The sequence below is a fragment of the Amphiura filiformis genome, unplaced genomic scaffold (genome assembly GCF_039555335.1).
Source record: "Amphiura filiformis unplaced genomic scaffold, Afil_fr2py scaffold_76, whole genome shotgun sequence".
Taxonomy (NCBI): domain Eukaryota; kingdom Metazoa; phylum Echinodermata; class Ophiuroidea; order Amphilepidida; family Amphiuridae; genus Amphiura; species Amphiura filiformis.
The window spans coordinates 107,146-251,324 of record NW_027305540.1 but is presented as its reverse complement, the minus strand read 5'-3'; the positions used below and the strand labels follow the sequence as shown (position 1 = coordinate 251,324).

Sequence of the window (144,179 nt, the reverse complement as noted above, 5' to 3'; positions counted from 1 at the left end):
CCTCCAACAGCCTATACAATTAAGTCGCTGGTTGAATGGGACGAGGTTGTCAAGCGTTAAGCCTGCAAGGCCACTAAGACTAGGTTGAATTTGCGTTGAAGAAATCCGGCTAGAGTTAAGACTCGGGCTTCGAGAGCGGGCTAGGCTTAGTAGCCTCAAGGCCACCTTAAGACTACGGCTTAATAAGACTCCTGTCGGGAAACTCGCCCTAAATGTGTGTTGTTTTTCAGGTTTTAATACAGTGGGGTAAAATACATTATGCACTATAATACGCGTGTGTTGAAATGACTAAGTTCCAAAATGTGTGTTGAAATTGTTTGAAAAATTTTCTAAGTCCCTAAATGTGTGTTGTTTTTCAGGTTTTAATAGAGTGGGGTAAAAATACATATGCATGCACTATACACGTGTGTTGAAATTTTTCTGAAAAATTACTAAGTCCCAAAAAGCGTGTTGAAATTTTTTGAAAAATTTTCTAAGTGCCAAATTGTGTGTTGTTTTTCAGGTTTTAATAGAGTGGGGTAAAAATACATATGCATGCACTATAATACACGCGTGTTGAAATTTTCAAGAAAAATGACTAAGTCCAAAAATGTGTGTTGAAATTTTTTGAAAAATTTTCTAAGTCCCAAATTGTGTGTCGTTTTTCAGGTTTAAATAAAGTGGGGTAAAATACATTATGCACTATAATACGTGTGTGTTGAAATTTTTCTGAAAAATTACTAAGTCACAAAAAACGTGTTGAAATTTTTTGAAAAATTTTCTAAGTCCCTAAATGTGTGTTGTTTTTCAGGTTTTAATACAGTGGGGTAAAATACATTATGCACTATAATACGTGTGTGTTGAAATGACTAAGTTCCAAAATGTGTGTTGAAATTTTTTGAAAAATTTTCTAAGTCCCTAAATGTGTGTTGTTTTTCAGGTCCCAAAAAGCGTGTTGAAATTTGTTGAAAAATTTTCTAAGTGCCAAATTGTGTGTTGTTTTTCAGGTTTTAATAGAGTGGGGTAAAAATACATATGCATGCACTATAATACACGCGTGTTGAAATTTTCAAGAAAAATGACTAAGTCCAAAATGTGTGTTGAAATTTTTGAAAAATTTTCTAAGTCCCAAATTGTGTGTCGTTTTTCAGGTTTAAATAAAGTGGGGTAAAATACATTATGCACTATAATACGTGTGTGTTGAAATTTTTCTGAAAAATTACTAAGTCCCAAAAAGCGTGTTGAAATTTTTTGAAAAATTTTCTAAGTCCCTAAATGTGTGTTGTTTTTCAGGTTTTAATACAGTGGGGTAAAATACATTATGCACTATAATACGTGTGTGTTGAAATGACTAAGTTCCAAAATGTGTGTTGAAATTTTTGAAACATTTTCTAAGTGCCAAATTGTGTGTTGTTTTTCAGGTTTTAATAGAGTGGGGTAAAAATACATATGCATGCACTATACACGTGTGTTGAAATTTTTCTGAAAAATTACTAAGTCCAAAAATGTGTGTTGAAATTTTTTGAAAAATTTTCTAAGTGCCAAATTGTGTGTTGTTTTTAGGGTTTAATAGAGTGGGGTAAAAATGCATATGCATGCACTATACACGTGTGTTGAAATGTTTCTGAAAAATTACTAAGTCCAAAAATGTGTGTTGAAATTTTTTGAAAAATTTTCTAAGTGCCAAATTGTGTGTTGTTTTTAGGGTTTAATAGAGTGGGGTAAAAATGCATATGCATGCACTATACACGTGTGTTGAAATTTTCTGAAAAATTACTAAGTCCAAAATGTGTGTTGAAATTTTTGAAAAATTGTCTAAGTCCCAAATTGTGTGTCGTTTTTCAGGTTTAAATAAAGTGGGGTAAAATACATTATGCACTATAATACGTGTGTGTTGAAATTTTTCTGAAAAATTACTAAGTCCCAAAAAACGTGTTGAAATTTTTTGAAAAATTTTCTAAGTGCCAAATTGTGTGTTGTTTTTCAGGTTTTAATAGAGTGGGGTAAAAATACATATGCATGCACTATAATACACGCGTGTTGAAATTTTTCTGAAAAATTACTAAGTCCAAAAATGTGTGTTGAAATTTTTTTAAAAATTGTCTAAGTCCCAAATTGTGTGTCGTTTTTCAGGTTTAAATAAAGTGGGGTAAAATACATTATGCACTATAATACGTGTGTGTTGAAATTTTTCTGAAAAATTACTAAGTCCCAAAAAGCGTGTTGAAATTTTTCTGAAAAATTACTAAGTCCCAAAAAGCGTGTTGAAATTTTTTGAAATGAACATTTTCTAAGTGCCAAATTGTGTGTTGTTTTTCAGGTTTTAATAGAGTGGGTTAAAAATTCATATGCATGCACTATAATAATAATAATACACGCGTGTTGAAATTTTCAAGAAAAATGACTAAGTCCAAAAATGTGTGTTGAAATGTTTTGAAAAATTTTCTAAGTCCCAAATTGTGTGTCGTTTTTCAGGTTTAAATAAAGTGGGGTAAAATACATTATGCACTATAATACGTGTGTGTTGAAATTTTTCTGAAAAATTACTAAGTCCCAAAAAGCGTGTTGAAATTTTTTGAAAAATTTTCTAAGTCCCTAAATGTGTGTTGTTTTTCAGGTTTTAATACAGTGGGGTAAAATACATTATGCACTATAATACGTGTGTGTTGAAATGACTAAGTTCCAAAATGTGTGTTGAAATTTTTTTAAACATTTTCTAAGTGCCAAATTGTGTGTTGTTTTTCAGGTTTTAATAGAGTGGGGTAAAATTGCATATGCATTCTCTATACACGTGTGTTGAAATTTTTCTGAAAAATTACTAAGTCCAAAAATGTGTGTTGAAATTTTTGAAAAATTTTCTAAGTGCCAAATTGTGTGTTGTTTTTTAGGGTTTAATAGAGTGGGGTAAAAATGCATATGCATGCACTATACACGTGTGTTGAAATGTTTCTGAAAAATTACTAAGTCCAAAAATGTGTGTTGAAATTTTTTGAAAAATTTTCTAAGTGCCAAATTGTGTGTTGTTTTTCAGGGTTTAATAGAGTGGGGTAAAAATGCATATGCATGCACTATACACGTGTGTTGAAATTTTTCTGAAAAATTACTAAGTCCAAAAATGTGTGTTGAAATTTTTTGAAAAATTGTCTAAGTCCCAAATTGTGTGTCGTTTTTCAGGTTTAAATAAAGTGGGGTAAAATACATTATGCACTATAATACGTGTGTGTTGAAATTTTTCTGAAAAATTACTAAGTCCCAAAAAACGTGTTGAAATTTTTTGAAAAATTTTCTAAGTGCCAAATTGTGTGTTGTTTTTCAGGTTTTAATAGAGTGGGGTAAAAATACATATGCATGCACTATAATACACGCGTGTTGAAATTTTTCTGAAAAATTACTAAGTCCAAAATGTGTGTTGAAATTTTTGAAAAATTGTCTAAGTCCCAAATTGTGTGTCGTTTTTCAGGTTTAAATAAAGTGGGGTAAAATACATTATGCACTATAATACGTGTGTGTTGAAATTTTTCTGAAAAATTACTAAGTCCCAAAAAGCGTGTTGAAATTTTTCTGAAAAATTACTAAGTCCCAAAAAGCGTGTTGAAATTTTTTGAAATGAACATTTTCTAAGTGCCAAATTGTGTGTTGTTTTTCAGGTTTTAATAGAGTGGGTTAAAAATTCATATGCATGCACTATAATAATAATAATACACGCGTGTTGAAATTTTCAAGAAAAATGACTAAGTCCAAAAATGTGTGTTGAAATTTTTTGAAAAATTTTCTAAGTCCCAAATTGTGTGTCGTTTTTCAGGTTTAAATAAAGTGGGGTAAAATACATTATGCACTATAATACGTGTGTGTTGAAATTTTTCTGAAAAATTACTAAGTCCCAAAAAGCGTGTTGAAATTTTTTGAAAAATTTTCTAAGTCCCTAAATGTGTGTTGTTTTTCAGGTTTTAATACAGTGGGGTAAAATACATTATGCACTATAATACGTGTGTGTTGAAATGACTAAGTTCCAAAATGTGTGTTGAAATTTTGAAACATTTTCTAAGTGCCAAATTGTGTGTTGTTTTTCAGGTTTTAATAGAGTGGGGTAAAAATACATATGCATGCACTATACACGTGTGTTGAAATTTTTCTGAAAAATTACTAAGTCCAAAAATGTGTGTTGACATTTTTTGAAAAATTTTCTAAGTGCCAAATTGTGTGTTGTTTTTAGGGTTTAATAGAGTGGGGTAAAAATGCATATGCATGCACTATACACGTGTGTTGAAATGTTTCTGAAAAATTACTAAGTCCAAAAATGTGTGTTGAAATTTTTGAAAAATTTTCTAAGTGCCAAATTGTGTGTTGTTTTTTAGGGTTTAATAGAGTGGGGTAAAAATGCATATGCATGCACTATACACGTGTGTTGAAATTTTTCTGAAAAATTACTAAGTCCAAAAATGTGTGTTGAAATTTTTTGAAAAATTGTCTAAGTCCCAAATTGTGTGTCGTTTTTCAGGTTTAAATAAAGTGGGGTAAAATACATTATGCACTATAATACGTGTGTGTTGAAATTTTTCTGAAAAATTACTAAGTCCCAAAAAACGTGTTGAAATTTTTTGAAAAATTTTCTAAGTGCCAAATTGTGTGTTGTTTTTCAGGTTTTAATAGAGTGGGGTAAAAATACATATGCATGCACTATAATACACGCGTGTTGAAATTTTTCTGAAAAATTACTAAGTCCAAAAATGTGTGTTGAAATTTTTTGAAAAATTGTCTAAGTCCCAAATTGTGTGTCGTTTTTCAGGTTTAAATAAAGTGGGGTAAAATACATTATGCACTATAATACGTGTGTGTTGAAATTTTTCTGAAAAATTACTAAGTCCCAAAAAGCGTGTTGAAATTTTTCTGAAAAATTACTAAGTCCCAAAAAGCGTGTTGAAATTTTTTGAAATGAACATTTTCTAAGTGCCAAATTGTGTGTTGTTTTTCAGGTTTTAATAGAGTGGGTTAAAATTCATATGCATGCACTATAATAATAATAATACACGCGTGTTGAAATTTTCAAGAAAAATGACTAAGTCCAAAAATGTGTGTTGAAATTTTTTGAAAAATTTTCTAAGTCCCAAATTGTGTGTCGTTTTTCAGGTTTAAATAAAGTGGGGTAAAATACATTATGCACTATAATACCTGTGTGTTGAAATTTTTCTGAAAAATTACTAAGTCCCAAAAAGCGTGTTGAAATTTTTTGAAAAATTTTCTAAGTCCCTAAATGTGTGTTGTTTTTCAGGTTTTAATACAGTGGGGTAAAATACATTATGCACTATAATACGTGTGTGTTGAAATGACTAAGTTCCAAAATGTGTGTTGAAATTTTTTGAAACATTTTCTAAGTGCCAAATTGTGTGTTGTTTTTCAGGTTTTAATAGAGTGGGGTAAAAATACATATGCATGCACTATACACGTGTGTTGAAATTTTTCTAAAAAATTACTAAGTCCAAAAATGTGTGTTGAAATTTTTTGAAAAATTTTCTAAGTGCCAAATTGTGTGTTGTTTTTTAGGGTTTAATAGAGTGGGGTAAAAATGCATATGCATGCACTATACACGTGTGTTGAAATTTTTCTGAAAAATTACTAAGCCCAAAATGTGTGTTGAAATTTTTGAAAAATTTTCTAAGTGCCAAATTGTGTGTTGTTTTTTAGGGTTTAATAGAGTGGGGTAAAAATGCATATGCATGCACTATACACGTGTGTTGAAATTTTTCTGAAAAATTACTAAGTCCAAAAATGTGTGTTGAAATTTTTTGAAAAATTTTCTAAGTCCCTAATTGTGTGTTGTTTTTTAGGTTTTAATAGAGTGGGGTAAAAATGCATATGCATGCACTATACACGTGTGTTGAAATTTTTCTGAAAAATTACTAAGTCCCAAAAAACGTGTTGAAATTTTTCTGAAAAATTACTAAGTCCCCAAAAGCGTGTTGAAATTGTTTGAAGCATTTTCTAAGTGCCAAATTGTGTGTTGTTTTTCAGGTTTTAATAGAGTGGGTTAAAAATTCATATGCATGCACTATAATACACGCGTGTTGAAATTTTTCTGAAAAATTACTAAGTCCCAAAAACCGTGTTGATTTTTTTTGAAAAATTTTCTAAGTGCCAAATTGTGTGTTGTTTTTCAGGTTTTAATAGAGTGGGGTAAAAATGCATATGCATGCACTATACACGTGTGTTGAAATTTTTCTGAAAAATTACTAAGTCCAAAATGTGTGTTGAAATTTTTGAAAAATTGTCTAAGTCCCAAATTGTGTGTCGTTTTTCAGGTTTTAATAGAGTGGGGTAAAAATGCATATGCATGCACTATACACGTGTGTTGAAATTATTTCTGAAAATTACTAAGTCCCAAAAAACGTGTTGAAATTTTTTGAAACATTTTCTAAGTGCCAAATTGTGTGTTGTTTTTTAGGGTTTAATAGAGTGGGGTAAAAATGCATATGCATGCACTATACACGTGTGTTGAAATTTTTCTGAAAAATTACTATGACCAAAAATGTGTGTTGAAAGTTTTTGAAAAATTGTCTAAGTCCCAAATTGTGTGTCGTTTTTCAGGTTTTAATAGAGTGGGGTAAAATGCATATGCATGCACTATACACGTGTGTTGAAATTTTTCTGAAAAATTACTAAGTCCCAAAAAACGTGTTGAAATTTTTTGAAAAATTTTCTAAGTGCCAAATTGTGTGTTGTTTTTTAGGGTTTAATAGAGTGGGGTAAAAATGCATATGCATGCACTATACACGTGTGTTGAAATTTTTCTGAAAAATTACTAAGTCCAAATATGTGTGTTGAAATTTTTTGAAAAATTGTCTAAGTCCCAAATTGTGTGTCGTTTTTCAGGTTTTAATAGAGTGGGGTAAAAATGCATATGCATGCACTATACACGTGTGTTGAAATTTTTCTGAAAATTACTAAGTCCCAAAAACGTGTTGAAATTTTTTGAAAAATTGTCTAAGTGCCAAATTGTGTGTTGTTTTTTAGGGTTTAATAGAGTGGGGTAAAAATGCATATGCATGCACTATACACGTGTGTTGAAATTTTTCTGAAAAATTACTAAGTCCCAAAAAACGTGTTGAAATTTTTTGAAAAATTTTCTAAGTGCCAAATTGTGTGTTGTTTTTCAGGTTTTAATAGAGTGGGGGTAAAAATGCATATGCATGCATTTTAATACACGCGTGTTGAAATTTTTCTGAAAAATAATTAAGTCCCAAAAAGCGTGTTGAAATTTGTTGAAAAATTTTTTAAGTCTCAAATTGTGTGTCGTTTTTCAGGTTTAAATAAAGTGGGGTAAAATACATTATGCACTATAATACGTGTGTGTTGAAATTTTTCTGAAAAATTACTAAGTCCCAAAAAGCGTGTTGAAATTTTTGAAAAATTTTCTAAGTGCCAAATTGTGTGTTGTTTTTAGGGTTTAATAGAGTGGGGTAAAATGCATATGCATGCACTATACACGTGTGTTGAAATTTTTCTGAAAAATTACTAAGTCCAAAAATGTGTGTTGAAATTTTTTGAAAAATTTTCTAAGTGCCAAATTGTGTGTTGTTTTTTAGGGTTTAATAGAGTGGGGTAAAAATGCATATGCATGCACTATACACGTGTGTTGAAATTTTTCTGAAAAATTACTAAGTCCAAAAATGTGTGTTGAATTTTTTGAAAAATTTTCTAAGTCCCAAATTGTGTGTCGTTTTTCAGGTTTTAATAGAGTGGGGTAAAATGCATATGCATGCACTATACACGTGTGTTGAAATTTTTCTGAAAAATTACTAAGTCCCAAAAAACGTGTTGATTTTTTTTGAAAATTTTTCTAAGTGCCAAATTGTGTGTTGTTTTTTAGGGTTTAATAGAGTGGGGTAAAAATGCATATGCATGCACTATACACGTGTGTGTTGAAATTTTTCTGAAAAATTACTAAGTCCAAAATGTGTGTTGAAATTTTTGAAAAATTTTCGAAGTGCCAAATTGTGTGTTGTTTTTTAGGGTTTAATAGAGTGGGGTAAAAATGCATATGCATGCACTATACACGTGTGTTGAAATTTTTCTGAAAAATTACTAAGTCCAAAAATGTGTGTTGAAATTTTTTGAAAAATTTTCTAAGTCCCAAATTGTGTGTCGTTTTTCAGGTTTTAATAGAGTGGGGGTAAAAATGCATATGCATGCACTATACACGTGTGTTGAAATTTTTCTGAAAAATTACTAAGTCCCAAAAACGTGTTGAATTTTTTTGAAAATTTTTCTAAGTGCCAAATTGTGTGTTGTTTTTTAGGGTTTAATAGAGTGGGGTAAAAATGCATATGCATGCACTATACACGTGTGTTGAAATTTTTCTGAAAAATTACTAAGTCCAAAAATGTGTGTTGAAATTTTTTGAAAAATGTTCTAAGTCCCAAATTGTATGTCGATTTTCAGGTTTAAATAAAGTGGGGTAAAATACATTATGCACTATAATACGTGTGTGTTGAAATTTTTCTGAAAAATTACTAAGTCCCAAAAAGCGTGTTGAAATTTTTCTGAAAAATTACTAAGTCCCCAAAAGCGTGTTGAAATTGTTTGAAACATTTTCTAAGTCCCAAATTGTGTGTCGTTTTTCAGGTTTTAATAGAGTGGGGTAAAAATGCATATGCATGCACTATACACGTGTGTTGAAATTTTTCTGAAAAATTACTAAGTCCCAAAAAACGTGTTGAAATTTTTCTGAAAAATTACTAAGTCCCCAAAAGCGTGTTGAAATTGTTTGAAACATTTTCTAAGTGCCAAATTGTGTGTTGTTTTTCAGGTTTTAATAGAGTGGGTTAAAATTTCATATGCATGCACTATAATACACGCGTGTTGAAATTTTTCTGAAAAATTACTAAGTCCCAAAAAGCGTGTTGATTTTTTTTTTTGAAAAATTTTCTAAGTGCCAAATTGTGTGTTGTTTTTCAGGTTTTAATAGAGTGGGGTAAAAATGCATATGCATGCACTATACACGTGTGTTGAAATTTTTCTGAAAAATTACTAAGTCCAAAAATGTGTGTTGAAATTTTTTGAAAAATTGTCTAAGTCCCAAATTGTGTGTCGTTTTTCAGGTTTTAATAGAGTGGGGTAAAAATGCATATGCATGCACTATACACGTGTGTTGAAATTTTTCTGAAAAATTACTAAGTCCCAAAAACGTGTTGAAATTTTTTGAAAAATTTTCTAAGTGCCAAATTGTGTGTTGTTTTTAGGGTTTAATAGAGTGGGGTAAAATGCATATGCATGCACTATACACGTGTGTTGAAATTTTTCTGAAAAATTACTAAGTCCAAAAATGTGTGTTGAAATTTTTGAAAAATTGTCTAAGTCCCAAATTGTGTGTCGTTTTTCAGGTTTTAATAGAGTGGGGTAAAATGCATATGCATGCACTATACACGTGTGTTGAAATTTTTCTGAAAATTACTAAGTCCCAAAAACGTGTTGAAATTTTTTGAAAAATTTTCTAAGTGCCAAATTGTGTGTTGTTTTTAGGGTTTAATAGAGTGGGGTAAAAATGCATATGCATGCACTATACACGTGTGTTGAAATTTTTCTGAAAAATTACTATGTCCAAAAATGTGTGTTGAAATTTTTTGAAAAATTGTCTAAGTCCCAAATTGTGTGTCGTTTTTCAGGTTTTAATAGAGTGGGGTAAAAATGCATATGCATGCACTATACACGTGTGTTGAAATTTTTCTGAAAAATTACTAAGTCCCAAAAAACGTGTTGAAATTTTTTGAAAAATTTTCTAAGTGCCAAATTGTGTGTTGTTTTTTAGGGTTTAATAGAGTGGGGTAAAAATGCATATGCATGCACTATACACGTGTGTTGAAATTTTTCTGAAAAATTACTAAGTCCAAAAATGTGTGTTGAAATTTTTGAAAAATTGTCTAAGTCCCAAATTGTGTGTCGTTTTTCAGGTTTTAATAGAGTGGGGTAAAATGCATATGCATGCACTATACACGTGTGTTGAAATTTTTCAGAAAAATTACTAAGTCCCAAAAAGCGTGTTGAAATTTTTTTGAAAAATTTTCTAAGTGCCAAATTGTGTGTTGTTTTTCAGGTTTTAATAGAGTGGGGTAAAAATGCATATGCATTCACTATAATACGTGTGTGTTGAAATTTTTCTGAAAAATGACTAAGTCCCAAAAAGCGTGTTGAAATTTTTTGAAAATTTTTCCAAGTCCCAAATTGTGTGTCGTTTTTCAGGTTTAAATAAAGTGGGGTAAAATACATTATGCACTATATAATACGTGTGTGTTGAAATGACTAAGTTCCAAAATGTGTGTTGAAATTTTTGAAAAATTTTCTAAGTCCCTAAATGTGTGATGTTTTTCAGGTTTTAATAGAGTGGGGTAAAATTACATATGCATGCACTATACACGTGTGTTGAAATTTTTCTGAAAAATTACTAAGTCCCAGAAAGCGTGTTGAAATTTTTTGAAAATTTTTCTAAGTCCCAAATTGTGTGTCGTTTTTCAGGTTTAAATAAAGTGGGGTAAAATACATTATGCACTATAATACGTGTGTGTTGAAATTTTTCTGAAAAATTACTAAGTCCCAAAAAGCGTGTTGAAATTTTTTGAAAAATTTTCTAAGTGCCAAATTGTGTGTTGTTTTTTAGGGTTTAATAGAGTGGGGTAAAAATGCATATGCATGCACTATACACGTGTGTTGAAATTTTTCTGAAAAATTACTAAGTCCAAAATGTGTGTTGAAATTTTTGAAAAATTTTCTAAGTGCCAAATTGTGTGTTGTTTTTTAGGGTTTAATAGAGTGGGGTAAAAATGCATATGCATGCACTATACACGTGTGTTGAAATTTTTCTGAAAAATTACTAAGTCCAAAAATGTGTGTTGAATTTTTTTGAAAAATTTTCTAAGTCCCAAATTGTGTGTCGTTTTTCAGGTTTTAATAGAGTGGGGGTAAAAATGCATATGCATGCACTATACACGTGTGTTGAAATTTTTCTGAAAAATTACTAAGTCCCAAAAAACGTGTTGAATTTTTTTGAAAATTTTTCTAAGTGCCAAATTGTGTGTTGTTTTTTAGGGTTTAATAGAGTGGGGTAAAAATGCATATGCATGCACTATACACGTGTGTTGAAATTTTTCTGAAAAATTACTATGTCCAAAAATGTGTGTTGAAATTTTTGAAAAATTGTCTAAGTCCCAAATTGTGTGTCGTTTTCAGGTTTTAATAGAGTGGGGTAAAAATGCATATGCATGCACTATACACGTGTGTTGAAATTTTTCTGAAAAATTACTAAGTCCCAAAAAACGTGTTGAAATTTTTTGAAAAATTTTCTAAGTGCCAAATTGTGTGTTGTTTTTTAGGGTTTAATAGAGTGGGGTAAAAATGCATATGCATGCACTATACACGTGTGTTGAAATTTTTCTGAAAAATTACTAAGTCCAAAATGTGTGTTGAAATTTTTTGAAAAATTGTCTAAGTCCCAAATTGTGTGTCGTTTTTCAGGTTTTAATAGAGTGGGGTAAAAATGCATATGCATGCACTATACACGTGTGTTGAAATTTTTCAGAAAAATTACTAAGTCCCAAAAACGTGTTGAAATTTTTGAAAAATTTTCTAAGTGCCAAATTGTGTGTTGTTTTTCAGGTTTTAATAGAGTGGGGTAAAAATGCATATGCATTCACTATAATACGTGTGTGTTGAAATTTTTCTGAAAAATGACTAAGTCCCAAAAAGCGTGTTGAAATTTTTTGAAAATTTTTCCAAGTCCCAAATTGTGTGTCGTTTTTCAGGTTTAAATAAAGTGGGGTAAAATACATTATGCACTATATAATACGTGTGTGTTGAAATGACTAAGTTCCAAAATGTGTGTTGAAATTTTTTGAAAAATTTTCTAAGTCCCTAAATGTGTGATGTTTTTCAGGTTTTAATAGAGTGGGGTAAAATTACATATGCATGCACTATACACGTGTGTTGAAATTTTTCTGAAAAATTACTAAGTCCCAGAAAGCGTGTTGAAATTTTTTGAAAATTTTTCTAAGTCCCAAATTGTGTGTCGTTTTTCAGGTTTAAATAAAGTGGGGTAAAATACATTATGCACTATAATACGTGTGTGTTGAAATTTTTCTGAAAAATTACTAAGTCCCAAAAGCTGAAAGAAAAATTTTCTAAGTGCCAAATTGTGTGTTGTTTTTTAGGGTTTAATAGAGTGGGGTAAAAATGCATATGCATGCACTATACACGTGTGTTGAAATTTTTCTGAAAAATTACTAAGTCCAAAAATGTGTGTTGAAATTTTTTGAAAAATTTTCTAAGTGCCAAATTGTGTGTTGTTTTTTAGGGTTTAATAGAGTGGGGTAAAAATGCATATGCATGCACTATACACGTGTGTTGAAATTTTTCTGAAAATTACTAAGTCCAAAATGTGTGTTGAAATTTTTTGAAAAATTTTCTAAGTCCCAAATTGTGTGTTGTTTTTCAGGTTTTAATAGAGTGGGGTAAAATGCATATGCATGCACTATACACGTGTGTTGAAATTTTTCTGAAAAATGACTAAGTCCCAAAATGTGTGTATAAATTTTTTTAAAATTTTTCTAAGTGCCAAATTGTGTGTTGTTTTTCAGGGTTTAATAGAGTGGGGTAAAAATGCATATGCATGCACTATACACGTGTGTTGAAATTTTTCTGAAAAATTACTAAGTCCAAAAATGTGTGTTGAAATTTTTTGAAAAATGTTCTAAGTCCCAAATTGTATGTCGATTTTCAGGTTTAAATAAAGTGGGGTAAAATACATTATGCACTATAATACGTGTGTGTTGAAATTTTTCTGAAAAATTACTAAGTCCCAAAAAGCGTGTTGAAATTTTTCTGAAAAATTACTAAGTCCCCAAAAGCGTGTTGAAATTGTTTGAAACATTTTCTAAGTGCCAAATTGTGTGTTGTTTTTCAGGTTTTAATAGAGTGGGTTAAAAATTCATATGCATGCACTATAATACACGCGTGTTGAAATTTTTCTGAAAAATTACTAAGTCCCAAAAAGCGTGTTGATTTTTTTGAAAAATTTTCTAAGTGCCAAATTGTGTGTTGTTTTTCAGGTTTTAATAGAGTGGGGTAAAAATGCATATGCATGCACTATACACGTGTGTTGAAATTTTTCTGAAAAATTACTAAGTCCAAAAATGTGTGTTGAAATTTTTTGAAAAATTGTCTAAGTCCCAAATTGTGTGTCGTTTTTCAGGTTTTAATAGAGTGGGGTAAAAATGCATATGCATGCACTATACACGTGTGTTGAAATTTTTCTGAAAAATTACTAAGTCCCAAAAAACGTGTTGAAATTTTTCTGAAAAATTACTAAGTCCCCAAAAGCGTGTTGAAATTGTTTGAAACATTTTCTAAGTGCCAAATTGTGTGTTGTTTTTCAGGTTTTAATAGAGTGGGTTAAAAATTCATATGCATGCACTATAATACACGCGTGTTGAAATTTTTCTGAAAAATTACTAAGTCCCAAAAAGCGTGTTGATTTTTTTGAAAAATTTTCTAAGTGCCAAATTGTGTGTTGTTTTTCAGGTTTTAATAGAGTGGGGTAAAAATGCATATGCATGCACTATACACGTGTGTTGAAATTTTTCTGAAAAATTACTAAGTCCAAAAATGTGTGTTGAAATTTTTTGAGAAATTGTCTAAGTACCAAATTGTGTGTCGGTTTTTAGGTTTTAATAGAGTGGGGTAAAATGCATATGCATGCACTATACACGTGTGTTGAAATTTTCTGAAAAATTACTAAGTCCCAAAAACGTGTTGAAATTTTTGAAAAATTTTCTAAGTGCCAAATTGTGTGTTGTTTTTAGGGTTTAATAGAGTGGGGTAAAATGCATATGCATGCACTATACACGTGTGTTGAAATTTTTCTGAAAAATTACTAAGTCCAAAAATGTGTGTTGAAATTTTTTGAAAAATTGTCTAAGTCCCAAATTGTGTGTCGTTTTTCAGGTTTTAATAGAGTGGGGTAAAAATGCATATGCATGCACTATACACGTGTGTTGAAATTTTTCTGAAAAATTACTAAGTCCCAAAAAACGTGTTGAAATTTTTTGAAAAATTTTCTAAGTGCCAAATTGTGTGTTGTTTTTAGGGTTTAATAGAGTGGGGTAAAAATGCATATGCATGCACTATACACGTGTGTTGAAATTTTTCTGAAAAATTACTATGTCCAAAAATGTGTGTTGAAATTTTTGAAAAATTGTCTAAGTGCCAAATTGTGTGTTGTTTTTTAGGGTTTAATAGAGTGGGGTAAAAATGCATATGCATGCACTATACACGTGTGTTGAAATTTTTCTGAAAAATTACTAAGTCCAAAAATGTGTGTTGAAATTTTTGAAAAATTGTCTAAGTCCCAAATTGTGTGTCGTTTTCAGGTTTTAATAGAGTGGGGTAAAATGCATATGCATGCACTATACACGTGTGTTGAAATTTTTCTGAAAAATTACTAAGTCCAAAATGTGTGTTGAAATTTTTGAAAAATGTTCTAAGTCCCAAATTGTATGTCGATTTTCAGGTTTAAATAAAGTGGGGTAAAATACATTATGCACTATAATACGTGTGTGTTGAAATTTTCTGAAAAATTACTAAGTCCCAAAAAGCGTGTTGAAATTTTTCTGAAAAATTACTAAGTCCCCAAAAGCGTGTTGAAATTGTTTGAAACATTTTCTAAGTGCCAAATTGTGTGTTGTTTTTCAGGTTTTAATAGAGTGGGTTAAAAATTCATATGCATGCACTATAATACACGCGTGTTGAAATTTTTCTGAAAAATTACTAAGTCCCAAAAAGCGTGTTGAAATTTTTTGAAAAATTTTCTAAGTGCCAAATTGTGTGTTGTTTTTCAGGTTTTAATAGAGTGGGGTAAAATGCATATGCATGCACTATACACGTGTGTTGAAATTTTTCTGAAAAATTACTAAGTCCAAAAATGTGTGTTGAAATTTTTTGAAAAATTGTCTAAGTCCCAAATTGTGTGTCGTTTTTCAGGTTTTAATAGAGTGGGGTAAAAATGCATATGCATGCACTATACACGTGTGTTGAAATTTTTCTGAAAAATTACTAAGTCCCAAAAAACGTGTTGAAATTTTTCTGAAAAATTACTAAGTCCCCAAAAGCGTGTTGAAATTGTTTGAAACATTTTCTAAGTGCCAAATTGTGTGTTGTTTTTCAGGTTTTAATAGAGTGGGTTAAAAATTCATATGCATGCACTATAATACACGCGTGTTGAAATTTTTCTGAAAAATTACTAAGTCCCAAAAAGCGTGTTGATTTTTTTTGAAAAATTTTCTAAGTGCCAAATTGTGTGTTGTTTTTCAGGTTTTAATAGAGTGGGGTAAAAATGCATATGCATGCACTATACACGTGTGTTGAAATTTTTCTGAAAAATTACTAAGTCCAAAAATGTGTGTTGAAATTTTTTGAAAAATTGTCTAAGTCCCAAATTGTGTGTCGTTTTTCAGGTTTTAATAGAGTGGGGTAAAAATGCATATGCATGCACTATACACGTGTGTTGAAATTTTTCTGAAAATTACTAAGTCCCAAAAACGTGTTGAAATTTTTTGAAAAATTTTCTAAGTGCCAAATTGTGTGTTGTTTTTTAGGGTTTAATAGAGTGGGGTAAAAATGCATATGCATGCACTATACACGTGTGTTGAAATTTTTCTGAAAAATTACTAAGTCCAAAATGTGTGTTGAAATTTTTGAAAAATTGTCTAAGTCCCAAATTGTGTGTCGTTTTTCAGGTTTTAATAGAGTGGGGTAAAATGCATATGCATGCACTATACACGTGTGTTGAAATTTTTCTGAAAAATTACTAAGTCCCAAAAACGTGTTGAAATTTTTGAAAAATTTTCTAAGTGCCAAATTGTGTGTTGTTTTTTAGGGTTTAATAGAGTGGGGTAAAAATGCATATGCATGCACTATACACGTGTGTTGAAATTTTTCTGAAAAATTACTATGTCCAAAAATGTGTGTTGAAATTTTTTGAAAAATTGTCTAAGTGCCAAATTGTGTGTTGTTTTTTAGGGTTTAATAGAGTGGGGTAAAAATGCATATGCATGCACTATACACGTGTGTTGAAATTTTTCTGAAAAATTACTAAGTCCAAAAATGTGTGTTGAAATTTTTGAAAAATTGTCTAAGTCCCAAATTGTGTGTCGTTTTTCAGGTTTTAATAGAGTGGGGTAAAATGCATATGCATGCACTATACACGTGTGTTGAAATTTTTCTGAAAAATTACTAAGTCCCAAAAAACGTGTTGAAATTTTTTGAAAAATTTTCTAAGTGCCAAATTGTGTGTTGTTTTTCAGGTTTTAATAGAGTGGGGGTAAAAATGCATATGCATGCATTTTAATACACGCGTGTTGAAATTTTTCTGAAAAATAACTAAGTCCCAAAAAGCGTGTTGAAATTTGTTGAAAAATTTTTTAAGTCTCAAATTGTGTGTCGTTTTTCAGGTTTAAATAAAGTGGGGTAAAATACATTATGCACTATAATACGTGTGTGTTGAAATTTTTCTGAAAAATTACTAAGTCCCAAAAAGCGTGTTGAAATTTTTTGAAAAAATTTCTAAGTGCCAAATTGTGTGTTGTTTTTCATGTTTTAATAGAGTGGGGTAAAAATGCATATGCATACACTATACACGTGTATTGAAATTTTTCTGAAAAATTACTAAGTCCAAAAATGTGTGTTGAAATGTTTGAAAAATTTTCTAAGTGCCAAATTGTGTGTTGTTTTTCAGGTTTTAATAGAGTGGGGTAAAAATACATATGCATGCACTATAATACACGCGTGTTGAAATTTTTCTGAAAAATAACTAAGTCCCAAAAAGCGTGTTGAAATTTTTTGAAAAATTTTCCAAGTCCCAAATTGTGTGTCGTTTTTCAGGTTTAAATAAAGTGGGGTAAAATACATTATGCACTATAATACGTGTGTGTTGAAATTTTTATGAAAAATGACTAAATTCCAAAATGTGTGTTGAAATTTTTTTGAAAAATTTCCTAAGTGCCAAATTGTGTGTTGTTTTTCAAGTTTTAATAGAGTGGGGTAAAAATGCATATGCATGCACTATACACGTGTGTTGAAATTTTTCAGAAAAATTACTAAGTCCCAAAAAACGTGTTGAAATTTTTTGAAAAATTTTCTAAGTGCCAAATTGTGTGTTGTTTTTCAGGTTTTAATAGAGTGGGGTAAAAATGCATATGCATTCACTATAATACGTGTGTGTTGAAATTTTTCTGAAAAATGACTAAGTCCTAAAAAGCGTGTTGAAATTTTTTGAAAATTTTTCCAAGTCCCAAATTGTGTGTCGTTTTTCAGGTTTAAATAAAGTGGGGTAAAATACATTATGCACTATATAATACGTGTGTGTTGAAATGACTAAGTTCCAAAATGTGTGTTGAAATTTTTGAAAAATTTTCTAAGTCCCTAAATGTGTGATGTTTTTCAGGTTTTAATAGAGTGGGGTAAAATTACATATGCATGCACTATACACGTGTGTTGAAATTTTTCTGAAAAATTACTAAGTCCCAGAAAGCGTGTTGAAATTTTTTGGAAAATTTTCTAAGTCCCAAATTGTGTGTCGTTTTTCAGGTTTAAATAAAGTGGGGTAAAATACATTATGCACTATAATACGTGTGTGTTGAAATGACTAAGTTCCAAAATGTGTGTTGAAATTTTTTGATAAATTTTCTAAGTCCCTAAATGTGTGATGTTTTTCAGGTTTTAATAGAGTGGGGTAAAAATACATATGCATGCACTATACACGTGTGTTGAAATTTTTCTGAACAATTACTAAGTCCCAGAAAGCGTGTTGAAATTTTTTGAAACATTTTTTAAATCCCAAATCGTTTTTAAGGTTTAAACTAGAGCGGTTCTCGGGTTGCGCGGTTTTCGGCATACGCGGTTGGTGTGTAAGGTTGTTGGGTGATGGTATGGTAGTGGTTGTGTTTAGATGTGAGTTTCTTTTCAGAACCCTGTATGGGCGAAGCCTGGATGGTGGATGGGGAGTGTGGGGTGATTAAAGAAGGAAATAATATGGAAATGTAATAGGCCGCACAGCTGTGTAATGTTTATGTTTTACAAGATGCCCAGAGCACGGGTTGGGATATGGGATATCCCCTCGTGGTGTCGAGTTCACAACAGGTGTTGGTATTGCTTTACCAAAACAACCCGAGCCGTGTGTTGGAAGTTTTTGTATGTATAGACAGTTTCCTAGCAATGTTGACTGTACCCACCAAGTTTCATGCCCATACGACAGATTTTAGTCATTTGACCTCAGATGACCCCTAAGTGACCTTGGATTACCCCCAAAATGACCTTCCAAACATTTGACTCTTAATGTTGACTGTACTCACCAAATTTCATGCTGTTATGTCAGTTTTTAGTAATTTGACATCAGATGACCCCTGGGTGACCTTGGATGACACCGAAATGACATTCCAATAATTTGACTCTAAATGTTGACTATACCCACCAAGTTTCGTGCCCATATAACAGTTTTAGTAATTTGACCTCAGATGCCCCTGGGTGACCTCGGATGACCCCGAAATGACCTTCCAAAAATTTTACTCTTAAGTGTTGACTATACCCACCAAGTTTCGTGCCCATATGAATGACAGTTTTTAGTCATTTGACCTCAGATGAACCCTGGGTGACCTTGGATGACCCCGAAATCTATTCAGCTCTGTAAGAACATCAACTACAAATACAACTGACCAAGTTTAGGCGATACACCATGTTGTTAAACCCCCTGTAGACCCTATAAGGAACAAACCAAAAGATCAAACTAGTTTCATTTCTCAGCCGACCCCCCTCCTCCCTGCCAGAAACGTAATAATGAAATGTTGAAAATTTTGACATAATAATAATGACACATTCTTCAGACCGATGGTTTTGTATAAACGTAATCGAGTATTTTTACCCCTCACCCCTAAACGAAACTCGTTTATAGGACGTCATTGATCTTCTGGTTGTTCCCTAATACTCGGCATCATCGCACATGTTGACTTCCAAACTTCATCACAACATAAACTTCGACAATGATCCATTCATACTGTCCCATTTATTGATACCTTTTGTTTGTATCAATTGCCAGTGAGCAAAATACACGTGCTCTGTTCACTATACACAGCAAGGTATATGTAGCTATGTGCACGATATTACAACCTCTACCTTGCTGCATTTGATTTGCAGTTCTGACATCTGGCCTGCGCCGGTTTAACAACCAGGTCAAACCTTTGGACAAACCTTTGTCTGAGAAGAAAAAATGTGGAAAGGTGAAAAGCAAAATGAAAAAAAAGAGAAGAAAAACAGAAGGGGAAAATGGGGAGAAACAGGAGGGAAATTATGATTTCCTTTCTCCATGCTCAAAATTAAATGTTGAGATTAAAGTTTTCATTTTTCGTTGGAAAGGGTGTGCCCAAGTGATTGCGTATTAAAACAAACGTTAACAAACAAAAACAAAATTCCCTAAATTGTTATGCCAAAATAAAAATTTAATCTTGTAAATTTTGGCTCTATGTAAAGTTTGGAAGGATTTTTGTTTATCAAAAAAGAAAAAAAATCTGGTGTCATAATGAGTCAAAAGATGTATGTTTTATACAGTAAATGAAGTAAAATTATGATGCGCAGTGATTATGCCACGTTATTAAATTTCTAATCTTAATATTTCGTCTTTTGTCAAATTTCAAAAAGTATGTGATAGCTGATTTATTGCTCAACCACACCAAGTATTTAGTTTTGTTTAGTTGTGGCGTTAAAATACCCAAACAATTAAGTTTCTGACGATACAGTTCTTTCAGGGACACCCTGTATATAGCATGTTTGTACTACAATATCGATTTTATTGAAGGTCGCTGGTAAACAAACACTTGATAGTCTGTGCCTCAGGCCAGACTGTATGTGGCTATCACGATGTTTGTTTGGATCGCCCGACACAAATTGGCTGTGTAGGAGACTAGGTCTGTGCAAACAACAATTAACGACTTTATAGCGAACACGAGTGTTTCCAAAAAGCAGCACAAAAGCAAACAAAAAATACACCCATTGCCCGCTATTTACCGCACGAAATGAACGACTCTAATCATGTACCGCACGAAATGAACGACTCTAATCAGCTGCGGCAATTCCCCAATGGTGGATAGGCCTATACTATACACGTATACTTATTCGTGCATTTGACGGACTTGGGTGTTTTTGTTTTTGTTAAATATCTCCTCTCCTGAACACATATTATTATAGAAAATCTATCTACTTCTTCATTCGATTACATACTATATACCCTGCAACTTTCAATCTACACAGTGGCTAGATAAACCCTTAAACGTGCGAACAAATATTGCAAAACAAAATTAAAGTATGGCTCTCCGCCTATGGCTCCGCCCATACAATAAAGTGGGGTAAAATACATTATGCACTATAATACGTGTGTGTTGAAATTTTAAAGAAAAATTACTAAGTCCCAAAAAGCGTGTTGAAATTTTTTGAAAATTTTATTTTTTCTAAGTTCCAAATTGTGTGTCGTTTTTCAGGTTTAAATAAAGTGGGGTAAAAACATTATGCACTATAATACGTGTGTGTTGAAATTTTTATGAAAAATGACTAAGTTCCAAAATGTGTGTTGAAATTTTTTGAAAAATTTTCCAAGTGCCAATTTGTGTGTTGTTTTTCAGGTTTTAATAGAGTGGGGTAAAAATGCATATGCATGCAATATACACGTGTGTTGAAATTTTTAAGAAACATTACTAAGTCCAAAAATGTGTGTTGAAATTTTTTGAAATCCCAAAATGTGTGTTGTTTTTCAGGTTTTAATAGAGTGGGGTAAAATACATATGCATGCACTATACACGTGTGCTGAAATGTTTCTGAAAAAAGTCCCTAAATGTGTGTTGAAATTTTTGGAAAAAGTTTCTAAGTCCCAACATGTGTGTTGTTTTGTAGGTTTTAATAAAATGGGGTAAAATACATTATGCACTATAATAAGTGTGTGTTGAAATTTTTGAAGAAAAATGAAAAAGTCCCAAAATGTGTGTTGACATTATTAGTCCAAAAGTGTGGTGTTTTTGCTGTGTTTTAAATGAAACATTTATCAGATATTGTTGAAAAGTTCGAGAAAGTGTGTTTTTTTTTCGTTGAAATTATATGGAGAAAATGCCGTTATACTGCTATAGATGTTATACCAAAGACGCGTGTAAATGTGCACATGAAGTCCCGGGATGAAATCCTCTCCCTGACCAACGACAGCTACAGACAATTAGCTAGGTGTGACAGTTCTGTTTGTGCGGACCACGAGATATCCCTGGTAGAAATCGGGACCAAGCGCACATCTCCTTCCTCCCGGCTTCCTTCATCTTCTCTTAATTCCCTCTCTATCCCGTCCTTGCCTATTTCCTTTCTCGTCTCTTCATAACGATAGATACGAGAAAGTCGTATGTCCTGTTCAAAGTCACGTCAATTTTATAACTTCCATTTTACTATTAAATGCTGCCTATATCCACCAATGGCTATAGTGTGCAACAAGTTGTGTTCCTCTTCCGGTTTCACTTCAATAAATGTTGCTTTCGTTCAAAACTGATACTCTGTATCATAGGCGGACTTGTCAGTTTTAATCCTAATTTAAAACAGTTGTAGTCTTTCTTTCTTTTAATAAAAATAATCCTGCCCTATATCATGACATGTATCCCCCCGTTCGAAGCGAAATTGATTTCCAACGCAGCAGACAGGTGACGTACAGCATATGAAGAGTAGTCTCCTCCGCAGCCAGTTTGATTACGCGTAACCAAACTGGCTGTGTAGGACACTATATGTTCACGAGCAGTATACAAATTAGCTCTTGGAGAGCATTTTTGATGTTCAGTGATGCATGCCTAATGCGCGACCTTGTACACGAGAAATTGGGAATGGACAACAAAAGCCATGGAAATATTGGTATTTGCATAATAAATACAATATTGATATGTCATGCTCAAATATTAATCTAGTACGGTGAAATTGATCTAATTAAAAAAATTTTAGTCCAAGTATACGGTCCACAAGTTCCCCCAATACATTTTAGAATAAGTCAAAAAATATTTTACCAAATGTAAAAAGATATGTATAGCCTTTTTTGTTTTACACATGTGGACCAATTTATAGCGTCACACGTCATTCCGTTCCATAGGCATGATAGGCGTAGATCCGGGGGATTTGTACCATTTTCTTATTTTGTCGCCAAAAGGTGCTGAATTCACTATACTCTCAAAAATGTTTTTCCAATCCCATCCCCCCAATGTCAAAAAGAAATCTACGCCACTGTTGCGTTCAGTCACAATGGTTAATTGTGTAAGAAAAGAGACCGTTTTAAAAGTGGCACCTGAGTCCATTATAGCAATCAGCTTTTCTTTAACAAATTAGATCTGGCCAACTGTATTGTTTGAGAGCCGAGTCCTACACTGTTTAAAACGGTCTCTTTTTTTACATTTAATGATCCATTGTGACTGAACGCAATGACGTGTGACGCTATAATTTCGTCCATATGTGTAAAACAAATACGGCTGCCCATAACTTTTTACAAGTTTGCATTTTGTCAAATATTTTTCGATTTTTTTCGAAAAAGTATTTAGGGGGAACTTATAAGTTGTGGACCCTGTATTTCTCATGAAGTTGATATACATATGAATTGTAATATCACAATTTACTAGTATAATTATAATAAAGAAGCGGCCTTATTTTATCCATATGTGTAAAAACCATTAAATTTGTAATGCTTGATTCAGAGTTTTTTTCTGATAACAATATACGTTCTGTGCATTGAGAGTGTTGGCAGTCCATTTTCTCAAAGCTGGCAATATTAATATCATGACATCACCGTAGTTTGTATGTCAAATCTGTCTTGTTTGAAGGAACTCACCGCTTACAGTTGGTTTTTGCGGAATGTCACTTTTAAACTACTTATTTTCTCAAAAAAGGACACACCCCAATTAATATTTAGCCCGTGCGGTTTATGCAGACCCCTTCCAGACCAGTCGAGGAATTTTGCGAAAAAATAAAAGTCTCATGAAGTCTGTATTTCAAATTTTAGTATTTTACGAAGTATAACATTGACGCTCCACAGTGGTTTCTTCAAAATTATTTTAAAGGGCATATTATATTGCTCGGACAACATCCTATCATTGGCAAGCTAATGATGAGGATTTTGCGAAAAAATATTCCGTACTAAATGCCTGAATCTGAATCTGATAGGTACTCTCAACACTCCCTTCGGGGGTCAGGCGAGAGGATGATGAGGGGTGCTTTCGGTTTCTTATTCTCGATGTGTGCTTTCTTCCTGGCTTTAGATGTGCTCAGCCACTGCTGTCTTGAATTGTGCTGTTGATTTAATGTCCACTAGTTGTTGAGGCAGGTTATTCCAGCTCTTGAGTGTGAGTGGAAAATAAGAGTTCATGTATTGGTCGGTTCTACCGGTTTGTCTGCTGTATGATTGATTATGGTTAAGGCGTGAGGATTTGCGTGTTTGGACCTTTTCTTGTAAAAACACTGAATTACGTCATCTGTTGACGTAATGAAAAAAGATAATGCGTTTGTAGCGGGAAGTGTTAGCTTTCGATCGATAAAAAACTTTTCTGATTTGATGAAGAAAACTATCAGGATTTTGACAAAACCACTAGTTTCCACTAGTCACCAGCTATAAACTCACACAGCTCTTATGATGCTATGCACTGAACCGTGTAGTGTAAACACAGACTGTGTAGAGACGATGCATTGCTAGACTCTCTGTGCTTGGAAAATTTGTGTATTCAGGTGTATCGAGGTGGAAACTGTGCATTTATAAGAGTATCCAAACCTTGTAGCCAAACCTTTCGATATGTCCCCGCAACTTTTGATAATTTCTTCTCCTACAGAAACCAATGGTTAAGAACAAAATTGAGCGACTTTTCAATTATTTGACTTGTGATTTGGGTTGAAATCAGATTTTGCCTATCCTCTACCGTGTGATAGACGACAGGCAGGTCCAATATTTTGAGTAGTGGATGCCGGCGCAGCCGGTATCCACTACGATCAAAATATTGGACCTGCCTGTCGTCTATCATAGGTAGAGGATAGGCAAAATAAAAATTCCTATCGTTTATTCTCATTCTTAGTCCGTTAAATATTATTTTAATAACTGTAAACAATGTTTTTAAAGCAAAAACTAAGTTACCGTCATAGAAACTCCCCTCATTATAAAATGAACGAAACTTGTTTACAACTTCACGTATTCTGTTGCGCGTACTGTCCAATCAGAAATGTGTCTACGAACTAGACCACTCCCACTGACTAAGAATGCACTATGATTGGGAAATTTGATCAATATAACCTAATCTTAAAGGCAAAGTCCCCATTACCACACACACACAATGGTAATTTTAAAATTGCAGCCAACGAGCTAATAGTTGAGACTTGTCAAATTAAATTGGATTTTCTTATAGAAAACATTCTTAATGTTACACTGCATTAATTTTATTCATAAGTCTCAATGTTTTGAATGTTAAATAAAAGGATGAAAACATCATATATTTGCACACAATCCCATGCAAGGTATGCAACTGTGCCACATGTGTACAAAAGCCAGACATACCAAGGTTAGAAACCACATTGGGTTATGGGAATGTCTTTTACATCTCTGGTTGATATTTGCTGGCAACCCTGGTCTGTGATGACTCATCTGCCATGTTACGTAACGGTAGTCAGGTTTACACAGATCTGTGACATAGGGTTGCTAGACCCGCGATTTAATAGCCCAATATGACGCCAAAATATTGCTTCTGGGTGTATTATTGGGCTACAATATGAACATTGTGCGCCATTTATGACAGTTTGCCGAGCCTCTCTTGTTCGCGAATTTCTCATCATTAGAAAAAGTTAGAGTACATTTATCTCCTATTCACCCGTGTGTGGTGAATTGACTACGTAATAATCGCACACTCAAGGGTATAGGCTAGGCCAACTGCACATATCCACTCCTTTCGAAAGCCGTATCTTGCTAAACAAATGTATTTAGGCCAAAAATATCACAATTAATATTGATTTGAATTGTTATCTTCATGCAACAAAATTAAAAAACTTAAAAAACCGACTCAGGTACCGATGTAATTTCAATCAAGCATTTTCACTGTTTCGAAGTGAACCAAGGCTGCGGATGACGACGTCTACCATAAGGTATATTCGAGCCAAATTTGGACACCATCCGGCTATTTTCCCTTTATGTACTATGCAATATTCATAAATATTGGTCATAATGCCCATATTTGGCAAACCATTTACACAAGTGCGCTAGAAATCCCCTGTCTAGCTTCTCTTATGATGTTTACCGAGGTGTAGAGAGTGTGGCCTTCAACACGTAAAATTGGGAAGGCTATTTAGCATAACAAAGGGTTAGTTCCCGATACACTGTGGAGCAAGGAAAGTGGTTATTAGCATATAATTACACTATTAAATATTTGTCTAGCACATGGTGCCAATTATATTGGCTGTGGACGGTGAGATGTAAATTGGGTGATGATGTCACAGCTCATTAAAGTTTGTCACTCAGTCTGTGGCAACTTGTTGTAATGTTAGATACCCGTTCAAGTCCAAAATAAACGGGTGTCTCTATGTAACCACAGTTGACGCACCAAGAAATTGTAGAACATAAATCTACCTTATAAAAGCAGATTGCGAACAGACCCGTTTCTGTACCAATAACAATATGTGAGGCCTTTGGGCTCACATAATAATAATAATGTCATCATGACTAAAATGGTGTATTCGTGAAGTTAACCGCACACAATTATCATTTGGTTTTCAGATCCTGTAACGCCGCTTTTGTCTATTCGTTCTACTGAAACTGGAGTTAAGTTTGTGGATACGAATTCTTCTCCAAGGTAGTTTAGTTGACACCACTAATGACAAATTACATAAAACTATAAAATAATTTATTTTTGGCATTGATTAGTGGTGGTGGTAGCGTGGGGTGGTAAACTTATTCCCCGTGTGCATCATTTTGGCCCGATATGCACATAATTTAGAGCAACTATATATGTATATAAAGTTTAAAGTCTTCCCATTGACCGGCTCAAGAAATGATCATCGGGATAACTGTGTTAGAAATTTATTTGATTGAAATAGTTAGGGCCATTGAGAGGTGCCAAATTTACAAGTCTACACTGAGAGCTACAGTCTGTTTGAGAATGGTCCTTGGTCAATTTGGAGGCTGATTCCGATTCTTAAGTATGTACTTTCGTAAAAGGTGTCGATGGTCCGGTCCAAGAGATAGCAAGAATTTCTTTGACAAAAATGACCAGGTGTCTTGTTATGATAGTTGGATAGAACATCCCATGGGACATCTGAAAAGTGATGTCTTGAGTGTCGTGAGCGGTGGAGCGTGACGTCAGAGGTCAATGACCTCAAATTTGACACATTTTCCTGTATAATTCGTATTATGCATGCCATTTATTCACAACAGCCTCACATTTTTGCCGTCTAATGAAAGATATTGAAATTATCTATCAAACAAAACCAATATCAATGAGATTTGAAAATGTTTCGACCCTAATTTTGAGCCAAAAACGTCAAAATTTAGCATTTTTACCAATACTAGTATTTTGCAAATTGACCTGACATAAAACTTATAATTTCCTGAAAAGCGTGGGTGCATTACTTTAAGATTCTTACTCAAAAACTGACCCATTATGTTCACAAAAAGATGACCAAAAACAATGTGTGTGGGTAAAGTCGTTTTTGGGCAAGGACATTTTAAAGTGCAATGACCTCTTAAATTGACTATGTAAGAGGTTTTCTGCACATATAGACTGTGGGCTATGCTAACCTCACTCCCCCAGGGGGATTTATGGAGGCAGGTATTTTTGGGACCCTAATGCATTGAGGTTTTGAAATCCGCTTGCCTGCACATTGGCCAGCGGTGGGTGAAGCGGTGAGGGCGTTTTTTTCAAAATGGCCGCCAAAATCACAAAAATCAACATAACTAGGACAGTGAAGCTCCTAGCAGCATAATTATGATGTCTACACCCATGTTTTTTAGGGTCAAGGAATCCTATAATATCACTTACATCAACAGGGGACCTAAATTTCCAAGATGGCTGCCAAAATTTCAAAATGGCCGACATTGAAAATGAAAATTATCTGTATCTCAGTCCTTGAAGCTCCTGCAAGCATAATTTTGATGTCTATACCCATGTTTGCAGGATCAAGGAGTCCAATAAAATCACTAAGAACAGCCCAGGACACAAATTCCAAGATGGCTGCCACTGAATTTTAAAATGGCTGCCATTTAAATCAATTTTGTCTATATCTCAGTCGTTGAAGCTCTAAGGAGCATGTCTCTAATGTATTATGCCGTATTGTCGGAATCAAGGATTCCAGCCAATACATTTATGTTTTGAAATCCGTTTGCCTTCACATTGGCCAGCGGTGGGTGAGGCGGTGAGAGCGCTTTTTCAAAATGGCATCAATAATGACACCATAAATAATCAACGACATGTCTATTACCTAAACACAAGAAGTATCAAAGCCTTAGTAGTATAAGTGGGTAAGTGCAATAGCTGTCTTGTGAACATTTGGCAATATATTATATATTTTATATGTACCATCAAGTACCACGCCAAACACGCATACAAGCCAGTTGCCGTGCACTTTTCCCTTCCAGATCATAGCATCGATGATGTCAAAGTCACGGTCATTGAATCACTTGGTCGCCAATCCAAATATAGACGTCAGCAGCGCGAGAAATTCTGGATCAACAAACTTCATTCCCTTCAACCCGAAGGCCTTAATCTTATTGGATAGGTCCCCCCTCTTTTTCACGCGCGCGTTTTATAGATGCGCCTTCACACTGCGTTTTTTTTTAAGTCGCGATCTTTTTATGCTTGTTTTTTTACGCGTTACGCATTAATTTTCTTGCTTGTTTTTAGATTGTTTTCTTGTGTCATTTCATATGTAATAAAGCCTGAAGAAGGTACGCCCAGTACCGAAAATTTGCTGTACAACTGTTTCCCGTCTTCGTTTGTTTTATTTTATATATTTTACTCATATACACATGTCAGCTACACATGGCAGCTATTGCACTTACCCACTTGGGCACTCAACAGTCGATGTCAAACTCCAAGATCAACAACTAATCTAATCATATTCAGTAACTCTATTTGTAAAAGGATTAATTCTAGGAAAAAATGAAACGATAGCTAAGAGTAGCTTGATGACGTAGCTCCCAGTTGCTGATTGGTGCTGGGGTTACTGTACTGGTGATACTGGTGTTGATACAGTAGCTCCCAATTGCTGGTTGGTACTGGGGTATCTATCTACTGCTGGTATTGGTGATGATAAAGTAGCTACCAACTGATTGTTGCTGGGTTTAGCTATCTACTGTTGATATTGGCGTTGATGAAGTAACTTCCTATTGCTGATTGGTGTTGATGAAGCAGCTTTCAATTGAAGTAAATGTTCATTGGCGCTAAGGTAGCCATCTACTGCTAATATTGATGTTGACGAAGTAGCTGCCAATTGCTGCTTGTTGCTGTGTTAGCCATCTACTGCTGATATTGGTGTTGATGAAGTAGCTTCCTTTTGCTGCACTGATTGTGTTGCTGAATTAGCTTTCAATTGTTCACTGGCGCTAAGGTAGCGACCTACTGCTGATATTGTTGTTGATGAATAAGCTTTCAATTGTTCATCATTGGCTCTAATGTAGCCATCTACTGCTGATATTGGTGTTGATGTAGTAGCTTCTAATTTGCTGATTGTTGTTGATGAAGTAGCTTTCAGCCTTATTGTTCATTGGCTCTAAGCTAGCTATCTACTGCTGATATTGGTGTTGATATAGTAGCTCCCAATGGCTGATTTTTGCTAATGTAGCTATCCACTACTGATATTGATGTTGATGAAGTAGCTTCCAACAGACGGCCTGAAGATGCACCTAGGATAAGGTGTGAAACTGTTGCCTCTCAAAACCGTGATTCCAGTTGAATAGTTTAAAAAAATCTAATTTTATAATATAAGCAGTAGATACCCCAACACCTGTCAACAATAGGGAGCTACCTCATAAACGCCATTGACACCAGTAAGCACCAATCAGCAATACTGCTTCACGAACACAGATATCAGCAGTTGAAAGCTAGCTTAGAAACAATCAGCAATTGGAAGCTACTTCTTCAACACCAATATCAGTAGTGGATAGCTACATTAGCAACAATCGGCAATTGGGAGCTACTATATCAACACCAATATCAGCAGTAGATAGCTAGCTTAGAGCCAATGAACAATTAGGCTGAAAGCTACTTCATCAACAACAATCAGCAATTGGAAGCTACTTCATCAACACCAATATCAGCAGTAGATAGCTAAACCAGCAGCAATCAGCAATATGAAGCTACTTCTTCAATATCAGCAGTAGATGGCTAAATTAGAGCCAATGAACAATTGAAAGCTTATTCATCAACACCAATATCAGCAGTAGGTAGCTACCTTAGCGCCAGTGAACAATTGAAAGCTACTTCATCAACACAATCAGCAAAAGGAAGCTACTTCATCAACACCAATGTCAGCAGTAGATGGCTAATACAGCAACAAGCAGCAATTGGTAGCTACTTCGTCAACACCAATATTGGCAGTAGATGGCTACCTTAGCGCCAATGAACATTTACTTCAATAGAAAGCTGCTTCATCAACACCTATCAGCAATAGGAAGTTACTTCATCAACGCCAATATCAGCAGTAGATAGCTAAACCCAGCAACAATCAGTTGGTAGCTACTTTATCATCACCAATACCAGCAGTAGATAGATACCCCAGTACCAACCAGCAATTGGGAGCTACTGTATCAACACCGGTATCACCAGTACAGTAAACCCAGCACCAATCAGCAACTGGGAGCTACGTCATCAAGCTACTCTTAGCTATCGTTTCATTTTTTTCCTAGAATTAATCCTTTTACAAATAGATTTACTGAATATGATTAGATTAGTCGTTGATCTTGGAGTTGGGACATCGACTGTTGAGTGCTCAAGTGGGTAAGTGCAATAGCTGCCATATGTAGCTGACATGTGTATATGAGTACAATATATAATATATTGCCAAATGTTCACAGGACAGCTATTGCACTTACCCACTTATACTATTAAGGCTTTGATACTTCTTGTGTTTAGGTAATAGACATGTCGTTGATTATTTATGGTGTCATTATTGATGCCATTTTGAAAAAGCGCTCTCACCGCCTCACCCACCGCTGGCCAATGTGAAGGCAAGCGGATTTCAAAACCTAAATGTATTGGCTGGAATCTTTGATTCCGACAATACTGCATAATGCATCAGAGACATGCTCCTTAGAGCTTCAACGACTGAGATATAGACAAAATTGATTTAAATGGCAGCCATTTTAAAATTCAGTGGCAGCCATCATAGAATTTGTGTCCTGGGCTGTTCTTAGTGATTTTATTGGACTCCTTGATCCTGCAAACATGGGTATAGTCATCAAAATTATGCTTGCAGGAGCTTCAAGGACTGAGATATAGATAATTTTCATTTTCAATGTCGGCCATTTTGAAATTTTGGCAGCCATCTTGGAAATTTAGGTCCCTTGTTGATGTAAGTGATACTATAGGATTCCTTGACCCTAAAAACATGGGTGTAGACATTATAATTATGCTGCTAGGAGCTTCACTGTCCTAGTTATGTTGATTTTTGTGATTTTGGCGGCCATTTTGAAAAAAGCGCCCTCACCGCCGCACCCACCGCTGGCCAATGTGCAGGCAAGTGGATTTCAAAACCTCAATGCATTAGGGTCCCAAAAATACCTGCCTCCATAAATCCCCATGGGGGAGTGGGGTTAGCATAGCCCACAGTCTATATGTGCAGAAAACCTTTTACATAGTAAATTTAAGAGGTCATTGCACTTTAAATGTCCTTGCCCAAAAACGACTTTACCCACACACATTGTTTTGGTCATCTTTTTGTTGAACATAATGGGTCAGTTTTTGAGTAAGAATGTTTAAGTAATACATTCACGCTTTTCAGGAAATTATAAATTTTATGTCAGGTCAATTTGCAAAATATTTGTAAAAATGCTAAATTTTGACGTTTTTGGCTCATTTTCAAATCTCATTGATATTGGTTTTGTTTGATAGATAATTTTAATATCTTTCATTAGACACCAAAAATGTGAAAATCTAGGCTGTTGTTAATAAATGGCATGCATAATACGAATTATACAGGAAAACGGGTCAAATTTGAGGTCATTGACCTCTGATGTCACGCTCCACCGCTCACGACACTCAAGACTTCACTTTTCAGATGTCCCATGGGATATTCTATCCAACTATCATAACAAGACACCTGATCATTTTTGTCAAAGAAATTCTTGCTATCTCTTGGACCATCCTCAAAAGGTCATAAGGGGGTAACACCGGTTTCAAATTTAAAAGTAGGTTAAAAGTTCTACCAAAATATTCCTCTCATCCTAATGTTTCGGAAAAAGATCCACTTGCGACGTACCGCTCTCAAGTTATAAGTAAAAAGGGTCAATGTTAGATTTGAGGGCCTACAGTGGTCACAAACTGAACAGTGCTCCGACTTCAACAAAAGTTGGTCTCGAATTATTTGTCACGCAAAATAAGTCCGAAAAGGAATTGTACATGTTGGTTACATGTAGCTGACGTTTTGCCACATTTCTCCAGTAGCAAAGTATTTAAGACAGTGTAAACGTATCATGGGTAAGCCTAAAAAAATTGTTTGATTGGCGTAACCCGACCTATCCTAAAAATAAGCCCGACCCTGACTTTTTTTTTTAAATAAAAAAAAAATAAATAAACTAAAAAATAAAATAAAATTAGATTAAAAAAAGATGAAAAAAAAAAAAGTGCCAAGGCCTTTATCAAACACAATTTATAGCTTTTAAAGTGAAAAAACAAACCAAAAACAAAAACAAACCAACAACAACACAAAAACAACCAAACAAACACCCTAAGTTTTTTTATGTTACGCCAATCAAACAATTTTTTAAGCCATATGTTTTTGCTGGAACATGAAATTGTACCAGCCTGTATCAATGTATGTTACTTGCTTACTTACTGACTAACCTTAACCTTTTGGTCTGAAATGGACATATCTAGAAATGTCACGAAGGTATGACCCCTGAGTGATGTCAATTGAAAGAGAAAAATGTAAAGAATATAATAAAAATATTTTTCCAACCGGGGGTGGCACTCATCATAAGACCTGGGTCAATATTCTATTTTCCTTTTATATCTCAAAATGTCAAGAAGGTATGACCCCACCGAGTGGTGTCAAATGAAAGAGATAAAAGTAAGAAATAATTATAATAGATATTATTTCCCCGCTGGGGTGACACTCCTCACTAGACCTGAGTCAATATTCATATTTAGGGTACTCTCCATATCTCGATATGGCAAGAAGATATGACCCCCGAGTGGTACCAAATGAAAGAGAACAAAGTAAATAATAATAATAATAATAATAATAATAAAAATAATAATAATAATAATAATAATAATAATAATAATAATAATAATAATAATAACACTAATAATGACACTAATGATAATAATAATAATATAATAATAAATAAAAGTTTTGTTAAAATCGGAACTCGTTCCCGTTTTTGACCTCTGTAGGCTCTAACATTTGACATTTACCTAACCTTTTCGACTAGAGAACGGCAGTTGCAAGTGGGTCAAACCAAAGATCCTTATTTTTAGGATCTTTGGTCAAACTCCCACTCAAAATTGACCAGCTTTGAAATATAACCCCTGCTTTATCATGGTTACCCCTTAAGACCTTTTGAGGACTTTCAACACATTTTATGGCAGGCTGGACCACTTCACTAACTAAAAAAACGCCATCCGCAATTTTTGTCGCCTTTAAGGTCAAATTTTGACAGCGATGGTACATAGAACTTTTTCAAAAGAAGGTAACGCATAAATCATCTAACTTCCAAATACTTCTTTCTGTTATTTTTCAACAACTGTCAGCCTAGACGCTGGACTATCAGCATATGAGATCTCTTCATACTCAGTACCACTTGACTGTGTCTTGTGTGATCCGAAATTCAACCATTTCGTCATCCACGACACGACAGGAGATGTATATCTTGGTTCCTCGAATACGGTAGTTCATTTAAATACATCTTATCATGTAATCAAGGGCGTATCAACTTTCATCGAATGTACGGTTGATATAGATAGAGAAGATTGCGTTAATCATAACAAACTTCTCATTATTCACTATGGCACTGAGAATGATAAACTGATCACATGTGGGAATTATGACGGAGGGACATGCCAGATCCGAGATCCAAACGACATAGAGAGCTCCATGCAAGTTAATCAAAGAGTGGCAGCACCAGGTGATCTTACCACAGTATACACCATTGCACCTGCACCTGACACCACTAGCGATGGAGTTGGGGAGATGATGTATGTCGGAGCTACAGATCCAGATCTTCAAGAGATCGCATTTTTAGCCGACGATGACTTTCCGACGCGTCTATACTGAGTATACCTGGAGATAATAAATTAACATTTGCTGCGAATAATTTCCAAGTTGATTTCAAAGACGTGTTTGATTTTAATGGATTCACATATTTTGTCACCAATCAACGTTTTGATAGTGGGAGCACATACACTAATGTTTTGTCAAAAATTAACCGCGTATGCCATGACAGTACAGACCTTGACTCCAGGACAGAGGTTGTAATTGAATGCACAAATAACGGCGAAAACTATAACTTGATTCAAGCGGTCCATCTCACAACAGTTGGTTCAGATCTTGCCAACTCGTTAGTTCTTGGTACAAACGAACAGGTACTCATTGGATTATTTGCCAAAAGTGTAGACTTAACGGACTTCATACCAGACAGTCGATCCGCATTGTGCATTTTTAGACTAAGCGATATTGAGTTCAAGTTCTTGAGGGCGATTGCCGCGTGTTACGAGAGTACGGGTAACAACGATGGTGCGTCTTACATCGTTGGAAAAAATTGCGGAATTGTAAGTATACCAATCTTTGTTTTTAACCACACATTTATTTTTCGTATGAATTACGTTCCAGATAAAGGACATGATTTGATGATTTTGGGTTTGTTCAGTAATGTTATCTATTACGTGTATAGGGTGACAATGCTCCGTACATTAAGGATTCAATCTTCAATACGAAAGGTAAAAATTTTCAATTGATCCCAGCTACATACACTTTAGGTTCATATCATTAGATTTATAAAGTTTACTTCGAGGACTGTATATCACAAACATCATTTTTTAATCATTTGCCATAAAATGTGTATTATATCGCGAATTTCAAAAAATCAAACTTATTTGATATCAGAAGGACTTCGTATTCAGAATGCAATTCGATATATCTGATGTGCTCTCATTTTCCACAAAGAATATTGTCCAAACGTTGTTACCAAAGCCCTTAATATGTATCTGTTTGTTACTCTATTCTCATTTCAACCTTAGAACTTTAAATAAAGCTTTTGAATCTGTCCATTGTTCAACAGGAATTTGATTTTGTTTGTAATAAAATTTTTTTTTCGATAATGCTATTGGGCAGTATGCTTCGACTATATTTATAAATACGTTTTTGTAAATACGCATGTGACCACCTCCGCGCTGCCATAGCAGATTCTAGACAGTAAGTCTCAAAGTGACCTGCTGCACAGCGGGTGGTCTTCCTGTACATTTGAATGCAAAGGCGAACAACATGAGACTACTATGCAGCAAAATCGTCTATTTTGTTCAACTTTGTGATTATTGTAAAGGGTTTCCGTCGTGGAATATTTTTTTCCGTCGTCAAATACTTTCAAAATGCTGTTTTTGATAACATATTACAAATTCGGAATCCCCCATGTATAATAATTTTGCTATTCTATTAAGGGCTGGGGTATGAACGTTTGGACAGTATTTATTGTGGAATATTAGAGCACATCAGACATATCGAATTGCATTCTGAATACGAAGAATGTCATTCTGATATCAAATAATTTTGATTTTTTGAAATTCGCAATTTAATACACATTTTATGGCAAATCATTAAAAATATTTTTTGATATTTAACAGTACTTGAAGTAAACTTTATAAATCTGATGATTTATACTTAAAGTGTATGTAGGTGGGATGAAAAGCCGACGATCAATTGAAAATGTTGACCTTTCGTATTGAAGATATGGATTTTTTTTCCCAGAACACCAAAAAAGATTAGGTCTTTTTGGGAAAAAGTCCATATCTTCAATATGAAAGGTCAAAATTTTCAATTGACCGTCGGCTTTTCCTCCCTGCTACATACACTTTAAGAATATATCATTAGATTTATATAATTTACTTCGAGGACTGTTATATATCAAAATTTGAAAAATATCAATTTTTATAATTTGTCATAAAATTTGTAATATATTGTGATTTTCAAAAAATGAAAATTATTTGATATCAGAAAGACATGCTTCGGATTCAGAATGCAATTCGATAGGTCTGAGGTGCTCTCATGTCCCACAAAAATACTGTCGAAACGCAATAAACGCTCATTTTAGATCCCTTAACGGGTTAGGCCATTTTAAATCGACTTTCGAAAAGTTTTTTGATACATTCATTGATTTCTCAAAAAGTAAAAATCGCAGTTTAACAAATAACGGTTCAAATGAAAGCCATTATTGGGGGCTAATTGTTGTATCACTATGAAAGGCCTAACACCAATATAAACACTTATTTCGGTGACCCAAGTTCATGGTCATTTCTGCTCACGCACTTTTTACAGATGGCCTAGAATTTCATATTTCGGTTTCAGCGATTGCCCGAAAAAGGTGGTATGTTTTTGAAAAGCGTTTCCGCTTGGAATGTAGATAGTTGTTGTTGCTATTACTGTTCGCGATTTTAATTTATGCACTTTGTAGCCGACAATTTTCAATGCATTTTACATAATAGAAATGTCGCTGGCATAAATACCGATATTTTTAACAGTATCGTTTTTTTAAATCAAAATACCATCCAAAAGAGTTCCCAATACTTTTATGAAACCGTAGATACCAAATCGGACTGCAGGTGATGAACAGATTTTGAACTAGAATTAAAAGAACCAGCGTAGGCCTTCTCAAAATGTACTTTTTTTAAATATCGAGTTGTTTAATTTTGGACTGCTTTTTCCTTGTTTTTATAACAAGAAAATGCTTTACATACCCCAAACTTCTCACATAGTCTTGGCTAAGTGTCCGTTACTGGTTGATATTATTAGAATTAAACGATTTTCATGATTAACTTACTTTTACCGCAATGTTTTCCCTCGCAATGTTCAAATATATCCCAAAATGACGTTGCTTTCTGTCTCACATTAATGACAAGGTTATCCCAAGATGTGTGAGAGTTTCTGACACTATATTCACGGGTATTCTATAGCTATTCAAACATATACAAATTTGGCTGGTTTGCGATAAGCTATACCATTTTCACCCTGATGTGGTAGACTGGATCCTTCAGTTTTTCAACAACTACGCACGGTCATCGGGTTGTGCTGTTGGTGAATAAGGCAAAGTGACGGATTGTGGGTAAATAAAAGACGCCGTCATTAGAGGCCAGAAGGATTCAGGCTACTGATATGGCAGTGACATCAACACCGTATGAATTTCATTACACTCCCTAGCGTTCGATCAAAGCGCTGGTGTACACTCGCACGCGCTTAAAGACACCGCATAGATGCGCGAGCGAAACAGCTGCTTCAACGCGTTGACGTCACTGCCACATCGGGGTGAAAACTGGTATAGGTCAGGCTTCCTCAAATAGGTTTGTTGAAGCGCCACATGAAATAAAGACTGAAAAGCGCCACTCAATGGCTGCGAAGCAGCTTTCGCGGTGCTTTAGCACGGCCGGGGAGTCAGAGGGTGCCCCCTGTGAAGTTAACGTGGTTTTTTTAAAGTTGAGGTGCAAATGACGCCATTTGGTGCAATATTTTGCACTATTTTAGCCTGTCTTTACACGGAGAACATGGGAATTTATTTATTTATTTATTTATTTATTTATTTATTTATTTATTTATTTATTTATTTATTTATTTATTTATTTATTTTAAATCTAAACGGCGCCTCGCGCCACTCGGGAAGCCACGCTATTTGCGGACCCCTGGTATAGGTAATAGATGACTATGAAAACTTTCCGCATACCGAATATGGGTTTAGCCCATATTTAATTGCCTTTAGGCCCTATGATTTATTTTTAGAAAAGAAAGCCTAAGACTGGAGCCTAATCAATTGAGAAGGGAATGGATTTTGTCACAGTTATATCAAAATTAATATCGTCCATAACAAGAAGGAATGCATCACGATTTTTTTGATATCCAGCTATAGTATTTTAATTGATTTACACTGAACATGAAGCTATAATATCTCTACTATATAGCTTCATGCATGGACATTTGCAGACCGACCTTCTCCATATAGCGAGTACCACATTAGATTGTGTTTACAAGAAATATATAATAAGCGCCACTTCCACGAAATGTCCTATATGCCAGCAACTTTGATGATAATATATTATCTACAACATCACACCTGTTTTTCAAGAACTCTCTTTTATCTATTCACCTCAAAGAAAGGATTAGAATTATTATAATAGAATCCCTGACCTGATGCAACGCATTTTTAATGGGTTGCTGAGGGACTAGAAATCTTTATGGTCGAATGAACAACGTATGACCACTACACAGGTCAATGGCCTTATTGTGTTCTGGCGGGTTATTTAAAAGCACGGTCCCTGAATTTTTCCAGACAAGGAACAATAGGAACAAATTGCCTGGCAATGGGGTCACATATAATCCCAGTCTATAGTGTGATCAGAACATTATAGGCAGGTAATCATTATAGTATAATCAGTACGAAAAGTCCAATGCGATTTTTAATGTATTTAAAAAATTCAAAGAACCACTTTTTAGCGGGAATTTTTGCAAGTTACACAGCTGAAGTTGTAAAATGGTTGAAATACTACAATATTACGGCGTAAACAAGAATATGTTTGTTTGGTCTTTGTTCCTACAGCCACATCCCTTAATACTTAAATTTGTTGATATTTATCTACAGAGTTTCTATGCTTTCCTGTATAGTGGTCAATGCATGAGGATTTGGTCACGCTTGTAGGTCTATGTCGTACCCATGGGTCACGTGCGTATTTATAAAAACGTATTTATAAATATAGTCGAGGCATACTGTTGGGTATAACAAATTGAGATAATAGAGACCTTGCGGAATGAAGTTACTTTAACTGGAACGGCAACTTCAGAAATATCGATTGGATTTCTTGCTCAAATTTACTCCAACGCGAACGTATGGTTGGTTACTGCAACAACAGCGTCTTGTCGCTTAAACTCGGGACATGTGTATCAATGTGCGTTCAAAAGAAGGGCATGTGTAAGAGCTTGTAACCGACTACATCCAAATGTCTCTCTTTTGTTTAGTCAAGTGGTTATTAGTCCCACTTCAAGACAAAAGACTCTACCTTAAGAGCTTCGTTTGAGTAAACATGAATGAACTCGCGATACCACTCAACATGGATTATGTCGGGACCCAGCGTTAATCTCCTTATCATATTATTTTAGGCCCTATACGTTTCAATTAATATTCTTACGATAGTTATAGGCCTATATATATAATATTATTTAATAAAGGCTCGTCAGCTTTGTCAATTTCATATTCCAATTTACTTCGCAAAGCCTAATGAAATACATATTCTTTATTTCTTTTCCCTCCTTCAGAATCTCTATCCCCCTTCCCCTCCTGTTTCCCCTTCCCTACATTCTCCTTATTTCCCCCCTCCTTCTCCCCTCTATCTGTACTCGCTCTCTCAAACTTGACCCTCCTATAATTACCCACTCGCACTCCTGTTTCCCCCTCCCCAGTGATTTTGTCAGGGTTTTTCTGTTAGGAGGGCATGGGCCGATTCTTAAAGGGAAACATTTTTAGAAAAAGGGGCTTAAAATGGCAGAAAAAAGGCCTAAAAGCGTAAAATATCACGGCGGCCAGCATCCAAAAGGGGAGGGTCAAGAAGGAAGACAAGATGTCCCACGGGGGAGCCCCCTCCCCCCTCGGCTACCAGCAAAGCACCTCCCTGTCCACTTCCAATGCCCTCCCTCTCCTCCTCTCTACCCCCTCTCTTACCAGGCACCACCTAAGACATGTTATATATAAAATGTTATACACCTGCTTTACTCTTCCAGAAGTATCGTATACTGCTGGCTCAAGTAAAACCAGACCATTTTACGGGAACTTAATCCCCTTGGCGTTGAAGTTAAGCTAAAAACTTGGTTCCGCATACTGATTTGGTGTACGCCATGAGCACACACAAAACTATATATCAAGTGTGACGTTTGGAACAAAAATTATTTTGATCTAATTTAATCAATAATTTTCAGCAACATGTAGCATGTTTTTTACCCAACCAAATTAGATTTCCAATAATTGGTCTATTAACTGGATAATACATAAGTGGTAATTATGTAGGCTATAAGGAAATAGGCAAACTATTGTTCTAAATTATGACGTATTTCATCATAATTTACGGCACACTATAGATTCTCGCGTTAACTTTAACTTCAAGCGGCTTTAATGGCAGAGTGGTTTTGAATACATAATCCTCTATAATCATCTAGACGTTAAAGTTTGTGGTTTCTAACTCCATTTCGCAAGGTCTGTAATGTTACATAATCGCCTACGCTAAAGATAATAATTCACTTTTTTTTCCACTGTTTTTCCGAATTCACTTTTTCTCTCTCGAATCGATGGAACTCTCAGAAAATTTTACTATTGTACATAGTCATTACTATTGCGCTGAAATATCAGTAAGATCTAAGCATTTTTCACACAGACAATAGATTTTCTAAACTAGTGCCTTATGCTATATTCTATTACCCCAACGACCCATTATTCAAAATCGCGCACTGTGATTTGTTGACACGCGTCACGTGACAGACCATTAATTAGCGATAAAGTGTCAAGGGCAACGACCTTTATGTTCTTCTATCATCACAGCGCACAGCAGAGCGCACAGCACACCTGCTTATGTAGGGGAGAATGGAACATGGAGCTATTAAATAGATGGAGAAGAAATAGATTACGTAACGCATTGAAACCTTGTGCCGATTTGAAATCTGACAAGCTATTCATCGAAAGGTACCTTTTGTTTGGGACAAAGGGCTTCCGCCATTAAATCGGTAAGCTGACCCGACAGTGTATTAACGCTTTACCTAGCAGGCTACTGTCAATAAGTGATCAAACGAAAGGCGCGTGAAAGCGACGTCTGGAACGAAAAGTACCTTTTGTTATAATAACACACAAGGATGTGATTGAGTAGCCGTAAGCACAAAAAGCACACATTAGCCGCTGAGTACAGTTCGTGATCACCCACTGACTTCAGGTGCTTCATTTAAATAAATTGAATGCGCTTGCTGAATGATTATACATCAAGCATTCAAGGCTGCCATTTATGTCTATTCGCCACTTGCACGGTTCCGCCATTATGCACTATGTGCGGGGAGAGCCTCGAACTGGCAGCATACATGAATGGGAATTGAACCAGTCATATAACATTCTGTGTAAGGTTACGTAATTCTTCCTTTCATGTATGCTGCCAGTTCGAGGCTCTCCCGCATATAGTGCATAATGGCGGAACCGTGCAAGTGGCGAATAGTACTGTATAATGGTAATAGCTATACGTATGTATCATGTAACAAATAATAAGTATACCGGTATAGGCCTATATAAAAGTTGTTTCACAAATTGACATTTTATTTTATTTTAAGAAGGAGAATGTCATAAACAGTGGCGTACTGAAGGGGGGGACAGCTCTTCTGTGAGAGGTCTTGGGAAGGGATGAGGGAGGAAGAGGTGAAAGAGGGGATATGAAGAACGAGAGGGGGGTTGGAGGAAGAGAGAAAGAGGAAGAGCTAGGAAGAAATGAAGAGAAATAAATAAATAGAAGTAAATAAATAGAAAGGTAAGGTAAGAAAAATGATAGGAATGAAAAAAGAAAAAAAGTAAGAGGGGATGGAGAAGGGAAGGGAGATAAGAAGAGGGAGTGATACTTCAAGGAAAGAATAAGTACAGAGAAAAGAAAAGGAATGACAAAATGTAGTGCTAACAGCACTATAGGCAGCCATTCGATGATGTCAATGCCTTTATGCGTTACGTATTTAAAACGCCCAGTCAGATGTATTTTACACCTGCCAAGCACAAGTCACCCAATTTCGAAAATTGGACGTTGAATGTACACTCTCATGAATATTGATTGGCAACATTTTCCAATATGTCAGCGCTCAAATCGGACACAATAGAACAATAGACCATTCAGTGCGTTGGAATGGAATGTCAGGGGTGTGTTATTGTATGTGCATACCTGCTTATAGGGGAGAATGGAATGTTAGGTTGTGTTATTGGAATGTGCATACGCTTTGGCTATGCGTATGCGCTCCACCTTGAGGTAAACAACTTGAAATATTTGGGCAAAACATTTGATATTTTCTCTTTAAATCACACTATTTTGTGGTAATAGAATAGAAATAAAGGGTGCAGCATTATCCTTTACACGCAAATAATGTGTCCTCGGCAGTAAAACGTTTAAATAATGGGTTCGGCTGCGCCTCACCCATTATTTACGTTTTACTGCCTCGACACATTATTTTCGTGTAAAGGATCATGCATTACCCTTTATTTCTTAAGTATATTAAGAAACCTTGGTTGCACCCAACCACTGTGAGTTTTACCAAGGTTAAAGATTTGTTTGCTATTTCTTGCTGTATAACTATATAGAATTATCTCAATAAAAATAGGTCCTTAACTTAACTGCTGATATTTCAAGTTAAGTTAAATTTATTGCCTGGGTGAAACATGCTCGGATCTTACTGACATTTATGTATTAGGTATTAAATAAAGATTCAGAGTTAAGACCGAATATAAGCAGGGTCGTAGCAAGAGCCTCGGTGGTCTGTGGACAAAGAACAGTGCAGGGCCTTTTAACGTCTCCTTTATCAACCCTATTTCATTTTCGTTTTTTTTTGTTGCCAGAAAGAAGAAAGAAAGAAAGAGGAATCGGGTAGAAAAACAGTACCTAGCTCGGGGGTTGTAAACCCCCAGCTAGGTAATCATTCTATATGAGGACAGCAAGAACATTAACAGTTTTGAATTCTGCCCTGTAAAACCCTGTTTTGTCTCCCTTGCATTAGACACTAGATCCAAACAGTTTCGACACGACTCAATTAGCTGATCAGCAAAAATGCAATGCTGCAAATTACGCTCTTGCTAGAGGGAAACTGACTGAACCTATCCAATCAACTGCAACCATAGAATGGCCATCAACTCTTGTGTCATCAATCATCACTACCGTAGAAGAGGAACATACCATTGCTTTCATTGGTACCTCAACAGGACAACTTATGAAGGTACTATAGTATATATTTCTCCGTGTTAAAATTCAACATGTAAATAGCTTTTTTTATTGATTGCATGCCCTACATTGATGAACACAATTATCAGAGAACCATCATGTAGTGTTGTGTGTGCATTTGACTGAATTGCATGCATAAGTCATATTATTGCTTTATAACCAGCAATATCATGATATGCCTAATACAACCGGCACATAAAGTAACTACTCAGTTTTATAAAGTAGTTAATTTTTATGCCAGGTGTAGATCAATGCAACCTGGTCTCTCTAAAATACTGTATACTCGTAATCAGTCTACTTGAAACTGAATATACGGCAGTAAATAGCGCCCTCTGTTTTACATTAAGGTTGCTGTTGGGCAATATTATATTAAGGTTAGGGTTTATAGTGGGTTAGTGTTAGGGTTAAGGTTAATGGGTTATTAGGTTAGAGTTAGTGATAGGGCCCTAGTATCAACAAAAAACATTAAGGCCGCATGGCCGGCAGGCCGGAGGGTTACGCTTAGGGCTAGATTAAATTCAGGGTGACGGGCTGTATCTACTGGGTGACTTAAGGTCCGTTCATACTACCACCGCATTTGCGATGCATTGCTTTGCGATGCGGTGCGTTGTCGCACCGCATCTACTGCATTGCGATATCGCAATAAAGTTAAATACATTTTAACCTGGAAATGCGACGAGTTGCGTTGAGTTGCGGCAAAAGTAATCGATATATCGGCATCGCAAAGCAACGCATCGCAAATGCGGTGGTAGTATGAACGAACCTTAACCTGGAAATGCGACGAGTTGCGTTGAGTTGCGGCAAAAGTAATCGATATATCGGCATCGCAAAGCAACGCATCGCAAATGCGGTGGTAGTATGAACGGACCTTTACTGTCGATAACGAAAACGCATACCAATTACTTAGAGATAGCCCGTCGCCCATTTCATGCTTTCAACTTTTTTACTTTTTACCCCATAATTTCCCTCATTCTTCAGGCCCTGCCCTCTATCGGGGACTAAGTTTAAACTTCTTTGCTATTGTTTTTGGAGAAACATTATTCCTTTGTAAGCCTGCGGCGCAACCTTGAACAATATTGTCTTTGAGCAATATTGTCTTTGACCCATGAGGGTGTGGGGTGTGTATGCGGGGGTGTAGGTGCTTGTGTGGATTTCTTTGGATTTCTGTGGTGTGGGTTGTTGAGGAGGGGGTTGTGAATGTTTGTGCGCTTGTCTTCACGAAAAGAAGTCTACTCTTAGATATAACTTAATTACATATGATTTTAAATCCTTTGCTTTTTCTAAATAGTACCATCTTAGAGGTGGCGGAACCAGTAGGATGTATGAGACGCTCAATTTAGGTAGCCCTGTACTGATGGATGATCATCTGCAAACAACAGAAGACGGTAAACAACATCTGACAATACTTACTGAACAAAAGGTAACATCAACCATGTTGAATGTATAGATAAATAGGAAACGAAAGAAAAACGCTTATCTTCCTTTCATATGTATATTTTATTTGTATTTTCACCAGTCAAGTGTGCTTTACTGTGTTTCATTTTTACTGATTTAAGATTTTCAAACTACGCGTTGAAAACTGTGGCTACTATGAAACCTGTGATGGTTGTATCGGTGCTACGGAGGAAGATGGAGATCCATATTGCGGATGGTGCATTCTTACTAGAACGTAAGAAAAATTAATTTATTATGCATATAAAACCACCGAGCTATTTTGGTAGCAAAGAAATATATTTGAACATTATTTGGTAATGACAATATATTTGATCCTCTAAAGCATTCCTCCTGAATTGTGTCGGAATAGAACTTGCTTATGAGTGTAAAGTTGCGTATGGCTGACATGTGTTGTTTCAAATATTGGCATCTGAAGTGTATTGATTAAGAAAAGGCCTATAACAGGTGCCCAGTGGGCATTGACCGTTCCGAGAAATTCATGGTCGAAGTTTACACAGGGTTAAAACTCAAAATGGTTTGAACCTATTCCAAAATATTCCTCAGCTCACAAGGATCTAGAAATATAGTTTGACCTTCATACAACTAATCAGTTGAAGTTATTGGCGAAAAGATCAAAGGTTGGAATTTGGGCTCCATCTCCCTCTCTGTGTCAGGTGGCGCTGTGTAGCGCTGCTGTGATCTTCACAAGAGTACACCATCTCACTCGATCTGTTGCCAAGTGCGTTGCACCTTGCATTCCTTGCTTAGAAACCAGCTTCACGTCATTAGTCCAAGTTGTTGGTGGACGTCTCCTTCCTCGTCGACCTTTCATAGTCCCTTGCAAAATTTGTTTTTCTACACCTCCATGTTTCTTGACAATATGGTCAAAGTACTTCAGCTTTCTCTCCATTATGCCGTTTCTGATGGTTAGACCAATCTTGTCGAGGATCCAGGAATTTATTCTCTTGTCTTTCCATGTCACTTACAGAAGCCTCCTGTAACACCACATCTCAAAAGCATCAACTCTTTTCCTGACATTCTTGGTCATAGCCCAATACTCGCATCCGTAAGTAGCAATGGAAAACACAGTTGCACGAAGTAGGCGTACCTTGAGGTCAATGGATAGGCCTCGGCTTTTCCATATGCTTGACATGCCTTGCACAGTTGTCCTTGTAATATTCAAAATGCTTCACCTCCTAAATCTGCTGTCCATCTATCACAAACTATTTTTTGTCTCCTTTGTGTTCAGAAGAAGGCTTTTTCTTCGCTTGCCACTTTTATGCGCTTCAAAAGATCAATCAGCTCTACTCTGCTGCTACAAATAAAAGTGGTATCATCGGCGTACCTCAGGTTAGATCAAAGGTTGGAATTTGGGCTCCATCTCCCTCTCTGTGTCAGGTGGCGCTGTGTAGCGCTGCTGTGATCTTCACAAGAGTACGCCATCTCACTCGATCTGTTACCAAGTGCGTTGCACCTTGCATTCCTTGCTTAGAAACCAGCTTCACGTCATTAGTCCAAGTTGTTGGTGGACGTCTCCTTCCTCGTCGACCTTTCATAGTCCCTTGCAAAATTTGTTTTTCTACACCTCCATGTTTCCTGACAATATGGTCAAAGTACTTCAGCTTTCTCTCCATTATGCCGTTTCTGATGGTTAGACCAATCTTGTCGAGGATCCAGGAATTTATTCAAAAAGATCAATCAGCTCTACTCTGATGCTACAAATAAAAGTGGTATCATCGGCGTACCTCAGGTCAGTAATCCTTGTACCGCCAAACTTCACTCCACCTTCAAACCCCTCCAAAGCTGTCTTCAGAGTAGATGCTAAATATGTTTGGTGATAGCACACAGCCCTGTCGTAAGCATCTTCCAATCTTGAACCAATCTGTGTCCCCACTAGTTGTTCTGACTGCCGATTCTTGGTCTTCATATAAACGGCTGATCAGGTCCACAAGATGACTTGGGAAACCCATCTTTTTCATAGTTTCCTACATCTGAGGATGGCTAACACAGTCAAAAGCTTAACTGTAATCTATGAAGCACATGTAAAGAGGAAGTCTATATTATGCTCTCTGCATTTCTCAATCACATTCCTGATGTTGACAATTTGGTCCCTAGTCCCCTTCCTTCACGAAATACTGCCTGCTTATCAGATATTTCTTGCTCCATTTTGCTCTTCATTCTCTTGATGATGAAGCACTTTACTTGCATGACAAATTAAGCTGATAGTCCGGTAATTGGCGCACTCTTTCAAATTTCCCTTCTTCGGCAGTGGAATAAATACTGCCCTGCACCAGTCTCTCGGCCATGTCTTTTTTCCCAGATGATACAGCATAGACGCCTCATTAGGTCTATCTACTTTATCAATGCTAGGCAGTGGAGTGGCGTGTGTGTGTGTGTGTGGTGTGTGTGTGTGTGTGTGTGTGTGTGTGTGTGTGTGTGTGTGTGTGTGTGTGGGGGGGGGTTGACAGGGGGTAACATGCCTCGGGCGCCACCCTTAGTACGGCGCCAAATTGACCAATTCCGCATCGATTCTGCGTCCCTCCAAGCGAAGAAAGTAAAAATGTTTGCGCGCTTCGCGTATTTCAGCACAAAATCAATTGAAAGAACGTTTTAAAACCGATATTCAACTTCTAGTAACCAACATTAATTAGTGGTAGGCCTTATTTCGTCGGCTGTATTCCATAGCGGCGTATAGTGATTTTTGGTCATTTTTTTGAAAATTGGCACATATGTTTTTAATGATGTTCTCTTTCATTTTTTCTAAGTCTCATCAGTCATAATTAGCTAATTAATTAGTAATTAATTAATTAAATGTGGCGTATAGTTACAAAGTGACATTTTTGTATTCCATAGTGGCGTATCGACCATACGCCACTTTTTATACACATTTTATAATTATGAAATATCGGCAAAATGAAAAACATCGTATGTCATAGTGGCGTACGCGTATCGGACCTATACGCCACTATGGAATACGAACGACGAAAAGTAACGCCATAGGGATTACACGGCGACCGAGGTGGCGTACGGTTAACGTAAGGTTAGGGTATTGCGTTTTGTTCGTTTTCCATAGTGACGTATAGCTTTATTGTCAGTTTGCCAGCAATAGTATGTATTTATTTCTTTTGAAAAATATATAACAATAACATCTGTTTAGTTTACTACAGAAATTTTACATCATTTACAAAATATAATGAATGTCTGATTTACACAACTCGATTTTAAATTGGCATTTCTTCAAACCCGATTTTCTCGAAAAGTTGTTTATTCGCGGCGCCCCACTATACGCCACTATGGAATACGGACGACGATTTGTCCAAAATTTCGCGCGCTTCGCGCGCAATTGTTCCAAGAATTGAAAATTCTCGGGTGGGCGCCAATTTTGTTTGTTGCCCCGGGCGCTACCAACCCTAGTTACGCCACTGATGCTGGGTGACTATCCACACACTTTCTTTTGTCCTCCTTGACACTTTTGGAGCCATCTCCTCTTTGTTTAAGAGTAATCATTCTTCCTTTTCTCCATCTGCCTTTGCTCTCTTCCTGTCATCAGCTAGGTTTTATGTCGGCTGAGAGATCTACGGTTGTTTCCGTTTCTTCTCTCTGGGGATGTACTTCTTTCCTGGTCTTCTCACAATTCATGTGGGGTCTGCTCCTCTTCATTAACTTTCAGTAACTCGTCAAGTCAAACTTGTTCTTCACCTCTACTAAATATTGAGTAAGAATGTTGTCAACATCATACCTGGTAGGTGGTGCATTGTCTCTCTTAGCTTTCAGTCTTAGTTTCACTTTGGCTACAAGCAGCTGATGGACACTACTACAGTCAGTGCCTGGTTGTGTCAGCGCTTCATATAGGGGACAAGTTATCCATTTTTGGTGAACATGGTCTCAAAATGTTTGTTTTGTTAAAATAATTCAGAAACGAAATAGGTTGCACTACCTATGATGTTTCATTACCACGGTAACATAGCAAAAGGAGTTATTGCCAATCCAATTGATGTTGCTGTATTTCCCCCTACGTTACCTAGATAACGAAATGTCATACATAGTGAAACTATTCTTTTTCTGAGACCATTTTGATCAAAATCGGATACATTTTATGTGTTTGACCCACACGTTGAGCCCAAATTTCAACCTTTGACCCTTTGCTAATTTCTCTAAAAGCTGTTTATTCGCGGTGCCCCACCAGTATGGAATGAAGCCAATGAATTGTATTTCACAATATAGCTTTATTTCTAAAGTTCTTTTTATTTCTTTTAGATGCACCCGTAAAAGGGACTGCCTCCTGCCAGATATATCTACTCGTTGGTTATCATACAATGAAGCACAGTGTTTGGGACTTAGTTTTGTTACCCCATATGACAATCAAATATGTACCGTACAACAAGAGGTATGTCTGCTAATCTGTTTCTAAAGCTCAACATTTTCCAATATAAAATCTTTAAAATTGAAACAATAGCTTGTCACCAAATTCAAATAAATTTAATATAAATTATGATACTATACAGATTTGCTGGTTAATCGATAATATTAGTGCATCTAAATTAAGGAGTTAACTAAATAATGATGTCTAATGTGGCCAAATCGGGAAACCAACATGTCCAATATACCGGTATGCATTCAATCATACAATATGCACATGTTCAGATCACACGATGATTAGTAATCGTTGCTCACCTTTTATTGAAATCGCTCTTTGAAACGTCATGCTTACATGACAACCTAAACCTACTATTGATATCTTTACTAATAAATTTTGAGCCATTAGTCTGTAATGCATATTTTGAATTTTCCGAAAATAATTTAGTAATGTTTCAACAATTTCAAACAGATTACTGTGACTGTGGGGCAACTTCCAGATCTAACAGCAAACCAAGACTATGAGTGTGTCTTTGATTTTGGAGACACTCATTCCTTTTCTTCTGTGGCAGCAAAGACCGGCAATGATCTTGTTTGTTTGACACCCTCTACTGAAGAGTTAACTGAAATACCCGCAGGAAGAGGTGTGTTTTAAGTAACATATGATAAACCTGATGTTTAAACAGTTTGTTCGCCAGCTTGCATGCAGCTGTCATAATGTATTGGAGTTACAATTGTATTGGGGCGGGTATTGGAGTTGTAAAAAATCAAAATTCAAACTCAAATTTTAACTGGCTGTTGTCCTTTTTGAGTTATACAGTGGTACGTATGAATGTTTGAGTCACACAGTAGCATGTCTTATGTTCATACGAACGAACGGTGGTAAGGGGTAAGGCGTAAAGGAATATCACAACCTCTCTGTTGTCAACCTCTCATCCCACTGCATAATGATAATCGCATGATGTTCCGAACATTGTACACTCGGGATATATTATGCGAGTTGTTACTTTATTATGTTTTTTTTGTATTATTACATAGACATGTATGAATTGTTTAGTCTGCCATGTTTGAATGGAGGACAATGTGAAGACCATGTAGATGGATATGAATGCACATGTATGGAAGGATGGACAGGAGTTAATTGCGAACAAAGTAGGTATTCCATGCATAAGAAGTTGTTGTCTATTTTGTCTCTTGATTTTTCAGTCAGCAAGTTTGTGTCGACTTCTTTGTCAGACTGACTTGTTCTTGTGTGTCCGGTGGTGTCCACGCATTATGTATGTCGTTGTAACTGTATGTAAATGAGTCTTTCTTTGTTGTTTCGTTTTGTTATATTCTATCAACTATACTAAAGGCTGTCCGAAACAAGGAATACCGGTAGGAGAGCAGAAGAGATAGTAGCTTATACAAGCAATAATTAAAAATGTGGATATGGTATTGTTTTTTTAATCATTAAGTTATACAGACTGTCTAAAAAAAGTTGCGCAAGAAAAAATCGCCCTCTTTGGCAATTAGAAAATACCGTTGTGACATGACGCTTACATCAACGGCAAGTGTGTAGTCTTAGCACTCAAAAGCCGTTTCTTCTGTTCAATTTACTTGTTTTAATCTCGAGATATGTTTAGTTAGCAAAGAAAGGGTAGAATCACAATTGTGCTACATTAACTAGGGAAGAGGGCTGTACATGTAAATCAATGATAGCATCAAGTTTATCAAGAGTTCCTTGTTTTTACTGTCTTACTGTTTTATCATGATACAGATATAATGATTCTCTTTTTCCACGTAAAACAGATTAAAAGATAAATAAATATTTCACATTCTGCTGTAAAATTAACTACATGTGCATGTCAATGATTTTATCATTGTAAATACTGTTCTCTCTGTCACTCAAGACATGTTAAAAGACAAACAAATATTGCACACTCATTATTTTGTCACGAGTTCAACTAAACAGAAATGTTTATACATGCATATACATTGGTGTCAAAAACATGACAAACCAAGCCAACCAGCACAGTCTCTACTCCAAAAGTAGTCGAGAGTGCTCTACCAATGTATACACATGTATAAACATTTCTGTTCGTTTATTTATTTATTTTTATTACAAACATATAAACCCGCAATAATTACTATTTTTCCAAAACTTTCTCACCTAGCTACATGATCTATATCGTGGCATGCGTCAGTTTTTCAAATTATATTAAGGAAGCATACTGCTTAAGAAATAAATTTAAAATGGGAATAAAACCCAAGAATGTTTCTCAATCTTGGCAGGTACTAGTACCTGGATTTAATAAAATAATCCGCTGAGTCCCGCACTGAGTGCACCAAATCCACGTAAATTTCGAGTAAGTTAATAGTCTAGTTTTGTGACTTCCAAATCGGCGTAAGTCACTAGACCAGTTAAGTTCTATTGTTATTTACTCGGCAACTTACTCTTCATCTCTTGCGGAGTAAGAGTAAGAACTAGAGGGCCTTATATTTGTTCACAAATACGGCTATACCCGCATGTTATTGGTATAGACAAACTTATAGTCCTTATTTGCTGAGGACATAAAATGAAGAAATTGTAAAAAGTCGCCAAATTGGGCGGAAAATGTGTAAAAAGTGAAAGTCCAAGTCACAAGCATTAATTTAATGTAGGTTGCACCCTCGTAGCACTTAAAATAAAGAAATTGTAAAAAGTAGCCCAATTGGGTGAAAAATGTGGAAAAATTGAAAGTCCATTCACAAGCTTTATTTTAATGTAGGTTGCACTCTCGTACTACTTAAAATAAAGAACATCCATTTCAGAGGGAGTATGTAAATTAAATGGAACAGCCTATTTTGTGGCCATTTCAGAGGGAGTATGTAAATTAAATGGAACAGCCAATGGGTATGTAATTTAACTGGAACAGCCTTAACGGTGATGTCATCTATATTATAATTACACTATTCTCTGTGGATCTGTTTAGTCCTGTGTATGGGGTGGGTGTTAGTAACAATATAATTCTCAGGTGCAATCTGTGTACAAACTCTGAGCCCTGAAGCTGCTTTATTTGATGAGAAACAACCGGCCCTTTGGTTTACCATTTGGGGCCCTAGGGCCCATAGTATTTGATTTATGAGCCTCATGAACATATATTGAAGTATAATTCTCAGGTGCTCTCAGTAGACTCAAGCTGGGCACTGTAGCTGGTTTATTTACTGAGTAATGGCCGGCCCTAAATTTTAGCATTCAGGGCCCTGGGGCCCATATTATGTGACATATGGGGCTCATATGTACATATAACAATATAATTCTCAGGTGCAATCTGTGTACAAACTCTGAGCCCTGAAGCTGCTTGTATTTGATGAGAAACGACCGGCCCTTTGTTTTAACATTTGGGGCCCTGGGGCCAATAATATTTGACTTATGGGGCTCATGTACATATGTTGAAGTATAATTTTCAAGTGCTATCAGTAAACTCAAGCTGGGCATTGCAGCTGCTTTATTCACTGAGTAACGGCCGGCCCTATGTTTTAGCGTTTGGGGCCCTGGGGCCCATACTATGTGACATATGGGGATTATATATACATATGACAATATGATACTAAAGACCTATCTGTGTACCAAATCTGAACCCTGTAGCTACTTTATTTGCTGAGAAACGGCTGGCCCTTTGTTTTAGCATTTTGGCCCCTGGGGCCCCTAGCCTTGTAAATCTGGGGCCAAAATGGGCAAAAGGCACATCTACAACTTAGGGCCCATACATATGCCATATATGAGCCCCAGTGATCTTGTACTTTTAGAGCTAGGCTTGTCAATCTGTTGCACCATATTTTAACATTTGGGCCCCTGGGGCCCATAATATATAAATATATGGGGCTCTTGGATATTTGTAAATATAGAGTACCCCTAGGGCTATGACTGGACCAACTCAGGGCCCTGAGGCTGCTTCATTTGATGAGAAATGGCGTGCTTTGTATTTTCACATTTGGGCCCCTGGGGCCTGTGACCTTGACCTCTGGGGCCAAGATGGGCAAAAGGCACTTCTGACGGGTAGGGCCCATAAGTGTACCACATATGGGCCCTGGGGCCCTTGTAGTTTTAGCGCTAGCCTTGACAGAATGATGTGTTTGATAGGAGAAGGAGGAGGAGGAGAAGGAGATGAAACCACAGAATGGCAATATACCCGTTCATGCTTCGCATGCGGGTATAATAGAAGGCTATATATTTGTACACAAATACGGCTATACCCGCATGTTATCGGTGTTCCCAAACTTACAGTCCTTATTTGATGAGGACTTAAAATAAAGAAATTGTAAAAAGTCGCCCAATTAGGCGGAAAATGTGTAAAAAGTGAAAGTCCAAGTCACAAGCTTTAATTTAATGTATTTTAAGTGCTACGAGAAGTCCCCTCCCAAGGGAGGCGTCTCTCTTACTCTCCATAGGTTGCTGTTGTCAGTCTTTCTTATTCACAGTGAGGCTATGCAATATGATTAGGGGAAAGTATTCCAGAGGGAGTATGTAAATTAAATGGAACAGCCATTGCAGAGGGAGTATGTAAAATAAACGGAACAGCCTATTTTGGGGGCATTTCAGAGGGAGTATGTAAATTAAATGGAACAGCCAATGGATAATGTAATTTAACTGGAACAGCCTTAACGCTTCACGCTGGTATTTCCAATTGTTATATTATAATACGGATCTGTTTAGTCCTATGTGTGTGGGGTGGTGGGCTGTGGGTGTTAGTAACAATATAACTCTCAGGTGCTATCTGTGTACAAATTCTGAGCCCGGAAGCTGCTTTATTTGATGAGTAACGGCCGGCCCTTTGTTTTAACATTTGGGCCCTGGGGCCCATTATATTTGACTTATGAGGTCCATGTACATATGTTGAAGTATAATTCTCTAGTGCTATCAGGCGACTCTAGCTGGGCACTGTAGTTGCTTTATTTACTGAGTAATGGCCGGCCCTATGTTTTAGCGTTTGGGCCTTGGGCCCATATTATGTGATATATGGGGCTCATATGTACATATAACAATGTAATTCTCAGGTGAAATCTGTGTACAAACTCTGAGCCCTAAAGCTGCTTTATATGATGAGAAACGGCTGGCCCTTTGTTTTAACATTTGGGGCCTTGGGCCCATTGTATTTGACTATGAGGCTCATGTACATATGTTGAAGTACAATTATCTAGTTCTATCAGTAGACTAAAGCTGGGCATTATAGCTCCTTTATTTACTGAGTAACGGCCGGCCCTATGTATTAGGGTTTGGGGCCCTGAGGCCCATATTGTGTGACACATGGGGCTCATATACACATATAACAATATAATGCTAAAGACCGTTTAGTGTACCAAATCTGAACCATGTAGCTGCTTTATTTACTGAGTAACGGCCTTCCTTATGATTAAGCGTTTGGGGCCATGGGGCCCATAAAATGTGATATATGGGGCTCACATGTACATATAACAATATAATTATCAGGTGCAATCTGTGTACAAACTCTGAGCCCTAAAGCTGCTTTATTTGATGAGAAACGGCCGGCCCTTTGTTTTAACATTTGGGGCCCTGGGGCCCATAATATTTGACTTATGAGACTCATGTACATATGTTGAAGTATGATTCTCTAGTTCTATCAGTAGACTCAAGCTGGGCATTGTAGCTGCTTTATTTACAGAGTAACGGCCGGCCCTATGTTTTAGCGTTTGGGGCGCTGGGGCCCATATTATGTGACACATGGGGCTCATATATACATATAACAGTATAATGCTGAAGACCTATTAGTGTACTAAATCTGAGCCCTGTAGCTATTTTATTTGCTGAGAAATGGCCGGCCCTATGTTTTAACATTTGGGCCTCTGGGGCCCCTAGCCTTGAACATCTGGGGCCAAAATGGGCAAAAGGCACATTGACAACTTAGGGCTCATACATGTACCACACATGAGCCCTAGTGCCCTTATAGTTTTAGAGCTAGCCTTGTCAATCTGTCGCCCCTTATTTTAACATTTGGGGCCCTGGGGCCCATAGTATATGTCATATGGGACTCATGTAAACTTATATATATATATAGTACCCCTGGGGCTATCAGTGTACCAACTCAGGGCCCTGAGGCTGCTTCATCTGATGAGAAACGGCATGGTTTGTGTTTTTACATTTGGGCCCCTGGGGCCCGTGACCTTGACCTCTGGGGCCGAGATGGGCAAAAGGCACATCTACGGGGTAGGGCCCATAAGTGTACCACATATGGGCCCTGGGGCCCTTGTAGTTTTAGTGCTAGCCTTGACAGAATGATGTGTTTGATAGGAGGAGAAGGAGATGGAGAAGGAGATGGAGAAGAAACTAGAAGGCTATATATTTGTACACAAATACGGCTATACCCGCATGTTATCGGTGTACCCAAACTTACAGTCCTCATTTGCTGAGGACTTTAAATAAAAAAAATTGTAAAAAGTCACCCAATTGGGCAGAAAATGTGTAAAAAGTGAAAGTCCAAGTCACAAGCATCAATTGAATATAGATTGCACTGTCGTAGCACTTAAAATAAAGAAATTGTAAAAGTCCCTCCCAGGGGAGTCGTCTCTCTTACTCTCCATAGGTTGCTGTTGTCAGTCTCTCTTACTCACAGTGAGGCTATGCAATACGATTCAGGGGAAACTATTCCAGAGGGAGTATGTAAATTAAATGGAACAGCCATTTCAGAGGGAGTATGTAAATTAAACGGAACAGCCTTTTGGGGGACATTTCAGAGGGAGTATGTAAATTAAATGGAACAGCTAATGGGTATGTAATTTAACTGGAACAGCCTTAACGCTTCCCGCTGGTATTTCCAATAATGTAGCTGCTTTATTTACTGCCGGCCCTGTTTTAGCGTTTGGGGCACTGGACCCATATTATGTGACATATGGGGCTCATATGTACATATAACTATATAATTCTCAGGTGCAATCTGTGTACAAACTCTGAACCCTGAAGCTGCTTTATTTGATAAGAAACGGCCGGCCCTTTGTTTTAACATTTGGGGCCCTGGGGCCCATAATATTTGACTTATGGGGCTCATGAGTAACTGCCGACCCTATGTTTTAGCTTTTGGGGCCCTGGGGCCCATATTATGAGACATATGGGGGTTATATATACATATGACAATATAATACTAAAGACCTATCTATGTACCAAATCTGAACCCTGTAGCTACTTTATTTGCTGAGAAACGGCCGGCCCTTTGTTTTAAAATTTAGGCCCTGGGGCCCCTAGCCTTATACATATGGGGCCAAAATGGGCAAAAGGCACATCTACAACTTAGGGCCCATACATATGCCACATATGAGCCCTAGTCATCTTATACTTATAGAGCTAGGCTTGTCAATCTGTTGCACCATATTTTAACATTTGGGCCCTTGGGGCCCACAATATATAACATATGGGGCTCTTGTATATTTGTAAATATAGAGTACCCCTAGGGCTATCAGTGTAACAACTCAGGGCCATGAGGCTGCTTCATTTGATGAGAAACGGCATGCTTTGTATTTTAACATTTAGGCCCCTGGGGCCCGTGACCTTTGACCTCTGGGGCCAAGATGGGCAAAAGGCACTTCTGTTGGGGTAGGGCCCATAAGTGTACCACATATGGGCTCCAGGGCCTTTGTAGTTTTAACGCTAGCCTTGACAGAATAATGTGTTTGATGGAGGAAAAGGAGGAGGAGGAGAAGAAACCACAGAATAAGACTAGAAGGCTATATATTTGTACACAAATACGGCTATACCCGCATGTTATCGGTGTACCCAAACTTACAGTCCTTATTTGCTGAGGACTTAAAATAAAGAAATTGTAAAAACTCGCCCAATTGGGCAGAAAATGTGTAAAAAGTGAAAACCCAAGTCACAAGCTTTAATTGAATGTAGGTTGCACTGTCGTAGCACGTACAATAAAGAAATTGTAAAAAGTCCCCTCGCAGGGGAGTCGTCTCTCTTACTCTCCATAGGTGGCTGTTGTCAGTCTCTCTTATTCACAATGAAGCTATGCAATATGATTAGGGGAAAACTGTTCCGGAAGGAGTATGTAAATTAAATGGAACAGCCATTTCAGAGGGAGTATGTAAATTAAACGGAACAGCCTATTCTGGGGCCATTTCAGAGGGAGTATGTAAATTAAATGGAACAGCCAATGGGTATGTAATTTAACTGGAACAGCCTTAACGCTTCACGCTGGTATTTCCAATTACCATCATATAATATTATAATACGGATCTGTCTTACGTGTGTGGGGTGGGTGGGTATATGTTAGTAACAATATAATTCTCAGGTGCTATCTGTGTACAAATTGTGAGCCCGGAAGCTGCTTTATTTGATGAGAAACGGCCGGCCCTTTGTTTTAACATTTGGGGCCCTGGGGCCCATAATATTTGACTTATGAGACTCATGTACATATGTTGAAGTATGATTCTCTAGTTCTATCAGTAAACTCAAGCTGGGCATTGTAGCTGCTTTATTTACAGAGTAACGGCCGGCCCTATGTTTTAGCGTTTGGGGCCCTGGGGCCCATATTATGTGACACATGGGGCTCATATATACATATAGTAGTATAATGCTTAAGACCTATTAGTGTACCAAATCTGAACCATGTAACTATTTTATTTGCTGAGAAATGGCCGGCCCTTTGTTTTAACATTTGGGCCTCTGGGGCCCCTAGCCTTTAACATCTGGGCCCAAAATGGGCAAAAGGCACATTGAAAACTTTTTTTTTTTACTGGTACGGCGACTGCGGAGTTCTGCACTTTATAGTTTTAGAGCTAGCCTTGTCGATCTCGCACTTGTTGGTTAAGCGTTTGGGGCCCTGGGGCCCATAATATATGACATATGGGGCTCATGTAAACTTGTATATATAGAGTACCCTGGGGCTATCGGTGTACCAACTCAGGGCCCTGAGGCTGCTTCATCTGATGAGAAATGGCATGGTTTGTGTTTTTACATTTGGGCCCCTGGGGCCCATGACCTTTGACCTCTGGGGCCGAGATGGGCAAAAGGCACATCTGCGGGGTAGGGCCCATAAGTGTGCTACATATGGGCCCTGGGGCCCTTGTAGTTTTAGCGCTAGCCTTGACAGAATGATGTGTTTGATAGAAGAAGGAGAAGGAGAAGGAGAAGGAGATGAAACCCAAGGATGGCAATATACCCGTCCATGCTTCGCATGCGGGTATAAATATACCCGTCCATGCTTCGCATGCGGGTATAACCACAGGATGGGAAGATACCCTGCATGCTATTGCATGCGGGTATAATTTCATGACTGTGTATTGTTAATGAAATAATGAGTTTTAATTGAACCATGTTTATTGTTAAATGTTTTACACAACAAAAGGTGCTAATTCTTTCCATATGGAAAGGTTTCTATACAAAAACGATTCTCTTATAACCCATCTCCACCTTGATATACCTGAGCAAACATTTTCGACCCAAGAGCTTCCAAGCAGAGAACAACAAGCAGCGAATGTCTCCACCACAGTCTTTGATTACACTACACGGTTGAGTGCATAGCAATGTAGGAGCTGTGAAGCTTCTAGCTAAAATGGGCCTCTTTGATTGTTTTTTGTCGAAACCTCAAGTGTTCCTATCATCCAATCAGAATTTTTTGTTTATATCAAACGAAAGCTAACACCTCCCCCTAAAACAATTTTAGTCACTAGGTCAATAGATAACACAATTCAATGTTATAGCAAGGCGAATGTAGAAAATGTAAGTTTTAAAAGTCAAAACCTCAAGTGTTCCTTACAATATTTTTCAAATTTTATGTTATTAAATGAAAAGGCACACTTATATTGTCCATATACTAGAGTCACTAGAATGAGTAATGGTTAATTCCCTTTAAATTGCAAATCTTGTGTTACTATTTTCGCCTGTTTTGTCATACGGTTGTAATTAATTCAATGAACTATGGCTTTTAAAAAAGAGCGCTTACAAATTGATATGAAATGACATTAACCCTTAATAGCCCAATTTCAAAGTATATGGCTTAAATATTTCATATCATTTTGTACAGATGTTGATGAATGCACTTTAGGTACTCATAACTGTGACGCAAATGCTGATTGCGCCGATATCCCATCTGGTTCCTTCACATGTACATGTCAAGACGGTTACAGTGGAAATGGAGTAACATGTACTGGTTAGTATATTTTGTACCATATCGCCATTGTAGGCCACGGCGCGGGTGATGACAGAATTTGACCACAGTGAAAAACTTATACTTATATAAGTTTTCAAGCAAAGACAAGGAGCAATACTGTGCAGGATAGTATTAATTTTAATAAGACTGTTTCATTAATTGCCGTTTTAATATACCTTGAGCGTGAGAAGCTGACATTTTGAAAACTTTACTTTTGACCTCTGTATGACCCCCTTAATGACCTTAACTGAATTTTAAAATATTTAAAACATGTTAAGAATGTCATAAGGATCATTGCATTTAAATTTCAGCTCAATTGAAGCATTTTGAAAACTTGACCTTTGACCCCTTTATTGCCCCTTAATGACCTTAAATGAATTTTAAAATATTTTCAACATGTTGAGAATGTCATAAGGGTCATTGCGTTCAAATTTCAGCTCAATCGGAGCATTTTGGAAAACTTGACCTTTGACCCCTTAATGACCCCTTAATGACCTTAAATGAATCTTAAAATATTTTTTAAATGTTTAGAATGTCATAAGGATCATTGCATTTAAATTTCAGCTCAATTGGAGCATTTTGAGAACCTTGACCTTTGACCCCTTTTTGACCCCTTATTGACCTTAAATAAATTTTGAAATGTTTTAAACATGTTTATAATGTCATAAGGATCATTGCATTTGAATTTAAGCTCAATCGGAGCATTTTAGGTTAAAATGACCTTTTTTGACCCCTGTGACCCCTGGATGACCTCCGACGTTTGAAAATATTTTTATTATATTCTTTATGTTTTCCTCTTTCATATGACACCACTCATGGGGTCATACCTTCGTGGCATTTAAAGATATGTCCATTTCAGACCAAATGGTTAGTCAGTTAGTAAGCTAGTAAGTAAGCTGGTAAGCTAGTAAGTAAGCTAGTAACATTCACTCTTATAGGCTGATACCATTTCATGGTTCAGCAAAAATAACGTATAGATAAATTCCGGTGATATGTGTCAACAATTGACATATTATTTGTCAGTGGATTGCAGTGAAATTAAGATATTTGCCTGTTCTGTGCCAGTCCGTTAATTTTATATAGAAAGCATTTGACATTGAAATTGTAACTTACGCTCATACGCCCCTTTAAGTTTTAATAGTCAGTGTTCCTTATGAAATAAAGCCGTAACAATTTCGTTAAAATTTTAATTTGATCATTCTTTGCCAAAAAGTTGTAAATATTATTAGTAACAATGTCAGGATTTTTTTCTGGTCATTTTAAATCAAACTAATGAGGTAATCAGCCGCTGTGTTCTATGGGGGATTTAAAGTCATAATATTGACTTAAATTAAAACTTGCTCAGTTGTCCTAAAAAACACAATGAATTTGACTGAATCCAATTAGGTGTAAGTTGGGACATCAGTAAACATTACAAATATGCCAAAATTCAGGTTAAAAAATTACCAAACTCATTTTAAATGATCGTACATTATGTAAGTATATAAGTTTGAATTGTTTTCGACCTTAAACTTCAGAATTTTTCATGATTTTCTCTTTTGTTTATAATACATTTCTTTCTATGTTTATGCTCTTTCAATCAAAGCAAGGTAACCTTTAATACAAAACAGTATCTTACAGACATATTATTTCAAATATCATTATAATAACATTGATTTGACTTAAAAGGCATATCTATTGCAAAAACAAGTTTAACTCCATTCGAAGAGAATAATTACATTACAAGTTGACACTCGTTGCAATTTGTTTATTCGTATTTCTCCTGAAAAAAGACAAATCGTGTTGGTAAAATGCTGGCTCGTACGGTCCTCCCCCGTTCGAAGCGAAATTGATTTCCAACGCAGCAGACAGGTGACGTACAGCATATGAAGAGTAGTCTCCTCCGCAGCCAGTTTGATTACGCATAACCAAACTGGCTGTGTAGGACACTATATGTTCACGAGCAGTATAGACGAATCCAACGAGCCAAGTCATGGTCAGGATTTGGTCGGACATCTTTGGGTAGCCGCTAGCACCAACCTGGTGTTTTGAGCGTCCAATTGTGCAAATAAAAGCCGCCTAACACCTAGAGAAGATGCAAGGACGAGGAGGGTTAATAGAATAATAGCTAATAATATGTATAATGGAGATAATTCCGCAGGTAATCCCGTCGCATCTATTCATACATATAGTCCTTTTGTTCGCAAGTACATCACTGCATAGATACCGCGTGTAGTTAATCCGATTATTATGTCACTTCAACAGCGAATAGACCATAAAGAAGCTGTAAACTTTAATCATTCTTTTGTCTACCTGTGTTTTCGCGGAAGGTGTAAAACGGGTGATGGAATGCAGTTTAAAATTTCCGCCAAGGCCGAATCATTTCACATTTTGAGTGCATTATAGCCGACGGCTACCCAACTAAAGGCTGCTAGTCAGGTGTAGGAATGCGTGAATTTGGATTCCTCTATGCAAATTAGCTCTTGGAGAGCATTTTTGATGTTCAGTGATGCATGTCTAATGCGCGACCTTGTACACGATAAATTGGGAAGGGACAACAAAAGCCATGGAAATATTGGTATTTGCATAAAAAATACAATATTGATATGTCATGCTCAAATATTAATCGAGTACGGTGAAATTGATCTAATTAAAAAAATGTTAGTCCAAGTATACGGTCCACAAGTTCCCCCAATACTTTTTAGAATAAGTCAAAAAATATTTTACGAAATGTAAAAAGATATGTATAGCCTTTTTTGTTTTACACATGTGGACCAATTTATAGCGTCACACGTCATTCCGTTCCATAGGCATGATAGGCGTAGATCCGGGGGGGTAGGGGATTGGTACCATTTTCTTATTTTGTCGCCAAAAGGGGCTGAATTCACTATACTCTCAAAAATGTTTTTCCAATCCCATCCCCCAATGTCAAAAAGAAATCTACGCCACTGTTTGTTCAGTCACAATGGTTAATTGTGTAAGAAAAGAGACCGTTTTAAAAGTGGCACCTGAGTCCATTATAGCAATCAGCTTTTCTTTAACAAATTAGATCTGGCCAACTGTATTGTTTGAGAGCCGAGTCCTACACTGTTTAAAACGGTCTCTTTTTTTACATTTAATGATCCATTGTGACTGAACGCAATGACGTGTGACGCTATAATTTCGTCCATATGTGTAAAACAAATACGGCTGCCCATAACTTTTTACAAGTTTGCATTTTGTCAAATATTTTTCGATTTTTTTCGAAAAAGTATTTAGGGGGAACTTATAAGTTGTGGACCCTGTATTTCTCATGAAGTTGATATACATATGAATTGTAATATCACAATTTACTAGTATAATTATAATAAAGAAGCGGCCTTATTTTATCCATATGTGTAAAAACCATTAAATTTGTAATGCTTGATTCAGAGTTTTTTTCTGATAACAATATACGTTCTGTGCATTGAGAGTGTTGGCAGTCCATTTTCTCAAAGCTGGCAATATTAATATCATGACATTACCGTAGTTTGTATGTCAAATCTGTCTTGTTTGAAGGAACTCACCGCTTACAGTTGGTTTTTGCGGAATGTCACTTTTAAACTACTTATTTTCTCAAAAAAGGACACACCCCAATTAATATTTAGCCCGTGCGGTTTATGCAGACCCCTTCCAGACCAGTCGAGGAATTTTGCGAAAAAATAAAAGTCTCATGAAGTCTGTATTTCAAATTTTAGTATTTTACGAAGTATAACATTGACGCTCCACAGTGGTTTCTTCAAAATTATTTTAAAGGGCATATTATATTGTTTCGGACAACATCCTATCATTGGCAAGCTAATGATGAGGATTTTGCGAAAAAATATTCCGTACTAAATGCCTGAATCTGAATCTGATAGGTACTCTCAACACTTCCTTCGGGGGTCAGGCGAGAGGATGATGAGGGTGCTTTCGGTTTCTTATTCTCGATGTGTGCTTTCTTCCTGGCTTTAGATGTGCTCAGCCACTGCTGTCTTGAATTGTGCTGTTGATTTAATGTCCACTAGTTGTTGAGGCAGGTTATTCCAGCTCTTGAGTGTGAGTGGAAAATAAGAGTTCATGTATTGGTCGGTTCTACCGGTTTGTCTGCTGTATGATTGATTATGGTTAAGGCGTGAGGATTTGCGTGTTTGGACCTTTTCTTGTAAACACTGAATTACGTCATCTGTTGACGTAATGAAAAAAGATAATGCGTTTGTAGCGGGAAGTGTTAGCTTTCGATCGATAAAAAACTTTTCTGATTTGATGAAGAAAACTATCAGGATTTTGACAAAACCACTAGTTTCCACTAGTCACCAGCTATAAACTCACACAGCTCTTATGATGCTATGCACTGAACCGTGTAGTGTAAACACAGACTGTGTAGAGACGATGCATTGCTAGACTCTCTGTGCTTGGGAAATTTGTGTATTCAGGTGTATCGAGGTGGAAACTGTGCATTTATAAGAGTATCCAAACCTTGTAGCCAAACCTTTCGATATGTCCCCGCAACTTTTGATAATTTCTTCTCCTACAGAAACCAATGGTTAAGAACAAAATTGAGCGACTTTTCAATTATTTGACTTGTGATTTGGGTTGAATCAGATTTTGCCTATCCTCTACCGTGTGATAGACGACAGGCAGGTCCAATATTTTGAGTAGTGGATGCCGGCGCAGCCGGTATCCACTACGATCAAAATATTGGACCTGCCTGTCGTCTATCATAGGTAGAGGATAGGCAAAATAAAAATTCCTATCGTTTATTCTCATTCTTAGTCCGTTAAATATTATTTTAATAACTGTAAACAATGTTTTTAAAGCAAAAACTAAGTTACCGTCATAGAAACTCCCCTCATTATAAAATGAACGAAACTTGTTTACAACTTCACGTATTCTGTTGCGCGTACTGTCCAATCAGAAATGTGTCTACGAACTAGACCACTCCCACTGACTAAGAATGCACTATGATTGGGAAATTTGATCAATATAACCTAATCTTAAAGGCAAAGTCCCCATTACCACACACACACAATGGTAATTTTAAAATTGCAGCCAACGAGCTAATAGTTGAGACTTGTCAAATTAAATTGGATTTTCTTATAGAAAACATTCTTAATGTCACACTGCATTAATTTTATTCATAAGTCTCAATGTTTTGAATGTTAAATAAAAGGATGAAAACATCATATATTTGCACACAATCCCATGCAAGGTATGCAACTGTGCCACATGTGTACAAAAGCCAGACATACCAAGGTTAGAAACCACATTGGGTTATGGGAATGTCTTTTACATCTCTGGTTGATATTTGCTGGCAACCATGGTCTGTGATGACTCATCTGCCATGTTACGTAACGGTAGTCAGGTTTACACAGATCTGTGACATAGGGTTGCTAGACCCGCGATTTAATAGCCCAATATGACGCCAAAATATTGCTTCTGGGTGTATTATTGGGCTACAATATGAACATTGTGCGCCATTTATGACAGTTTGCCGAGCCTCTCTTGTTCGCGAATTTCTCATCATTAGAAAAAGTTAGAGTACATTTATCTCCTATTCACCCGTGTGTGGTGAATTGACTACGTAATAATCGCACACTCAAGGGTATAGGCTAGGCCAACTGCACATATCCACTCCTTTCGAAAGCCGTATCTTGCTAAACAAATGTATTTAGGCCTAAAATATCACAATTAATATTGATTTGAATTGTTATCTTCATGCAACAAAATTAAAAAACTTAAAAAACCGACTCAGGTACCGATGTAATTTCAATCAAGCATTTTCACTGTTTCGTAGTGAACCAAGGCTGCGGATGACGACGTCTACCATAAGGTATATTCGAGCCAAATTTGGACACCATCCGGCTATTTTCCCTTTATGTACTATGCAATATTCATAAATATTGGTCATAATGCCCATATTTGGCAAACCATTTACACAAGTGCGCTAGAAATCCCCTGCCTAGCTTCTCTTATGATGTTTACCGAGGTGTAGAGAGTGTGGCCTTCAACACGTAAAATTGGGAAGGCTATTTAGCATAACAAAGGGTTAGTTCCCGATACACTGTGGAGCAAGGAAAGTGGTTATTAGCATATACACTTCTAGTGCCCGTTTCTATTCATCGTTATGTATTCTTCTCCCGTGCATTATTTTCGCGAACTACCCTTCACAGCCCAAATTATATAAACCTGCACGCTAAACAATGCATTATCTAAAACCTGCACGCTAAACAATAGATTCTAGATAATACGTGCACGCTCAAATACTAGAAATACTACTTTCACATAACCATATAGTAGAGTTAGGTGACGCTTTCGACACAGAGGTCACATAACTATATAATTGTCTGTTCGATATATATACCATCAAAAAGTACGAATATACATTCTGTGGTGTTAAAATGGTATAGTTACAAACGGTGTTCTATAATAGGGTACAATTACCGAATAGGGTGCAACTCGCTAGACTTGAGTCCAGTCCTCGTTTACGGAGTTTAGGTTTAGGGTTGGGGTAGGGCAGTCTTGTAATAAGACTAGTAGAGTTGCACCCTATTATGCAAATATCATTGTCATAAATTATGATTAATGACCTCAAATAAATCAAACATCAAATGAGAATAATCGAGCTTCTATTAATTAAAAAGGGCCAAAAACAGGTGGATCATAATTATACAAGATGACACCATTGCAAAATATTCAGCATTTTACAAATGAAATACATGTAGGCCTAGGCCTATATCTAAAATAACATAGCCGGGCCCGGGAAACACACACTAGCGCATAATATCATGATCATGCTTTATAATACCATAGGCCTTCAAACACATGTGTTGCTATGATAATACTGAACAAATTGGTAAATCCCAATGTCGTGTGTTTTAATATAAGTAGATTTTAAAGTTCAAATTATAGAGCTATAAAGTCCAGTTGATATTCACCGTAGTACTAGTCGGACATCTAAATCGATCGTTTCCAGATGAACTGGTTCAGTGCTCTAAATGATCACAACATAAAGTCAATTGGTTACAAACCATGCGTGAATAAGTTACTAAAGTATGACGTATGGCGCAATCGATACCATTGATAGCTAACTTATACAGGAATTGATTTTCTTTACCAGTTAAATGCTACGTAGCTGGTCAATGTCCTGACGGTGTTTTTAAAATGTAAGATATTTTCCCAAATATTAAAACTAATATAATGAATGCAGCAATTAATATTGCCTATTGTTTTAATAGGCCTACACTCAAAGTGTATGACGGATAATGTACTCGTGCAAATGCATTCGTCAATATAATTGCACTTGCCATGGAGTTATTGCATTTAGCTCTTGAGCCTATCGGCTCTCGAGCTAAATGCAATAACTCCACGGCGCGTGCGATTATCTTGACGAATGCATTGCACTCAGTTCATTATCCTTATCATAATTACACTATTCAATATTTTTCTAGCACATGGTGCCAATTATATTGGCTGTGGACGGTGAGATGTAAATTGGGTGATGATGTCACAGCTCATTAAAGTTTGTCACTCAGTCTGTGGCAACTTGTTGTAATGTTAGATACCCGTTCAAGTCCAAAATAAACGGGTGTCTCTATGTAACCACAGTTGACGCACCAAGAAATTGTAGAACATAAATCTACCTTATAAAAGCAGATTGCGAACAGACCCGTTTCTGTACCAATAACAATATGTGAGGCCTTTGGGCTCACATAATAATAATAATGTCATCATGACTAAAATGGTGTATTCGTGAAGTTAACCGCACACAATTATCATTTGGTTTTCAGATCCTGTAACGCCGCTTTTGTCTATTCGTTCTACTGAAACTGGAGTTAAGTTTGTGGATACGAATTCTTCTCCAAGGTAGTTTAGGTGACACCACTAATGACAAATTACATAAAACTATAAAATAATTTATTTTTGGCATTGATTAGTGGTGGTGGTAGCGTGGGGTGGTAAACTTATTCCCCGTGTGCATCATTTTGGCCCGATATGCACATAATTTAGAGCAACTATATATGTATATAAAGTTTAAAGTCTTCCCATTGACCGGCTCAAGAAATGATCATCGGGATAACTGTGTTAGAAATTTATTTGATTGAAATAGTTAGGGCCATTGAGAGGTGCCAAATTTACAAGTCTACACTGAGAGCTACAGTCTGTTTGAGAATGGTCCTTGGTCAATTTGGAGGCTGATTCCGATTCTTAAGTATGTACTTTCGTAAAAGGTGTCGATGGTCCGGTCCAAGAGATAGCAAGAATTTCTTTGACAAAAATGACCAGGTGTCTTGTTAAGATAGTTGGATAGAACATCCCATGGGACATCTGAAAAGTGATGTCTTGAGTGTCGTGAGCGGTGGAGCGTGACGTCAGAGGTCAATGACCTCAAATTTGACACATTTTCCTGTATAATTCGTATTATGCATGCCATTTATTAACAACAGCCTCACATTTTTGGTGTCTAATGAAAGATATTGAAATTATCTATCAAACAAAACCAATATCAATGAGATTTGAAAATGTTTCGACCCTAATTTTGAGCCAAAAACGTCAAAATTTAGCATTTTTACCAATACTAGTATTTTGCAAATTGACCTGACATAAAACTTATAATTTCCTGAAAAGCGTGGGTGCATTACTTTAAGATTCTTACTCAAAAACTGACCCATTATGTTCACAAAAAGATGACCAAAAACAATGTGTGTGGGTAAAGTCGTTTTTGGGCAAGGACATTTTAAAGTGCAATGACCTCTTAAATTGACTATGTAAGAGGTTTTCTGCACATATAGACTGTGGGCTATGCTAACCTCACTCCCCCAGGGGGATTTATGGAGGCAGGTATTTTTGGGACCCTAATGCATTGAGGTTTTGAAATCCGCTTGCCTGCACATTGGCCAGCGGTGGGTGAAGCGGTGAGGGCGTTTTTTTCAAAATGGCCGCCAAAATCACAAAAATCAACATAACTAGGACAGTGAAGCTCCTAGCAGCATAATTATGATGTCTACACCCATGTTTTTAGGGTCAAGGAATCCTATAATATCACTTACATCAACAGGGGACCTAAATTTCCAAGATGGCTGCCAAAATTTCAAAATGGCCGACATTGAAAATGAAAATTATCTGTATCTCAGTCCTTGAAGCTCCTGCAAGCATAATTTTGATGTCTATACCCATGTTTGCAGGATCAAGGAGTCCAATAAAATCACTAAGAACAGCCCAGGACACAAATTCCAAGATGGCTGCCACTGAATTTTAAAATGGCTGCCATTTAAATCAATTTTGTCTATATCTCAGTCGTTGAAGCTCTAAGGAGCATGTCTCTAATGTATTATGCCGTATTGTCGGAATCAAGGATTCCAGCCAATACATTTAGGTTTTGAAATCCGTTTGCCTTCACATTGGCCAGCGGTGGGTGAGGCGGTGAGAGCGCTTTTTCAAAATGGCATCAATAATGACACCATAAATAATCAACGACATGTCTATTACCTAAACACAAGAAGTATCAAAGCCTTAGTAGTATAAGTGGGTAAGTGCAATAGCTGTCTTGTGAACATTTGGCAATATATTATATATTTTAGATGTACCATCAAGTACCACGCCAAACACGCATACAAGCCAGTTGCCGTGCACTTTTCCCTTCCAGATCATAGCATCGATGATGTCAAAGTCACGGTCATTGAATCACTTGGTCGCCAATCCAAATATAGACGTCAGCAGCGCGAGAAATTCTGGATCAACAAACTTCATTCCTTCAACCCGAAGGCCTTAATCTTATTGGATAGGTCCCCCTCTTTTCACGCGCGCGTTTTAGATGCGCCTTCACACTGCGTTTTTTTTAAGTCGCGATCTTTTTATGCTTGTTTTTTTACGCGTTACGCATTAATTTTCTTGCTTGTTTTTAGATTGTTTTCTTGTGTCATTTCATATGTAATAAAGCCTGAAGAAGGTACGCCCAGTACCGAAAATTTGCTGTACAACTGTTTCCCGTCTTCGTTTGTTTTATTTTATATATTTTACTCATATCCACATGTCAGCTACACATGGCAGCTATTGCACTTACCCACTTGGGCACTCAACAGTCGATGTCCAAACTCCAAGATCAACAACTAATCTAATCATATTCAGTAACTCTATTTGTAAAAGGATTAATTCTAGGAAAAAAATGAAACGATAGCTAAGAGTAGCTTGATGACGTAGCTCCCAGTTGCTGATTGGTGCTGGGGTTACTGTACTGGTGATACTGGTGTTGATACAGTAGCTCCCAATTGCTGGTTGGTACTGGGGTATCTATCTACTGCTGGTATTGGTGATGATAAAGTAGCTACCAACTGATTGTTGCTGGGTTTAGCTATCTACTGTTGATATTGGCGTTGATGAAGTAACTTCCTATTGCTGATTGGTGTTGATGAAGCAGCTTTCAATTGAAGTAAATGTTCATTGGCGCTAAGGTAGCCATCTACTGCTAATATTGATGTTGACGAAGTAGCTGCCAATTGCTGCTTGTTGCTGTGTTAGCCATCTACTGCTGATATTGGTGTTGATGAAGTAGCTTCCTTTTGCTGCACTGATTGTGTTGCTGAATTAGCTTTCAATTGTTCACTGGCGCTAAGGTAGCGACCTACTGCTGATATTGTTGTTGATGAATAAGCTTTCAATTGTTCATCATTGGCTCTAATGTAGCCATCTACTGCTGATATTGGTGTTGATGTAGTAGCTTCTAATTTGCTGATTGTTGTTGATGAAGTAGCTTTCAGCCTTATTGTTCATTGGCTCTAAGCTAGCTATCTACTGCTGATATTGGTGTTGATATAGTAGCTCCCAATGGCTGATTTTTGCTAATGTAGCTATCCACTACTGATATTGATGTTGATGAAGTAGCTTCCAACAGACGGCCTGAAGATGCACCTAGGATAAGGTGTGAAACTGTTGCCTCTCAAAACCGTGATTCCAGTTGAATAGTTTAAAAAAATCTAATTTTATAATATAAGCAGTAGATACCCCAACACCTGTCAACAATAGGGAGCTACCTCATAAACGCCATTGACACCAGTAAGCACCAATCAGCAATACTGCTTCACGAACACAGATATCAGCAGTTGAAAGCTAGCTTAGAAACAATCAGCAATTGGAAGCTACTTCTTCAACACCAATATCAGTAGTGGATAGCTACATTAGCAACAATCGGCAATTGGGAGCTACTATATCAACACCAATATCAGCAGTAGATAGCTAGCTTAGAGCCAATGAACAATTAGGCTGAAAGCTACTTCATCAACAACAATCAGCAATTGGAAGCTACTTCATCAACACCAATATCAGCAGTAGATAGCTAAACCAGCAGCAATCAGCAATATGAAGCTACTTCTTCAATATCAGCAGTAGATGGCTAAATTAGAGCCAATGAACAATTGAAAGCTTATTCATCAACACCAATATCAGCAGTAGGTAGCTACCTTAGCGCCAGTGAACAATTGAAAGCTACTTCATCAACACAATCAGCAAAAGGAAGCTACTTCATCAACACCAATGTCAGCAGTAGATGGCTAATACAGCAACAAGCAGCAATTGGTAGCTACTTCGTCAACACCAATATTGGCAGTAGATGGCTACCTTAGCGCCAATGAACATTTACTTCAATAGAAAGCTGCTTCATCAACACCTATCAGCAATAGGAAGTTACTTCATCAACGCCAATATCAGCAGTAGATAGCTAAACCCAGCAACAATCAGTTGGTAGCTACTTTATCATCACCAATACCAGCAGTAGATAGATACCCCAGTACCAACCAGCAATTGGGAGCTACTGTATCAACACCGGTATCACCAGTACAGTAAACCCAGCACCAATCAGCAACTGGGAGCTACGTCATCAAGCTACTCTTAGCTATCGTTTCATTTTTTCCTAGAATTAATCCTTTTACAAATAGATTTACTGAATATGATTAGATTAGTCGTTGATCTTGGAGTTGGGACATCGACTGTTGAGTGCTCAAGTGGGTAAGTGCAATAGCTGCCATATGTAGCTGACATGTGTATATGAGTACAATATATAATATATTGCCAAATGTTCACAGGACAGCTATTGCACTTACCCACTTATACTATTAAGGCTTTGATACTTCTTGTGTTTAGGTAATAGACATGTCGTTGATTATTTATGGTGTCATTATTGATGCCATTTTGAAAAAGCGCTTTCACCGCCTCACCCACCGCTGGCCAATGTGAAGGCAAGCGGATTTCAAAACCTAAATGTATTGGCTGGAATCTTTGATTCCGACAATACTGCATAATGCATCAGAGACATGCTCCTTAGAGCTTCAACGACTGAGATATAGACAAAATTGATTTAAATGGCAGCCATTTTAAAATTCAGTGGCAGCCATCATAGAATTTGTGTCCTGGGCTGTTCTTAGTGATTTTATTGGACTCCTTGATCCTGCAAACATGGGTATAGTCATCAAAATTATGCTTGCAGGAGCTTCAAGGACTGAGATATAGATAATTTTCATTTTCAATGTCGGCCATTTTGAAATTTTGGCAGCCATCTTGGAAATTTAGGTCCCTTGTTGATGTAAGTGATACTATAGGATTCCTTGACCCTAAAAACATGGGTGTAGACATTATAATTATGCTGCTAGGAGCTTCACTGTCCTAGTTATGTTGATTTTTGTGATTTTGGCGGCCATTTTGAAAAAAAAGCGCCCTCACCGCCTCACCCACCGCTGGCCAATGTGCAGGCAAGTGGATTTCAAAACCTCAATGCATTAGGGTCCCAAAAATACCTGCCTCCATAAATCCCCATGGGGGAGTGGGGTTAGCATAGCCCACAGTCTATATGTGCAGAAAACCTTTTACATAGTAAATTTAAGAGGTCATTGCACTTTAAATGTCCTTGCCCAAAAACGACTTTACCCACACACATTGTTTTGGTCATCTTTTTGTGAACATAATGGGTCAGTTTTTGAGTAAGAATGTTTAAGTAATACATTCACGCTTTTCAGGAAATTATAAATTTTATGTCAGGTCAATTTGCAAAATATTTGTAAAAATGCTAAATTTTGACGTTTTTGGCTCATTTTCAAATCTCATTGATATTGGTTTTGTTTGATAGATAATTTTAATATCTTTCATTAGACACCAAAAATGTGAAAATCTAGGCTGTTGTTAATAAATGGCATGCATAATACGAATTATACAGGAAAACGGGTCAAATTTGAGGTCATTGACCTCTGATGTCACGCTCCACCGCTCACGACACTCAAGACTTCACTTTTCAGATGTCCCATGGGATATTCTATCCAACTATCATAACAAGACACCTGATCATTTTTGTCAAAGAAATTCTTGCTATCTCTTGGACCATCCTCAAAAGGTCATAAGGGGTAACACCGGTTTCAAATTTAAAAGTAGGTTAAAAGTTCTACCAAAATATTCCTCTCATCCTAATGTTTCGGAAAAAGATCCACTTGCGACGTACCGCTCTCAAGTTATAAGTAAAAAGGGTCAATGTTAGATTTGAGGGCCTACAGTGGTCACAAACTGAACAGTGCTCCGACTTCAACAAAAGTTGGTCTCGAATTATTTGTCACGCAAAATAAGTCCGAAAAGGAATTGTACATGTTGGTTACATGTAGCTGACGTTTTTGCCACATTTCTCCAGTAGCAAAGTATTTAAGACAGTGTAAACGTATCATGGGTAGGCCTAAAAAAATTGTTTGATTGGCGTAACCCGACCTATCCTAAAAATAAGCCCGACCCTGACTTTTTTTTGCAAAAAAAAAAAAAAATAAATAAACTAAAAAATAAAATAAAATTAGATTTAAAAAATGAAAAAAAAAAAGTGCCAAGGCCTTTATCAAACACAATTTATAGCTTTTAAAGTGAAAAAAAAAACCAACAAAAAAAAAACCAACAACAACACAAAAACAACCAAACAAACACCCTAAGTTTTTTTTATGTTACGCCAATCAAACAATTTTTTAAGCCATATGTTTTTGCTGGAACATGAAATTGTACCAGCCTGTATCAATGTATGTTACTTGCTTACTTACTGACTAACCTTAACCTTTTGGTCTGAAATGGACATATCTAGAAATGTCACGAAGGTATGACCCCTGAGTGATGTCAATTGAAAGAGAAAAATGTAAAGAATATAATAAAAATATTTTTCCAACCGGGGGTGGCACTCATCATAAGACCTGGGTCAATATTCTATTTTCCTTTTTATATCTCAAAATGTCAAGAAGGTATGACCCCACCGAGTGGTGTCAAATGAAAGAGATAAAAGTAAGAAATAATTATAATAGATATTATTTCCCCCGCTGGGGGTGACACTCCTCACTAGACCTGAGTCAATATTCATATTTAGGGTACTCTCCATATCTCGATATGGCAAGAAGATATGACCCCCGAGTGGTACCAAATGAAAGAGAACAAAGTAAATAATAATAATAATAATAATAATAATAATAATAAAAATAATAAAAATAATAATAAAAAATAATAATAATAATAATAATAATAATAATAATAATAATAATAATAATAATAATAAAAAGTTTTGTTAAAATCGGAACTCGTTCCCGTTTTTGACCTCTGTAGGCTCTAACATTTGACATTTACCTAACCTTTTCGACTAGAGAACGGCAGTTGCAAGTGGGTCAAACCAAAGATCCTTATTTTTAGGATCTTTGGTCAAACTACACTCAAAATTGACCAGCTTTGAAATATAACCCCTGCTTTATCATGGTTACCCCCTTCAGACCTTTTGAGGACTTTCAACACCTTTTATGGCAGGCTGGACCACTTCACTAACTAAAAAACGCCATCCGCAATTTTGTCGCCTTTAAGGTCAAATTTTGACAGCGATGGTACATAGAACTTTTTCAAAAGAAGGTAACGCATAAATCATCTAACTTCCAAATACTTCTTTCTGTTATTTTTCAACAACTGTCAGCCTAGACGCTGGACTATCAGCATATGAGATCTCTTCATACTCAGTACCACTTGACTGTGTCTTGTGTGATCCGAAATTCAACCATTTCGTCATCCACGACACGACAGGAGATGTATATCTTGGTTCCTCGAATACGGTAGTTCATTTAAATACATCTTATCATGTAATCAAGGGCGTATCAACTTTCATCGAATGTACGGTTGATATAGATAGAGAAGATTGCGTTAATCATAACAAACTTCTCATTATTCACTATGGCACTGAGAATGATAAACTGATCACATGTGGGAATTATGACGGAGGGACATGCCAGATCCGAGATCCAAACGACATAGAGAGCTCCATGCAAGTTAATCAAAGAGTGGCAGCACCAGGTGATCTTACCACAGTATACACCATTGCACCTGCACCTGACACCACTAGCGATGGAGTTGGGGAGATGATGTATGTCGGAGCTACAGATCCAGATCTTCAAGAGATCGCATTTTTTAGCCGACGAAGACTTTCCGACGCGTCTATACTGAGTATACCTGGAGATAATAAATTAACATTTGCTGCGAATAATTTCCAAGTTGATTTCAAAGACGTGTTTGATTTTAATGGATTCACATATTTTGTCACCAATCAACGTTTTGATAGTGGGAGCACATACACTAATGTTTTGTCAAAAATTAACCGCGTATGCCATGACAGTACAGACCTTGACTCCAGGACAGAGGTTGTAATTGAATGCACAAATAACGGCGAAAACTATAACTTGATTCAAGCGGTCCATCTCACAACAGTTGGTTCAGATCTTGCCAACTCGTTAGTTCTTGGTACAAACGAACAGGTACTCATTGGATTATTTGCCAAAAGTGTAGACTTAACGGACTTCATACCAGACAGTCGATCCGCATTGTGCATTTTTAGACTAAGCGATATTGAGTTCAAGTTCTTGAGGGCGATTGCCGCGTGTTACGAGAGTACGGGTAACAACGATGGTGCGTCTTACATCATTGGAAAAAATTGCGGAATTGTAAGTATACCAATCTTTGTTTTTAACCACACATTTATTTTTCGTATGAATTACGTTCCAGATAAAGGACATGATTTGATGATTTTGGGTTTGTTCAGTAATGTTATCTATTACGTGTATAGGGTGACAATGCTCCGTACATTAAGGATTCAATCTTCAATACGAAAGGTCAAAATTTTCAATTGATCCCAGCTACATACACTTTAGGTTCATATCATTAGATTTATAAAGTTTACTTCGAGGACTGTATATCACAAACATCATTTTTAATCATTTTTAATCATTTACCATAATATCGCGAATTTCAAAAAATCAAACTTATTTGATATCAGAAGGACTTCGTATTCAGAATGCAATTCGATATATCTGATGTGCTCTCATTTTCCACAAAGAATATTGTCCAAACGTTGTTACCAAAGCCCTTAATATGTATCTGTTTGTTACTCTATTCTCATTTCAACCTTAGAACTTTAAATAAAGTTTTTGAATCTGTCCATTGTTCAACAGGAATTTGATTTTGTTTGTAATAAAAGTTTTTTTCGATAATGCTATTGGGCAGTATGCTTCGACTATATTTATAAATACGTTTTTGTAAATACGCATGTGACCACCTCCGCGCTGCCATAGCAGATTCTAGACAGTAAAGCAGTATACAGACTTTTTATTGTACGTACAATATTGTATGTAAATATGTACGTTATTTAATCTATTGCCATTCTATTTCCAGTACTGTTTAAGTTCTAACGAATGTTTGATGACGTAAAATCGATAATATATTTCTGCTAGATATTGTATGTAACATATTATCGATTTTTCGTCATCAAACATTCGTTAGAACTTAAACATTACTGAAATAGAATGGCAATAGATTAAATAACGTACATATTGTACATACAATATTGTACGTACAATACTCGGAGTCTGAAGCGCGCTTTAGTCTCAAAGTGACCTTCTGCACAGCGGGTGGTCTTCCTGTACATTTGAATGCAAAGGCGAACAACATGAGACTACTATGCAGCAAAATCGTCTATTTTGTTCAACTTTGTGATTATTGTAAAGGGTTTCCGTCGTGGAATATTTTTTTCCGTCGTCAAATACTTTCAAAATGCTGTTTTTGATAACATATTACAAATTCGGAATCCCCCATGTATAATAATTTTGCTATTCTATTAAGGGCTGGGGTATGAACGTTTGGACAGTATTTATTGTGGGACATTAGAGCACATCAGACATATCGAATTGCATTCTGAATACGAAGAATGTCCTTCTGATATCAAATAATTTTGATTTTTGAAATTCGCAATTTAATACACATTTTATGGCAAATCATTAAAAAATATTTTTGATATTTAACAGTACTTGAAGTAAACTTTATAAATCTGATGATTTATACTTAAAGTGTATGTAGGTGGGATGAAAAGCCGACGATCAATTGAAAATGTTGACCTTTCGTATTGAAGATATGGATTTTTTTTCCCAGAACACCAAAAAAAATAGGTCTTTTGGGAAAAAATCCATATCTTCAATATGAAAGGTCAAAATTTTCAATTGACCGTCGCCTTTTCCTCCCTGCTACATACACTTTAAGAATATATCATTAGATTTATATAATTTACTTCGAGGACTGTTATATATCAAAAATTTGAAAAATATCAATTTTTTATAATTTGTCATAAAATTTGTAATATATTGTGATTTTCAAAAAATGAAAATTATTTGATATCAGAAAGACATGCTTCGGATTCAGAATGCAATTCGATAGGTCTGAGGTGCTCTCATGTCCCACAAAAAATACTGTCGAAACGCAATAAACGCTCATTTTAGATCCCTTAATACTTAAATTTGTTGATATTTATCTACAGAGTTTCTATGCTTTCCTGTATAGTGGTCAATGCATGAGGATTTGGTCACGCTTGTAGGTCTATGTCGTACCCATGGGTCACGTGCGTATTTATAAAAACGTATTTATAAATATAGTCGAGGCATACTGTTGGGTATAACAAATTGAGATAATAGAGACCTTGCGGAATGAAGTTACTTTAACTGGAACGGCAACTTCAGAAATATCGATTGGATTTCTTGCTCAAATTTACTCCAACGCGAACGTATGGTTGATTACTGCAACAACAGCGTCTTGTCGCTTAAACTCGGGACATGTGTATCAATGTGCGTTCAAAAGAAGGGCATGTGTAAGAGCTTGTAACCGACTACATCCAAATGTCTCTCTTTTGTTTAGTCAAGTGGTTATTAGTCCCACTTCAAGACAAAAGACTCTACCTTAAGAGCTTCGTTTGAGTAAACATGAATGAACTCGCGATACCACTCAACATGGATTATGTCGGGACCCAGCGTTAATCTGCTTATCATATTATTTTAGGCCCTATACGTTTCAATTAATATTCTTACGATAGTTATAGGCCTATATATAATATTATTTAATAAAGGCTCGTCAGCTTTGTCAATTTCATATTCCAATTTACTTCGCAAAGCCTAATGAAATACATATTCTTTATTTCTTTTCCTCCTTCAGAATCTCTATCCCCTTCCCTCCTGTTTCCCCTTCCCTACATTCTCCTTATTTCCCCTCCTTCTCCCCTCTATCTGTACTCGCTCTCTCAAACTTGACCCTCCTATAATTACCCCCTCCCCAGTGATTTTGTCAGGGTTTTTCTGTTAGGAGGGCATGGGCCGATTCTTAAAGGGAAACATTTTTAGAAAAAGGGGCTTAAAATGGCAGAAAAAGGCCTAAAAGCGTAAAATATCACGGCGGCCAGCATCCAAAGGGAGGGGGTCAAGCAGGAAGACAAGATGTCCCACGGGGGAGCCCCCCCCCCCCTTGGCTACCAGCAAAGCACCTCCCTGTCCACTTCCAATGCCCTCCCTCTACTCCTCTCTACCCCCTCTCTTACCAGGCACCACCTAAGACATGTTATATATAAAATGTTATACACCTGCTTTACTCTTCCAGAAGTATCGTATACTGCTGGCTCAAGTAAAACCAGACCATTTTACGGGAACTTAATCCCCTTGGCGTTGAAGTCAAGCTAAAAACTTGGTTCCGCAAACTGATTTGGTGTACGCCATGAGCACACACAAAACTATAATTATATCAAGTGTGACGTTTGGAACAAAAATTATTTTGATCTAATTTAATCAATAATTTTCAGCAACATGTAGCATGTTTTTTACCCAACCAAATTAGATTTCCAATAATTGGTCTATTAACTGGATAATACATAAGTGGTAATTATGTAGGCTATAAGGAAATAGGCAAACTATTGTTCTAAATTATGACGTATTTCATCATAATTTACGGCACACTATAGATTCTCGCGTTAACTTTAACTTCAAGCGGCTTTAATGGCAGAGTGGTTTTGAATACATAATCCTCTATAATCATCTAGACGTTAAAGTTTGTGGTTTCTAACTCCATTTCGCAAGGTCTCTAATGTTACATAATCGCCTACGCTAAAGATAATAATTCACTTTTTTTTCCACTGTTTTTCCGAATTCACTTTTTCTCTCTCGAATCGATGGAACTCTCAGAAAATTTTACTGTTGTACATATTCATTACTATTGCGCTGAAATATCAGTAAGATCTAAGCATTTTTCACACAGACAATAGATTTTCTAAACTAGTGCCTTATGCTATAGTATATTAAGAAACCTTGGTTTCACCCAACCACTGTGAGTTTTACCAAGGTTATAGATTTGTTTGCTATATTTTCTTGCTGTATAACTATATAGAATTATCTCAATAAAAATAGGTCCTTAACTTAACTGCTGATATTTCAAGTTAAGTTAAATTTATTGCCTGGGTGAAACATGCTCGGATCTTACTGACATTTATGTATTAGGTATTAAATAAAGATTCAGAGTTAAGACCGAATATAAGCAGGGTCGTAGCAAGAGCCTCGGTGGTCTGTGGACAAAGAACAGTGCAGGGCCTTTTAACATCTCCTTTATCAACCCTATTTCATTTTCGTTTTTTTTTTTTGTTGCCAGAAAGAAGAAAGAAAGAAAGAGGAATCGGTAGAAAAACAGTACCTAGCTCGGGGGGGTTGTAAACCCCCAGCTAGGTAATCATTCTATATGAGGACAGCAAGAACATTAACAGTTTTGAATTCTGCCCCTGTAAAACCCTGTTTGTGTCTCCCTTGCATTAGACACTAGATCCAAACAGTTTCGACACGACTCAATTAGCTGATCAGCAAAAATGCAATGCTGCAAATTACGCTCTTGCTAGAGGGAAACTGACTGAACCTATCCAATCAACTGCAACCATAGAATGGCCATCAACTCTTGTGTCATCAATCATCACTACCGTAGAAGAGGAACATACCATTGCTTTCATTGGTACCTCAACAGGACAACTTATGAAGGTACTATAGTATATATTTCTCCGTGTTAAAATTCAACATGTAAATTGCTTTTTTTATTGATTGCATGCCCTACATTGATGAACACAATTATCAGAGAACCATCATGTAGTGTTGTGTGTGCATTTGACTGAATTGCATGCATAAGTCATATTATTGCTTTATAACCAGCAATATCATGATATGCCTAATACAACCGGCACATAAAGTAACTACTCAGTTTTATAAAGTAGTTAATTTTTATGGCAGGTGTAGATCAATGCAACCTGGTCTCTCTAAAATACTGTATACTCGTAATCAGTCTACTTGAAACTGAATATACGGCAGTAAATAGCGCCCTCTGTTTTACATTAAGGTTGCTGTTGGGCAATATTATATTAAGGTTAGGGTTTATAGTGGGTTAGTGTTAGGGTTAAGGTTAATGGGTTATTAGGTTAGAGTTAGGGATAGGGCCCTAGTATCAACAAAAAACATTAAGGCCGCATGGCCGGCAGGCCGGAGGGTTACGCTTAGGGCTAGATTAAATTCAGGGTGACGGGCTGTATCTACTGGGTGACTTACTGTCGATAACGAAAACACATACCAATTACTTAGAGACAACCCGTCGCCCATTTCATGCTTTCAACTTTTTTACTTTTTACCCCATAATTTCCCTCATTCTTCAGGCCCTGCCCTCTATCGGGGACTAAGTTTAAACTTCTTTGCTATTGTTTTTGGAGAAACATTATTCCTTTGTAAGCCTGCGGCGCAACCTTGAACAATATTGTCTTTGAGCAATATTGTCTTTGACCCATGAGGGTGTGGGGTGTGTATGCGGGGGTGTAGGTGCTTGTGTGGATTTCTTTGGATTTCTGTGGTGTGGGTTGTTGAGGAGGGGGTTGTGAATGTTTGTGCGCTTGTCTTCACGAAAAGAAGTCTACTCTTAGATATAACTTAATTACATATGATTTTAAATCCTTTGCTTTTTCTAAATAGTACCATCTTAGAGGTGGCGGAACCAGTAGGATGTATGAGACGCTCAATTTAGGTAGCCCTGTACTGATGGATGATCATCTGCAAACAACAGAAGACGGCAAACAACATCTGACAATACTTACTGAACAAAAGGTAACATCAACCATGTTGAATGTATAGATAAATAGGAAACGAAAGAAAACCGCTTATCTTCCTTTCATATGTATATTTTATTTGTATTTTCACCAGTCAAGTGTGCTTTACTGTGTTTCATTTTTACTGATTTAAGATTTTCAAACTACGCGTTGAAAACTGTGGCTACTATGAAACCTGTGATGGTTGTATCGGTGCTACGGAGGAAGATGGAGATCCATATTGTGGATGGTGCATTCTTACTAGAACGTAAGAAAAAATTAATTTATTATGCATATAAAACCACCGAGCTATTTTGGTAGCAAAGAAATATATTTGAACATTATTTGGTAATGACAATATATTTGATCCTCTAAAGCATTCCTCCTGAATTGTGTCGGAATAGAACTTGCTTATGAGTGTAAAGTTGCGTATGGCTGACATGTGTTGTTTCAAATATTGGCATCTGAAGTGTATTGATTAAGAAAAGGCCTATAACAGGTGCCCAGTGGGCATTGACCGTTCCGAGAAATTCATGGTCGAAGTTTACACAGGGTTAAAACTCAAAATGGTTTGAACCTATTCCAAAATATTCCTCAGCTCACAAGGATCTAGAAATATAGTTTGACCTTCATACAACTAATCAGTTGAAGTTATTGGCGAAAAGATCAAAGGTTGGAATTTGGGCTCCATCTCCCTCTCTGTGTCAGGTGGTGCTGTGTAGCGCTGCTGTGATCTTCACAAGAGTACGCCATCTCACTCGATCTGTTGCCAAGTGCGTTGCACCTTGCATTCCTTGCTTAGAAACCAGCTTCACGTCATTAGTCCAAGTTGTTGGTGGACGTCTCCTTCCTCGTCGACCTTTCATAGTCCCTTGCAAAATTTGTTTTTCTACACCTCCATGTTTCTTGACAATAGGGTCAAAGTACTTCAGCTTTCTCTCCATTATGCCGTTTCTGATGGTTAGACCAATCTTGTCGAGGATCCAGGAATTTATTCTCTTGTCTTTCCATGTCACTTACAGAAGCCTCCTGTAACACCACATCTCAAAAGCATCAACTCTTTTCCTGACATTCTTGGTCATAGCCCAAGACTCGCATCCGTAAGTAGCAATGGAAAACACAGTTGCACGAAGTAGGCGTACCTTGAGGTCAATGGATAGGCCTCGGCTTTTCCATATGCTTGACATGCCTTGCACAGTTGTTCTTGTAATATTCAAAATGCTTCACCTCCTAAATCTGCTGTCCATCTATCACAAACTATTTTTTGTCTCCTTTGTGTTCAGAAGAAGGCTTTTTTCTTCGCTTGCCACTTTTATGCGCTTCAAAAGATCAATCAGCTCTACTCTGCTGCTACAAATAAAAGTGGTATCATCGGCGTACCTCAGGTTAGATCAAAGGTTGGAATTTGGGCTCCATCTCCCTCTCTGTGTCAGGTGGCGCTGTGTAGCGCTGCTGTGATCTTCACAAGAGTACGCCATCTCACTCGATCTGTTACCAAGTGCGTTGCACCTTGCGTTCCTTGCTTAGAAACCAGCTTCACGTCATTAGTCCAAGTTGTTGGTGGACGTCTCCTTCCTCGTCGACCTTTCATAGTCCCTTGCACAAATTTGTTTTTACACCTCCATGTTTCCTGACAATATGGTCAAAAGTACTTCAGAAACACCCTATTTTTTTTCTCTCCATTATGCCGTTTCTGATGGTTAGACCAATCTTGTCGAGGATCCAGGAATTTATTCAAAAAGATCAATCAGCTCTACTCTGATGCTACAAATAAAAGTGGTATCATCGGCGTACCTCAGGTTAGTAATCCTTGTACCGCCAAACTTCACTCCACCTTCAAACCCCTCCAAAGCTGTCTTCAGAGTAGATGCTAAATATGTTTGGTGATAGCACACAGGGTCAGGAGTAAGCATCTTCCAATCTTGAACCAATCTGTGTCCCCACTAGTTGTTCTGACTGCCGATTCTTGGTCTTCATATAAACGGCTGATCAGGTCCACAAGATGACTTGGGAAACATCTTTTCATATACATCTGAGGATGGCTAACACAGTCAAAAGCTTAACTGTAATCTATGAAGGAGTCAATTTTTTCCGTCCCTAGTCCCTTCACGGACATGCTCTAAAATGACTGCCTTTTCCTTGATATTTTTGCTCGATCGTGCGGTCTTCATTCTCTTGATGATGACCCCAATCCTGATGGGACAATTGGTACGCCATCTCTTTCAAATCTGTTACCAAGTGGAATTGCACCAGTCTCTTGCATTCCTTCCCAGATGATACAGCAGAAACCAGCTTCACGTCATTAAGTGTGTGTGGTGTGTGTGTGTGTTGTTGGTGGACGCCACCCTCCTTCCTCGTCGACCTTTCATAGTCCCTTGCAAAATTTGTTTTCGTTACGTACCTCCACAAAATCCTGACAATATGGTAAAACCGATATTCAGCTTTAGTCTCCATTATGCCGTTTCTGATGGTTAGACCAATCTTGTCGAGGATCCAGGAATTTATTCAAAAATTCAATCAGCTCTACTCTGATGCTACAAATAAAAGTGGTATCATCGGCGTACCTCAGGTTAGTAATCCTTGTACCGCCAAACTTCACTCCACCTTCAAACCCCTCCAAAGCTGTCTTCAGAGTAGATGCTAAATATGTTTGGTGATAGCACACGCCCTGTCGTAAGCATCTTCCAATCTTGAACCAATCTGTCTGTCCTCTTCATTAGTTGTTCAGTAACTCGTCAAGATTCTTGGTCTTCACCTCTATAAATATTGATCAGGTTCCATCATACCTGAGGTGGTGCATTGTCTCTCTTTTTCAGTCTTAGTTTCACTTTGGATACAAGCATCTGATGGATGGCTAACACAGTCAGTGCTTAACTGTAATCTATGAAGCACATGTAAAGAGGAAGTTATCCATTTTTCTGAACATTCTCAAAATCACATTTTTGTTAAAATAATTTGAAACGAAATTTGGTCCCTAGTGTTTCATTCACGAAATACTGCATAAAAGGAGTTATTGCTTATCAATTGATATTTCTGTATTTGCTCCGTTTTGCTCTTCGAAATTCTCTTGATGATGAAGCTACTTTACTGAGACCATTTTGACAAATCGGATACATTTGATGGTTTGGTAATTGAGCGCACTCTTTCAAATTTCCCTTCTTCGGCAGTGGAATAAATACTGCCCTGCACCAGTCTCTCGGCCATGTCTTTTTTCCCAGATGATACAGCATAGACGCCTCGTTAGGTCTATCTACTTTATCAATGCTAGGCAGTGGCGTAAAGGGTGTGATATATCTACTGTGTGTGTTGGGTGTGTGTGTCAAATGTGTGTGAGTACAACAAGAGGTATGTGTGTAATCTGGGGGGGCTCAACATTTTCCAATATAAAATCTTTAAAATTGAAACAGGCGCCACCAAATTCAAGTAAATTTAATATAAAATGATACGCATCGATTTGCTGCGTTAATCGAAGAAAGTGCAAAAATTAAGGAGTTAACTAAATAATGATGTCTAATGTGGCACAAAATCAAATTCCAAAGAACGTATTTCAAACCAATATTCAACTTCTAGTAACCGAAAATTAATTAGTTGGTCACCTTTTTGTCCAAAATTTCTTTGAAACGTCTTGCGCGACAACCTAAACCTACTATTGAATTAAAAATTTTGGGTGGGTCGCATATTTTGAATTTTTAATTTAGTAATGTTTCAACAATTTCAAACAGGCGCTACCAACCCTAGTTACGCCACTGATGCTGGGTGACTATCCACACACTTTCTTTTGTCCTCCTTGACACTTTTGGAGCCATCTCCTCTTTGTTTTAGAGTAATCATTCTTCCTTTTCTCCATCTGCCTTTGCTCTAATTCCTGTCATCATTGGGGCGGGTAGGTTTTAATTGTCGGCCCTCATCAAGATTCAAACTCAAATTTTAACTGGCTTCTCTTTTGGGGAGTTATACTTCGTTGAATCTTTTCACAATTCATGTAGCATGTCTGCTCCTCTTCATTAACTTTCAGTAACTCGTCAAGTCAAACTTGTTCTTCAACCTCTCATACTAAATATTGAGTAAGAATGATGTTCAACATCATACCTGGTAGGTGGTGCATTGTTCTCTCTTAGCTTTCAGTCTTAGTTTTACTTTGGATACAAGCAGCTGATGGACACTGCTACAGTCAGTGTCGGGTTGTGTCAGCGCTCTATAGCCAGGATAAGTTATCCATTTTCGGTGAACATGGTCTCAAAATGTTTGTTTTGATTTAAAATAATTTAGAAACGAAATCAAAGGTTATAACTACCATATGATGTTTCATTACCACGGTAACATAGTTGATGAAAGGAGTTAGGTGCCAATCCAATTGATGTTGCTGTATTTCCCCTACGTTACTTAGCTAACGAAATGTCATACATAGTGAAAACTATTCTTTTCTGAGACCATTTGATCAAAATCGGATACAGTTTTATGTGTTTGACCCACACGTTGAGCCCAAATTTCAACCTTTGACCCTTTGTAATGCCTCTAAAAGCTGTTTATTCGCGGTGCCCCACCAGTATACAAAAATGAAGCCAATGAATTGTATTTTTTCAAATATAGCTTTATTTCTAAAGTTGTTTTTTATTTCTTTTAGATTTTGCACCGTAAAAGGGACATGCTACTAAAAACCTGCCATAGATATATCTACTCAAAGTTGGTTATCATATACTTTACAATGAAGCACAGTGTTTGGGACTTAGTTTGTTACCCCATATGACAATCAAATATGTACAATTGATTTTTACAACAAGAATCGGTATGTCTGCTAATCTGTTTCTAAAGCTCAACATTTTCCAATATAAAATCTTTAAAATTGAAACAATAGCTTGTCACCAAATTCAAATAAATTTAATATAAATTATGATACTATACAGATTTGCTGGTTAATCGATAATATTAGTGCATCTAAATTAAGGAGTTAACTAAATAATGATGTCTAATGTGGCCAGTAATTTGGAAACCATTCATATCCAATATAGTGGTATGCATTCAATCATACAATATGTTGACATGTTCAGATTCACACGATGATTAGTAATCGATTTTTGCTCACCATCATTTATTGAAATGACACAATTTGAAACGTAAAAATACATAAGAAAGCAAAATAATAAAGAAACCTAAAAACCTACTATTGATATCTTTACGTTTTTAAAATAATTCGTTTCAGGAATAATTAGTCTGTAATGCATATTTTGAATTTTCCGAAAATAATTTAGTAATGTTTCAACAATTTCAAACAGATTACTGTGACTGTGGGGCAACTTCCAGATCTAACAGCAACCCAAGACTATGAGTGTGTCTTTGATTTTGTAGAGATGTTGATTCACTTTTCTTCTGTGGCAGCAAAGACCGGCAATGATCTTGTTTGTTTGACATGTCCCTCTACTGAAGAGTTAACTGAAATACCCGCAGGAAGAGGTGTGTTTTAAGTAACATATGATAATTCGCGTCTGATGGTTTTACGTTTAAACAAGTTTGTTCGCTTTATATCATAGCATTTTTACAGATGTTGATGAATGCACTTTAGGTACTCATAATGACGCAAATGCTGATTGCCGATCTGGTTCCTTCAATTGTATTGGTTACAGTGGTAATGGAGTTGTTAATTTGTACATATCGTCATTCCTTATCAAAATTCAAACTCAAACCTTTTTTAATGGCTGTATGTCCTTTTGAGTTATACAGTGGTACGTATGAATGTTTGAGTCAAATGATTTTGTAGCCCGTCATTATGTTCATTAAGAACGAACGGTGGTGGGACACAATTTGGCGTAAAGGAAAATCATAAGAAACCTCTCTGTTGTCAAATAAATCATCCACTGCATAATGATAATCACAAATGATGTTCCGAACATTCATTAAGACTCGGGATATACTATGCGAGTTGTTACAGTTTATTATGTTTTTTTATATTATTACATAGACATGTACAATGATTGATTTAGTCTGCCATGTTTGAATGGAGGACAATGTGGAGACCATGTAGATGGAATGAATGCACATGTATGGAAGGATGGATAGGAGTTAATTGCGAACAAAGTACAATTCCATGCATAAGAAGTTATTGATTCTATGCTAGTAAATGTCAGTGTCGCAGAGATCCGTACATCAAAGGACTATAATGATCCATTTCGAAATAAGTTTTATTTTTACATATCATTTTGTACAGATGTTGATGAATGCACTTTAGGTACTCATAACTGTGACCCAAATGCTGATTGCACCGATACCCCTGTTGGTTCCTTCACATGTACATGTCGTACCGGTTACAGTGGAAATGGTGTAACATGTACAGCCGGTTAGTATATTGTGTACTATATCGCCATTCCACTTATTTCAAATTATTGTCACCCATACACCAGTCAAACTGTACTTTGTTCAAGGTGTATCCGTTTCGAAATTAATTTGCTTCCTTACCATTACATTACACACAGGGTTTTGTAGACCACCATGCCTTTAAGACCACGGTGGGTAAGGTAACACAATTGGGAACATAGTAAAATCACATAAATACAAAATAATTAAACCAAAAACTATAACTGTATGTTTCAAATACATTCGTTTTAGTACCAATATTTGTGATGTGGTTGTTTAAATATAATTCATATATGTTTTCAAAGGCAATTTTGTTAAGCGTAATTGATTCCATGCTACTAAAAAGCAGTCCCATAGAGATGTGTACAACAAAGCCTGTATTCAAATACCCATATACTTTACGAAACGACTCAGGTTTTGAAAGTAATGTTTGCTTTAAAGACAAACAAACAAGTAAACAAACATAAAGAAATACATTAGTGACAGTTTTTGAAACAGCTGACGAATCGCGTCATGCGTCAGTTTTCACTGATTTTACACAACAAAAGGTGCTAATTCCTTACAATGACTTTTAATACGCCAATTTGAAATAAATACTTTATTTCATACCATTTTGTACAGATGTTGATGAATGCACTTTAGGTACTCATAACTGTGACGCAAATGCTGATTGCGCCGATATCCCGTCTGGTTCCTTCACATGTACATGTCAAGACGGTTACAGTGGAAATGGAGTAACATGTACTGGTTAGTATATTTTGTACCATATCGTCATTCTATTTATCTCAAAATATTATCATCCATACGCGAGTCAAACTACCTTTTGTTGATGGTGTATTCCTATAGAAATTCATTCCTTCTTTACATTACATTGCACAAATGATTTTGTAGCCCACCATCATTTCATTAAGACCACGGTGGGTGTGATGACGCAATTTGAGTACAGTAAAAATACACAAGAAAGCAAAATAATAAAGCAAAATAAATAATCTACTATTTTACATTACATTACACAAATGATTTTGTAGCCCACCATCATTTCATTAAGACCCCGGCGGCGGGGGTGATGACACAAATTGAGCACAGTAAAAATACATAAGAATACAAAATGAAGCAAATAACTAACCTACTATGATAGATCTACGTTTTTAAAACACATTCGTTTCAGTACGAATAATCGTGAAGTGATCGTTTAAAATGATACTTATATATGTTTTCAAGCAAAGACAATTTTTTCAAGCGTTATTGATTCTTTGCTAGTAAATGTCAGTTGTCGCAGAGATACGTAAATCAAAGGACTTTAATGATCCATTTCGAAATAAAAAGTTTTATTTTTACATATCATTTTGTACAGATGTTGATGAATGCACTTTAGGTACTCATAACTGTGACCCAAATGCTGATTGCACCGATACCCCTGTTGGTTCCTTCACATGTACATGTCGTACCGGTTACAGTGGAAATGGTGTAACATGTACAGCCGGTTAGTATATTGTGTACTATAACAAACAAACAAGTAAACAAACATAAAGAAATACATTAGTGACAATTGATTTTTGAAACAGCTGACGAATCGCGTCATGCGTCAGTTTTCACTAGTCCATACAGGACCAACGCAATATTTAGCACAATAATCAACGCCGTCAGGCGTTGGTCCTTACACATTCGAGCTCTACCCCCAGCAGCGCACTCGAATTACCATAAGCAGTGACCTGAACCAACCCAGTTGATGACAACGCAATGACTCCAAATATGGTTGGTAACCCCGCCCCATCATTTAACCGCATCTGTTATGTAACTGGGATGAGTACGCTAATCATCTCAATCGATTGATTTTGAGATTGTATGGATCAAAACACTTCACACTTTTGAAGTCGCTGAGTTTCGATAGAGGCCTAAATCGTGATATCATGTTGAATTATTTTGTAAAAGCAGTGTTCACATAATTATATTAGCCGGGTATATTAGTCTGGCTCTATTTTGGAAATGTCTTACCCAGTTAGTAAATCGTGACTATAACAAACAAACAAGTAAACAAACATAAAAGAAATACATTGGTTGAATTATTTTGTGAAACAGTGTCGTCATGCGTCATAATTATATTAGCCACATTAAGCATCAAGTTATGAAGTGGTAAGTTCGCGTAAAAGCTGGCAACCAAATTGTTTTGTTTGATTCGGGTATGCTGAATTCAAAACTTTTGTCTAGCAAGCTATATTAGAACTCCGTGACCCTCAATAAAGACCCTCAAACACCCTACATGCGCATTGCTCATGTCATAGTCATATAGGGGGCAAAAATTAAACATGCTCCAAATTCACTAAAACATGTAAAATTATTTGTCTGGGTCTAAGGATCACAAAAAAAATGTAACATATTTGCACGTAGGACATAGTTACCAAGTTATGACGCTCGACAAGTCCAAGGTCAATTTGCATGCTAGGGGTGAAAAATTAGTTCAAGGGATTCTTTAATTAATCACTCAATCGTTGGTTCATTCAACCAACATCCGCCCAATAAGCATTCAACAAACAATCAAGAAAACAATCAGAACCATTTAATGAATTGATTGATTAATCAATTAATTGATATGGTCACCCAATCAATCAATCACACTTTTTATAATCACAATAACTTTGATTAGATTGATATATCGATGAATTAATAGTCGTTCAATCAATAAACTACTCATCAATCATCAATCAATTCGTTTGATCAATCGATCAATTATTAACAAATTACATTGTAGTCTCGCAATTAATGTACCGTATCTTGGTGTTAAAATATCAATCAATCAAGTAATCGAGTCAAGCAACCACTCAACTTATAATCAGTCTCTCAATTGGTAGGTCTTTATGGTCTTAGATCGGGCAATCTCAATCAGTCAGCCAAATAGTCACTGATCGCTCATAATTCATAAATCTCAAATTAATCAGTCTCTCAATTAACCAATCTATCAATCATTCATTCATTAATTCAATTACAAATTGCATTCGTTTATAATCCGCCACTGCTGATTGATTGTAAGATCAAATACCCATCGATTGATGATTATACATCAATTCATCAATCGAATTCTCATTGATGATTTAATGAAATAATACACATTTAATGTAAATAAATAATAAATTAATATTTATGGATAAATAAACAAAAACTTTGAATAAACTGAATAAAAAACATAAACCTGACAAACGGCAATATATAAATCAATTAACGAATAGAAAATAAATAAATGAATATTTAAACAAATACTGATAAATAAAAATAAATATATAAACGAATAAATGAATGAATACTCATTAATAATAAATAATGATGAATAAAATAAATAAAATAAATATAATTATAGGCCTGTATTAAAAATTAAAAAAAGAAAGAAAGAAAGAAAAAGAAAGAAAGAAAGAAAGAAAGAAAAAGAAAGAAAAAGAAAGAAAGAAAGAAAGAAAAAACTTTTAATATTAAAATATTTTCAAAAAATAAATGAGTTAAACCCCAAGTTTTTATGAAGCGTGTGTCCTCCAATTCTATATTTTTCTTAAACATGTTACGCGAATAGGTCGGCCTACTCTATAATAAATAGAGCTTGTGCGTATGATTTATCACACTGCAAATATGGCGGACTACTCAAACCCATTCAACAAAAGCATGATTGCAATCTACCGCGACAGTTCGCCTCACACACATAACAAATGCACTTCGATCAAATAGGTTGATGACAACATTTGATTGAATGGACTGTACTGCACCATGATTACGGTGAAGGACACCGGTTCAAATTCTTTGTTTGGAACCAATCAATAATTTCACGCACAACCTCTATACAAACATAGTAACGAATCGAGGTTAACCAGGACAAAATTAAATGTAGCGATGATAAAAGGAACTGATTGTGTGCAACCATGGAAGTAAAGGCCGGTTTACACGATGCAATTTTCCATGCAATTGCCTGTTGCACAGACCTTGGAAAAAGATTGCACCGTGTATTTTGGATTTGCAAGGAATTAATCCCCCAAGCATCAGGCAAATTAATCCCCCAAGCAACAGGCAAAAAGGTAGCGACATGCTCTACTTTCAAGGTTGTTGCATGCAATCTAACCTCCTTCAGCCAATCAGCTGAATGAACACCAGCTGGTCGCTGCATTCATTTGGGAAATGTAGGGACCAACTTGATTCACCAACATTGTAGGCTACATTGTAGGCCTATGATGTTGCTGTCAAATAAAACATCATGGCCAATTCCAAAGCAACACCTATGGCACGGAAATTCCTTGATCTGTACGAGGAACATGAAGCACGATAAGAAAAAAAGAACTATAGCCCTGGACAGCACAGGTGCCATTTTGATATGATTATGAAAATTTAACCACTAAATATGTTTTGAGTATATCCCCAAATCTATGACCACGCTCATGGAATTGCATGGCCACATATTGCTTCGTGTATTTCGATCAATTGCACAGCTTCATGGTCAGTGAGCACATAATCTCACCCACTAAGTAATGGGCCTTGCAATGGAAATTTCATCGTGTAAACCCACCTTTAGAGACATGGAAGCTGGTCGATCCAACACCTATTGAAATATTTACGTAACATTCTATAGAGGGTACGTATCAAGCTATTGTGATAACAATGTAGTCAGCGTGTCTTTGATGTGGATCAGACTTGCCGCCTTTATTGCCAGTTCGTTTATTTACAGGTTTATTATTTTGAGCAAAAATCGTGTTTTTCTTGATTATGTTTCAAGTATGTTGTTTTTATTCGGAAAAAAGTGACAGGGATGTTAGATTTGTAATCCATAATTACAGAAATCCAATCAAAACATCGATTTCTACCCTATACTTACAGATTTTCTTAAACTTCAAAATATTGGAAATCATGCATTTACATCTAAACCGCTAATTAGCGGTAATATTTGATATGCGCACTTGGCACATGCTTTACATTATAAAATGAATCCCGCATCTATTTGTGTGCCCGGGGCTGCCCGAAATAGCTGTTGACCAGAATGTTCGAGAGTCGGGTATTATCTTTACATTTTGCGTAAAATAAATTGTATTTCATTTCATTTTCTGTTTTAAAACTGCTATCTGAGGGTCTAGCATATATATACATTTAATCGGTAGGTTTTCACATAATTACATACTTTTAATAAAATTGTATAAATTAAACTGATAGCATTCTGACCATTACATAGGGATTTTATAAAATCTGTTTGTGTTCATAAAACTAGTCACGCACTGCGGTAATATAACACAGCCCATTGTCAGGACTTAGTACACGACCTCGTACTGCTATTGATTTTTAAGCGGGAACTTTGATTTTAGACATGGTACACGTTGACCATGCGTTGACTCAATTGTTCCACTTTCACCTGTACTGCTTTTGTTCAGTATCGCGGCAAGTATGATACTCACTTTGATGTAGTATTTGACCATGTGTATTACTTCCATGGGTTTACACAGATCTGTGACATAGGGTTGCTAGACCCGTGATTTAATAGCCCAATATGACGCCAAAATATTGCTTCTGGGTGTATTATTGGGCTACAATATGAACATTGTGCGCCATTTATGACAGTTTGCCGAGCCTCTCTTGTTCGCGAATTTCTCATCATTAGAAAAAGTTAGAGTACATTTATCTCCTATTCACCCGTGTGTGGTGAATTGACTATGTAATAATCGCACACTCAAGGGTATAGGCTTGGCCAACTGCACATATCCACTCCTTTCGAAAGCCGTATCTTGCTAAACAAATGTATTTAGGCCAAAAATATCACAATTAATATTGATTTGAATTGTTATCTTCATGCAACAAAATTAAAAAACTTAAAAAACCGACTCAGGTACCGATGTAATTTCAACCAAGCATTTTCACTGTTTCGTAGTGAACCAAGGCTGCGGATGACGACGTCTACCATAAGGTATATTCGAGCCAAATTTGGACACCATCCGGCTATTTTCCCTTTATGTACTATGCAATATTCATAAATATTGGTCATAATGCCCATATTTGGCAAACCATTTACACAAGTGCGCTAGAAATCCCTGTCTAGCTTCTCTTATGATGTTTACCGAGGTGTAGAGAGTGTGGCCTTCAACACGTAAAATTGGGAAGGCTATTTAGCATAACAAAGGGTTAGTTCCCGATACACTGTGGAGCAAGGAAAGTGGTTATTAGCATATAATTACACTATTAAATATTTTTCTAGCACATGGTGCCAATTATATTGGCTGTGGACGGTGAGATGTAAATTGGGTGATGCATGATGTCACAGCTCATTAAAGTTTGTCACTCAGTCTGTGGCAACTTGTTGTAATGTTAGATACCCGTTCAAGTCCAAAATAAACGGGTGTCTCTATGTAACCACAGTTGACGCAGCAAGAAATTGTAGAACATAAATCTACCTTATAAAAGCAGATTGCGAACAGACCCGTTTCTGTACCAATAACAATATGTGAGGCCTTTGGGCTCACATAATAATAATAATGTCATCATGACTAAAATGGTGTATTCGTGAAGTTAACCGCACACAATTATCATTTGGTTTTCAGATCCTGTAACGCCGCTTTTGTCTATTCGTTCTACTGAAACTGGAGTTAAGTTTGTGGATACGAATTCTTCTCCAAGGTAGTTTAGTTGACACCACTAATGACAAATTACATAAAACTATAAAATAATATATTTTTGGCATTGATTAGTGGTGGTGGTAGCGTGGGGTGGTAAACTTATTCCCCGTGTGCATCATTTTGGCCCGATATGCACATAATTTAGAGCAACTATATATGTATATAAAGTTTAAAGTCTTCCCATTGACCGGCTCAAGAAATGATCATCGGGATAACTGTGTTAGAAATTTATTTGATTGAAATAGTTAGGGCCATTGAGAGGTGCCAAATTTAAAAGTCTACACTGAGAGCTACAGTCTGTTTGAGAATGGTCCTTGGTCAATTTGGAGGCTGATTCCGATTCTTAAGTATGTACTTTCGTAAAAGGTGTCGATGGTCCGGTCCAAGAGATAGCAAGAATTTCTTTGACAAAAATGACCAGGTGTCTTGTTATGATAGTTGGATAGAACATCCCATGGGACATCTGAAAAGTGATGTCTTGAGTGTCGTGAGCGGTGGAGCGTGACGTCAGAGGTCAATGACCTCAAATTTGACCCATTTTCCTGTATAATTCGTATTATGCATGCCGTTTTTTAACAACAGCCTCACATTTTTGGTGTCTAATGAAAGATATTGAAATTATCTATCAAACAAAACCAATATCAATGAGATTTGAAAATGTTTCGACCCTAATTTTGAGCCAAAAACGTCAAAATTTAGCATTTTTACCAATACTAGTATTTTGCAAATTGACCTGACATAAAACTTATAATTTCCTGAAAAGCGTGGGTGCATTACTTTAAGATTCTTACTCAAAAACTGACCCATTATGTTCACAAAAAGATGACCAAAAACAATGTGTGTGGGTAAAGTCGTTTTTGGGCAAGGACATTTAAAGTGCAATGACCTCTTAAATTGACTATGTAAGAGGTTTTCTGCACATATAGACTGTGGGCTATGCTAACCTCACTCCCCTCAGGGGGATTTATGGAGGCAGGTATTTTGGGACCCTAATGCATTGAGGTTTTGAAATCCGCTTGCCTGCACATTGGCCAGCGGTGGGTGAAGCGGTGAGGGCGTTTTTTTCAAAATGGCCGCCAAAATCACAAAAATCAACATAACTAGGACAGTGAAGCTCCTAGCAGCATAATTATGATGTCTACACCCATGTTTTTAGGGTCAAGGAATCCTATAGTATCACTTACATCAACAGGGGACCTAAATTTCCAAGATGGCTGCCAAAATTTCAAAATGGCCGACATTGAAAATGAAAATTATCTATATCTCAGTCCTTGAAGCTCCTGCAAGCATAATTTTGATGTCTATACCCATGTTTGCAGGATCAAGGAGTCCAATAAAATCACTAAGAACAGCCCAGGACACAAATTCCAAGATGGCTGCCACTGAATTTTAAAATGGCTGCCATTTAAATCAATTTTGTCTATATCTCAGTCGTTGAAGCTCTAAGGAGCATGTCTCTAATGTATTATGCCGTATTGTCGGAATCAAGGATTCCAGCCAATACATTTAGGTTTTGAAATCCGTTTGCCTTCACATTGGCCAGCGGTGGGTGAGGCGGTGAGAGCGCTTTTTCAAAATGGCATCAATAATGACACATAAATAATCAACGACATGTCTATTACCTAAACACAAGAAGTATCAAAGCCTTAGTAGTATAAGTGGGTAAGTGCAATAGCTGTCTTGTGAACATTTGGCAATATATTATATATTTTATATGTACCATCAAGCACCACGCCAAACACGCAGACAAGCCAGTTGCCGTGCACTTTTCCCTTCCTGATCATAGCATCGATGATGTCAAAGTCACGGTCATTGAATCACTTGGTCGCCAATCCAAATATAGACGTCAGCAGCGCGAGAAATTCTGGATCAACAAACTTCATTCCCTTCAACCCGAAGGCCTTAATCTTATTGAATAGGTCCCCCCCTCTTTTTCACGCGCGCGTTTTATAGATGCGCTATCACACTGCGTTTTTTTTAAGTCGCGATCTTTTTATGCTTGTTTTTTTACGCGTTACGCATTAATTTTCTTGCTTGTTTTTTAGATTGTTTTCTTGTGTCATTTCATATATGTAATAAAGCCTGAAGAAGGTACGCCCAGTACCGAAAATTTGCTGTACAACTGTTTCCCGTCTTCGTTTGTTTTATTTTATATATTTTACTCATATACACATGTCAGCTACACATGGCAGCTATTGCACTTACCCACTTGGGCACTCAACAGTCGATGTCCAAACTCCAAGATCAACAACTAATCTAATCATATTCAGTAACTCTATTTGTAAAAGGATTAATTCTAGGAAAAAAATGAAACGATAGCTAAGAGTAGCTTGATGACGTAGCTCCCAGTTGCTGATTGGTGCTGGGGTTACTGTACTGGTGATACTGGTGTTGATACAGTAGCTCCCAATTGCTGGTTGGTACTGGGGTATCTATCTACTGCTGGTATTGGTGATGATAAAGTAGCTACCAACTGATTGTTGCTGGGTTTAGCTATCTACTGTTGATATTGGCGTTGATGAAGTAACTTCCTATTGCTGATTGGTGTTGATGAAGCAGCTTTCAATTGAAGTAAATGTTCATTGGCGCTAAGGTAGCCATCTACTGCTAATATTGATGTTGACGAAGTAGCTGCCAATTGCTGCTTGTTGCTGTGTTAGCCATCTACTGCTGATATTGGTGTTGATGAAGTAGCTTCCTTTTGCTGCACTGATTGTGTTGCTGAATTAGCTTTCAATTGTTCACTGGCGCTAAGGTAGCGACCTACTGCTGATATTGTTGTTGATGAATAAGCTTTCAATTGTTCATCATTGGCTCTAATGTAGCCATCTACTGCTGATATTGGTGTTGATGTAGTAGCTTCTAATTTGCTGATTGTTGTTGATGAAGTAGCTTTCAGCCTTATTGTTCATTGGCTCTAAGCTAGCTATCTACTGCTGATATTGGTGTTGATATAGTAGCTCCCAATGGCTGATTTTTGCTAATGTAGCTATCCACTACTGATATTGATGTTGATGAAGTAGCTTCCAACAGACGGCCTGAAGATGCACCTAGGATAAGGTGTGAAACTGTTGCCTCTCAAAACCGTGATTTCAGTTGAATAGTTTAAAAAAATCTAATTTTATAATATAAGCAGTAGATACCCCAACACCTGTCAACAATAGGGAGCTACCTCATAAACGCCATTGACACCAGTAAGCACCAATCAGCAATACTGCTTCACGAACACAGATATCAGCAGTTGAAAGCTAGCTTAGAAACAATCAGCAATTGGAAGCTACTTCTTCAACACCAATATCAGTAGTGGATAGCTACATTAGCAACAATCGGCAATTGGGAGCTACTATATCAACACCAATATCAGCAGTAGATAGCTAGCTTAGAGCCAATGAACAATTAGGCTGAAAGCTACTTCATCAACAACAATCAGCAATTGGAAGCTACTTCATCAACACCAATATCAGCAGTAGATAGCTAAACCAGCAGCAATCAGCAATATGAAGCTACTTCTTCAATATCAGCAGTAGATGGCTAAATTAGAGCCAATGAACAATTGAAAGCTTATTCATCAACACCAATATCAGCAGTAGGTAGCTACCGTAGCGCCAGTGAACAATTGAAAGCTACTTCATCAACACAATCAGCAAAAGGAAGCTACTTCATCAACACCAATGTCAGCAGTAGATGGCTAATACAGCAACAAGCAGCAATTGGTAGCTACTTCGTCAACACCAATATTGGCAGTAGATGGCTACCTTAGCGCCAATGAACATTTACTTCAATAGAAAGCTGCTTCATCAACACCTATCAGCAATAGGAAGTTACTTCATCAACGCCAATATCAGCAGTAGATAGCTAAACCCAGCAACAATCAGTTGGTAGCTACTTTATCATCACCAATACCAGCAGTAGATAGATACCCCAGTACCAACCAGCAATTGGGAGCTACTGTATCAACACCGGTATCACCAGTACAGTAAACCCAGCACCAATCAGCAACTGGGAGCTACGTCATCAAGCTACTCTTAGCTATCGTTTCATTTTTTCCTAGAATTAATCCTTTTACAAATAGATTTACTGAATATGATTAGATTAGTCGTTGATCTTGGAGTTGGGACATCGACTGTTGAGTGCTCAAGTGGGTAAGTGCAATAGCTGCCATATGTAGCTGACATGTGTATATGAGTACAATATATAATATATTGCCAAATGTTCACAGGACAGCTATTGCACTTACCCACTTATACTATTAAGGCTTTGATACTTCTTGTGTTTAGGTAATAGACATGTCGTTGATTATTTATGGTGTCATTATTGATGCCATTTTGAAAAAGCGCTTTCACCGCCTCACCCACCGCTGGCCAATGTGAAGGCAAGCGGATTTCAAAACCTAAATGTATTGGCTGGAATCTTTGATTCCGACAATACTGCATAATGCATCAGAGACATGCTCCTTAGAGCTTCAACGACTGAGATATAGACAAAATTGATTTAAATGGCAGCCATTTTAAAATTCAGTGGCAGCCATCATAGAATTTGTGTCCTGGGCTGTTCTTAGTGATTTTATTGGACTCCTTGATCCTGCAAACATGGGTATAGTCATCAAAATTATGCTTGCAGGAGCTTCAAGGACTGAGATATAGATAATTTTCATTTTCAATGTCGGCCATTTTGAAATTTTGGCAGCCATCTTGGAAATTTAGGTCCCTTGTTGATGTAAGTGATACTATAGGATTCCTTGACCCTAAAAACATGGGTGTAGACATTATAATTATGCTGCTAGGAGCTTCACTGTCCTAGTTATGTTGATTTTTGTGATTTTGGCGGCCATTTTGAAAAAAAGCGCCCTCACCGCCTCACCCACCGCTGGCCAATGTGCAGGCAAGTGGATTTCAAAACCTCAATGCATTAGGGTCCCAAAAATACCTGCCTCCATAAATCCCCATGGGGGAGTGGGGTTAGCATAGCCCACAGTCTATATGTGCAGAAAACCTTTTACATAGTAAATTTAAGAGGTCATTGCACTTTAAATGTCCTTGCCCAAAAACGACTTTACCCACACACATTGTTTTGGTCATCTTTTTGTGAACATAATGGGTCAGTTTTTGAGTAAGAATGTTTAAGTAATACATTCACGCTTTTCAGGAAATTATAAATTTTATGTCAGGTCAATTTGCAAAATATTTGTAAAAATGCTAAATTTTGACGTTTTTGGCTCATTTTCAAATCTCATTGATATTGGTTTTGTTTGATAGATAATTTTAATATCTTTCATTAGACACCAAAAATGTGAAAATCTAGGCTGTTGTTAATAAATGGCATGCATAATACGAATTATACAGGAAAACGGGTCAAATTTGAGGTCATTGACCTCTGATGTCACGCTCCACCGCTCACGACACTCAAGACTTCACTTTTCAGATGTCCCATGGGATATTCTATCCAACTATCATAACAAGACACCTGATCATTTTTGTCAAAGAAATTCTTGCTATCTCTTGGACCATCCTCAAAAGGTCATAAGGGGTAACACCGGTTTCAAATTTAAAAGTAGGTTAAAAGTTCTACCAAAATATTCCTCTCATCCTAATGTTTCGGAAAAAGATCCACTTGCGACGTACCGCTCTCAAGTTATAAGTAAAAAGGGTCAATGTTAGATTTGAGGGCCTACAGTGGTCACAAACTGAACAGTGCTCCGACTTCAACAAAAGTTGGTCTCGAATTATTTGTCACGCAAAATAAGTCCGAAAAGGAATTGTACATGTTGGTTACATGTAGCTGACGTTTTTGCCACATTTCTCCAGTAGCAAAGTATTTAAGACAGTGTAAACGTATCATGGGTAGGCCTAAAAAAATTGTTTGATTGGCGTAACCCGACCTATCCTAAAAATAAGCCCGACCCTGACTTTTTTTTGCAAAAAAAAAAATAAATAAATAAACTAAAAAATAAAATAAAATTAGATTTAAAAAAAAGATGAAAAAAAAAAGTGCCAAGGCCTTTATCAAACACAATTTATAGCTTTTAAAGTGAAAAAAAAACCAACAAAAAAAAAAACCAACAACAACACAAAAACAACCAAACAAACACCCTAAGTTTTTTTATGTTACGCCAATCAAACAATTTTTAAGCCATATGTTTTTGCTGGAACATGAAATTGTACCAGCCTGTATCAATGTATGTTACTTGCTTACTTACTGACTAACCTTAACCTTTTGGTCTGAAATGGACATATCTAGAAATGTCACGAAGGTATGACCCCTGAGTGATGTCAATTGAAAGAGAAAAATGTAAAGAATATAATAAAAATATTTTTCCAACCGGGGTGGCACTCATCATAAGACCTGGGTCAATATTCTATTTTCCTTTTTATATCTCAAAATGTCAAGAAGGTATGACCCCACCGAGTGGTGTCAAATGAAAGAGATAAAAGTAAGAAATAATTATAATAGATATTATTTCCCCCGCTGGGGGTGACACTCCTCACTAGACCTGAGTCAATATTCATATTTAGGGTACTCTCCATATCTCGATATGGCAAGAAGATATGACCCCCGAGTGGTACCAAATGAAAGAGAACAAAGTAAATAATAATAATAATAATAATAATAATAATAATAAAATAATAAAAAATAATAATAATAATAATAATAATAATAATAATAATAATAATAATAATAATAATAATAATAATAATAATAATAAAAAGTTTTGTTAAAATCGGAACTCGTTCCCGTTTTTGACCTCTGTAGGCTCTAACATTTGACATTTACCTAACCTTTTCGACTAGAGAACGGCAGTTGCAAGTGGGTCAAACCAAAGATCCTTATTTTTAGGATCTTTGGTCAAACTACACTCAAAATTGACCAGCTTTGAAATATAACCCCTGCTTTATCATGGTTACCCCCTTAAGACCTTTTGAGGACTTTCAACACATTTTATGGCAGGCTGGACCACTTCACTAACTAAAAAAACGCCATCCGCAATTTTTGTCGCCTTTAAGGTCAAATTTTGACAGCGATGGTACATAGAACTTTTTCAAAAGAAGGTAACGCATAAATCATCTAACTTCCAAATACTTCTTTCTGTTATTTTTCAACAACTGTCAGCCTAGACGCTGGACTATCAGCATATGAGATCTCTTCATACTCAGTACCACTTGACTGTGTCTTGTGTGATCCGAAATTCAACCATTTCGTCATCCACGACACGACAGGAGATGTATATCTTGGTTCCTCGAATACGGTAGTTCATTTAAATACATCTTATCATGTAATCAAGGGCGTATCAACTTTCATCGAATGTACGGTTGATATAGATAGAGAAGATTGCGTTAATCATAACAAACTTCTCATTATTCACTATGGCACTGAGAATGATAAACTGATCACATGTGGGAATTATGACGGAGGGACATGCCAGATCCGAGATCCAAACGACATAGAGAGCTCCATGCAAGTTAATCAAAGAGTGGCAGCACCAGGTGATCTTACCACAGTATACACCATTGCACCTGCACCTGACACCACTAGCGATGGAGTTGGGGAGATGATGTATGTCGGAGCTACAGATCCAGATCTTCAAGAGATCGCATTTTTTAGCCGACGAAGACTTTCCGACGCGTCTATACTGAGTATACCTGGAGATAATAAATTAACATTTGCTGCGAATAATTTCCAAGTTGATTTCAAAGACGTGTTTGATTTTAATGGATTCACATATTTTGTCACCAATCAACGTTTTGATAGTGGGAGCACATACACTAATGTTTTGTCAAAAATTAACCGCGTATGCCATGACAGTACAGACCTTGACTCCAGGACAGAGGTTGTAATTGAATGCACAAATAACGGCGAAAACTATAACTTGATTCAAGCGGTCCATCTCACAACAGTTGGTTCAGATCTTGCCAACTCGTTAGTTCTTGGTACAAACGAACAGGTACTCATTGGATTATTTGCCAAAAGTGTAGACTTAACGGACTTCATACCAGACAGTCGATCCGCATTGTGCATTTTTAGACTAAGCGATATTGAGTTCAAGTTCTTGAGGGCGATTGCCGCGTGTTACGAGAGTACGGGTAACAACGATGGTGCGTCTTACATCATTGGAAAAAATTGCGGAATTGTAAGTATACCAATCTTTGTTTTTAACCACACATTTATTTTTCGTATGAATTACGTTCCAGATAAAGGACATGATTTGATGATTTTGGGTTTGTTCAGTAATGTTATCTATTACGTGTATAGGGTGACAATGCTCCGTACATTAAGGATTCAATCTTCAATACGAAAGGTCAAAATTTTCAATTGATCCCAGCTACATACACTTTAGGTTCATATCATTAGATTTATAAAGTTTACTTCGAGGACTGTATATCACAAACATCATTTTTTAATCATTTTTTAATCATTTACCATAATATCGCGAATTTCAAAAAATCAAACTTATTTGATATCAGAAGGACTTCGTATTCAGAATGCAATTCGATATATCTGATGTGCTCTCATTTTCCACAAAGAATATTGTCCAAACGTTGTTACCAAAGCCCTTAATATGTATCTGTTTGTTACTCTATTCTCATTTCAACCTTAGAACTTTAAATAAAGTTTTTGAATCTGTCCATTGTTCAACAGGAATTTGATTTTGTTTGTAATAAAAGTTTTTTTTCGATAATGCTATTGGGCAGTATGCTTCGACTATATTTATAAATACGTTTTTGTAAATACGCATGTGACCACCTCCGCGCTGCCATAGCAGATTCTAGACAGTAAAGCAGTATACAGATTTTTATTGTACGTACAATATTGTATGTAATATGTACGTTATTTAATCTATTGTTATTCTATTTCCAGTACTGTTTAAGTTCTAACGAATGTTTGATGACGTAAAATCGATAATATATTTCTGCTAGATATTGTATGTAACATATTATCGATTTTTCGTCATCAAACATTCGTTAGAACTTAAACATTACTGGAAATAGAATGGCAATAGATTAAATAACGTACATATTGTACATACAATATTGTACGTACAATACTCGGAGTCTGAAGCGCGCTTTAGTCTCAAAGTGACCTTCTGCACAGCGGGTGGTCTTCCTGTACATTTGAATGCAAAGGCGAACAACATGAGACTACATGCAGCAAAATCGTCTATTTTGTTCAACTTTGTGATTATTGTAAAGGGTTTCCGTCGTGGAATATTTTTTTCCGTCGTCAAATACTTTCAAAATGCTGTTTTTGATAACATATTACAAATTCGGAATCCCCCATGTATAATAATTTTGCTATTCTATTAAGGGCTGGGGTATGAACGTTTGGACAGTATTTATTGTGGGACATTAGAGCACATCAGACATATCGAATTGCATTCTGAATACGAAGAATGTCCTTCTGATATCAAATAATTTTGATTTTTGAAATTCGCAATTTAATACACATTTTATGGCAAATCATTAAAAAATATTTTTGATATTTAACAGTACTTGAAGTAAACTTTATAAATCTGATGATTTATACTTAAAGTGTATGTAGGTGGGATGAAAAGCCGACGATCAATTGAAAATGTTGACCTTTCGTATTGAAGATATGGATTTTTTTTCCCAGAACACCAAAAAAAAATAGGTCTTTTTGGGAAAAAAATCCATATCTTCAATATGAAAGGTCAAAATTTTCAATTGACCGTCGCCTTTTCCTCCCTGCTACATACACTTTAAGAATATATCATTAGATTTATATAATTTACTTCGAGGACTGTTATATATCAAAAATTTGAAAAATATCAATTTTTTATAATTTGTCATAAAATTTGTAATATATTGTGATTTTCAAAAAATGAAAATTATTTGATATCAGAAAGACATGCTTCGGATTCAGAATGCAATTCGATAGGTCTGAGGTGCTCTCATGTCCCACAAAAAATACTGTCGAAACGCAATAAACGCTCATTTTAGATCCCTTAATACTTAAATTTGTTGATATTTATCTACAGAGTTTCTATGCTTTCCTGTATAGTGGTCAATGCATGAGGATTTGGTCACGCTTGTAGGTCTATGTCGTACCCATGGGTCACGTGCGTATTTATAAAAACGTATTTATAAATATAGTCGAGGCATACTGTTGGGTATAACAAATTGAGATAATAGAGACCTTGCGGAATGAAGTTACTTTAACTGGAACGGCAACTTCAGAAATATCGATTGGATTTCTTGCTCAAATTTACTCCAACGCGAACGTATGGTTGATTACTGCAACAACAGCGTCTTGTCGCTTAAACTCGGGACATGTGTATCAATGTGCGTTCAAAAGAAGGGCATGTGTAAGAGCTTGTAACCGACTACATCCAAATGTCTCTCTTTTGTTTAGTCAAGTGGTTATTAGTCCCACTTCAAGACAAAAGACTCTACCTTAAGAGCTTCGTTTGAGTAAACATGAATGAACTCGCGATACCACTCAACATGGATTATGTCGGGACCCAGCGTTAATCTGCTTATCATATTATTTTAGGCCCTATACGTTTCAATTAATATTCTTACGATAGTTATAGGCCTATATATAATATTATTTAATAAAGGCTCGTCAGCTTTGTCAATTTCATATTCCAATTTACTTCGCAAAGCCTAATGAAATACATATTCTTTATTTCTTTTCCCTCCTTCAGAATCTCTATCCCCCTTCCCCTCCTGTTTCCCCTTCCCTACATTCTCCTTATTTCCCCCCTCCTTCTCCCCTCTATCTGTACTCGCTCTCTCAAACTTGACCCTCCTATAATTACCCACTCGCACTCCTGTTTCCCCCTCCCCAGTGATTTTGTCAGGGTTTTTCTGTTAGGAGGGCATGGGCCGATTCTTAAAGGGAAACATTTTTAAAAAAAGGGGCTTAAAATGGCAGAAAAAGGCCTAAAAGCGTAAAATATCACGGCGGCCAGCATCCAAAAGGGGAGGGTCAAGAAGGAAGACAAGATGTCCCACGGGGGAGCCCCCTCCCCCCCTTGGCTACCAGCAAAGCACCTCCCTGTCCACTTCCAATGCCCTCCCTCTACTCCTCTCTACCCCCTCTCTTACCAGGCACCACCTAAGACATGTTATATATAAAATGTTATACACCTGCTTTACTCTTCCAGAAGTATCGTATACTGCTGGCTCAAGTAAAACCAGACCATTTTACGGGAACTTAATCCCTTGGCGTTGAAGTCAAGCTAAAAACTTGGTTCCGCAAACTGATTTGGTGTACGCCATGAGCACACACAAAACTATAATTATATCAAGTGTGACGTTTGGAACAAAAATTATTTTGATCTAATTTAATCAATAATTTTCAGCAACATGTAGCATGTTTTTTACCCAACCAAATTAGATTTCCAATAATTGGTCTATTAACTGGATAATACATAAGTGGTAATTATGTAGGCTATAAGGAAATAGGCAAACTATTGTTCTAAATTATGACGTATTTCATCATAATTTACGGCACACTATAGATTCTCGCGTTAACTTTAACTTCAAGCGGCTTTAATGGCAGAGTGGTTTTGAATACATAATCCTCTATAATCATCTAGACGTTAAAGTTTGTGGTTTCTAACTCCATTTCGCAAGGTCTCTAATGTTACATAATCGCCTACGCTAAAGATAATAATTCACTTTTTTTTTCCACTGTTTTTCCGAATTCACTTTTCTCTCTCGAATCGATGGAACTCTCAGAAAATTTTACTGTTGTACATATTCATTACTATTGCGCTGAAATATCAGTAAGATCTAAGCATTTTTCACACAGACAATAGATTTTCTAAACTAGTGCCTTATGCTATAGTATATTAAGAAACCTTGGTTTCACCCAACCACTGTGAGTTTTACCAAGGTTATAGATTTGTTTGCTATTTCTTGCTGTATAACTATATAGAATTATCTCAATAAAAATAGGTCCTTAACTTAACTGCTGATATTTCAAGTTAAGTTAAATTTATTGCCTGGGTGAAACATGCTCGGATCTTACTGACATTTATGTATTAGGTATTAAATAAAGATTCAGAGTTAAGACCGAATATAAGCAGGGTCGTAGCAAGAGCCTCGGTGGTCTGTGGACAAAGAACAGTGCAGGGCCTTTTAACATCTCCTTTATCAACCCTATTTCATTTTCGTTTTTTTTTTTTTTGTTGCCAGAAAGAAGAAAGAAAGAAAGAGGAATCGGGTAGAAAAACAGTACCTAGCTCGGGGGGGGGGGGGGGGGTGGAAACCCCCCAGCTAGGTAATCATTCTATATGAGGACAGCAAGAACATTAACAGTTTTGAATTCTGCCCCTGTAAAACCCTGTTTGTGTCTCCCTTGCATTAGACACTAGATCCAAACAGTTTCGACACGACTCAATTAGCTGATCAGCAAAAATGCAATGCTGCAAATTACGCTCTTGCTAGAGGGAAACTGACTGAACCTATCCAATCAACTGCAACCATAGAATGGCCATCAACTCTTGTGTCATCAATCATCACTACCGTAGAAGAGGAACATACCATTGCTTTCATTGGTACCTCAACAGGACAACTTATGAAGGTACTATAGTATATATTTCTCCGTGTTAAAATTCAACATGTAAATTGCTTTTTTATTGATTGCATGCCCTACATTGATGAACACAATTATCAGAGAACCATCATGTAGTGTTGTGTGTGCATTTGACTGAATTGCATGCATAAGTCATATTATTGCTTTATAACCAGCAATATCATGATATGCCTAATACAACCGGCACATAAAGTAACTACTCAGTTTTATAAAGTAGTTAATTTTTATGGCAGGTGTAGATCAATGCAACCTGGTCTCTCTAAAATACTGTATACTCGTAATCAGTCTACTTGAAACTGAATATACGGCAGTAAATAGCGCCTCTGTTTTACATTAAGGTTGCTGTTGGGCAATATTATATTAAGGTTAGGGTTTATAGTGGGTTAGTGTTAGGGTTAAGGTTAATGGGTTATTAGGTTAGAGTTAGGGATAGGGCCCTAGTATCAACAAAAACATTAAGGCCGCATGGCCCGGCAGGCCGGAGGGTTACGCTTAGGGCTAGATTAAATTCAGGGTGACGGGCTGTATCTACTGGGTGACTTACTGTCGATAACGAAAACACATACCAATCACTTAGAGACCACCCGTCGCCCATTTCATGCTTTCAACTTTTTACTTTTTACCCCATAATTTCCCTCATTCTTCAGGCCCTGCCCTCTATCGGGGACTAAGTTTAAACTTCTTTGCTATTGTTTTTGGAGAAACATTATTCCTTTGTAAGCCTGCATCGCAACCTTGAACAATATTGTCTTTGAGCAATATTGTCTTTGACCCATGAGGGTGTGGGGTGTGTATGCGGGGGTGTAGGTGCTTGTGTGGATTTCTTTGGATTTCTGTGGTGTGGGTTGTTGAGGAGGGGGTTGTGAATGTTTGTGCGCTTGTCTTCACGAAAAGAAGTCTACTCTTAGATATAACTTAATTACATATGATTTTAAATCCTTTGCTTTTTCTAAATAGTACCATCTTAGAGGTGGCGGAACCAGTAGGATGTATGAGACGCTCAATTTAGGTAGCCCTGTACTGATGGATGATCATCTGCAAACAACAGAAGACGGCAAACAACATCTGACAATACTTACTGAACAAAAGGTAACATCAACCATGTTGAATGTATAGATAAATAGGAAACGAAAGAAAACCGCTAATCTTCCTTTCATATGTATATTTTATTTGTATTTTCACCAGTCAAGTGTGCTTTACTGTGTTTCATTTTTACTGATTTAAGATTTTCAAACTACGCGTTGAAAACTGTGGCTACTATGAAACCTGTGATGGTTGTATCGGTGCTACGGAGGAAGATGGAGATCCATATTGTGGATGGTGCATTCTTACTAGAACGTAAGAAAAATTAATTTATTATGCATATAAAACCACCGAGCTATTTTGGTAGCAAAGAAATATATTTGAACATTATTTGGTAATGACAATATATTTGATCCTCTAAAGCATTCCTCCTGAATTGTGTCGGAATAGAACTTGCTTATGAGTGTAAAGTTGCGTATGGCTGACATGTGTTGTTTCAAATATTGGCATCTGAAGTGTATTGATTAAGAAAAGGCCTATAACAGGTGCCCAGTGGGCATTGACCGTTCCGAGAAATTCATGGTCGAAGTTTACACAGGGTTAAAACTCAAAATGGTTTGAACCTATTCCAAAATATTCCTCAGCTCACAAGGATCTAGAAATATAGTTTGACCTTCATACAACTAATCAGTTGAAGTTATTGGCGAAAAGATCAAAGGTTGGAATTTGGGCTCCATCTCCTCTCTGTGTCAGGTGGTGCTGTGTAGCGCTGCTGTGATCTTCACAAGAGTACGCCATCTCACTCGATCTGTTGCCAAGTGCGTTGCACCTTGCATTCCTTGCTTAGAAACCAGCTTCACGTCATTAGTCCAAGTTGTTGGTGGACGTCTCCTTCCTCGTCGACCTTTCATAGTCCCTTGCAAAATTTGTTTTTCTACACCTCCATGTTTCTTGACAATAGGGTCAAAGTACTTCAGCTTTCTCTCCATTATGCCGTTTCTGATGGTTAGACCAATCTTGTCGAGGATCCAGGAATTTATTCTCTTGTCTTTCCATGTCACTTACAGAAGCCTCCTGTAACACCACATCTCAAAAGCATCAACTCTTTTCCTGACATTCTTGGTCATAGCCCAAGACTCGCATCCGTAAGTAGCAATGGAAAACACAGTTGCACGAAGTAGGCGTACCTTGAGGTCAATGGATAGGCCTCGGCTTTTCCATATGCTTGACATGCCTTGCACAGTTGTTCTTGTAATATTCAAAATGCTTCACCTCCTAAATCTGCTGTCCATCTATCACAAACTATTTTTTGTCTCCTTTGTGTTCAGAAGAAGGCTTTTTCTTCGCTTGCCACTTTTATGCGCTTCAAAAGATCAATCAGCTCTACTCTGCTGCTACAAATAAAAGTGGTATCATCGGCGTACCTCAGGTTAGATCAAAGGTTGGAATTTGGGCTCCATCTCCCTCTCTGTGTCAGGTGGCGCTGTGTAGCGCTGCTGTGATCTTCACAAGAGTACGCCATCTCACTCGATATGTTACCAAGTGCGTTGCACCTTGCATTCCTTGCTTAGAAACCAGCTTCACGTCATTAGTCCAAGTTGTTGGTGGACGTCTCCTTCCTCGTCGACCTTTCATAGTCCCTTGCAAAATTTGTTTTTCTACACCTCCATGTTTCCTGACAATATGGTCAAAGTACTTCAGCTTTCTCTCCATTATGCCGTTTCTGATGGTTAGACCAATCTTGTCGAGGATCCAGGAATTTATTCAAAAAGATCAATCAGCTCTACTCTGATGCTACAAATAAAAGTGGTATCATCGGCGTACCTCAGGTTAGTAATCCTTGTACCGCCAAACTTCACTCCACCTTCAAACCCCTCCAAAGCTGTCTTCAGAGTAGATGCTAAATATGTTTGGTGATAGCACACAGCCCTGTCGTAAGCATCTTCCAATCTTGAACCAATCTGTGTCCCCACTAGTTGTTCTGACTGCCGATTCTTGGTCTTCATATAAACGGCTGATCAGGTCCACAAGATGACTTGGGAAACCCATCTTTTCATAGTTTCCTACATCTGAGGATGGCTAACACAGTCAAAAGCTTAACTGTAATCTATGAAGCACATGTAAAGAGGAAGTCTATATTATGCTCTCTGCATTTCTCAATCACATTCCTGATGTTGACAATTTGGTCCCTAGTCCCCTTCCTTCACGAAATACTGCCTGCTTATCAGATATTTCTTGCTCCATTTTGCTCTTCATTCTCTTGATGATGAAGCACTTTACTTGCATGACAAATCAAGCTGATGGTCCGGTAATTGGCGCACTCTTTCAAATTTCCCTTCTTCGGCAGTGGAATAAATACTGCCCTGCACCAGTCTCTCGGCCATGTCTTTTTTCCCAGATGATACAGCATAGACGCCTCGTTAGGTCTATCTACTTTATCAATGCTAGGCAGTGGCGTAACGGTGTGTGTGTGTGTGTGTGTGTGTGTGTGTGTGTGTGAGTATGGGGGGTGTGTGTGTGTGGGGGGGGTTGACAGGGGGTAACATGCCTCAGGCGCCACCCTTAGTACGGCGCCAAATTGACCAATTCCGCATCGATTCTGCGTCCCTCCAAGCGAAGAAAGTAAAAATGTTTGCGCGCTTCGCGTATTTCAGCACAAAATCAATTGAAAGAACGTTTTAAAACCGATATTCAACTTCTAGTAACCAAAATTAATTAGTGGTAGGCCTTATTTGTCCAAAATTTCGCGCGCTTCGCGCGCAATTGTTCCAAGAATTGAAAATTCTCGGGTGGGCGCCAATTTTGTTTGTTGCCCCGGGCGCTACCAACCCTAGTTACGCCACTGATGCTGGGTGACTATCCACACACTTTCTTTTGTCCTCCTTGACACTTTTGGAGCCATCTCCTCTTTGTTTTAGAGTAATCATTCTTCCTTTTCTCCATCTGCCTTTGCTCTCTTCCTGTCATCAGCTAGGTTTTATGTCGGCTGAGAGATTCCGTTTCTTCTCTCTGGGGATGTACTTCTTTCCTGGTCTTCTCACAATTCATGTGGGGGGGGGGGGGTCTGCTCCTCTTCATTAACTTTCAGTAACTCGTCAAGTCAAACTTGTTCTTCACCTCTACTAAATATTGAGTAAGAATGTTGTCAACATCATACCTGGTAGGTGGTGCATTGTCTCTCTTAGCTTTCAGTCTTAGTTTCACTTTGGATACAAGCAGCTGATGGACACTACTACAGTCAGTGCCTGGTTGTGTCAGCGCTTCATATAGGGGACAAGTTATCCATTTTTGGTGAACATGGTCTCAAAATGTTTGTTTTGTTAAAATAATTTAGAAACGAAATAGGTTGCACTACCTATGATGTTTCATTACCACGGTAACATAGCAAAAGGAGTTATTGCCAATCCAATTGATGTTGCTGTATTTCCCCCTACGTTACTTAGCTAACGAAATGTCATACATAGTGAAAACTATTCTTTTTCTGAGACCATTTTGATCAAAATCGGATACATTTTATGTGTTTGACCCACACGTTGAGCCCAAATTTCAACCTTTGACCCTTTGCTAATTTCTCTAAAAGCTGTTTATTCGCGGTGCCCCACCAGTATGGAATGAAGCCAATGAATTGTATTTCACAATATAGCTTTATTTCTAAAGTTGTTTTTATTTCTTTTAGATGCACCCGTAAAAGGGACTGCCTCCTGCCAGATATATCTACTCGTTGGTTATCATACAATGAAGCACAGTGTTTGGGACTTAGTTTTGTTACCCCATATGACAATCAAATATGTACCGTACAACAAGAGGTATGTCTGCTAATCTGTTTCTAAAGCTCAACATTTTCCAATATAAAATCTTTAAAATTGAAACAATAGCTTGTCACCAAATTCAAATAAATTTAATATAAATTATGATACTATACAGATTTGCTGGTTAATCGATAATATTAGTGCATCTAAATTAAGGAGTTAACTAAATAATGATGTCTAATGTGGCCAAATCGGGAACCCAACATGTCCAATATACCGGTATGCATTCAATCATACAATATGCACATGTTCAGATCACACGATGATTAGTAATCGTTGCTCACCTTTTATTGAAATCGCTCTTTGAAACGTCATGCTTACATGACAACCTAAACCTACTATTGATATCTTTACTAATAAATTTTGGGCCATTAGTCTGTAATGCATATTTTGAATTTTCCGAAAATAATTTAGTAATGTTTCAACAATTTCAAACAGATTACTGTGACTGTGGGGCAACTTCCAGATCTAACAGCAAACCAAGACTATGAGTGTGTCTTTGATTTTGGAGACACTCATTCCTTTTCTTCTGTGGCAGCAAAGACCGGCAATGATCTTGTTTGTTTGACACCCTCTACTGAAGAGTTAACTGAAATACCCGCAGGAAGAGGTGTGTTTTAAGTAACATATGATAAACCTGATGTTTAAACAGTTTGTTCGCCAGCTTGCATGCAGCTGTCATAATGTATTGGAGTTACAATTGTATTGGGGCGGGTATTGGAGTTTTAATTCTACAGGCCCTCATCAAAATTCAAACTCAAATTTTAACTGGCTGTTGTCCTTTTTGAGTTATACAGTGGTACGTATGAATGTTTGAGTCACACAGTAGCATGTCTTATGTTCATACGAACGAACGGTGGTAAGGGGTAAGGCGTAAAGGAATATCACAACCTCTCTGTTGTCAACCTCTCATCCCACTGCATAATGATAATCGCATGATGTTCCGAACATTGTACACTCGGGATATACTATGCGAGTTGTTACTTTATTATGTTTTTTTTATATTATTACATAGACATGTATGAATTGTTTAGTCTGCCATGTTTGAATGGAGGACAATGTGGAGACCATGTAGATGGATATGAATGCACATGTATGGAAGGATGGATAGGAGTTAATTGCGAACAAAGTAGGTATTCCATGCATAAGAAGTTATTGATTCTATGCTAGTAAATGTCAGTGTCGCAGAGATACGTAAATCAAAGGACTATAATGATCCATTTCGAAATAGGTTTTATTTTTACATATCATTTTGTACAGATGTTGATGAATGCACTTTAGGTACTCATAACTGTGACCCAAATGCTGATTGCACCGATACCCCTGTTGGTTCCTTCACATGTACATGTCGTACCGGTTATAGTGGAAATGGTGTAACATGTACAGTCGGTTAGTATATTGTGTACTATATCGCCATTCCATTTATTTCAAATTATTGTCACCCATACACCAGTCAAACTGTACTTTGTTCAAGGTGTATCCGTTTCGAAATTAATTTGCTTCCTTACCATTACATTACACACAGGGTTTTGTAGACCACCATGCCTTTAAGACCACGGTGGGTGTGGTAACACAATTGGGAACATAGTAAAATCACATAAATACAAAACATTTAAAACAAAAACTATAACTGTATTTTTTCAAATACATTCGTTTTAGTACCAATATTTGTGATGTGATTGTTTAAAAATAATATATATATGTTTTCAAAGGCAATTTTGTTAAGCGTAATTGATTCCATGCTACTAAAAACCAGTCCCATAGAGATGTGTACAACAAAGCCTGTATTCAAATACCCATATACTTTACGAAACGACTCAGGTTTTGAAAGTAATGTTTGCTTTAAAGACAAACAAACAAGTAAACAAACATAAAGAAATACATTAGTGACAATTGATTTTTGAAACAGCTGACGAATCGCGTCATGCGTCAGTTTTCACTGGTTTTACACAACAAAAGGTGCTAATTCCTTACAATTACTATTAATACGCCATTTCGAAATTAATACCTTATTTCATACCATTTTGTACAGATGTTGATGAATGCACTTTAGGTACTCATAACTGTGACGCACATGCTGATTGCGCCGATATCCCATCTGGTTCCTTCACATGTACATGTCAAGACGGTTACAGTGGAAATGGAGTAACATGTACTGGTTAGTATATTTTGTACCATATCGTCATTCTATTTATCTCAAAATATTATCATCCATACGAGTCAAACTACCTTTTGTTGATGGTGTATTCCTATAGAAATTCATTCCTTCTTTACATTACATTGCACAAATGATTTTGTAGCCCACCATCATTTCATTAAGACCACGGTGGGTGTGATGACACAATTTGACCACAGTAAAAATACATAAGAAAGCAAAATAATAAAGCAAAAATAAATAACCTACTATGATAGCTTTACGTTTTTAAAATACATTCGTTTCAGTACGAATAATCGTGAAGTGATCGTTTAAAATGATACTTATATAAGTTTTCAAGCAAAGACAATTTTTTCAAGCGTTATTGATTCTATGCTAGTAAATGTCAGTGTCGCAGAGGTACGTAAATCAAAGGACTTTAATGATCCATTTCGAAATAAAAAGTTTTATTTTTACATATCATTTTGTACAGATGTTGATGAATGCACTTTAGGTACTCATAACTGTGACCCAAATGCTGATTGCACCGATACCCCTGATGGTTCCTTCACATGTACATGTCGTACCGGTTACAGTGGAAATGGTGTAACATGTACAGCCGGTTAGTATATTGTGTACTATAACAAACAAACAAGTAAACAGACATAAAGACATACATTAGTGACAATTGATTTTTGAAACAGCTGACGATTCGCGTCTTGCGTCAGTTTTCACTGGTTTTACGTAACAAAAGGTGCTAATTCCGTACAATGACTTTTAATACGCCATTTGGAAATAAATACTTTATATCATACCATTTTGTACAGATGTTGATGAATGCACTTTAGGTACTCATAACTGTGACGCAAATGCTGATTGCGCCGATATCCCATCTGGTTCCTTCACATGTACATGTCAAGACGGTTACAGTGGAAATGGAGTAACATGTACTGGTTAGTATATTTTGTACCATATCGTCATTCTATTTATCTCAAAATATTATCATCCATACGCGAGTCAAACTACCTTTTGTTGATGGTGTATTCCTATAGAAATTCATTCCTTCTTTACATTACATTGCACAAATGATTTTGTAGCCCACCATCATTTCATTAAGACCACGGCGGGGGTGATGACACAATTTGACCACAGTAAAAATACATAAGAAAACAAAATAAAGCAAAATAAATAATCTACTATGATTTACATTTAAAACACATTGATTTTCAGTACGAATAATCATTTCGTTTCAAAATGATACTTATATGTTTTCAAGCAAAGACAATTTTTTCAAGCGTTATTGATTCTATGCTAGTAAATGTTAGTGTCGCAGAGATACGTAAATCAAAGGACTTTAATGATTCATTTCGAAATAAAAAGTTTTATTTTTACATATCATTTTGTACAGATGTTGATGAATTTTAAGTACTCATAACTGTGACATTCGTTTCAGTACGAATAATCGTACCGGTTAAGTGATGGTTTAAAATGATACGGTTATATACTGTGTTTTCAGGCAAAGACAATACATTTTTCAATTGTTATTGAAATATGCTAGTAAATGTCAGTATCGCAGAGATACGTAAATCAAAGGACTTATTTACAATGATCCATTTTGAAATAAAAGTTTTATTTTTACATATCATTTTGTACAGATGTTGATGAATGCACTTTAGGTACTCATAACTGTGACCCAAATGCTGATTGCGCCGATATCCCCTGTTGGTTCCTTCACATGTACATGTCAAGACGGTTACAGTGGAAATGGTGTAACATGTACTAGGTTAGTATATTGTGTACCATATCGTCATTCCATTTATCTCAAAATAGTGTCACCCATATACCAGTCAAAGTACCTTTTGTTGATGGTGTATTCCTATAGAAATTCATTCCTTCTTTACATTACATTGCACAAATGATTTTGTAGCGCACCATCATTTCATTAAGACCACGGCGGGTGTGATGACAAATTTGACCACAGTAAAATACATAAGAAAGTAAAATAATAAAGCAAAATAAATAATCTACTATGATAGATTTACGTTTTTAAAACACATTCGTTTCAGTACGAATAATCGTGAAGTGATCGTTTAAAATGATACTTATATTTGTTTTCAAGCAAAGACAATTTCTTCAAGTGTTATTGATTCTATGCTAGTAAATGTCAGTATCGCAGAGATACGTAAATCAAAAGACTTTAATGATCCATTTTGAAATAAAAAGTTTTATTTTTACATATCATTTTGTACAGATGTTGATGAATGCAAGGTTCTCATAAGACCCAAATGCTGATTCAAATACCCTGTTACTTCACATGTACATGTCGTACTCGGTTACAGTGGAAAGTACATGTACAGCCGGTTAGTATATTGTGTACTATAACAAACAAACAAGTAAACAAACATAAAGAAATACATCAGTGACAATTGATTTTTGAAACAGCTGAAGAATCGCGTCATGTGTTAGTTTTCACTGGTTTACACAACAAAAGGTGCTTATTCCGTACAATGACTTTTAATACGCCATTTAGAAATAAATACTTTATTTCATACCATTTTGTACAGATGTTGATGAGTGCACTTTAGGTACTCATAACTGTGACGCAAATGCTGATTGCGCTGATATCCCATCAGGTTCCTTCACATGTACATGTCAAGACGGTTACAGTGGAAATGGAGTAACATGTACTGGTTAGTATATTTTGTACCATATCGTCATTCTATTTATCTCAAAATAGTGTCACCCATATACGAGTCAAAGTACCTTTTGTTGATGGTGTATTCCTATAGAAATTCATTCCTTCTTTACATTACATTGCACAAATGATTTTGTAGCCCACGATCATTTCATTAAGACTACGACGGGGGTGACACAATTTGGCCACAATAAAAGTACATAAGAAAGCAAAATAATAAAGCAAAATAAATAATCTACTATTTTACATTACATTACACAAATGATTTTGTAGCCCACCAATTAAAAGTGACACAAATAGCAAGTAAAAATACAAAATAATAAAGCAAAATAAATAATCTACTATGATATATGTACGGTTTCGTTTCAGTACGAATAATCGTGAAGTGATCGTTTCAAAATGATACTTATATATGTTTTCAAGCAAAGACAATTTTTTCAAGCGTTATTGATTCTATGCTAATAAATGTCAGTGTCGTAGAGATACGTAAATCAACAGACTTTAATGATCCATTTCGAAATAAAAGGTTTTATTTTTACATATCATTTTGTACAGATGTTGATGAATGCACTTTAGGTACTCATAACTGTGACCCAAATGCTGATTGCACCGATACCCCTGTTGGTTCCTTCACATGTACATGTCGTACCGGTTACAGTGGAAATGGTGTAACATGTACAGCCGGTTAGTATATTGTGTACTATATCGCCATTCCACTTATTTCAAATTATTGTCACCCATACGCCAGTCAAACTGTACTTTGTTCATGGTGTATCCGTTTCGAAATTAATTTGCTTCCTTACAATTACATTACACACAGGGTTTTGTAGCCCACCATGTCTTTAAAACACGGTGGGCGTGATAACACAATTGGAACATAGTAAAATCACATAAATACAAAATAATTAAACCAAAAACTATATAACTGTATTTTGAAACAAATTCATCAGGTTTGGTAATGAACGAATAAATAGAGTTTTTTCTTTTGTCAAAACCAATTTGAAGAAAACTTACTAGTTTTTCTTGCTGACAGTTTCGTCAGTTATCAACTGACTTTATCAAACCTTGGTGTTGTTGTGATGATCCAACAGCTGACGACTGGCGGGAAGTTATGTCACTTCCGGTGTTAGTCTTGCTAGCAGTCTTCAGAAGTGGATCGTACACGTGACTAAGATTGTAGACCCCCTCGTCTCTGTTCATTACTACTCGCCCCCTCTTTCTGATCTGTATTGATTCTTTAATCCATCTGGCTTTCCTATCACTCTCTCTCTCTAAGATTTTGGACTCCCCCCAGTTGATAATATGATTAGCCCTGGCTACGTGATCGCTAATGGCTGTGTTCTTAAAATGGCTCTCTGATTCTTTCCTCTTGGACCTTGTATACTTTTGTTGACTTGCTTTCTCCGCCTCCCTCCTGTGTTCATCCAGACGCGTGCCGAAAGTTCTTTTAGTTTTACCAACATAAGTTAGCTCACAGCTACCGCAGGGAACTTCATAAACACAATTAGGGGTTTTAACCGGATCGTGTTTATCTTTTGGATGGACCACCATTTTTCTGATCGTGGTATGGGGTCTCATGGCGGTCGCGATGTCGTGTTTTTTGAGAGTTCTACTTATTCTTTCCGACACTCCCGCTACGTAAGGTAACACCACCAGACCTTTACTTTTTTGTTCAGATGTTGTGCTCTTACTTTTCTTTGTCTTTTCCTGTTGTTTGGCTTCCATTTGATTCTTGACTTTATCAATTGTCCACTTAGGATAACCACACTTAGCTAGAGCCTGACGTATGTGTTCCTCCTCTTTGACTTTATCATCCTCCTCCGTAACTATTCTGTCTTTCCTATCAAGTAACGTGCGCACAACTCCCATTTTCTGATGAAGAGGGTGATGGGACGTGAAAGACAGATATTGGTCTGTATGGGTCTTTTTTTCGGTCGACCATGAGTTTGATAGAATTGTCAGGTTTGCGGATTATTAGGGTGTCCAAAAAGGGAATTTGGTGGTCCTGTTCTTCCTCATACGTGAACTTTATGCTAGAAGTAGTGTACGTCGACCTGGTTCAGATGTTCTGTCAATGTTTCAGCTGAGTCTTTTTGAACTATTTCTAAAACGTCGTCGACATAGCGTTTCCAGAGGCGGGGTTTACACTGAAGTGGGGCAGTAAGGATGGCGCGCTGTTCTAACTATTCCATGAAGATGTTCGCTGTGAGGGGACTGACCGGTGACCCCATCGCTGCACCAAATTTTTGTTTGTAGATGGTGCCCCGGAAAGTGAAGTAGGTAGTGGTCAGAACAAACTTCATTAAAACCATAATATCTTCAACCTCTAACAGCGTGCGTTTTTTCAGATCCGGATCTTTTTCGAGTCTGTCACGGATTATGTCAAGTCATTCGTCTATAGGCACATTCGTAAATAGGGATACAACATCATGTGAGATGAATTGCTCATTGTTTTCGATCATAACCCCACATAATTCTTCTGCTAAATCATACGAATTTTTGACGTGATGTTCGGTAGGGCTAATCATATTATCAACTGGGGGGAGTCCAAAATCTTAGAGAGAGAGAGTGATAGGAAAGCCAGATGGATTAAAGAATCAATACAGATCAGAAAGAGGGGGCGAGGAGTAATGAACAGAGACGAGGGGGTCTACAATCTTAGTCACGTGTACGATCCACTTCTGAAGACTGCTAGCAAGACTAACACCGGAAGTGACATAACTTCCCGCCAGTCGTCAGCTGTTGGATCATCACAACAACACCAAGCTTTGATAAAGTCAGTTGCTAACTGACGAAACTGTCAGCAAGAAAAACTAGTAAGTTTTCTTCAAATTGGTTTTGACAAAAGAAAAAACTCTATTATATATAACTGTATGTTTTCAAATACATTCGTTTTAGTACCAATATTTGTGATGTGATTGTTAAAAATAATATGTATATGTTTTCAAAGGCAATTTTGTTAAGCGTAATTGATTCCATGCTGCTAAAAACCAGTCCCATAGAGATGTGAATAGCGCCATGCGCCAGTTTTACACAACAAAAGGTGCTAATACCTTAAAATGACTTTTGATACGCCATTGCGAAATAAATTTCATACCATTTTGTACAGATGTTGATGAATGCACTTTAGGTACTCATAACTGTGACGCAAATGCTGATTGCGCTGATATCCCATCTGGTTCCTTCACATGTACATGTCAAGACGGTTACAGTAGAAATGTAGTAACATGTACTGTTTAGTATATTTTCCCGGGTATATTTTGTACCATGATTAGTAAGACCACATCGGGTGTGATAACACAATGCAAACAGAGTAAACAAAAAGGGATAAAAATGAAAAAAAAAAAAATAAAGGAGAATAATAAAACTGCTGTTCATGATGCTTGCTTTAAAGGAGTATTTCGTGATCCTAGCAACATTTTTTAATGCATTTTTCCAGTAGATATCCACAAAAAAAGCTTATTCCCAAAGGCTAGGCTCCCAAAATTATGATTTATCGTTTGCGAGTTATGCATGATTATGTGTATTACACTGCTTCATAGCACGGCCCCGCAAGGTGCTAATAATAATAATAATAATAATAATAGCTTTATTTATACACGGTAAAAACATGTTCAATACAGTATTGTTCTTCCACATGTCCGTGTGGATATTAAAAATATTACTAACAAACACAAGTTAATTTAAAATATAATATATTAGTGTACATAGACTAAAAAACTAAAATTAATACGATCTTTTACTAAATGACAAATATTATAATAAATAAAACACTTCAAAGTGTTCATAGTTCTGGTCGCGAGGGTTCAAATCCCCGCACAGGCATGGAATCCTACGTAAGGCCTCGTATCCATAGGCTGTTCCCTTGTGGCGTGTGCCCTTGTTCCGTGGTTATTTTTACCATGTGACCTGCCACACAGACAACGAACCGTAGCGGCCACTAAGCAAAACAAAGGTTCGTTGTCTGTGTGGCAGGTCACATGGTAAAAATAACCACGGAACAAGGGCACATGCCACAAGGGAACATCCTATGGATACGAGGCCTAATATGTATCATGTTCGCTTCCATCTAGCGATCAATAACCTGAATAACCATTGTGTAATTCAATTCAATGCACAAGCTCATACACATGTGGTTCTTTGATGTCAATCGCTTACAATATAACCCGTGATCAATAATGAACATTGGTCAAAAGACGAGCTTACTGAAGTGAAAAATTATGTACATGCAGATTCATCATTTATGCATATTGCCTTGAAATCATAAAAAGCAACTGCTTGATCAACTCGAATGATTTTATTAGCGTTATTTCTAAACCAAATTTCAAAACCACAAAGTGTTTTACCTGACTTTTGACCCAGAAATGTATGAATTTGATGAGAAATTGTGATGAAAATAATATTTTACAAGTCAGATTCAGAAAAGAAAATCTCATTACACACGTTAATTACATCACAATCCAAACATAAATGGTTAAGTTCATGGAGAATGTTACAAACTATTGTATCTTTTGCCATATTGTTTTTCTATAGGGAATAATGTTTTATCTTTAAAATCGGACATGAAAACCTATCAAAAACACAACAAAAACGTGCATCGCTATTTGTATGCATGCAACAAATTATAAGAATTGTACAGAAGTGACCTAACACTTATGAAGGCTGTATCTTGAGAAAGCGCATGGTCTGATGCTAGAATCTTGGCAAGGACACTCTGGTGAAATAAAGAAAAATATATGTGATTGATTTTATGTGACTTTTGAGCGTTAAGTGTTTCAAAATTTAAAAATGAACAAAATCCGAGTAACTATGATGTCATCAATATGACAATAATATTCATGATAAATGATTATTGCTCCCTAAAACAGAAATGGTTAACAAATGGTTTGAATACATCGCACGACCTTATAGTAACTGTATCTAGAAATTGGTGCAAGTTACTTGTCAATTTTCGCCAGATCAAAAACGAGCTTTTTCTACGGTTACTGCCCAGCTCATTAGTGCGATATGGGATATTCTTGACCTCGAGTTTACTGCCCTCTGTTGACGACAGGGCTTCGAACTCTTATCAAGGCGATCTAAGAAGTGCAGGGCCGTGATAGACAATGTGTTGTAATTTGCAAGAAATATTTGGTACATAAACATTATGTAGCCAGAGGTTTCCAGTGGTATAAAAATCTCAACTTGTTTTTGAGAAAAGTGGGTGGATGAGGCTGTGGATCACGAAATGCCCTTTTAAGTTGTGTACACCAAAAGGTGTTAATTCTTCACACACTACATGACTGTCCATTACTAAAAACCACTCCCATAGAGATGTAGCTAGATGTGTACAACAAAGCCTGTATTCAAATACCCATAGCTACTTTACGAAACGACTCAGTTTTTGAAAGTAATGTTTCCTTTAAATACAAAAACAAGTAAACAAACATAAATAAATACATTAGTGACAATTCATTTTTGAAACTACTGGAGAATCGCGTCATGCGTAAGTTTTACACAATAAAAGGTGTTTATTCCTTAAAATGACTTTTGATACGGCATTACGAAATAAATACCTTATTTTCATACCATTTGGTACAGATGTTGATGAATGCACTTTAGGTACTCATAACTGTGACGCAAATGCTGATTGCACCGATACCCCCGTTGGTTCCTTCACTTGTACATGTCGTGACGGTTACAGTGGAAATGGTATAAGGTGTACAGGTTAGTATAATATTTTATCATATCGCCATGTTCTCAAATTAGAGGCACAATTTGTCGTAGAAGTTTTGGCGAGATATTTTAAAATTTTCACTTTACCTTTTTTATTAGATAGTCAACGAAGGCGTTGTCCGTTCGGATATCGCGTGGGAGCTGATGGAGAATGTGAAGGTATTTGAGTTTTTCCTTGGTATTTATTTTACTTAATCCTTTTTATGCATCATTCTTCATTTTGTTTCGCAAATGTCCCGCCTTTTTTCCCATCGATCACTTTATTGCTCACGTTTGTAGCTCTTAAACAGGCTACATGATATTTTCAAAGCTAAATTTTGATGAAGTAAGCACCAAACGGAATATAAACGGCACACTAATATTTCGATCACTGATTTTGTGATGTGCCGGAGTAATTTGATATAATCATTTAACTTTGTTTAAAACTTAAAGCTATTTCATGAGAGATGGGAATTCCCTTTCAAGTAATCATGCAAGAGTTTGTGTGTGATGATATTTTCTGGGAAACACCGTTTGGTTGCATTGGTAAATCCCCAGATTTTTCGAAATGTTCATTGTATTGCACAATATGGGGAACACCTGTGGCTATTATAAGGTGAATGTGACAGAATTATCTTTCATTTGCATGGGGATTTTCCAGTAGGCATAAAAGACAGAAGAAAGACTTTCGTGGCAGATTTGATCAAGAAGGTTGTTGTAGGCTTTCTAATATGTTGGTAGTATGTGCCTTCAAAAAGGTACATGTACACTAGTCATTTTGCATAGCCATGCATAGCCATTGATGTGCTATTAATCCAGTAATAACGGAGATATCGAGTACACGAAAGTGCTCATCCTTCTACATGGAATAATATTCTTCTGGCGAATTGCTGAAGTCTTGGTTTATGATTCTTCTGGCGAATTGCTGAAGTCTTGGTTTATGAAACAACACATCTGTCAATGTAAATGGGAACAGGTGGCGCATCCTTTTATTTGTGACCTGTTTCCTGAATAGAGTTAGTGATAGGTGAAATCAGCACCATTTTGGAAATTGTCATCTGTGCAAGGATTTATATGAAAAAGATATACAAATTCAAGCCAACAGTGGACTTCGCTGAGCAGGGGTCTTCGTAGGACAAGTTTGAATCAGAATATAAGTCGTCCAGAACATTGAGTGCAACAGAACTTTGTAAGGCAATCTTAATTTAAACAGCTCGTCTCCACCCCCCGCGCGCATTAGTAAAATCGCCCTCTTTTTGCGAGTTATTCAGTTTTTATTTTTTCCAATATCCATCACACAAACATTTCACATCTGACATCGCCAAATGTCAAAATAGTTTAAGTCGTAAAATCTCAATAAAATTCTTTATCTTGACTACAGCGAAACCTCCTTGAGAGATGAAAGAGGGGCTATGTTGTCAAAAAGCTCGTTCCCACAGATAAAAAAAGATTAAAGTAAAATATTAATTAAAAGGAAAAAACGACATTCCGCATTAGGTTTTTAACTTGGGAAAGGCTTTGAGACAAACTACTAATATTAAGATAACCTAATCAACCAGAAGAAGAAGACTGACCTGCCAGATAAGTGATCATTGTAAAAATATCACTGTGATTCATGTGCAGGCTCATTGTCAATCATACTATATATTTCATTAAAGATTAAGATTTTGTTAACTTCAGCAAACAATGTGCTGTTGTTGTGCATACGTGTGAGAACTGGGAAAAGGTGTGTTTGGCCTTTAGTCTTTACGACTCGTAACAAGCAATATACATCTCCCCCCGGAGACTATTTATTCCATTGTTCTGACAATGAATGATGGTTGACAATACAAAGCCTGTATTATTATTATCTTCTTCTCAAAATTTCATCCCTTCCTAGATCATGGCCCCTGGATACGTACCCACCGGGCCCTTTGGTATATTCGTCACCAAAGACGTCAAGCATAAACATAACGTAATACGCAGGACCATGTGGGGGTAACTACGGAATACGTCGACTTGTTGTGTCATTTGTCTTTTATGATTTGTTTTTTCTTGACATGTTTTACGCAACATTGCACAGCTGCCAGAGTGATATTTTTTCGGGTAACGATAACGGAGATAGATGGGCGTCAAGCTACGTTCAATGTTAGACTATCAGATAGAACATCCGAGGAATATTTGCAGCTAACTTCCCGTATGATAACTGTGGTGAGTCAGTGTGACGTTTGCATAGACTGCTGGTTTTGAATAACGGTGATGAAATACCCCCAGGGAAAATATACTTATGGGCGTTTTATGTTTGCTTGTTTCATTAGAGAGATTGCGATGTTACATACGTGATGTCTGGACCGTGCGTTTATACGGCGTTCAAAACCGCATTAAATATTGCTAGTCTCGGTTCCAAGCTGGATTGTGCTCATTCTTCACGAAGTAAAACAAGGCGGCTGGAACAAAGACTAACATCTGATCTGTTCACTAGAGGGCGATGCGATTAAAAATTTCACCATGGTCACCGATTCCTCTGCCTATAGTACTTCATACAGCATGCTTTTGATTTTGACTAAAAACCAAGCTGGGTTAACATGCTGCTTAAAATTTATTGTATTTTAGTGCTTCCCAAATATTTAAGTTGCCAAAAGCAAATAGTTTGGGAGATTAAATACCGATGCATCCATACATCATGACTTTACTTTCAAAATGCGACTTTTCGTGGTGAAAATTAGTTGCGTTGCATGAGCCTCGATATGCTGTAAAAATCAGCATATTTCAACGCCACCCGTGCGTTTTATACGACGTTGGTGTCTAAAATGTGTGATCGCAATGTTATTTTTATCACACATATTTCACAAAGTATCACACACATTTTAATGGACAATCTCTTTGTATGAACATCGCGTATAAATGAAGTTTTTAACAAATCACTGTTGCATTATTTTAATGGTTTAGATCATAATAATGATTAGACTTTCCTTCGTATGTTCATTATCCTTGACTGTCTTTAGCATATTGTGAAATGGGCAAATTCCGTTTATTTTCAACGATGCCTCCACGTTCATTTTGAACATACGTGCAAAATCTTCAAAACTTGCTAAATACGCGACAGTCGCTTCGATACAGGAGAGCGATTTTGAATAGATCCGCGGGCGTACGATCACGGCGTTTGGAAATCGCAATCTTTCTATTGATTCTTTATTTCCGTGTTACAGTTTGTTGAAGGTGGGGTTTTTTTTTTTTCTTTTTTACTTTTTTCTTTTCTTTTTGCATGCTGATATTAAACTAAAATTGTATCCTCACCGAGTCATTTAAAATATAACGTCCCTATTGAACTTTGAATAAATCCCAAAATTTGTCCAGAAATCAATAATTTGTATACTCTCGTATAAGCAATAAGTTGCTTTGAAATCGATAATCACTTACCCCGTATTTTATTTTCAATATAACTGCAGCTCGAAGCGATCCTGAACTTAAGCGAACTAAGCGATGTTGAAATCCACGGTGTTTCTGCGGGCAGTATTATATTAGATGTAGCAGTTGTCCTTGACAAGGACTCTTTAATAACCGAGTCAGATGTAGCCTCCATTGTGAATACTGCTATTGCATTAGATGAACTACCAGATGACCTAAGAGTGGAATTTGTGGCTGATATTCAAGGTGAGTTGTCTGAATGATTTAAAAGAAAATACAAAAAAAAAAAAAAAAAAAAAAAAAAAAACTCTAGCCGGTTTTGGAAACCTTGGCAATTTTGTGCAGATCACCTTTTTACAAGTTCAACTCTATATTGTGATATACCGTGTATAATCCTGTATCATGAAATTGTGGAATTTCCACAGTGGCGTAACTCAATGTCAGGGTGCATGGGGTCAAAAGTGGATCAGGTGCCCCTGATCAAGGTTGTGAACTGCCCAGAGCAAATCAGTTTTGGTACTGAAAGTCACATAATATTTTACTAAACTAAATGTTACTAGACATTGGTCGGACAAGTTGATAATTTTAAGACCGAGTGAAAGGTTGGCTATGGGGTGCGTCAGCGTGCGGTGCGACCATAGGCGTAGATCTTGGGAGGATGCATTCCCCACCCCATTTTTTGAAGTGTGTTTTGACTGAATTAACCTCGTATTTGACCATTTTAGCTTTAAAATGGCTAATTCTAACTCGTACCATATCAGACCAAACTGAAGCAATTTGGTGCCTCGTTTAGTTGGACATTTTCCGACCGTATTTTTGATGTATTAATCATTATATCTCCGCTGCAGCTTTTTTGAAATTGGAAAAATGTTAAATGGGGACACACAAATCGAAAAATAATGAGATCGATACATTTTCATTTAGGAAAATTATCTAGTCCATTCAGACCCGCATTGGAGAAAGGTCCATCAGGGGCGAATCCAGGAATTTTTAATACGGGAGGCGCCGCTCTGCAAAAATACACAAAGTAAGGCGCCGCTCTGCAAAAATTAGAGGGGACGCGTGCCGGGTGCACCCCCTCTAAATCCGCCCCTGTCCATAGGCCCTACAAAAAAAAAATCGATAAATCGACAGTTCTTGGAATTGAAAAATCGTATCCCTAAACTACTTCTTTTTATTCATAAATCAAAGGCAGCCCTTCTAAGTTTCATTCAGGAAAATATGAAGATCAAATCTTGTGAACTTTATTTTTAATTCTATTACCCCCACGACCCATTATTCAAAATCGCGCACTGTGATTTGTTGAAACGCATCACGTGACAGACCATTAATTAGCGATAAAGTGTCAAGGGCAACGAACTTTATGTTCTTCTATCATCACAGCGCACAGCAGAGTGCACAGCACACCTGCTCATGTAGGGGAGAATGGAATGTCAGGGGTGTGTTATTGTATGTGCATACCTGAATATAGGGGAGAATGGAATGTTAGGTTGTGTTATTGGAATGTGCATACGCTTTGGCTACGCGTATGCGCTCCACCTTGAGGTAAACAACTTGAAATATTTGGGCAAAATTTTTATATTTTCTCTTTAAATCACACTATTTTGTGGTAATAGAATAGAAATAAAGGGTGCAGCATTATCCTTTACACGAAAATAATGTGTTCTCGGCAGTAAAAACGTTTCAATAATGGGTTCGGCTGCGCCTCACCCATTATTTACGTTTTTACTGCCTCGGACACATTATTTTCGTGTAAAGGATCATGCATTACCCTTTATTTCTTAAATCAATTTCAAACATGCCCATGTGTTTCCATGTTATGTTTAAAAACAGTAAAATAATTAAATGTAAGACATATTTTAAGATACATGTCACATTTTTAAAATCACTGGTTTGTCAATTGTTGATGCTTTTATTTAATACACTTAATTTAAACAAACTTCAAAGAAAGCAACATACGTTACCATTAGATTGAAAGGAGTACTGAAGCTCTTTGTTGACAATGCATAAACTAATTGTTTTGGCATAAAACAATGCAATGTAGAAAAAAAAAAAAAAAAGAAATTTTTGTTAAAGGGAATTGATTGCCTCAAAAAACAGTTAAAAAGAATCCAAAAATTAGATGAAACTTACGTTACAATTAGGATACTTTTCAGTGAGCCTATTTTCTGTAATGCCCCTTTCTTGAGTACTTATAATGCATGGCGGCGTTATAAGAAAACAATACACGGGTAATCGGGCGTGGTTTTAGTGCATTTTAAGGGTGTTAAAATGAATGGTAACGCATGTTTCTGTCACATAGGTTACATTTTAACTTCAAAATGCCCGACAAGTATGTTGGAAATGCGTTAACGAAATAATATGAATAAAGTTGATCAAGTGCACCTGCAGCTACAATTTGCTCAACAGTTCATAGTCAGTTTTTGTTTTAATTCTGCCCTTTATGGTAACGTATGTTACACCTCTAAACCATACGGTCTGAAGCTTCGAATTTCAAAGGAGTTCTTTCTCAGATACATAAATCACGTGGACCTGAAAACATTGCTTTCATATAATTTGCCTGATAAACCGTATATTTAAGGACACTTTGGTTCAATTTCAGTGTTCGCAACTATTAGGTGACCACTACCGAAATTCAATATAGGCTCAATTAATACGCGTTAACATATCGGGGTAATGTAGGTTCTACGGAACCTTGCGACATATTTCGATGGTATTTTAAAAAACTCAAAGTAGGTCATGGCATTTAAATTTTCGTTGCTTTGTATCAGTATATATTGCTACTTCAAATACGAGCCAAGTGTCACAGTGTTTTGACCATAAATCCCTCAAACAACAGCCGTGGTTTATAAAAGGAAATAATGCAAGATAAACATTACCATTTTTCTGCGTGTAGTCTGAAATTAGAAATTAACAATGGAAGTTAAAGCATTCGTGAAAATTGTTTCGAAGTACTGCCGACTTATCGGTTTTGACCCTGTTGTGCTATTCAGTGGGTGCGTATGGTGGTGTTCTATTCATACGACGTAGAATGCCTATATCTCAAACTTGGTAGAAAAGCATGAATGAGTCCCGTAATGTTTGGTTTCTATAAAAGCTACTGTTAGGCTTGCAGAATATGGTAAGCTTCAGTTTGTGCATTTAAAACCCAGCCTGCGCATTAAACTCAAAAACTGTCAAAAATGTATTTTCTTGAGTTGGTAACAATAAAGATGCGTAATTAGATGCGCAGATCGTAAAAATTTAATGTTTAAACGAAAAACATCTAGGACGTTAAATTTCACTGGGGTAATGAGAAAATTATGACATTTCTTTTGATATCAAAATCTCAGTTTTGATGAATAAACATGCAAAAGGATGTTCAAGACATCAAATGTATCAATGTATCCGTTTAAATATTTGTGATATATTATGGTCTGATGAATTCTATATAAACACTTTGTAGATCTCTGTCCCGTTGGTTTCTGCTCTAATGGTGGCACCTGTTTGACTACCAATATCAATGCACCAAGTTCCTGTGTGTAAGTTGCTTTTACTGTTTAGTAGTGGTGTTGTTGGTGACGGCTAAGGCAGATGTTTTGCATAAGTTCATTTGTGAAAATATTTGCATAAAATTTGATGAAGCAGCTATACAGGGTGTCCCAGAAAAAATTACCGAGTGAATAAAATTGAATGTAAGTCGAGAAATAGATATCAGAATCAAACAATTTAAAATGAAACGCATAGCCTATTTTATTGTGAATCACATACGAAAATTTTATTTGATTCGGTTGACTGGTTGCGAAGAAATTAATGATTACATAATGCGCGCATCAATGCAGTTCATTCCAAGTTTGATCAACAGGCACCTTTATCATACTCGCTCATCATTTCCTAAAATTTGTGTATCTCATTTAATTTAGTTCACATTATATGTTTTATAATTCCACGGTGTTATGTTATTCATGTTTTCACTGCTTTGTCCGAGAAAACTTTGATTTCTGCAATTGGTAGCTTTCAACTGTATTTCTTTAGGTTGTTCAAATATGTTATATTTTAACTTTCCAAAGAACATTTGAGCCAATGATGACAGTGATCAAGTGCTTACAGCTTCATGTGTAAATTTTGATACCATGCGACAATAATGTTGAAGTTTTAAACCTTGCATTACCATTTCTTGGAAATATTCCAAAAACATTAACGTGTGTGAGAAAGATTTTTAACCAGCTGGAATTCTGAATTCATTAATTCTTTATGCAACATTTATATCAACATTAACGAAAAAAGATATTTACAAGTACTGAGCATTATCTTACATGCAAGCTTTTATTTTCAATATCGTGCAGATTTTCAAATTTGAACACAAACTAATTAAATGTTTTGCAAGAAAGATTATTTAAAAAGAACGAAAAGGATTTCACCGAACAAAATATGGAGCCGATTGACAGTGAAAAACTAGTGCGCATTGTGTTGAATGATCTTTCTTTCAAACTTGGAATGAAGTGAATTGACGCATGCGTTATGTAAACGCTCATTTCTTCGCAATCAGTCAACCGATTCCAGTAAAATTAGCATATAAGATGCAAAATAAGATGGGCTACACGCTGATTTTTAGATTTTTGGATTTTGATGTATATTTCTCGACTTACGTCCAAATTCATTTGCCCGGTAATTTTTTCTGGGACACCCTGTATATCAGTAGAGGCAGCAATTTGGCAGATGACTTGGGCAGGTAGACAGCTAGTCTGTTATTTTGATGACAAGAGATAAGATTTGTTAGGTTTCGTCAGATTTCGTCTATTGGGCTATTCCAACATAAATCCATACACCCTTTATGCAAGACATGACTTTAATCTTCCACACAGGGAGTGTATATATCAAATGGAGTCGCCCACTCAGGTAGGCCCATTTGAAATTCACACTCACTGTGTGGGAGATTAAGGTCATGTTTTTCGAAGGGGGTGTATGGATTTCAACTGGAATAGCCCATTTTGTGGTTACTTTACTAGTATTTAGATCACAGGATCACATCATGAGGAAATCATGCTTTCCATGATGCATTTATGAAAATCAATACATACATACTAAGGCTGTGGGGTAAATACTATATAGTTTCTACTGATGGTGCAATAATGGTGAACACTTGAGCGGGGTGCTAAAAGTTTGAAATATGTCCGATTGGGCTAATAAAGAACAAATAACCCTTGATATGAGGGGATCATGACAAATTCATCTGGGGTCATCCAAGGTCAAATGCTTAAGTTGCTCCGATGGGGCTGTAACACGGGGAAACCAATTCCCGGCAATTGGGAGTATAAAACCTCAAAGGTCATTCGAGGTCAAAGGTCAGGTCAAATTTGTAGTTGTTCCAACCGGAAAGTAACTTTCGGAAAATAATTCCTGACACTTGGGAGGTATGAAACCATAAAGGTCATCTGAAGTCAATGGGCAGGAAAGGTCAAATGTTAAAATGGATCCGATTGGGCTTATATGTGATGAAATTATCCTTAATTTGAGGGAGCATGAGTAGTCAACCCCAGTTTAGCCGAGGTCAAAGGTCAAATGGGGTCAATCAGAATCCACCGCCTGATATTTGTGGCTCGTGAGCCACAGAAGCTCTAGTAGAACTTTTTGTCGTAGCATATATTTCGTGTTTTGTATGCACTTTTTCGCGACAAACAGCTACGATCTTGTTTAACCCTAACACCCATAGATACCACAAAATACCACGATGAAAAGCACTGCGCATGCGTGAATCCCAGGTTCTGTGATGACGCAATCACCCTAAGTGTTATATGCTCACGGAATCGCTCCCCGGTGCATCGTTACCCGTGTGGCTACCGGTCCGTGATCATGTGCTTGGCATGCGGGGGTCTAAGGTTCGAGTCCCGGGGTGCCAAATGACTTCGTTCTTCAACTTCTCTCTTATTTTTCGTTTCTTCTTTACCTTCCGACCGCAAAAAGCAGTGTTGGTGTTAGGGTTAAGAACAATAACCCCCATAAAAAGCGTAGTATGGTGTATTGTAGCACACATTCATTTTTGCAATCGCTTTTTTTTAAATATATAATTGTGGTAGCAAATATGGTTAAAACTTATTTTGTATAACATAACAGTAATGCATATACTGCCAAACTTGTTTGTTTTCTCTCGAAATAAGATGCATTGATGGATTTGAAGGAGAACGATGCGAAGATGGAGAGGAAAGTGGATCCGACATGTTCGGGACTGAATCAGGTTAATTGTTTTACTATAATATTTTTGTTTTCGTTTGCTTTTCTTTTAAAATAACGACTATGAAAATTGTTTCCCCAATTGTTAATAATAATAATGACAAGATCTGTTACGATTCCAATTTAATTGTTGAGGAAACATTTTCGCAAACTTTTTAAATACCACAGTGTTTTTTTTCATGCAAGACGTTTTAAATCGTTTTTATGCCATTATATAACTCGACATTCAATGTTATTAAAACGTTTTGACCAAATTCAAAAAGATATTTTTTTTTAAATTTATGTTTACTGGGTTCAATTTTTGACAATAATTATCAGACTAGTGTAAGTGTTACAGAATATTAATGTAACATGTTTTGACCTTTTTCCGTTTTGTTTCTACATACACAGACAATGACGAAACTGGGGATGTAATTCTCATAGTTGTGTTTGGCGTTTTCTTTATACTTGCCCTAGTAAGCGTACCCTGTTGTTGTGCCATCTGGTTTCGGCGACAACACTTGGTGTCCACAACGTCAGCACATTCTAATCCAGGAATTGAAATGACCAACCTCAGCAGCCATATATATTATCTTGATCCTGCTACTGGAAGATCACCATGGACATTTGGACCAGCTAACTCAAGCACGTTGGTTCCCAACTATGGTGGAATTCAAGCATTGTACAAGTCTCAGTATCAGCAAGTAAGAGCAGAATATTACATTTTATTCCTCTTATGCTATCTTTCATTCGCTCTCTTCCCCGAAAAGCGAGAGAAGTCACTCACTACTTAACTTGCTACGCACCCGCGTCCAAGAAAAACGTCTAAAAGGGTATGTTGTATTTTCACCACACAGCGTCGTCGACGTCTTTTTAAAAAAGGGGTACTTTTTCAGAAGACATCGCCATGATTTAGGGGTCCCTTTTCAGCCAAATGCTTAGACGTTTAGGGTTAGTAATATAATTGCTTGAGTGAATTTGCACTAATTTGATAAAATTCACCACCTTTTAATTGATTCTTGTTACCTTTGTGCATGTTTTCTGTAGTATCTATAGGTCTGCAACATCAAAAAGACACCTTGGGTATCAAGTTAGCTCATTTGATCTGTGTACGCCACTTAGGGTATAAATTAGATATTTCTCAGTTGACGAAATTTAGGGTACGGTATTTGCATGTGCTACGCCATTTAGGGTATGATTTTGCACGTGTTTCGCCATTAAGGGGTGCAATTTGGTTATGTGAAAATTCGCCATTAAGGGTGCATTTCAGAGGTGGTCGGACACGGGTGGGTAGCACTTTTGTGTGAGAGTGACCCCCGGATCTCTCTCCCCTCCCTTTATTTATTCATTTATTTATTTATTTATTTATTTATTTATTTATTTATTTATTTATTTATTTATTTATTTATTTATTTATTTATTTATTTATTTATTTATTTATTTATTTATTTATTTATTTATTTATTTATTTATTCCAGAATGAAACCTACAGCTACTGACCAGTACTTGTTGATGACCTGGGGTTGATGAGGACGACGTATATAATTTCTTTCTTTGTTTCAATTTATAGGCATCTATGAAATTATGATGTCATACATATAGATTGTGGCGGTATTCTTTAGTCAGTTTTGCAAACAATTCGCCGTAGAAATGAAGATGTATATCGCTCTTCACTAGTAGGCCTACGTTTACGCGGTACCTCTGCATTGAACCATACAGTCTAAACGCAGGACAACCGTTCTTTTGTTCTGCTTAGTCGCGCTAAAAGTCGATCGATACATGTTAAAATCAGCACAATTCCGAGATACACCTTTTTGCTATGAAATTTATTTTCTCGGTCAAATATAAAGCAAAATTTTTTTTTTCTTCAGTAATGTCAAATAAAAACATAGTGCTTGGATGAACATATTTTTTTTTTAAATCCTGGTGTTAAAATTAAGCATCAAATTGTGTCTTTTAGTGTGATATTTTTGATTTTTATAGGCCTTTAGTTCGCCCGTGAGCTTTTTGCAGAATTCATTTTTTAGCGTCTCAAACTAATATAGTTTGCTAAAGAAAGATATTTCCCACCTCTGTAAAGCACATCGTGGGGGTCTATATATTATAGTTTTGTCAGAATTTCCGTTTTGATTCCATAATTTTTGAATACCAGCTGAAAAATTTTCAAATCCACGCGTGAAATACTAGCATTGTGGATCGATATCTCTGGGTGCCCGGCCTGGATACAGTTTTGCCAGAACTTCAATATAGCAAAGAAATTACCTAGTGTTTCGGTATAGTGCCTTTTGTTTGTGTTTGTTTGAAATTGCTTAAACCCACCGAAAGTCATAATGAAGCAGCCAAAACAATACAAGGTTAAACACGGAAGTTTATAACAACCTATTATAATGACCTAAAGGAAAAATCATTTATGGTAACAATGAGCCTTGCATTGTAAGTCATGGTTCAAATGTGTTGAGTACCCACCCCACCCCCATAGGCCTACATAATATTACATACCGGTACCTTATAATATTTATATAGCACGGCTATAGCTATACATTTAGAAAGTAGGTCCTATAGCGCTAAATTATGACAAATAGGCCTACACAAACCCGAACGCAAGTCTGAAGGGTGTAATGAAAATGCCAACCCGCGATGGGGGGGGGGGGTCATTCAAAATTCACCTGGAGATAGGAGGGACAGAAAATTAAAATCCCCTCTAATAAAACGCGAATTTTTCTACGTTTGGACAGTGGATTTTCCCATGGACCTCATCCTAGGTAAATAAATAAACAAACAAACAAACAAACAGACAAAATGGTTTTCATATTCATGGAATCCATAGCCCCTATAAATTGAAATTGCAGGCTGTCACAGGAGCAAATTTCCAAAATCCACCTCATTTACCAGAATTGGGGATTTGGGCTACCAAATCGCTGGTCAGGCAATCCTGGTTTTCAATGGAAAAGGACCTGGGTTGACAACAATTGAAATATCGATTATTTGTGCTGGTTGCTCTCGAGGTAAAGTACTAAGTTTGACATTTTCGGAGCATGGAGGGAAAAGGGTAAAATAAAAACGGAAATTCTGACAAAACTATAATATATAGACCCACACGATGTGCTTTACAGAGGTGGGAAATATCTTTCTTTAGCAAACTATATTAGTTTGAGACGCTAAAAAATGAATTCTGCAAAAAGCTCACGGGCGAACTAAAGGCCTATAAAAATCAAAAATATCACACTAAAAGACACAATTTGATGCTTAATTTTAACACCAGGATTTAAAAAAAAAATGTTCATCCAAGCACTATGTTTTTATTTGACATTACTGAAAAAAAAAAAAATTTTGCTTTATATTTGACCGAGAAAATAAATTTTATAGCAAAAAGGTGTATCTCGGAATTGTGCTGATTTTAACATGTATCGATCGACTTTTAGCGCGACTAAGCAGAACAAAAGAACGGTTGTCCTGCGTTTAGACTGCATAGATGTCAAAGAACAGGGATAAAAATCGTAAGAATATTCACGCACACCTGTAAGATGAGTATCTTTGAAAAGAGCGGTATTGTATTCAATCTATGATTGCAGACATACACTGGTTACGAGTGAAACCTGCTTGTAGTGCAGGCCCGAGTGCAGGGCGATATATTCCAAAATAATAAAAACCTATAGCTATGCCGGAAGTTAATCCTGTTACATCATCACTTCTACGGCGAATGCTACTAAAATTAACCGTCTTTAACCGTTCTCTGTTTTTATTTTGAATGCAATATCAATGTCTGGAATATCAAGTTAATTTGTGACTAAAGATTAGACTATGCCATAGTCGCTTTTTGATAAATTAAAATATGTTATTAATCATGATGAACTCATTCAGTTGAACTCGAAATGTACTGATGTTTATTACATCAAAATACTAGTAAATGGTTGTAAAAAAGTTCATATAATTAGTAAGTAAAGTATAGGCTTATTACTGATTGCTAAATATCTTAATGGCATAATAGTACTGAACAATTCTAATTTTAGAATCTACATAACCAGTTTCGCGAAAGCCTGAGTAAAAATCCACTTGGGTGGGGGTGCTAACAAACAGAGGGAGTACGGTGATCAGATGTGAAAATCTATCAAAATGAGCACAGATTGATACAAATCAGAGTTTTATGCTTAAATGTAATAGCCAGAGTATGCACAATGGGCAAGTGGACTATGGAGAAGTCTAACTAAAGAAGTGAATGACGCGATATTATCCTTGCTGCAAAAGATCAAGGTGGTGTTAGGATCGTCAGGCTTGGTGAAGATCTAATTGCAAAAAAGCAAACTAACAAATATTGTCTTCCTTCATCAATGACATTAACAGAAGCGTTACCACGCTCACTGAATCAATAAAAATGGTTGACACAATTGGGTGCGCGACAATGACATTACGCACTGAAATTCTGGCAATGCCCCAATCAAAGACTCCAGCACCAATATGACCAATGTTGAGCACTCGTTCAAGCTTTAGTCAATACAGCAATGTATATTCCGTGGAAAGACTAAAACGAAAATTTCGCAGAAGTATGAACCGCTCAGCCAATGTTTGACTAAAGATGTGAATGACACAACTGTCCTTGCTGCAAAAGATCAAGGTGATACTAGGATCAACGAGCTTGGTGAAGATTTAATTGCAAACGAAGCAAAATATCATAATTCTTATACGAGTGGATATTCATACGTAGTGGTAGATAAAATGATTAAAGAGTTTAACTTCAACACTACACTATTTTTCGCTCACCTGGAACGTTTTCACTAGTTCGACTAGCGTCTTCAGCAGATGGTGATGCTGTGATGGTATTGTGATATGCCCTGAGTAATTTGATTTAATTTAATTATTTAACTTTGTTTACAAGCTGAAAGTATTTCATGAGATGGGAAACCCCCTTGTACGTGCAAGATAATGGTGTGGAAAGTCATTTTGGAATTCCCTTAAATTATTGTAAACAAAGTCAGAGCTATGTTTGGAACTTGGAAAGCCCCAGTTCATTATTGCACCATCAGGAAAACCCCCCAGGAAGTGATGTAATGTGAAAGGTGAATGTGTATTATTAATATTGGGAAATCCCAAGATTGCAGCAATGTTGTGAAAATGTGATTGAAGTAATGGTTTATTAATAGATGATGGTTTTTTGCATGAGTACTGATATAAAAAGCTGGAGACTTTTGTTGGGACTTTACAGAATGCCATGGGAGATTGAGATATTCCACATGTGTGTGATGGTCTTCGTGCTTCAAAAAAGAAGTGCATTTTAACCAGTTATATAGCCAATAATTGAGCTAATTTTAATACAGCAACGAAGAAGACAGCGAGCACACAAAAGTGCTCTTCCTCATCAAAGGATTAAAAGTTCTTCTGTCAAATTGCTGGAGTTTGCTGGGTTTGTGAAGGCCACGCATCTGTCAAAAACAGCGGAGCTGTGTTAAAGAAACCTGTTCCCTGGAAAAAGAGTGATTGGTGAAAGAAACACCATTTTTGGAGAAAAGCAGCGCAAGGAGATATATTTGGGAGATAGCAGCGCAAAGGAGATTGGAGGAAGCATCATCATTTTCGTATGAGGATTTTATACGCAAGGATTTATAAATATGCAAGTGTACTATGGACTTCGCTGATTGTCGCAGGACAAGTGAATAAGGATATATTACATCAGTCGTCCAGAACATTGCAAGAACTCTAGGATCACCAACAAGAAGACAGCTGGTTAAGTACTGATATAGTAAAACTGTCATTGTGTGATTTTATTGTATATGCGATATTGTTATTATATGTACCAATCATACTCTGTTTTCAATTAAAGACTTAGTTTTGTTAGCTTAAACAAACAGTGTATTTGTGTTGTGCATTCGTGTGAGTTCGGGAAAAAGGTGATTTTGGCCTTGAGTCAAGTACGACTCGTAAAAAATTGGGGGCTCGTCCGGGAAATACACTGTAAAAAAAGTTGACATTAATATACTGAGTCTTGAAAGTGAAAGTACAGTATGGCAGAGTTTAAAGCAGAAGAGTTTCTTGAAACTATAGATTGGGAGAAGTTTGATAAGTTGAAGAAACCTGATTTATTAGCATTTGCAAAATACTATGAATTGGATGTAAAGCAAGCCAACAGAAAACAAATAATCAAAAATGCCTTGATTGAAGTTTTGGTTGATGAAGAGTATTTTGAGGAATCCATTTTGGACAAGAGAAAAGAGGTCAAAACTGAAATCGGGGATGCAGTTAAGTTGAAAGAACTAGAAGTTCAGGTGGAAATGGAAAAAATGAAAATGCAATTGCAGTTGGACATGCGAAAGCTAGATATGCAAAATAAAGAAAAACAAGAAAGATTAGATATGGAAAATAAAGAGAGACAAGAAAGACTAGACATGGAAAACAAGAAACTAGAAATGGAAGAAAAAGCACGCCAAGAAAAGATGGCGCTTGAGCACCACAAATTAGAAACAGAAGAAAAGGAAAAGGTAGCAAAATTGGAACTTGAAAAACAAAAATTGGATATGGAAGAAAAGGAAAAACTAGCTAAGATTCAAATGGAAGCACATTTGAAAGAAAAAAGAAATTGAGTTTGAACAAGAGAAGTTAGCAAAACTAGGTGACAAATACTCATCAAGTTTCTCCTCAAAGTCAAAGTCAGGGTTTGATGTTACAAAGTATGTAAAGCTTGTGCCTAAATTCAAAGAGAAAGAAGTTGACGAGTACTTTCAACATTTTGAAAAGGTAGCTACTAATTTGAAATGGCCTCCAGAGCATTGGACCCTACTGTTACAAAGTAGTTTTGTGGGGAAGGCCATGGAGACTTACTCAGCTCTACCAATAGAGAAGTGTAATAATTATGAAGAAGTCAAACAGGCAGTCCTTAAGGCCTATGAGCTGGTGCCTGAAGCATACAGACAAAAGTTCAGAGATTCAAGAAAGCAAGCAGATCAAACCCATGTAGAATTTGCTAGAGTAAAAGAACAAATGTTTGACAGATGGCTTGGGTCAAAAGAAGTCAAAGATGATTTCGGCCAACTTAAGCAATTAGTTCTTATAGAAGAGTTCAAGAAATGTGTCCACGTTGACATTAAAACCCATTTGGATGAAAGCGCTAGCAAAATTAAGACACTAAACGAGGCGGCGACAATGGCGGACGACTATGGCTTAACTCACAAATTGAATGGGAGTAAATTTAGTCATAACAGAAGTTATTCAAACAGGTTCAGCCATAACCAACCTAGAGCAAATCAGGGTGGTACACAAGAAGGAGATCTCAGTCTAATTCACAGCATAGTGCTGGTGGTAGAGGACCCCAGGGAGTTCAGGTAACAAAGCAAAATTTGGGACTGAATTTAAATCCAAAGTAACTTGTACTCATTGTAAGAGACCAGGGCATACGATGACCCAGTGTTATTTCTTAAAAGGCAGACAAGATGCACAAAAACAGCAGCAAACTGCTAGTAATACTATAGGATGTGCAGTGTCACTTGAGTCAAAGAAAAAAGTCAGTCAAATCGAGAAACAAGAATTCCCACAAAAGGGAGGTGAGACAGACAAGGTGTGTGAAGAATTTGAACCATTTGTGTTAGAGGGAGTAGTATCACTAGGTGATAATGGTAGTCCAAAGCCCATTAAGATTGTGCGAGACACATGTTGTGCACGGTCTATGATTCTGGAAGGAACTTTGCCCTTTAATGAGGATAGTTCAGCAGGTAATGCTTTGATCCAGGGTATTGGGATGGAAATACTTAATGTACCTCTCCACAAAATTAACTTGACATCTGACTTAGTTTCTGGTCCTGTAACCATAGGAGTTAGACATGAATTACCAGTCAAGGGAGTGTCCATGCTGCTAGGAAATGATTTGGCAGGGGGGAAGGTTTTTCCTGACCCAATAGTCACAGATAAGCCCTGTATACAGGATGATAATAGTGAGGAAGAGGAGATATTTCCTGCATGTGCAGTGACACGGGCAATGAGTAAGAGAGCCTCATTAGAAATAATTGAGGACAACCAAATTGATGACTTAGGCTACAATTTGGAAGACACATTTGTGTCAAAGTTGAATGAGAAAGAAGATAAACTTCCTTCTCCTGGGGATAAAAATACCCCTAAAAATGACACAGCCTCTGAGCATGAACAAATTGGGGAAACCATGAAAGACCCATTAAGTCATGACAAGCTAATTCTGGAGCAACAAAATGACCCAGAACTCAAAGAAATCAAGGGCTTTGACCCTAGAGGAAGCAGAACAAAATTCTGTCTGTTTTTACAAACAAGATGGAGTGCTAATGAGAAAATGGCGCCCACCTGATGTACCTGCCGATGAAGAGTGGAAGGTAGTGCACCAAATTGTGGTACCAAAAGTCTACCACACTGTAGTAATTAACATAGCACATGATAGTCCCATGGCAGGGCATTTGGGTGTTAAGAAAACTCATGAAAGAATTCTGAGACATTTCTGGTGGCCCACTCTCAGAAAAGATGTTTCTGAATATTGCAAAACATGTCACATATGCCAAGTAGTAGGGAAGCCCAATCAGAAAATACCTCCTGCTCCATTAAAGCCAATTCCAGCCTTTGATGAACCATTTAGTATGGTTATTATTGATTGTGTAGGCCCCCTACCAAAGACTAAGTCAGGTAATCAATACCTTCTGACAATTATGTGCGCGTCAACACGCTTTCCTGAAGCCATACCCTTGAGAAATATTAAAGCAGTGACAATAGTGAAAGCTTTAACCAAGTTCTTCACATTTGTGGGGCTCCCCAAGTCCATACAGTCAGATCAAGGATCAAACTTTACTTCTGGAGTATTTCAACAGGTCATGTATCAATTAGGTATAGAGCAGTATACCTCAAGTGCTTACCACCCAGAATCACAAGGTGCACTAGAAAGGTTCCACCAAACATTGAAAAACATGATCAGGACATACTGTTTGGAATTTCAGAGGGACTGGGATGAGGGAGTACACTTGTTGTTGTTTGCTGCTAGGGAAGCTGTTCAGGAAACTTTGGGATTTAGTCCTTTTGAGTTAGTGTTTGGACACACAGTGCGCGGGCCCTTAAAGTTGTTGAAAGAAAAGTGGCTCAATGTGAAATCAGATATCAATTTATTGGATTATGTCTCCAATTTTAAGCATAGGCTTAAGGGATCTAGAATGAGCGTTTATGGCGTTTCGACAGTATTTTTTGTGGGACATGAGAGCACCTCAGACGTATCGAATTGCATTCTGAATACGAAGCATGTCTTTCTGATATCAAATAATTTTCATTTTTGAAATTCACGATATAATACAAATTTTATGACAAATTATTAAAATTTGATATTTTTCAAATTTTTGATATATAACAGTCCTCGAAATAAATTTTATAAATCTAATGATATATTCTTAAAGTGTATGTAGCTGGGAGGAAAAGCCGACGATCAATTGAAAATGTTGACCTTTTATATTGAAGATATGGATTTTTCCCAAAAATACCTTTTTTTTGTGGTGTTTTGGGAAAAAAAATCCATATCTTCAATACGAAAGGTCAAAATTTTCAATTGATCGTCGGCTTTTCATCCCACCTACATACACTTTAAGTATAAATCATCAGATTTATAAAGTTTACTTCAAGTACTGTTAAATATCAAAAATATCAATTTTAATGATTTGCCATAAAATGTGTATTACATTGCGAATTTCAAAAATCAAAATTATTTGATATCAGAAGGATATTCTTCGTATTCAGAATGCAATTCGATATGTCTGATGTGCTCTAATGTCCCACAATAAATACTGTCCAAACGTTCATACCCCACCCCTTAACAGAGTAACTGATATTGCCAAAGAAAACTTGAAACAGGGTCAGGCCAAAATGAAACAATGGTATGATAAACATGCCAAAGAGAGAGTGTTCAAACCAGGTGACAAAGTTCTAGTACTGTTTCCAATTCCAGGACACCCATTACAAGCCAGATATCATGGCCCATGTGAAGTAGAGTCAAAAGTGGGTGAAGTAGATTATATTATCAAGACTCCTGGTAGACGCAAGAGCAGGCAGTTATGCCACATAAATATGCTCAAAGAGTATGTTGAAAGAAGTGACAGTGGCATTCCAAAACCTGTGTGTACAGTAAAACATGCTGATAATATAGACAAACATGCCGATGTAGACAAAATCGCCAATGTAGACAAGAGTAAAGATGACAATTCTGATGTCACATTTGACCAGGATAAAGAGCTGGAGCACAAAGAGTATAATGTAAAATTGAACAATTCTGATGTGCTCACTAATTTGGACTCAAAGTTAGGTCATCTTTCTCAAGATCAACAAAGTCAAATTGCAAATTTGATTCACAAATTGACAATATATTTCCTGATACGCCAAGTAGAACAAATGCTGCATTTCATGATGTAGATGTTGGTGATACAAAACCAATCAAGCAGCATCCTTACAGAGTCAATCCATTGAAAATGGAACATCTCAAAAATGAGATCAATTATATGCTGAACAATGATATCATAGAACCAAGTAGTAGTGAATGGAGTTCACCATGCATTCTTGTTCCCAAGCCTGATGGTTCATACCGATTAGTGGCAGATATGAGAGCTGCAAATGTTCATTCAAAGACAGACTCGTACCCAATTCCAAGAATTGATGATTGCATAGACAAAATTGGGAATGCAAAATTTGTTAGCAAATTTGATCTTTTGAAAGGGTACTGGCAGGTTCCACTCACAGACCGTGCCAAAAGGATTTCTGCTTTTTGTACACCGTTTGGTCTTTACCAATACAAAGTCATGCCATTTGGGTTGAAAAATGCACCCGCAACCTTTCAGAGAATGGTAAATCAAATTGTGGCAGACATAGAGGGATGTGAAGCGTATGTAGATGATTTGATTGTTTACAGTCAAACTTGGGAACAACACATGGAACAACTCCATCAATTGTTTAAGAAGCTGTCAGAAGTACAATTGACAGTCAATCTGGTAAAAAGTGAGTTTTGCCATGCCACAGTCACATACTTGGGATATGTTGTAGGTCAAGGTCAGGTGAAACCTATCAAAGCCAAAGTGGAAGCAATTGAGCAATACCCCACACCTGTAAACAAGAAGGCACTCATGAGATTTCTAGGAATGGTTGGCTATTATAGAAAGTTCTGTCCAAACTTTTCAGAGATAGCAAGTCCTTTGACTGATTTGTTGAAGAAAGATGCAAAATTCATTTGGTCAGAACAGTGTGAAAATGCTTTTCACAAAGTCAAATCAATACTCATGAGTTCACCAGTACTTACTGCACCTGATTTTCAGAAGCAGTTCAAGTTGACTGTTGATGCCAGTGACATAGGCTGTGGAGGTGTTGTGATGCAAGAGGGTGAAGATCAAATAGATCACCCCATTTGTTACTTTTCAAGGAAATTCAACAAGCACCAGAGAAATTACTCCACAATTGAGAAGGAGTGTCTAGCATTGCTATTAGCATTGCTACATTTTGATGTGTACTTGGGTACCACAGTATATACCCTGTGCTTGTTTTCACAGATCACAATCCCCTCACCTTCATCAACAGGATGAAGAACAAAAACCAAAGACTGGTGAGGTGGAGTTTGACCTTGCAAGAGTACAATCTGGACATCAAACATATTAAGGGAAAAGACAATGTAATGGCTGATGCCCTGTCCAGAATTGCATAAAACCTGACAAACAAAAATTTCCTTTAAAAGGGAAGTTGTGTGTGACAAGTAGTCACTGTGTATGATGAGTTAAATACTCAAAGTTGATAATATGTTGAAGTTGATGTAAAAGAAGAAAACATTTAAGAAAGTTTTCATTACATTCGAACTTTCTTCTTTTAAGGGGAGGTGTGATGTGCCCTGAGTAATTTGATTTAATTTAATTATTTAACTTTGTTTACAAGCTGAAAGTATTTCATGAGATGGGAAACCCCTTGTACGTGCAAGATAATGGTGTGGAAAGTCATTTTGGAATTCCCTTAAATTATTGTAAACAAAGTCAGAGCTATGTTTGGAACTTGGAAAGCCCCAGTTCATTATTGCACCATCAGGAAAACCCCAGGAAGTGATGTAATGTGAAAGGTGAATGTGTATTATTAATATTGGGAAATCCCAAGATTGCAGCAATGTTGTGAAAATGTGATTGAAGTAATGGTTTATTAATAGATGATGGTTTTTTGCATGAGTACTGATATAAAAAGCTGGAGACTTTTGTTGGGACTTTACAGAATGCCATGGGAGATTGAGATATTCCACATGTGTGTGATGGTCTTCGTGCTTCAAAAAAGAAGTGCATTTTAACCAGTTATATAGCCAATAATTGAGCTAATTTTAATACAGCAACGAAGAAGACAGCGAGCACACAAAAGTGCTCTTCCTCATCAAAGGATTAAAAGTTCTTCTGTCAAATTGCTGGAGTTTGCTGGGTTTGTGAAGGCCACGCATCTGTCAAAAAACAGCGGAGCTGTGTTAAAGAAACCTGTTCCCTGGAAAAAGAGTGATTGGTGAAAGAAACATCATTTTTGGAGAAAGCAGCGCAAGGAGATATATTTGGGGAGATAGCAGCGCAAAGGAGATTGGAGGAAGCATCATCATTTTCGTATGAGGATTTTATACGCAAGGATTTATAAATATGCAAGTGTACTATGGACTTCGCTGATTGTCGCAGGACAAGTGAATAAGGATATATTACATCAGTCGTCCAGAACATTGCAAGAACTCTAGGATCACCAACAAGAAGACAGCTGGTTAAGTACTGATATAGTAAAACTGTCATTGTGTGATTTTATTGTATATGCGATATTGTTATTATATGTACCAATCATACTCTGTTTTCAATTAAAGACTTAGTTTTGTTAGCTTAAACAAACAGTGTATTTGTGTTGTGCATTCGTGTGAGTTCGGGAAAAAGGTGATTTTGGCCTTGAGTCAAGTACGACTCGTAACAGTATCTTGTCTACGATCGGGATAACCTTCACTGATGACTGATGACCATCACAGCATCACCATCTGCTGAAGACGCTAGTCGAACTAGTGAAAACGTTCCAGGTGAGCGAAAAATAGTGTAGTGTTGAAGTTAAACTCTTTAATCATCATAATTCTTGTCGTCTTGATTTTGTCCGACCAAAAGCGAATGATGAAGAGTAGACGACCAATCGACAAAAGCATGCTGAAGCTTTCTATTTGTACTGGCCAGCCACAGCTGGCCGGTACTTATAAATTGGCTCAAGTTTGTTGTTGTTTCTAACTTTCTATTAGATAGTGTATGAACAAAACAGAAAATATTGTCAAAAAATTATCAAGTTGTCAAGGCAATTAGAAATACCAAAATTGGTGTGTGAAGACAACAAAAGTTTTGTGTTGATTTTGCATTACTAAGGTAAAATCAGTATATATTTTAGGAACTTTCTTTCTAAATTGAAAATTTGGCAAATTCGCTGGTCCTCTTACCATGCACATTGACCTTATTAGAGTATAAAGCACAGGGGACAATATAATACTAAGTACAAGTTCCAATATATGTGTGTCAGTCTGTGGTCATAGTGCTTTTCAAGCAGGGTCAAGGTTATCTAGCAGCGATCTTGCTATATAAGTTAATGAAACTGTTTTGATGGCATTACACATCTATTCCATAAACCTTACATATGAAAATTAATTGGCAATTGGTGGGAGAGAATAATTGGCAGGACAATTGGTTCTACATTTAGGAGTTTCACAGGATAATGATTAATAGATTTTAGGATAGAAGATGGTGTAATGTTATGCCCTTAATCAAACGTCTGCTATCAAAACCTATTTGCACACATGATAAACAATTACCTTCTTTTGGATAAGTTGATTAACTTCATAATAATGATGATATAAATCAGAAAAATTGAACTTTAGTGCAGATGAAACGAATTATGTTCCTACGTATATCACTAGTCTTTAACCATGCTAACAAA

The 144,179-nt window shown here is 36.6% G+C and overlaps 3 protein-coding genes and 1 long non-coding RNA gene across 4 annotated transcripts; all 4 read left to right on the top strand.

Moving 5' to 3' along the window:
• Positions 1 to 39,786: 39,786 nt before the first annotated feature.
• Positions 39,787 to 114,068, top strand: LOC140144732 (uncharacterized). The gene is made up of 24 exons (XM_072166542.1): positions 39,787 to 39,846; positions 42,226 to 42,441; positions 43,735 to 43,866; positions 44,003 to 44,115; positions 48,138 to 48,267; positions 48,709 to 48,880; positions 49,275 to 49,388; positions 58,238 to 58,363; positions 85,987 to 86,115; positions 86,754 to 86,879; positions 87,487 to 87,615; positions 92,687 to 92,762; positions 99,869 to 100,886; positions 105,092 to 105,307; positions 106,277 to 106,408; positions 106,545 to 106,657; positions 110,019 to 110,148; positions 110,590 to 110,761; positions 111,167 to 111,280; positions 111,412 to 111,540; positions 112,184 to 112,309; positions 112,779 to 112,907; positions 113,113 to 113,238; positions 113,941 to 114,068. The coding sequence occupies exons 1-24, from the start codon at positions 39,787 to 39,789 to the stop codon at positions 114,066 to 114,068; spliced, it is 4,056 nt and encodes a 1,351-aa protein (XP_072022643.1).
• On the top strand, positions 65,898 to 80,056 carry LOC140144727 (plexin-B-like). Its single transcript, XM_072166539.1, has 5 exons — positions 65,898 to 66,205; positions 73,299 to 74,316; positions 78,484 to 78,699; positions 79,672 to 79,803; positions 79,940 to 80,056. Exons 2-5 carry the CDS (start codon positions 73,642 to 73,644, stop codon positions 80,054 to 80,056), a joined length of 1,140 nt encoding a protein of 379 aa, XP_072022640.1. The 5' UTR covers positions 65,898 to 66,205; positions 73,299 to 73,641.
• Positions 114,069 to 114,869: 801 nt separating the features above from the next.
• On the top strand, positions 114,870 to 118,144 carry LOC140144730 (uncharacterized). The gene is made up of 3 exons (XR_011857925.1): positions 114,870 to 114,975; positions 115,536 to 115,664; positions 118,090 to 118,144. It is a non-coding gene; the product is annotated as an uncharacterized lncRNA (long non-coding RNA).
• A 2,424-nt stretch (positions 118,145 to 120,568) lies between these two features.
• On the top strand, positions 120,569 to 133,612 carry LOC140144728 (uncharacterized). The gene is made up of 8 exons (XM_072166540.1): positions 120,569 to 120,686; positions 120,795 to 120,854; positions 122,737 to 122,864; positions 124,103 to 124,307; positions 127,507 to 127,582; positions 130,199 to 130,275; positions 130,662 to 130,954; positions 131,729 to 133,612. Exons 3-8 carry the CDS (start codon positions 122,853 to 122,855, stop codon positions 131,747 to 131,749), a joined length of 684 nt encoding a protein of 227 aa, XP_072022641.1. The 5' UTR covers positions 120,569 to 120,686; positions 120,795 to 120,854; positions 122,737 to 122,852; the 3' UTR covers positions 131,750 to 133,612.
• The last annotated feature ends 10,567 nt before the right edge of the window (positions 133,613 to 144,179 follow it).

What these genes read in the sequence shown, in the direction of transcription:
- LOC140144732 (XM_072166542.1), top strand. Translation starts at nt 39,787, where the DNA reads ATGGAACTCTCAGAAAATTTTACTATTGTACATAGTCATTACTATTGC. An exon ending in AAATGGAGTAACATGTACTG is followed by an intron (nt 86,880 to 87,486) that starts GTTAGTATATTT and finishes CATTTTGTACAG; the next exon opens with ATGTTGATGAATGCACTTTA. An exon ending in TGGTGTAACATGTACAGCCG is followed by an intron (nt 112,908 to 113,112) that starts GTTAGTATATTG and finishes CATTTTGTACAG; the next exon opens with ATGTTGATGAATGCACTTTA.
- LOC140144727 (XM_072166539.1), top strand. Translation starts at nt 73,642, where the DNA reads ATGCAAGTTAATCAAAGAGTGGCAGCACCAGGTGATCTTACCACAGTA. An exon ending in TTGGAAAAAATTGCGGAATT is followed by an intron (nt 74,317 to 78,483) that starts GTAAGTATACCA and finishes CCCTTGCATTAG; the next exon opens with ACACTAGATCCAAACAGTTT. An exon ending in CAACAGGACAACTTATGAAG is followed by an intron (nt 78,700 to 79,671) that starts GTACTATAGTAT and finishes TTTTCTAAATAG; the next exon opens with TACCATCTTAGAGGTGGCGG.
- LOC140144728 (XM_072166540.1), top strand. An exon ending in ATTTGTGGCTGATATTCAAG is followed by an intron (nt 124,308 to 127,506) that starts GTGAGTTGTCTG and finishes AACACTTTGTAG; the next exon opens with ATCTCTGTCCCGTTGGTTTC. An exon ending in CATGTTCGGGACTGAATCAG is followed by an intron (nt 130,276 to 130,661) that starts GTTAATTGTTTT and finishes CTACATACACAG; the next exon opens with ACAATGACGAAACTGGGGAT.